Source organism: Taudactylus pleione, unplaced genomic scaffold, assembly GCF_031769625.1.
Source record: "Taudactylus pleione unplaced genomic scaffold, aTauple2 ptg000214l, whole genome shotgun sequence".
Classification (NCBI taxonomy): domain Eukaryota; kingdom Metazoa; phylum Chordata; class Amphibia; order Anura; family Myobatrachidae; genus Taudactylus; species Taudactylus pleione.
In genome coordinates this window covers 4,632,652-4,776,830 of record NW_028284616.1, presented here as the reverse complement: position 1 = coordinate 4,776,830, position 144,179 = coordinate 4,632,652, and the positions used below count along the sequence as shown (strand labels likewise).

The 144,179-nt window shown below is 43.7% G+C and overlaps 1 protein-coding gene across 4 annotated transcripts; it reads right to left on the bottom strand.

Annotated features, from left to right (window-relative positions):
- Positions 1–32,718: 32,718 nt before the first annotated feature.
- Positions 32,719–127,257, bottom strand: LOC148517538 (protein Hook homolog 3). 4 transcript variants are annotated; one of them, XM_088478509.1, is made up of 23 exons: positions 126,791–127,257; positions 87,227–87,312; positions 86,242–86,314; positions 80,891–80,941; positions 79,002–79,134; positions 77,203–77,270; positions 73,250–73,312; positions 73,051–73,134; positions 70,932–70,994; positions 69,269–69,432; positions 67,899–68,039; positions 59,686–59,887; positions 59,491–59,601; positions 58,055–58,142; positions 57,860–57,929; positions 55,799–55,939; positions 55,613–55,700; positions 53,888–53,922; positions 50,513–50,595; positions 45,559–45,659; positions 45,343–45,447; positions 35,481–35,552; positions 32,719–33,187 (listed from the first exon to the last, which is right to left on the bottom strand). In XM_088478509.1, the coding sequence occupies exons 1-23, from the start codon at positions 126,845–126,847 to the stop codon at positions 33,047–33,049; spliced, it is 2,220 nt and encodes a 739-aa protein (XP_088334635.1). In that variant the 5' UTR covers positions 126,848–127,257; the 3' UTR covers positions 32,719–33,046. The 4 variants fall into 4 exon arrangements, with proteins under 4 accessions (XP_088334635.1, XP_088334636.1, XP_088334634.1 ...); XM_088478511.1 differs by having other exon boundaries at positions 33,102–33,187; positions 35,481–35,548; XM_088478510.1 differs by lacking the exon at positions 70,932–70,994.
- Positions 127,258–144,179: the final 16,922 nt, after the last annotated feature.

Below are 144,179 nucleotides of genomic sequence, written 5' to 3'. Positions count from 1 at the left end.
CGCCACCAATTCCTGTGTAACGCTACCTGCCTGCCTGCTTGTCTGCTCCAACCGCGCTGGGCTACCCTGCATCCTCCATTACCTTCCCCTTGCCTGAGTACCTGAGTCTGCTGTTCACCCTGCACCTTGCCTCCACTGACACTCTGCTGGATGATTTTCCCTCAGCCTGCATTCTTCATTTCAGCCACTACACCTGATTTCCCCTGCCTGTCATTAACTGTACATTTCCCTATTAACCAGAACCTCACACTGGTGGACAAGTCTTTTTTCACCAGCCTCACAAGACACGGATACTGGACTGCTCCTATCTGCCACTACCTGGACTTTTACTCATTGCATTCACCTCAGTTCCCATTTGCAGTTTAGTGCCATCCCTGGACTTATTTTCTCCCATTGTTCATGTCTGCCAAACCACTTATTAAAAGTTCCACGTTTTGTTTTAAATCTGCTTCTGTGTCTGCTCCTATCACCATCCCGGGCCCACAACAAAACCAGAACATCACAATACAGACAGATATATACCAACTAAAGGAGAGATATCTCATTTTCCATATCTCCTTTTCATAAAGGAGAGATACCTCTTTTCCATCAGAACATATCCTGATGCACTAAGCTTTATGTGGAATGATTATGTGCATTTCACAAGTGATTTAAATTTAATTGCTACCAGTGCTATTTTATACAATTAGTGTGTCTTTTAGATATGTGTTTTTTGTTTTATTATTTATTATGTTTATTTTTTACTTCTATCAATTGTAGGTTGTGAATAAATTTGTGTTTTATATTTAGAGGAGCCTTGATTATTGATTCATTTCAAACAAGCGATATACGAGATATTTTATAGCGCAGTCCTAATTTGTAGTTTTTTCTATATGAGATAGAGTATGTTTTTATTAAAAAATCTATGGGGATAATAAATATATCTACAGTGGCTTCTAAATGCAAGTTCTCGCACTGTATTCCAGTGCAGACATGCACCTGTACAATATAAGTATATTTTCTACTCAGAAACTAGTCACTAGCAAATAATGAGACATCCCAAGACAATTATAGGGCGCCATCTACTGAACTGTAGTGGGACTATGCAGCATTCATGATGGAGGAATAACACTTCTACATATGAATTTATTTACACTCTGCTGCAGGAGCGTTTGAAGCTGTTTATCGGCTAATGCTCCTACATATACTGTATATACACCTATGCAATTATCAGCTATTCTGATCGTCCGATAATTGCATAGGTGTGTACCAAGCTTAAGTTCTATAGCTTCAACCTGAAATCTTTGCCAAACTATTTATATTAACAATAGCATTATTACAATATCATAATAATGATACATAATGATGCAGTGTTACATTTTGGAGAAGATTTTAAAAATAGAAATAATAAGTCTCTTTACATACAGATTTAATTGTGAGCTGTACAATTATAAAGTTAGTACTCTGGGTACCTAAAATCAGAATAAATCCACAAAACAAAAGTGAACTAAACACAGTATTTATCAGACCTTGGTCCATCTGTTACCTTCTGCATTACATTAACTGGATCATAAAATATGATCTTAGTCAAATCTTATCTTTAATATTTAAGCATTTACAAATCTATATTTGGCTATTATTTAATTTTTGCTATATTTTGAATTTTTTATTTTTTTTTATAACCGGTGGTATATTATTTCTACATTAGACCCAGAGCATATGGGTTGAAGTGGATGCTAGATTTTTATGTAGTACAATACTTATTTTTTACAATTATATGTTTACTTTTTCAATGCTAGATAGATTGTCAGCTTTCTGTAATCACTAGCATTCATAGTTTTGTTTCTTTTACTCCTGGTGTTTCTTCTGGCTCATCAACTTCTGGTGTTTCTTCTGGCTTTACAATGCGCTGTAATTCAAAGCAAGCAATCAAACTCTGATTAATCAAATTATACTGTGAAAGTGGTTCAACCTGAATGAAAAGCTGTGCTGTTTTATTGTCTCTGAAGTTATGTCCAGCATTTGCTTATTCATTATATGTTTTTTTGTTTTTTTTTACGGCTAGTCTTGGACAATTATAGCATTGCACATAATAAACAAAACCATACCCTAAAAGAATCACGTTTTTCATTACAAATTCAGTCCACAAGTAATTCCTAGTGATCATACAAACAACTTATACTGCCTACATAATTTATTATATGAAGCACTGTTTAGAGAATATGTAATCATTCACATAATTTCCTGCCCCACACACTAGGGTTAATTTTGTCAGAAGACAAATAATCTATGAGTATGTTTTTGGTGTGAGGGAACATATGCAAACACGAGAAGAACATAGAACCATACTTGCCTACTCTCCTGGAACGTCCAGGAGACTGCAGAATTTGTAGGTAGTCCCCTGGACTGCTGGGAGAGTAGACAGCCCTACTGCATTATGCTCACTCCCTAGTGAATTGGTCAGTATGGGGAGTACAATGCAGAGAATTGCGGGTTCTTGGGGAGGAGGCAGGGCCACTATGAGACATACATAATTTTGGCATCTCCCCACTTGAAAGACCTGCAATTTACAGCTTCACATCCCAAGGGGACAGGAATAATGACAAAGCACTTGGCCCGTCCCCACCACCAGTTAGCAGCATCTTTCCTGCGGGCATTTCTTGGTGGAGAGAATGCAAAAGTAGGTAAGTATGATACAAACTGCAGACATATAGATAACTGAAATAATATAGTGAATTATGGAGCAAAGCAAATGGATTATTCCCTTCTTTTTCCTAGTCTTCTTCAGTAACTCCCACCCCCCTTCTCACAACTTCCTGTCTTCCCAAACCCTAGTGCTGGAGTCTCCTTGAGTTAGTTTCTTACAGAACAGTTTTGTCTTAATGGCTTCTTTGCTGGACAGGTACAGAATGAGCAGTAGATAACAATAACCAATCTTATGGTGCTGCACTCCAAAGCGGAAGGACCAAATCAAGCGAGTCAATAACTCGCAAATAGACAATATGAAACAAAGGATAGACACACATGTGCTAAAGATAGTTCAAACATATATTATGTCCTCAGGTTGAAAGTGCAGTCACAATTCCAAATTGCATCCAATGATGTCATCCAATGATGCATATGTAAAAAAAGGATAAATGAAACAATAGTGTAATACTGGTATAAAAATGCAACACTACACGTGTCTAGATGGTATAGAGGATAGTGGGAGATGGCAGAAGTACAAACGTAAACTGTATAACAGCCAGGCGTGATGAAATGATAGTCACACTCTATAGTAGTGTGATTTGTGTTCATACACGGTTTGACTGAGCACAGGTTTTTGAAGGACAGTGTAGTTTTGTTTCTGGGCAGCACGGATGGTGCAATGGTTAGCATTACTGCCTCACAGCACTTCAACTCCCACCCTGGCCCTAAATGTGTGACGTTTGTATATTCTCCCAGGCTTACATGGGTTTCCTCTGGGTACTGCGGTTACTTCCCACACAAATATACTGATAGGTTAATATGCTCCCTACAACATTATTAATATTACTTAAGATGAAAAAACCCTTTTTGTGGAATCTGAACAGTGAACCTGTAATACACTTATAACAACAGATGGTTGTTCATGCTATGAAAAATCTTGATCAAAATGATTTGACCTATAAACTCAGTTTGTGTGTTAATTATTACTGGCTATGGAAGTAATTGTGCACTTCTCATTGCTTTGCTGTACTCTCCTGGGCAGTATCTGCTCAGCTGTCCCCGCTTCTTTCCACAAAAGCAGTGATACAGAGAAAGCAGAAGTATGGCACAGTGGTTAGCATTGCTGCCTCACATTCCGAATAGAACTCTATATGTCTGGATGTATACAATAAATAAGGAAGAAGGTCAAAGGCAATACAGGTAATACAATGAATGATATAAATAATATAATGAATAGACCAAAATAAAGGGCACAATCCTGATCTTGATACTTATTTTATTCCAGGTATCTTCACACAAGAAATGTCTTTTCTTCCACTCGATCACAATTATTCCCGAATGGAAGTCAATACATGGAAAAAATGACAATAAAGGACCAATGTGTACAGTAGTAATGCTAAATTTTAAACTTTAAATCTGAATTCCCCTTTGTGTATGGAAAAGGAAGAGTAGGAATGGTAATCAGTCTATTAAAGAATAGATTCTTGCCACCGCTAATTACAAAGGTCGGCGTACCGAAGACTCACTTGAAAAATTGGGATCCACATATTACGGTTGGGATCCACATATAACGGTTTCTTTTAATACCATATGACATCTGTAATTTATCTCACACAGGTAGAGGTAAAAAATTATGATTTATTCCAAGTAAAAAAAGGATTTTTTTTAATAAAAAAAACAGCTAACGGGAAACAATCAGACCAAAGTAAATACAATAGTCCATAAACAGAGACCAAAAGTCAGTTAGATTAAATAAATGGAGTCAACTATGCAACCTACTCCCATAACAGGTATCCATAAAGTCCGGACTTGAACCCGCATTTAGAAGCAGTGTATACCTCCAACATGTGTTTAGGACAACAGAAAAAGAGGTGGATCTAAGAAGAGGAAGCCCTAATGTTGAAAGAAAAAGTGAGGTCAAAATATTTAATTTAAGTTCCAGAACCCTATCAGAAGATGAGGAAAGAGTACTCCAGAAGGCTCTTAATTTTGCCCCTACTTCGCAAATTGACCTGTTCAAGATGCATATAGATATTCATAAATTCTCTAGAAAATTAACGCTTAAGAAATTTTTCTAATTGAACAAAAGTGATGCGTCCAATCTGGAGAATAACAACTTTTAGTAAAAAACATCCCATTTTTTTCCAGCCCATTTAAAGAACTGTATGATTGAAAGTTTAACCAATAGTTAATAAAGGACATTGGCAATATAAATTCTAAAAGTAGTGGACATAAGAAAGGGAAAATACATTTACTATAACCAAAAAGTAAAGAGGGCAATCAAATCCCTTAAAAATTATAACAATATAGTAATTAAACAATGTGATAAGGGGAGTGGCATTACTATCCAGGATAAAACAGATTACATTAAGGAAATATCATCCCAACTGAGCAAAGATGGAACATATCAAAAACTTAAAGCTGACCCAACAGCAAGGATTGAGGGTACTTACCTGAAGCTCCTCAGTAAAGACATCAAAAGAGGTACCATAACAAAAAAAAAATAGTTTGATTTTCTAAATGTTCGAAATCCAAAAAAAACCCACCATTTATACCTTGCCAAAAATACATAAGAACTCTACAGCCCCTCCAGGATGGCCAATTATTTCCGGTTCAGGAGGCTTGACCACCAATCTATCAGAAGTTATATATTTTTTTTCTTCAATCGATAGTTGTCAAGGGTAAATCCTACTTGAAGGACACAAGATACAATCAATAAATTAGAAAATATTCAATGGAAAAAAAACACATTTATGGTAACATCAGATGTTAGCTCTTTGTACACCACCATAAGCCATAAGGATGGACTGGATGCAGTAAAATGGCACCTTGAGAATAAAGATATGTCACCACAGAAGATTGAATTTATTCTGGAAGGTATCAAATTTATCTTAGAAAACAAATAAATTTTCTTTGAATATGACTAGATCATCCAAAAGATAGGAACCGCTGTCGAAGTCGGATGATTGGCCAAATCTTAAATTAATATCTGGCGATGCCATTTTGTGTCGCCCCTGACGACGCCATTTTGCGTCGTCAGCACAAAACCATTGTGTGCGATGCGATATGCGATTATTAGCGTTGTGCGTCTGCGTTGCTAACGCATATTGTTGAAAGTCCTACCATAACCTATACGCACATTAAATAATACATATAAAATATACAAGATGCACAACGCAGTTGCGCTGTTCATCTAAGCACAAAACACATAGATGCACAGCGCATACCAGCGACTTTACGCAATATGCGATCACATATAAAAAGGTTCCTAAGCATTAAGCTTAATATTAGAGGTTTTATTAGTGAATACTTATGATGTGAAATGTAATGTATACGATATTTAAGGTACATAAGCTAGTAGACATATCATGTTTGGTACCATTCTAAATCACTGTTTATTTGCAGATTTCCGGTTCTATCAACAAGGAGATCGCATCATGCGTCTGCAAGTTATGAACTATATGAAATTAGTGGTTAGAATGTAAAGCTGTATGTAGTGTCTTTTGACTAGTTTAAACCAGTTCTTCAGCAGGAAAACCACACAAAGCAACATCTGAGGAACTGGGACATTCCCCCAGTGATGCTGTATGAACTGTCCAATGACCTGCATCATACCAGAATGTCCAAGAGCAAGACCCAATTGAAACTTGTTAACTAGTTTCTTTGTTCTGTAAGGTTTTATAGCCTGCTTACTAGTTATAGTATACAGCCATTCTTCTTGGATGACCACAGGCTTCTGGAGAGATGACTGTTTACTGGGACCAGTGCGCACGCGTATGTATCGGCTTGTACCTTTTGTATTTAATTGTCTTTTGCGCTAATTGTGCTAGATCAAAGCGTGTAACTTTCTTTTATTGCAATAAGAACTTTTATACTTTGGAACCACAATATAAGTCTGGAAAGCAATTATTTCTTATGCGACTTGTGGCGCAAAACAGCGACATTTAGGGTATATAGCTTAAGAGGTATCGATACCGCTGTGGGCACCAAGTTCACACCCAGCTATGCCAACCTATTTATGTCCCGGTGGGAGCACGATTCGGTGTGGGATAGTAGGTAGGCAGGTGCGAACTTGGTGTCATTGCATAGATTCATAGACGATATCCTATTTATTTGGAGGGGCTCCCAACATGATTTAAACCAGTTCTTAATTCTAACAATCTTAATATCTGTGGGCTTGTTGGAGGTATGCACTGCTTCTAAATGCGGGTTCAAGTCCAGACTTTATTGATACCTGATATGGGAGTGTGTTGCATATTTGATTCCATTTATTTAATCTAACTGACTTTTGGACTGTTTATGGACGATTATATTTACTTTGGTCTGATTGCTTCCTGCTGGCTGTTTTTAAAAAAAATCCTTTTTTTAATTGGAATAAATCAGAGTTATGATAGAACATACCTCAGTTAACTCTTTTTCCATAGGGTCCACAGGATCTACCTTGGGGTATTTAGTTGGAGTGATCCATTGCACCAAACAGCTTACAGCTTTGAAGCTCCCAGCATGCACAGGTCCTCCTCCCCGCCCCCAGCCACAGGCATTCAGTTCGTAAACAAGTCTAACGGCATGAGATGTAAAGTAGAGAAGGAAATACAATGTACCCAAGAAACACTCTCAAAATACAAAGAGGGAATCAATGATACAAAAAAGCAAACAACAGATCCCAACTGAGGCCAGGTGCGTCAGGGTGGGCACCCTGTTGACCCTATGAACCTCGAAGAAAAAGAGTTAACTGAGGTATGTTATACCATAACTCTGATTTTCTTCTTCAGGGTCCATAGGGTCCACAGGATCTACCCTAAAGCAGTTCCCTTAAGGGTGGGGACACTCCTGAGCAGAGAGGAGAATCCGCCGCCCAAAATTTGATAAACTGTTCAGCCGAGGCACCATGTCTAACTGCCCACGATGGTCCCACAGACCGAGTAGAATGTGCTGTCACCTTGTACGGAATAGGGAGATCAGCCTGTGTATAGACCTGAGAAATAGTCATACGCAACCAGCGAGCCAATGTCTGTTTGTTAGCTGGCCAGCCTCGTTTGTGAAACCCATATAACACAAAGAGCGCATCTGATTTCCCTATGGAGCTGGTACGATCCACGTAGATACTTAAGGCACGAACCACATCCAAGGAAGCTTCACCTTTAGAAAGGTCTGAAGACTGAAAGGCCAGGACTACAATTTCTTAATAAATATGAAAACAGGATACCACCTTTGGAAGGTAACCCGCTCTAGTACGAAGAACCTCTCAATTTTCATGACAAATCAAATCTGGAGAGCGACATGACAGTGCTGCCAAATCAGAAACTCTGCGATCTGAGGAGATAGCGAGGAGAAAAAGTGTCTTCGCTGTCAACCATCTAAGGTCCACCTTATCCAAGGGCTCAAAAGGAGAAGCTTGCAGTGCCCTGAAAACCAAAGATAAATGCCACGGTGCCACCGGAGGGACAAATGGAGGTTGTAGATGGAGAACCCCCTGCAAAAATTTTCTAATATCCGGTAGGGGAGAAATTCTGCGCTGGAACCATACTGACAATGCAGAAACCTGAACTCTCAGGGTAGCCAGGCGAAGACCTAAGTCTAAACCCGCCTGAAGAAAAGCAAGCACTCACGAGACCCTGAAAACTTTAGGGTCATATTTTCTGTGGGAACACCAAAGAAAAAATGAATGCCAAATCCTGTGATAGATGCGGGCCGAAGCAGGCTTCCTTGCCCTAAGCATTGTCTGGATCACAGAAATAGAGAAACTTTTGGCCTTTAAGATGGAAGACTCAAGAGCCAAGCCATCAAAGCCAGCCAAGGTAAATCCGGATATAGGCAGGGACCCTGTCTATGGATAGACATGTCAGATCAGTGAACCAATGTCTCCTTGGCCAGGCAGGAGCTATTAGTATTATCCTGCCGCCCTCCTGCTTGAACTTTCTGACGACCCTTGGGAGGAGGGAGATTGGAGGAAACAAGTATGCCAACCTGAAGTTCCATCTCACTGCCCGAGCATCCACGAAGTCGGCTGAGGGATCCCTTGTTCTGGATCTGTACCTAGGGACATTGTGGTTGTGACGTGACGCCTTGAGGTCTACATCTGGTAGTCCCCCACCTGTCCAACAGGAGTTGGAAGACGTCCGGATGAAGAGCCCATTCTCTGCCATGTATGTCCTGACGACTTAGGGAGTCCGCTTCCCAGTTGAGGACTCCTGGGATGAATATTGCCGAGGTTGCTGGAAGATGGCATTCTGCCCACTGCAGAATGTTCGCCACTTCCCTCATGGCTGCCAGACTTCGTGTGCCTCCTTGATGATTGATATAGGCCACTGCAGTCGCGTTGTCGGACTGAATCTGGATAGGCTGCCCTGAAGTAGGTCCTTTGCCAGAATGAGCGCTCTGTTCACTGCAGGAATCTCCAAAACATTTATCTGTAGGCAGGGGCGGATCCAGAACAAACTGACAGGGAGGGCACCATGTTCGGGGAAGGCATCAGAGGGGTTAGCGCGCGTCGGAGGCGCACAAATTCCAGGAAGTGTGTGTGTCCTCATAGCAAGGGGCGTGGCCTTACATGGAATGCCATACCTACGAGCCATGTCTTTGTTTTAAACAGGCTGAGGGCATGGAGTACATACATAAACAAGTCCATAACAATTTATGTCCTACCTGCCAGCTGGTGTTCTAAGCTCCGTTGGTAGTTGTTTAAATCTTGGAAAATTTCAGACCTGTCTGGAAAAGAGATGGGGAATAAATACCTGCATTTAAAGGTGTCAAATAATTTAGATCCCTCCTCCTGAATATGCAACTGCCAGCCAACATAAAGCATTAGAATGCATGGATCTCTTCCATTGCCCCCTCCCTGCCCATATCTATATTACTGCCCCCTCCATAGCCATCTCATTGTCCCTTCCCTCCATATCACTATAATCGCACCCTCCATTGTTGTCTCATTGCCCTTGCATATGACCCTGATTGCCCCCTTCATAGCGGTCTCATCCAGTCCTCCCTGCATATATCCGTGACTGTTTCTCATTACCCCCTCTAAAGCTTTCTCTCATTGCCAGTTCCTTCCATATAACACTGGCCCCCCTCACAGCTCACTTTATTGACTTCCTCACTGCCCCCCTAAGAGCACCCACTGTCCACCTCAGAGTGCTCACTGTCCCTTTCATTGTCCACCAAACAGCACACCCCCTTCACTGCCACCTTACAGCACTCCCCTCCCCACAACACAGCACCCTTTAACAAACACCTCACAGCATCCCCTCGGGCCACTTCACAGCACTTCCCATTCACTAGCACCCTGTGTGAGACTTTTTGAGCGCCCCCATCCAACTATATCCATTATTAATACTTTTACTATTTTTAATAATAAAAACAAAACCCACACACACACATTGACTCCCACAGGGAAAAAAACAAACACGTTGCTCCTCACGGGAAAAAAAGAAAACATATTTGCCCCCGTAGGAAAAAAAAAATTATACACCCCAGCCCCCCTCACAGACGACCGATTTAACCTGTCAGTAGCAGAAGCCGTGGAGCGAGGTCTGGTGTTTGGCAGGGTGAGAGAGTCTTTGGGCACAGGTCTGGTGAATGACAGGATGAGTATGCGGAGAAGCATATGGTAGGCGACAGGGTGAGTGTGCTGGAATAGGTCTGGTATGAGCCAGGGCGAGTGTGCGGGGACAGGCCTGGTAGGAGACAGGCTGAGTGTGCTGGGACAGGTCTGGTAGGTGACAGGCTGAGTGTGCTGGGACAGGTCTGGTAGGTGACAGGGTGAGTGTGCGGGGACAGGTCTGGTAGGTGATAAGGTAAGTGTATGTGGAGCAGGTGTTGTGGGTGACAGGGTGAGAGAGTCTGTAGGCATATCTGGGCACAGCACCCCTTCCCCTACCCTTCAATGTTCTCCTTTCACTGCAGTGCACTTCAATGCACTCTCCCCCCTTCATCATATCAGCACCCCTCCCACCTACCTTCATTATTCACCACATCGCAGCACCCCAACCCTTACTTCAATCTTCACCTCAAATCACTCCCCCTTTAATATTCAGATCACAGTACTCCTCCATTACACACCTCACAGCATTCCACACCACAGGCAGCACCAGCAAACTGCTCATCTTTAAACTAACACCCCTGCAGTATCACCCACAGCAGCCTGCTCTGACGTGACACTGCTGAGGAAGAGGGGAGCTAAGGGAGGCAGAGCTGCTTGGTTGCTCAGATTGTGTTATAAGTGTAACAAATGCAGGGCATCCCCCCATGTTTCTACAGTGTCTCTCCATTTCCAACCAGCCCTCGCTGCTCTGTTGCCATCCCAGCAGCCCCCTCTGTGTCTCCATCCCAAGCAGCCCCCTTTCTGTGTCCCAAGCCAGCCCCAGCAGCCCCCTGTCTCCATCCCAAGCAGCCCCCTTTCTGTGTCCCCAGACAAACCCAGCAACCCCCTTCCATGTCCCCAGCCAGCCCCAGCAGCCCCCTTCCATGTCCCCAGCAGCCCCTTTCCATGTGCCCAGCCAGCCCTCCTTCAGTATTCAGAGCCAGCCCCAGCAGCCCCTATTATGTCTCCCCAGATCCAGCAGCCCCCATTCTGTGTCTCCATTCCAAGCAGCACCCTCTCTGTATCCCCAAGCAGCCCCCTTTCTGTGTCCCCAGCCTCCGCAACCCTTTTGTATCCCATCTTCAGCAGTCCATCTTCTGTGTCCCCAGCCAGCCCCAGCAGTCCTCCTTCTTTGTCCAGAGCCAGCCCCCATTATGTGTCCCCAGATCCACAGCAGCCCCCCTTCTGTCTCTATTCCAAGCAGTCCCCTCTGTGTATCCCCAGCCAGCCCCCCTTTTGTGTCTCCATCCCAAGCAGCCCCCTTTCTGTGTCCCCAGCCAGACCCAGCAGCCCCTTCCATGTTCCCAGCCAGCCCCAGCAGCCCCCTTCCATGTCCCCAGCAGCCCCCTTCTATGTCCCCAGCCAGCCCCCCTTCAGTATTCAGAGCCAGCCCCAACAGCCCCCATTCTGTCTCCATTCCAAGCAGCCCCCTTCCATGTCCCCAGCCAGCTCCCTTCAGTATTCAGAGACAGCCCCAGCAGCCCCCATTATGTGTCCCCAGATCCAGCAGCCCCCATTCTGTGTCTCCATTCCAAGCAGCCCCCTTTGTACCAAGCCAGCCTCAGCAGCCCCCTGTCTCCATCCCAAGCAGCCCCCTTTCTGTGTCCCCAGACAGACCCAGCAGCCTCCTTCCATGTCCCCAGCAGCCCTCTTCCATGTCCCCAGCCAGCCCCCTACAGTATTCAGAGCCAGCCACAGCAGCCCCCATTATGTATCCCCAGATCCAGCAGCCCCCATTCTGTGTCTCCATTCCAAGCAGCCCCCTGTGTCCCAAGCCAGCCCCAGCAGCCCCGTCTCCATCCCAAGCAGCCCCCTTTCTGTGTCCCCAGACAGACCCAGCAACCCCCTTCCATGTCCCCAGCCAGCCCCAGCAGCCCCCTTCTATGTCCCCAGCAAGCCCCCTTCAGTATTCAGAGCCAGCCCCAACAGCCCCCATTCTGTCTCCATTCCAAGCAGCCCCCTCTCTGTATCCCCAGCCAGCCCCCGTAGCCCCCTTCCATGTGCCCAGCCAGCTCCCTTCAGTATTCACAGACAGCCCCAGCAGCCCCTATTATGTCTCCCCAGTTTCAGCATCCCCCATTCTGTCTCCATTCCAAGCAGCCCCCACTCTGTGTCCCCAGCCAGCCCCAGCAGCCCACCTTCTGTGTCTCCATCCCAAGCAGCCCCCTTTCTGTGTCCCCAGCCAGCCCCAACAGCCCCCTTCCATGTACCCAGCCAGCCCCCTTCAGTATTCAGAGCCAGCCCCAGCAGCCCCTATTATGTCTCCCCAGATCCAGCAGCCCCCATTCTGTGTCTCCATTCCAAGCAGCCCCCACTGTGTCCCCAGCCAGCCCCAGCAGCCCCCCTTCTGTGTCTCCATCCCAAGCTGCCCCTATCTATGTCCTTAGCCAGACCCAGCAGCCCCCTTCCAAGTCTCCTGCCAGCCCCAGCAGCCCCCTTCCATGTTCCCAGACAGCCCCAGCAGCCCACTTCCATGTCCTCAGCAGCCTCCTTCCATGTCCCCAGCAGCCCCCTTACATGTCCCCAGCCAGGTTCCACACTTACCTTGCAGGCTGCTGCTCACGCGGCTCCTCAGTCCTCTCCTCTCTTCTGTGGCGCATGTGATGTAATGACGTCACATGCGCCGGATCTTTCAATGAAAAAAAACTTTACTGCAAGGCGCTGGGATTGCAGCAGCGCACATCAGTAGCTGAACGGCCCGGAGAGGGCTGACAGCAGCAGCCTCATCCTGGTGATGGCCGTGCAGCTACCATAAAGGTAAAAAAACCTCCAAAAACAACAACTGTCTGTAGGTGACTTTCCTGATCTGTCCACCTTCCCTGAAAGGTGTGGCAACCCTTGTCTAAATGAGTCTGCAGCCACCAAGCAAGGGAGAGCCGAACCTCTGGCGAGATGCGGATCATCTGAGACTTTATCTGATGATATCAACCATCCCAATGAGACAGAATCCATTGCTGCTAGGACCTGTGGTGGAACTGGGCATAAGCCACCTGCATTGCCAAGTGAACTGATACTTCCTGCTTGCAAAGTAGACTGTGTACCTGAGTTTGAAGTGCTGCAATCTTGTTCTCTGGCAGAAGAATCCTTTGTCCCAGAGAATCCAGCAGCACCCCTATGTGCACCATTTGCTTTGTTGGAGAAAGAGAAGACTTTTTCCAATTGATTATCCAGCCATGCTCTTGTAGGCAGACAATAGTCATCTGGAGATGACATTGTAACATTTCCTGAGAATGTGCCAATATCAGGTCATCCAAATATGGCGGTATCCTGACTCCTTTCCGTCTGAGATGAGCTGCCATTATCTTGGTAAATACCCGAGGGGCTGTGGCCAACACGAAGGGTAGAGCCTAAAATTGGTAATGTTGCTGATCTACTGCCATTCTCAAAAATCCTCAGTGAGATTGTGCAATAGGAACATGCAGATAAGCATCCTGTGTGTCCAGGGAGACCATGAAATTTCCAGGCTCCATTGCCAGCACAATTGACCGTAGGGTTTCCATAGGGAAATTGGGCACATGGATGAATCTGTTGAGAGACTTCAGATTCAGGATAGGTCGATGTGACCCATTTGGTTTCTGAATCAAAAACAAATTTGAATAATAACCCCTTCCCTGTTGCATCACAGGAACGGGGATTATGACTCCCGACCACAGGAGGGCCCCAATAGCCTCCCAGAAGGCCAAAGACCTGACCAGGTCTACTGGAAGGGATGCCTCAGGAATGTGATGGCATAACCATGAGAAACTACCTCTCGAACCCAGACATCCGTAGTTGTCTGATGCCAGGCATGAGAAAACTGTAGAAGTCGGCCTCCCACCCTGAGACCTTCCAGGGGGAGGCCCGCCCTATCAAGCAGTGGGCTTATTGTCCGGCTTGGAAGCAGGATGTCTGGTTGACCAGGATTTCCTGGTCTGCGGGTTCTTGTAGGAATTATCCCGTCTATAGGAAGACTGTCCCTTTGCCTTAACCTGTGGGTGAAAGGACCGAGCTGATGACTGCCTATACTAAGGGGTAGTCGTAGATGGCAACCCCGCAGATTTAGATGTCGCCAGAGAAGACACTATGTCACCCAGCTCTGGTCCAAACAGTACCTTCCCAACAAAAGGCAAAGACTCCAGGGCCATCTTGGACCCTGTATCCGCCTTCCAGGTCTTTAGCCAAAGAGTTCTTTGAGCCACAACCAAAGTTGCCGATACCCTAGAAGCCAAGATACCTGCATCAATGACCGCTTCCCCCATATACATAGCTGCTTTTTGTGTCTGCCTGAGATGACACAGCTGTTCTCTGGTAGCATTCGGCATGCTATCCTCCAGAGCCTTCGTCCTTTCTTCCTTAGCTTTGGCTACCCAGGCTACAGCCATAGCTGGTCTGGTAATATCTCCAGATAATGAAAACACTGATTTTAAATAGTTATCAAGTTTTCAATCTGTAACCTCTTTCAATGAGGATGCTGCAGGAATGGGTAATGTAGAGCTCTTGATCAATCTAGTTACATGAGCAACTTCCCATTTGTTACACTCACCAAGTGGAAATGGGTATCTAGAGGTTCAATTCCTTGTAACATGAAAATGCTTACTTGGAGTACACCATGCTTCAGATATGAGATTCGTCAGTTGTTCAGACTGAGGAAAATAAACTTTAGCCACCTTCTGACGCCTAAAGGCCGGAGTATTAGATTTCAGTGGAACCTCCTCTTCCTCTATACTGACGACAGATCTAACCACTCTCACCAGAGAGGGGACATCCACAGAGGATTGATGGTCTTCTTCCACTAAGCAAGACCCCGAACTCTGAGTATCAGAATGCAATGAGAAGAGTGAGTCAGAATCCTGAGGCAGAGAACCTCTCTTATGCCCCTGCTTTACTGCTCCTGGTCTATTCGCCTGCACCTGTTGAGAGACTATAGACAGCAGCATACTCTGACTAGAGTGAACAGAAGAATCAAACCAATAGGGATTCATGGGGGGAGATATACATAGAAGGATGCAGATGCTGTGGGTACCCCATAGCAAGAGGCAATATCGTGGCAGGAGCACGCGACACTGCGGCCCTGTCCACCAAATGCGACAAAACGTGAGACCAAGAGGCCACCCAGGGTGGTTCTTGTGCTGGTGCAGGTGTACAAGATAGAAAGGGTGGCTGTTTACAACAGACACTACACAACCCATCTTGCATAAAAACATGATCAGACAGGCCTGCAAAACAGGATTTGCATAGTTTTAGCACAGGAGGCTCATCCTTCTCTTTTACCTTTAGATATAACAATGTGTAACAGGTATAAGATAGAGTATAAATGCAATGTGCCTTTAAATGAAAAATCCCACACACCTTCAGAGGGATGAGGAGAAACACAGTGATAGATATCTGACAGTTTTGAAAGCAAAAAGGCAGTATAAATACAGCAGCTAGCATCACAGTCACATACAATGCATAAATATATTCAAATGCTAATGCAAATGGACACAATCAACTGACCAGCCCCTCAGGAGTATTGGTAGGATATAGAGTGCTATATACCTGACCCAAGGGAGAGGTATACAGGGAGACCGACCTAACCTCTGAGGCCAACAGCTTTCAGCAGCGCACCCAAGGTGGACTGTGAGCGTCTCACACATGAGGTGGTCAGAAGTAGCAAACCAGACATGGTAATCCGCAACCAGAAGTTGCGTCTGGGTTGGGTGAGAAGCGGCCGGGGGAGCACCTATCTCCCCTAAGCTGCAATTTTGATGGCACAGGTATGCTGGCCTCACAGTAGTAGATGCTCCTAGTGCGTCTACTACCCATTCCCGGAGACAGACAATATGGCCCCGGCCGCTGTAGTGAGGACATGTTGAACGGGACCTTCACCTGCAGCTGCCTCCGATGCGTCTCCTACACCGGAGGCCTGGACTGCTCCGCGCATGACTCACCACATGAGGAATCATCTTACCTCCCATCTCCGTGAATCTGATCGCAGTCTAGACCCCAGCGATGCCGCCAGCTAAGCCATGCAAAGGTCCGCTGAAATCCCCAGGGCATATAGCGATACAGGTACTGGCGTTTCGGCGGAGGTAGAAGGAATCACAGTATATTCGTCGTATTCGGCGCCTAATAATGCTAACTCAGAAGTTCAAATAACTAAGGTAAACCAAAAAAGAAAAAAAGCGGGGGACTGCCTAGGCAGTCCCGCTGTTAAAAACGGTGCGTCTGGATACTTGCCGCACACCAAACAAAAAAACTGAATGCATGTGGCTGGGGTATATAGGGAGGAGGACCTGTGCATGCTGGGAGCTTCAAAGCTGTAAGCTGTTTGGTGCAATGGATTACTCCAACTACATACCCCAAGGTAGTTCCTGTGGACCCTGAAGAAAAATCATAATTTTTTTACCTCTACTCAATTGAGATAAATGATAGAAGTCATCTGGTATTAGAAGAAGCCGTTATGTGCGTATCCCAGCCATTATTCATGTGAGTTGGGTACGCTGTATTACGTATATATCTAAAGCGTCACATGGTGTTGAATATGTACTTAAAGAAACCTTTACAAGTATTTCCCACATATTGCTCAAGTGAATCTTCAGTACGCCGACCTTTATAAATAGTGCTGGTGAGAATGTATTATTTAATAGACCGATTACAATTCCCACTCTTTTTCCATACACAAAGGGGAATTCAGATTTAAAGTTTAAAATTTAGCATTACTACACATTGCTCCTTTATTCAAATTTTTTCCATGTATTGACTTCCATTTGGGAATAATTGTGATCGAGTAGAAGAAAATAAATTTCTTGTGTGAAGATACCTGGAATATAGGAAGTATCAAGGTCGGGATTGTGCCCTATATTTTGGTCTATTCATTATATTATTTATATCATTCATTGTCGCCTTTGACCATCTTCCTTATTTATTGTATACATCCAGACATATAGAGTTCTAATGGAAATGTGAGGCAGCAATGCTAACCACTGTGCCAAACTTCTGCTTTCTCTGTCTCACTGATCTTGTGGAGAGAAGCGGGGACAGCTGAGCAGATACTGCCCAGGAGAGTACAGCAAAGCAATGAGAAGTGCACAATTACTTCCATAGCCAGTAATAATTAACACACAAATGAGTACTTACAATTTATAGTTCAAATAAATTTGATCAAGATTTTTCGTAGCATGAACAACCATGTGTTATAAGTGTATTACAGGTTCACTGTTCAGATTACACAAAAAGTTTTTTTTTATCTCAAGTAATATTAATAATTTTGATGGGAGCCAATTAATCTATCAGTATATTCGTGTGGGAAGTAACCGGAGGAAACCCATGTAAGCCTGGGAGAATACACAAACGTCACACATTTAGGGCCATGGTAGGAGTTGAAGTGCTGTGAGGCAGTAATGATAACCATTACACCATCCATGCTACTATATAGTGTGACTATCATTTCATCACGCCTGAGTGTTATACAGTTTATGTTTGTACTTCTGCTATCTGCCACTATTATCTATACTAGGGGTGGGGAACCTTTTTTCTGCCAAGGGCCATTTTGATATATATAACAGTATTCGCAGGCCCGGTGCAGGCCATGCTTCCTCCATGTGATGTCACATGGGGCGGGGCCACAACTGCAGTGATTACAGCAATGCCCGGAGCATCCTGAGGATGCTCCCGGGAGCTGTAAGGGCTGTGGTGTGACCCTCTGAAGCATCCTAAGGACGCGCCCGACGGCACTGCAGCATAGATTCTGGCGGTAGGCTGCCATTCTAGGCATCCTGCTAGCCAAATGAGGCTAGCAGAGAAAGCTCCAAGGGCCAAACCAAATGACTCCACGGGCCTTATATGGCCCCCAGGCCTGAGGCTCCCCATCCCTGATCTATACCAGACTCAAGTATGGTGTTGCATTTTTTTACCAGTATTATACTATTGTGTAATTTATCCTTTTTTACATATACAGATTGTTTGTGCAATTCTATGTTCCTTAGATTACATAGATACTTTTTACCTCAAAAATGTAAGAATAGTATACAAGTTTAGTTACATTGGCATTCTTAATTGATAAAATTATACCACTTGCAGACACTTGCAAAAGGGGGAAAAGGTACTAATTCAATTCTAAAATAAACATCAGTGTAGAAATATATATATATTTAAGAGATCATAAAAATTATATAAGTTCCATATTCATAGTTGAAATGTGAATTAATATATTAAAAATATATACTTAGAAGATCATAAAAATATGTAAAAATATATTGTTAAAGGGTCACTTAGAATTTTTTCACAGGTGTCTTAAATTATATTTTGTTCTCATATATAAAAAAAATATGTGGATGGAAGATCCCTATATATATGGGTAAATGCAAAATATGAATATAGGGTCCTAACTAATTATTCACCAAAAGTTCTTTCTATTGCTAACTATGGCATATAGATTGGTCAGTAATACGGAAATATAAGTGGAACAGGACATGTTGTATGAATAATAGTGAAAGAGAAAAAGATACATATACCAGAAACTAAACATAGATAGGCTGCGTACTTCGAATTAATGTGGCTATACATGTGTGCCTATAAATAAATTGTAGGAAGGATGGTCATCGGTGAGTCAACCATCGATAGTGCAATCTGTGGTTGACATCCCTGGTGCTGAGAAACAGAAACAAAAATCAAACCATTGCTGTATTGCAGCCATCAATGGCAAAGAACCATCTGATCTCCACAATGGCTGCAAAAAACATCAACCATTGGTGGCTAGTCATGGCTATTGCATTGTTAATGACCATCTATGTCTAAATTGTAGTTTGAGGATGTATTTTCTCCATACACATCACTCTCTACCCTCAGTAAATAGCAATTTTTTCTAAGACAGGACCTCAATGGTGATTTGCAAGACTGTACTGTAGACGAACATTGATACTTCTACAGTGTGTCAACAAGGTTCAAAGTAAAATAAATGTGAAGTCCGATCAGCTTACTTGGAGTTCCAAAGTCCAAAAGATTTATTTGCACAAACACATACAAAGAGTACCGCCAATACAATGTGCATGGCTTCAATCCTGAATGCACCGATTCCAATGATCAGGATCTGAGTGACTGGATCTCGATAGAGCCTTATGGTTCCGTCCCGCCGAATAGTATCCCATGCTGGATTTCTTTTGTCTTCAGGAATCAAGGGTGAGGGGGAAGAATGATTTTCAGGGGCAGGACATTACATTGCTATATTCCTAATAAATGGATCTAAAAACATTACATCTATAATATTACATTTATATGTTTGGCAGATATGCAGTATTTACAGAAAATAATGCATATCATCATATGCTGATTAAAAGTCTAAACATCAATATAGTTATGCAAATTTTATATAAATAATAATGCACATAGGGCCTGAGTCAGAGATTTACGTGATTTACATAAATCTCCAATGTTTAATCATCTGTGCATATCCAGGAGTAACACTGCGCACGTGCAGATCTGGTCCTGCGAAATCGGTCAGTGTGTTCCAAAAGCTGCAGCATGACTGACATGCTGCTGCCATTTGGGGGCAGCATTGGGAAGTGTTCCAGAAAATGGGGTTGTCGGACTTGTTTTCTGGGAGTGCCGAATCCAGTGGCTGTATCCTGTGGACGGAGCTTCACTGGTCCTGACAGCGTGATTTTGCCAGATATCCTAAGTTGATATCCGATGTTAGCGCAGTTGATCCAATGGCTGCGTCTTTAAACACACCATGGTATCAGAGAAGCCTGCAGGGGGTGTCTTTTTACTTAAGATGTCTCCTGTGGCTTTTGCATAATTTCGCACGGTCGCTACGTACAAAGATGCAGCAGCAAAATTACCGTACATCTCTGAATCAAATACAGCCCAAATACAGCTAATTGTTTCATTTAGGCTGATACACAACAACCATCTGTACACTCAAGATTTGTCAGTGCACAGCAATTTGGGACCAGTAGAAACTGTTGGCTCTGTAATTATATTATTAAAAGGTGCCTTAGCATCTTGTTCAACCCCAGTAAAGTAATCCCTTTGAAATATTATGCTACATGTAATAGTAAAGGGGTCATATATTTTCTTTAAATGCTCCTGTGGGTTTGGATACATTGGTCAGACTTCAAGCACTATGAAATTGCGATTAAACAAATATAAGTCTAAAATAAATGAATGAAAATATATTATATATTTGTAAGTATGTATTGCCTTGCAAAAGTATTCACCCCCCCCCCCCCCCCCCTTTGCATGTTTCATGTTTGCCTCACAACCTGGAATTAAAATGATTGTTTGAAGGTGTGCATCATTTCATTCACAGAACATCCCTACAACTGTGAAGTTGTGGTTTTTTTTATATTGTGAATCAAACATTTAGGACAACATAACTTAAAGCTTCAGAGTGCATAACTATTCACCCCCCTAAGGTCAGTACTTTGTCGAGCCACCTTTTGCGCCAATTACAGCTGCAAGTCACTTTGGATAAGTCTCTATGAGCTTGCCACATCTTGCCCCTGGCATTTTTGCCCATTCCTCAAGGCAAAACTGCTCAAGCTCCTTCATGTTGGATGGTTTCCGCTTGTGAACAGCAATCTTCAAGTCTGACCATAGATTCTCAATTGGATTAGGGTCTGGGCTTTGACTAGGCCATTCCAACACATTTAAATGTTTCCCCTTAAACCACTCGAGTGTTGCTTTAGCTGTATGCTTCGGGTCATTGATCTGCTGGAAGGTGAACCTCCGTCCCAGTCTCAAATCACAGGCAGACTGAAACAGGTATTGCTCAAGAATATCCCTGTATTTAGCATCATCCATCTTTCCCTCGACTCGAATCAGTTTCACAGTCCCTGCTGCTGAAAAACATCCCCACAGCATGATGCTGCCACCACCATGTTTCACTGTGAGGATGGTGTTCTTGGGGTTATGGGATGTGTTGGGTTTGCGCCAGACATAGGGTCTCATTCAGCGCCTGAGCGCTCACAAGCGGGTCGATGTTGGGCTCTGCGCATGCGCAAGCCCCAGAGCGAGAAATTCTCTCGCTCCGAGGCTCACTACAAAAGGGGCGGCTGTCGATATTGATCGATAGCTCGCCCCATTTTGTAGACGTGGTGGGGGGTGGCTTCACAAACGGAGGCATTACCAAACGAACATCTGCCGTTTGTGGGCGGCCCCACTGACATCACCAGTGATGTCAGTGGGAGAGCTTCCTCCTCTATTAGACCTGACCATCGCGACCATCAACCTGGCCGCTCGCTAAAGCTGTGGGTGGTGACCCACAGCTTAGCGAGCGGCCAGGAGGCCGGCTCTTTTTACAGATGCGGCCGCCCTCATTCAGAGCGAGCGCTCACATTTTGCGAGCGGCTCTGAATGAGGTCCATAGTGGATCCGTGGTGATGTATTTGATGGTGCTCCAGGGGATCATAAAAGATTTGGATATTATTTTTTTTATAACCCAACCCAGAATTGTACTTCTCAACAACTTTGTCACTGACTTGTTTGGAGAGCTCCTTGGTGTGATGCCTCTTGCTTAGTGGTGTTGCAGTCTCTGGGGCCTTTCAGAAAAGGTGTGTTTATACTGACAGATCATGTGACACTTAGATTTCACACAGGTGGACTTCATTTCACTAATTATGTGACTTCTGAAGGTAATTGGTTGCACCAGAACTTTTGAGGGGCTTCATAGCAAAGGGGGTGATTACATATGCACATGCCAGAATTTTATTTAGCAAGATTATTTTTTAAATATATTTGTCTCATTTCACTTGGTGAAGTTAGACTATTTCGGCAGATCCATCACATAAAATTCAGATAAAAATAAAAAAAAAATTACAGGTTGTAATGTAACATAAAACACAAAAGGTAAAAAGCCAAGGGGGTTGAATACTTTTGCAAGACACTGTTTGTGTGTGTGTGTGTATATATATATATATATATATATATATATATATTTATCTATATATATTATATATGTATTGGGGGGGTCTTGAGGTGCGCCAACACAATTTGTTTATAAGAGTTTAAAAAAGCCTTAGATGTCCTGTTAAGTCTTTCAGTGTTCTTTTGGTTGTCGAAGTTGGAGGATAAGGTTCTTCTTATTGTTTCTACAATGAGACCCTCACACCAGAGTTCACCCAAAAATGCAATAATCAGTTTCTGTATACGTGATTCATAGTTGTTATAAAAAATGTAAAAGGTTAAAAATCTTACATAGCACATGCAGAGTGGCCTATATGGGCTAGATGGTAATAACGTGATGTCGCTCCTCTTCAGGAGTATGAACTCTTTAACAGCAAGTTAGCCCACTTCTGGTCACTTTTGCATTATCAATAATATATAATATAATATAAAATAACAAACAGGGAAAGCCCAAATTGTAGACAGATGAGCTTTCTTGATACAGTAGATCTGTTAAGAGTAACCTGAAATGTTTTCTATGAGAACATCTGTACATGCAGTTTGAAATGTATCCCCATGAGTTTAGTTGATTGTTTCTACTTAACATTTGATATATTATTTTTGATTCCATTACATCAGTGTTCATGTTGTAATACTTATGCATGGAGTGGCCACTGGAAGTTATCACTACTATATTTTGAATTACTTACTGGGTAAAGTGGCACTGAGGCCACTTTACCATATAAGTATAATATTAAGCTATAGCAATGTCATTGTAAGAAACATATGACTTAGAACTGGAAGTAGAATATTGCCTTAAGAGAAAATTAGTTTTAAGCTTCCACTAGAAATTCAGTGATGTGAGAAATAGACAGTAGGCGGACAGTATATTTCTTTTTACTTTTTATCAAGGAAGCCCCTGGAATCTCAGCTTCCACTAGAACCTGGAAATGCAGGACCTGGGCATATGCTACACCAATTGCTCCACATTCTGGGCCAGATTCAGAGTTAGGAGCAAGTCAAAAAAAGGAGCAATTTGCACCTCGGCAAAACAATGTTGCAGTGCAGGTGGGGCAGATTAAAACTGTGCAGAGAGATTCATAGTTGGGAAAGTGTGTTTCTGAACTTAATTCTAAATGTCAGTGTAAAAACAACGCTGCCCAGTATTTGTAAGCTAAATGCAGTCAGTATTTTTAGTGCATGTAAAAAATAAAAATAAAAAAAATGCACTTACACCTCTTACATTGCAAAATTTGTTTCTACCATGAATGGGGATGTCCAGTTGACTTCTGGTTTTATTCCAGGATTGACAGATTCCTAAATAAAAATATATCCACAATGGTGATTTTACATTTTCCAGATGAAGAGACTTGCTGTCCCAAGTTTCATTATGCGCTGCTGAATACATTTGCATAGCACTGTGTTCCCTTTGATACACACAGTGCAAACGCAACATTTAAACATACCAGGTTTTGGTTTTTTTGTTTATCAATTCAGAACACATTTCTTTTAAAATAATTTATTTACAAGTTCCTTAACAAAAGTACACTTCTGGTTACACTGGAAGAATTTACTGGAAAATGTACATTTCATATTCAAAATGATAACCATTTATGCTATATACATGAGTCTTGTCACCACTGATTGCAACATGCCCCGCTAAGTACTGCTGACCACAGAGGTACTGCTATGGGTGTTATTACATTGCAAACTTGCATTCATACTGGTTTTATGAAACAAACTTCCAGAAATTTAAATTATATGATTTTCTAGTTGCGATCCAATTTTAAAAGTGGCAAGGGTTACATATTTAAAAAGAAAAGAAAAAAAAAAAGGCAAGCAACTAGGGTACCAAGGAAAACTAGTGCATGCTGGGTAAACATAATCCATCATGCATGACAGAATATGGTATAACAACAACATTGCTCCAAGCATCTCCAAATGGACGGAAGTTGCTGCTTTATTACAAAGCCTGTTCATAAGGTTATTTACGATTTCTAGAAAAAGGTTTCCAAATAAGCATTATATATAATAATGTATGTGTATTTGAAATATCTGGGCATTTTTCAGTTTACAAAATCGTAAAAGCACTTTGCATGGTTAAGTGAAATCATACATGACAAGCTTCCATCAGCAAAGAACCCCCTCCATAGTTAATATTTTTTTTTGTTTACAATCTGATGACAACTGAATAACAGCCCATTTCAAACAAAGTTCACATTAAAGCTATCACCAGTATCAGCTTTAAATATATTTATATTAAAAAAAAAAAAAAAAAAACCTAGTGTACTACAGGATTCTATATGTAATACTGTTGTAAAAAGTTGCAATTTTTTTATCTATACAATAAAATGGGAAAAACTGGAGCCTGGGGCTCACAGTGTCTAAATACAAATACATTTATATAAATACAAGATGTGTAAGTAGAAATACATTAAAGTATAAGCACGGTTTATTTAAATAAACATTAAGGCAGCCAGTATATGCAAATTAATTACATAGAAAGTATATTAGAAAATCAAGAACATGTTATGACATACAATAAGTGGTATAATATCATTTATAATAACATCTTATTGTTAAGAAAAGAACAAGAATGTAAACAAAAGCTCTGTCATAGTTAAACAGTCATATGCACAAAGAGAACTAGTTACAAATTACAAGGGATTATACAATAGAAAGTATAAAACAGAATTAGTTCATTTATATTCATGTGCTCATTCGATTCATTCGTGGCTGCCATTTTGGTATTTATAAGTGGTTAACTGTACACTCCAAGTTTACAAGCTTGTAGATGGCCTTGGCTATAATCATTGCAGGAAATTCTATTAGTATTCATCAAATACCATTAACTTGATGAATACAATATTTTTATGTTTGAAATACCTTCAACACCCAACCCGACTGTTTTGTGCGAGAAGTTTCAGTGACAATGCCTATTTATACTAGAACGTAGCCCGTTTGATGGGAGTTAGAGGCTTAGAAGTGGTGATTAGTTATTAAAATACAAAAATAAAATGCACAATACCTGTAATTCAAGCTGTGAGAAAGGTGCGTAGTGCTTAAATTAGAAGGATTAAGGAATTGAAGCAAACATATTAGCCCCTAAAGTTGGTTAGTCTGCAGGTTAGGCCATCCGACCATATTTTTCATGCACAATCTGACTGCAAAACCATGCCGGCATCATGCAATCACATCACTGCAAATAAATAGCAAGGAGAATATATTAATGGGATGCAAATACACATTACTCTAAAATCTCAATCTAAAACCACCTGCATAAATCCCAGTTCAAATAGATTTGTGACTTAAAAGGCTAATGCCGCCCAATCCTGAAAACTCCAGTGTGAGTGTAACCGATATATTAGCACAGAATATATTACTTCCCTGATATCCAATGTTTCAAATGATCCAGGAGTCTGTTGATACCAGTGTGATCAACAATATACGGCCAGCAGGTGTTTGAGGGGTATCACTGGACTGCCAGATCTCAGGTGAGTAATCGACAATGGAGAAGGTGAGGCAATGCAACCGACATTTCTTTTTTGGGTAGGGGGGAGGCGACATTATCTTTTTAATAGTACTAGTAGCGGCCAACAAAATATACAAAACAGCTTTTGCAGGCATAAGTGGATATGTGATTAAAAAACAACAAGACATCATAGCTCTTGGTCTGTCTAAATGAACCAAAAGCTCCACAGTGGCTAGTCTGAATTACAATGGTAACTAACTTTTGTCGGTCCATGTCACTAAGCCATCTGTTGCTTAAGAGTGGGGATAGGCAACAGAATCAACTAGCAGCAATAGACAATATTTTGATCTCTTTTAAACTGGCACTGCTCAAATATAATCATGACATAAAACGGTACACCTGTAAGTTATCTTCCCACAGAATAGGCAAATTAAGTTATTAGCAGCTTTAACACTACTACTAAGCACCTAAACAAGTAATGACACTAGAAAACATTGGTGGTACATTTCTTGAAAGGCAACTGTGTAGCACTGTATAAGATTTATTTGAGGTAAAGGCATAGTGGAAGTCTATAGTAAAAAAGGCCTGCCAAATTAGCATTAAAAAACAATAACCCAATATCAGTGGCAGAGGCGTCACTTACCTCTGTGACACCCAGTGCGGCAGGACTGAAATGCGCACGCTGGAAAGGGGGTGTGGCTTCACAAAAGAGGGCGTGGCTTTGACTACGAAGTCACGCCCCCTATGTGTGCCGATCCGGGAGACGTTAATGCCTCCCGTTCTCAGCACACAGTGGGCTTCCCCAGCGCTCCTGCGGCTGCTGGGGCAGCCCACAATCTCTCCCCTTCCTCTCTCCATGTCAAAGTGACACCATCCGACGGGATGACACCAAAATAGCAGAGCAGCTCTGCTATTTTGGTGTCACCTCCTTGGATGAGTCACCCAGTGTGGCCCGCACCCCCCTAGTGACGCCAGTGATCAGTGGATATCCAGCCTTATGCACAAATTTTGATGGCAAATTAAAAAAAAAAGGACAAACTGTTAAAGACACCTAGAAACTTGATCCTTAAATGTTTTATAATTATGGCTATAGTGATATAGACGACAACTGCAATTGTTTTATTACATATAATTATAGAATATACAAGTTAAGGGGGGTATCCACTTAGCGATTTTTATGAACGATTTTGATCGTTTGCAAAAGTGTCTAAAACGACCAGCGATGCGTGTGACCGCTGGTCGTTTAGACATCTATCATCTTTCCAACATACTGGTCAACCTGACGATATCGTCAGGTTCAGCATGTTTCCAGATGATTGATGACCCTGCACTGAACGACTGATCTTGCAGTGGATACCCGCCTTTACCCTTGTAAATATTTGTATAAAGAGTGAATTATAACATCATTGCTTACAATCAGTGATCAGAAGGAAAACATTTTTAATATCAGAAATTATGCACTTGGTGCCATGTATTATTGCAGATATTTGCAGATTTAAGTAAATACTCTTGTTAAACAGATAATTCCTACTTCAGTTCAGTGAATGGTGCATACACACGGTCAGATTTCTTATCAGATATGAACGATAACGATTGTAAAAATCGTTCAATCGTTCATATCTTTGACATGTAGGGCATACATCGACCAACGATGTGCGTTCCCGCATGTCAGATAACGATATCTGATACAGACTGTGTTTGCAATCAGATTTGGACGATTTCATTCATTTTAATACTGCCAGAAATCGTTCATCGTTGTAAAAATCGTTCATCAAATCTGACCGTGTGTATGCACCAATACTCTTCTTGCAGTTATTGTGAAGCGTGCTACTAGGCAATTTACATGAAGAAATCAGCTGTAGCAAATGGGTGATCCAAAATATGATAAAGCCTTTTATCCATTAAACTCTAAAAAAAATATTCTCCAAAGTATCAGTAAGACAAATGCCTGAAGACAGACATGACACTATCAAGATCTAACGTTACAATTAACTATTTTTTTCACTAGCTACATTCTGTAATCCAGTGTTTTGTTTGAGGATTGTTAACTTGGTATTCTATACTTGAAGGAAGATTATATCATAATTTGAATGCATGCAATTTTGTTTCACAATGGAGCATGTGTATTTGAGACCAACTGCAATAAAAGCAGGATATAGCATAAAATGGCTTTCTGACTAGAGGTTAATACTCTGTTAAACTGGGTTATCAACCCAGGATCCATGCATCCCAGTAGTTTACAGGCTTCATAATATAAATCCAACCCATAATAGCTATCATGTAACGATAGTCATAGTTGGAACATCTTACACGAGGAGGTGTTATTGCATTTCTAGGTCTGATAATAAACTAGATTTACTCAGGAGAATTACATATATAGGTAAAGAGTTTAAGATGTAACTTGGGTATTGAGATGCCAGTTTAAAAGATCTAATTGTTCATAACAGTCAGAAAAAACATATCCATTAACAGAACCAATATTATAAAATAGTATATTTTATTAAAAAACCTAACCCTCATTTTGATCAATGCGAAATAGCAATCCTTGTATGAATATAGTTTAACCGTATTAGCAATATTTAATTATTTTTTTATGAAAATTTGGAAGTAGAACAATTAAGTGTCATCCTTGTTCCTTGGCAATTATTCTTGTTTGCTTTTCAGCCTAATGATATGTTAAAAAAGGTAAAATTATCATAATACATAAATTATAATGCAACAGCCAGTAATATTAGTTTAGTTCAGATTGAGTGATCTGCAGATATATCTTTAGATAATGGTCATTCATACACACTGAACGGCCATTATCTATCCGGCAGCCGCGGGTCCCACTGGCAGGGAGGCGGGTTGGGGGTGGGGCTGCCCCCTCCCCACGGCTGCTGCTGTGCGTGAAGGTGTCCGTAGACACTTGCCGATGGACAGATATGTCGGCAGAAATATCTGTCCAACGGCTGTGCAGCACAGCCAATGCGATATGTCTGTGAACAACGTGGTTCACAGACATATCGTCTGTACACACTGGCTGCCGGCCAGCAGATATATTGGCCGATCAATTGATCGGCCAGTGTGTACCCAGCATTAGATTGTTAGTAAAGCCTTCTTGTTAGCCTAATTTAAATTCCCCACCCAAGTATCTTCACCACCCTCACCCACAACCCCCTGCTGCTCATTAACTGGACAATGGGGATTCGCAAGGAATTTCCTGTAATGATAACTAAAAGATAGCACACAGTATCAGGAAGTAATATCTTACGTGTTAGAGGAACTACTTTACTAGTACTGCTATATCAAAATAAGCAAACACAAATATATGGCGAGAGAGAGAGAGTTGCAGGCAGAGGGGGGCTTAGTACATCTACCCCAGAGTGAGAGGGCGCTTTAGAGAGACAGAGAAAGACATAGGGGCATATTCAATTGGGGGTGAGGTTTAGCAAATTAAAAACCCTTGCTACCCTCGCACCCAATTTTGGATTACCGCAGGCATGCACGCTCCCGATACCTGTGGTATTCAATTTTAAAAAAGTGGTTGTGGGATTTTCAGAGCTGAAAACCCCTCACCGCATAAAAAACAAAACAAAAAAAAACAACAACAAACACTCACGTGTCCGGTGGTCTCTGTGGCTTCCCCTCCATCTTGTCACTGGGGAGGGGTCTGACAGTCTGCAGGGGCTGCTGGGAGATGTAGTTCTCCCAGCGCCAGCTACACTAGGAATACACTTACAGGGGTGGGGGTCAAAACACATTGGGGGTCACTCACATACACACTTACAAACACTCACATACTCACCATGCTGCAGAAGAGCCGGCTCCCGACGCTGGATGCAGAAGACACCGATTCGGAAGGTGAATAATTAAGGAGTAATTAAGCCAATTGGAAACTTTCATTTACTTAATTAGTCCTCAGGGGGAGTGCCGCCGGGGTCCCACAGAGCAAGTCCCGCTGATTTGTTCCAAACGATTTTAGGAAAAAAATCAGACTTGTTCTGGAGATGTGAGAAAAAAGAGGCAGTGGTTTCAAATCGCCGCGTCTTATTTTCAGTCCCTTAATTGAATAGCAAAACCACGTTCCGCAAGGTTTTTTACGCTTCCACCCGCAATTGGATTCCTTACATTGAGGGAGAGAGAGAAATGGAGTAATAGGCAGAGAGAGGAAGAGAAGGAGCTTGACAGAGAGAAAAACACCTACTTCCATGGCATCAGATTAAACTTAAGATAATACAGCAAAGACGACGACACAACCTAAGGAAAAGTCTCCACCTACTCATATCACACTCTGCAGAGCTGCAGCTTCTACTTGACGGCAAAAAAAGACTATTCTTACGCGATTATATCTGTAAAGGGGCACATCCACTAGGCGACTAGTGAAGGACTAAACGATAACGATATAGTTATCGTTCAGCTGTTCATTAAACTGTGCAGTGCCTATACTGGACGTTATATCATTCAGTGTAGACACACTCCCTGAACATGGTCAATCTGTCGTTATCGGCATATTGACTGGCATGTACAGGCGGTGATTGATGTCGGAAACGACCAAAGGAGTGCGCATCGCTGGTAGTTTCCGACATTATTGTGCACGATTTTTGCACGATTAATGAGCGATTGAACGATAACGATGTCGTTATCATTCAATCGCTCATTAATATCGCCTAGTCGATGTGCGCATTAAGACATAACCAGGTAACCTAGTATTGAACTCTTGATTTACTATGTAATGCCTTGAGAACTTTGGAACATTTTGCTCTCTGCTGGGCAGACTACCTCCAGTCTACAGAGCGGTAGAGCGTTGACATAGAGCAGGCCGGCATGGGAAGCAGCTGTCTAGTCTGACAAGCCTGATTATACTTGCTCCTGAGCCTGTTTCCTCTATACTTCACATCTCTACTGACTTATAGGCTGAAGAAAGCGAGCATAATGCTCAGTGTTTCCAGGGTTCCAGGAGTTTTTTTGTTTACTATAGAGTGCTAAGTCACTAAGTAATAAAGCAGTAACACAAGAGCTCCTGTTGACACGTACGTTTTAAATGTTCACTAGATCCAGATACAGGTGCGTCTGAAATTAACATTATCTGGTAATATTCATAAGTGTGAATGCAAAGGTTTACATCCCCAGAAAACACTCATCATTAATGTTGTTAGCTAACTGAATGGAAGCAATCAGACGTTCCAAGTAGCTTCTTGCATTTCCCTTCAACAGACTTTCACAAAGTTATATTTGTCCCTTTAGTATAAGTAACTGAATTTTAATATATTTGAATTTATAATTAAGTCTCACAATGGAAGTTTATAAAATAATTTCAATACAGCTTTATAAACCAATGTTCACTTTCTACAAGATAGCTGGATGGTAAACGTTGGCCTAATATTCAGTATTCTTTAGCGATCAGTCAGATATTTCTGTTTATTAGCAGGCATAATACTACGCCCACCCATCCAAATATGTTATTTTACTCTGCATCAACTTTTATTTCACTGGGCAAGGCAATAACAGATATTGTATAAAGTATTTCCAATTGAAAGTCCCTTTGATTGTTTTGGCATGCATGATAATATTTCAAAGAAAACGGCTTCCAAAATGGTCTTTTTTTTATTTTTTTAAATGCAGTATGTTGGTTGAGTAATAGCTATCACTACCTGCTACAAACAAACCTGCTATTTTTCAATCAACAGTACTGCATTCATGTTATGGTATTATTCATGCAGAGTGCTACAGTGATGCCATAGAAATTGCTATTTAACAAATATGGTTTCATATGAGGAAATTAACAAATGCTCCTAAGCTGCATAAATGCAACAAGAGTCATATAAAAAGAATGAAAGCTCATATGATAACTGACACATGCCTATTCTTCATTAAGGTATACAAAACAATAGAACCTAATCAAACTACTATACCAATGTGTATCCATGGCCTACACACAATGTGGGAAGCGACGATATATGCATCCAATCAGATGAGTAGAAACTAATCACTGTGTGATGTCACTGGATCCAAGAACACAGATTTATTCTTTCAGTAGGTAACCCATTGTGTGAAGGAGATAGGAAGATGAATGAATATTTATATATATATATATATATATATATATATATATATATATATATATATATATATATCCATACATACACACTGATTTTAGATAGACTCTAGATATTAGGCAGGTCTTCATATTTTGCATAACATTTCCGACATTGAAACAATCCAATTAACTGTCCTCTAAGTTACTGCAACGTAGACCCACATCACAATGGAAACCTAAATCAACACTGAACACACTCGTACAAATTAAAGTGCTACCATATCATTTATATTACGAAGGTCATCTAATTAAATAGTAATTGTATTTAAATAGTATTTATAGTGGCACAAATTACATTCACTTTTTGTGAACAAAATTGAAAAAATAATATAAAAATGCCTCCTGGTGTAATAAATTATGCAAATGATTGATTCCCTTATTTCCCACATTTTTATTTGGAGCACAATCATTTCATGGATTGCACCTATTTCATTCTGAATTGCAGAAGTTCCAGAACACACAGTAGCTTGTGGAGGTTTGGTGTGCTGTAGAGAGTGGTAAATATGTAGTCAGACCATACAGAACTTTCCAGTAAGTTGCCCAGCCAATTGCAGCACTTAAATGATTTATACACATATTCCTGAAAATTCAGTTTGACATTCTGTGCATACAAAGGGCTTTTCTTGAGTCAGTTTAACCAACCTCTGTTGTACGACATAAAAGTACATACCACAATGAAAAGTGACCACACACTTGCATATATGTACATTTAGAGAAGGCTTGTGCAAAATAAACGTGTTTTTAAGACATCATGTAATTACCACAATGTATGGATTATGGCATGACTATTTAAATACTGCTTGGGTGTGATAAAGGTAATACTCTGCACAGAATGCTCCTTGTTCTGTTAAAACAACACACTGTGCCCAAAGTATTCACTGCACTGTAGGGGGCACTGTGACAGACTATGACGTACACTGTTGCGGCACCTGGCAGTGGACGCTTCTCTCCCTAAATTAAGTCAGGAAGTCAATGAACTTGAAGTAATTGCCCTGACAGCACTGTGGCATTTGCTCACATACATATACATTTCATCTCCTGCCTATATTCATCATTCATAAGACCACATAGAAAGACAAGATTTGAATTTCTTCTTTTAAATCAATGGTTTGTGTAAGAAACATTTCAGTTGTCCTGAGATCAGAACTAGAACATAAAAAATGTAAAATAAAAATATGACTCCCACCCCCCTGAACTTTACACCTCATTTTGGAGTGTAAAACTTTTTGGCACTTTCAAAGTAAAGTAATTTAAGATTGCCAATTATAGATAAAATCTATAAATCTAACAACAAAAGTGTATTAAAAAGAGAGGGAACAAATGAAAAGCACAATGGTGACATTTCCTGAAATGTAGTTATATGCAACCCAAGTTTATGGTGCAGATTTTCCAGCATAAGGTTCTTCTACCTCGCTGTAGCTGGTTGGACGTGCCCTGGGTAAGACCTCCTTGAACTTGTAGCTTGTCTTTGTCTTGCAAGGAACGACTGTCCTGAGCCCGTGTTTGCTAGTCTGTCTTCTGCTGCTTTTTTGTGTAAATTCATGCCCTGAGGATAAGGAAAAACCATAGAAAGAAAGACTTTAATGAGCCCTTGACAGCAACAGTACATTTTGCAAGGTCAGTTGGAGTCCATTCCATTTAGCTACTAGCCTGGTTATTGTTTTCATAGTAAAACATTAGCATTAAAGTCTGCTTACAGAGTGATATTCTGATTGATGAGCAGCACATGTCCTTACCTCACATTACACAAGTGCCCAAACCCACCTGTGCAAGGTCACGTCAGAGGCCATACATGCCGATAGATGGGATCAGTCACACATCAGACACAAATTATACATTCTGTGAGCAACATTTTTCCATGCTTCTTAACTGTCATGTATATACAATAAATGAAAAGGGCACATTCTGTACATTGTCTGAATGTTTTACTATGTTGCTCAGAATTTTTTTTTTTTTTTTTTTTATCTATTCTTGGTCCATTTAAAATTATAGTATTATTCTGCTAATAGATCTTATTGTGAAACATCTCTAAATTCCATAAAAATATAAGGCATATCGGTAAATTACAGAGTAAATAGAGCCACTTGTAGTCAAACACAATATATTAATAATTATGTATTACACAAAGCTTAATGATACATATTAAGTGCTTAAAATTCAATTTGTCAAAATGTATTAATTCACTCATTAACACCCTACACACTCCTTTGGTTTCATAGCCCTGTTCTCTCCTGGTACATCTCCTACCTTTCTGAATGCTCCTTCTAAGTCTCTAATGTAAAAGATTCTGGCCCTCATTCAGAGCCGTACGCTCTGAGCAGAGCGCACGCTCTGAATGAGGGCCGGGCTCCATTTTCTGTGGGTCGAGACCATCGCGACCATCGAATTTGCGAGCCGGAGCCTGCGGTTGAGGTTTTCAACCGCAAGCTCCGGAGTGATTTTGGCTCTATCAGAGCCAAAATCACTCCCACTGACATCACTAGTGATGTCAGTGGGCCGGCTTCTGACGGGAGGCATTCCCTTAGGAACGCCCCCGTCAGGGAGGCACGCCCCCGGCACGCCCACCAAAGGGGGCGTGCTGTCAATCAACATTGACAGCACGCCCCCTTTGATCGGACACAACGAGCGAAGGACTTTCCTTGGCTCGTCGCGTCTGGCGCATGCGCACGACGGAGCTCCCTCCGTCGTGCGCATGCTCAGTGCACACCATCGACCCACTTGCGAGCGGACAGCCGCTCGCGAGTGGGTCTGAATCAGGCCCGCTGTTCTCAGGCCCATGCTTTTCTCTCTTTGTCTCTCAGTAAGCTAATGAGCTCCTGGGCTCTCCAGCACTAACGCTATGCAGATGACACAGACCTTCCCCTTCTTTTCATTCTCTTGCATCCTGGGCATCACTAGCATCGTCACCACTGTCATATGCCTGTGCATGCTTTGCCAAACTCATTCAGCTTGTTCTGCTTTATTTGCAATTAGCAGTTTGTAAGATTTGTAATTCTGAATGCCTAGTACAGCAGAGTTTTGTGGCGACTACAAATAATCTATGATTGTCATTTATACACATGGGCACAATCGCCAACATAATTGATATGCTTTGCTCTGCTATATTTTATCAAAGTAATGAAGAATTAGGAAAGTCTGAATAATATAGACCATTTTACCTTTGTACTTTAAAAATAAGCATAAAATTGTGAGGTTTATATGTACTTTAAGTGAAACAGCTAATGAAGGAGTTATTAATAATTGAACACATTTTGTTGGGATGCAAAGAGATTCTGAAGTCTTCACTCCAAAAGACTGCATACACATAAAAATATTAAAAAAAATAACACAGAAAATTAAAAAAATTGTCTAAAATATTCAGCTAATTCACTAGTCTTTAGCGTTAAACTGTTGAAAGGGACTCCGGTCTCTACAGAGGCTTAGCAGGCTATGGGCAGTTCTACTGCAGCCACAGGTTAGGTACGGGAATCCGGCAGTCGGGATGCCGGAGGTCAACATACAGACAGCAGCATCCCGACAGTCAGAATCCCGATGCCTGCAGGTAAGTACCCCTACCCTAACCCCGCCAGCATTTCTGACCGCTGGGTTCCAAACCACATCCCGCAGCCATAGTAGGGCAAATAGCTATTCATGATACTTGGTTCAAACTTGAAGATGTGACCTTTGAGACAGTAGAAGGAGCTGCTATAGACAAGAATATAAAGCATATGTTCAGCTCCTTGAACATGGAGACACTGCAGTAAAGGCAATGCAATCTTTTAGACCGCTAAATACAGGCTAGGGGTCTATTTTGCATATTTACATCTCCAAGAACAATGGAAAGCCTTTGGGATTCTTACCATATTATACCAAGCACTAACAATAAGCTTTTCTTCTTGATCTCGCTGTGTCTTTGTTTTTTCAAATTCTTTCTAAAACGGAACGAAAAAAAAATACATCAGACCATTAAGGTAAGATACACTGTATATGATGTATGGCTCATTGTTATTGATTTCAATATTAATATGTTCAATCTGGTCCTAGGTAAACAAACACTGTTAAAAGGTTTAAATACCCCCAAAAAATGCTAATCAAAATTAAAGCTACATTAATAATAATAATACATTTCTTTAAGTATCCATTCGCACATTACCAAAAACTATTCATTTTCTATGTCATGTAGCCTGGTGTGCAGAAAGACTTGGATGCCCAGACTAATCAATTACAATTACCAATCTGCAGCAGGACATAAAATAAAACCCCTTACAATCTAGTATTTTTTCCCTCAAAGCCATCAGGGATACAGACAATAAGCTCTACACCTAATATAGACGGGACACCTTTGTGACTTCAGTCACTGCCGAGCAGGGTGAGCCAACACATAGCAAAACAAGGAGGAGACATTCGAAGGCTGACACAAAACACAAATGGACCATAAACCGGAGCATAATTTTGCATGAAAGTCTGTCTAACCCAGCCAGACACAGCCTGGATACAGATCAGTCTAGCCCTTCCATGGACCCTAATCCAAAAAGGACAGCAAAAGGACCAACTATAGACCACAACTAAAATTTGAGTACTTGTTTAAAAAAAAAAAAAAAAAGCTTGGAAATAGAAATGGAGAAGGAACAAATGTGGCTGAAATTCAGGGCTGAAACCACTTTTAGAAAGTATTTGGATACAGTATGGAGCATTGCCATATTCTGAGAAAAAAAGCTTCAAAGGCAGATAGGAGAGAAACTCAGCCAGCTCTGAGAATAATTGAGTGGAACTGGAAGGAATAACCTGGAACCAGATTTGACAATCAGCAGAATTGGATCCATATTCTTAGTCTGCCAGAATGCCTGTTTATTGTTCCACAGAACAGATGTTTTACACTTACAAAAGAGAAGAAAACAAAAAAAAAAATCTAATAATTTCAAAGCTTCTGGCTGAGTGTTCAAAGGCAAAATGGGACCTTTGTCTCCTGTTGCCCGTCTACTATCCATCACCAGGTAGTAAAATGCTGCCATAACGAGTTTAGATGGTCAGCCCTGGAAAGCCCTCCTGCAACTCGTACATAAAAATGGCTTCCTTTATCCTTTACTACCCAAACCGTAACAGGTGGCCATAGGACTGCTTCAAAAGCAGAATAGATGACTAAACAAAAATGGGTTGTTCGCTGCAAATGACAATCCCAACCCATTCTAATAGTCCAACCCAGCAACAATGCAAAAAAGCTTATTGTATATACTACAGAGATGTCACCCATGCTGCCTGGACTAGAATGGAAACATATACTACATGCCCAAAAGTGTGTGGACAACAGAAAATCACACGCATATGTGCTCGTTCCAAAACCATGGGCATTATTATGGAAATAGTCCACCTTCACTGCTTCTGGGAAGGCTTTCTACTAGATTTCAAAATATGGCTGCAGGGATCCGCATCCATTCAGACACAATAGCATTAGTGAAATTGGGCACAGATATAGGCTGAAGAGGCCTGGCCTGCAATCAGTGTTCCAATGAATTTCAAAGTTGTTTGATGGAGTTGATGTCAGTCAAGTTCTTCCACATCAGACTCTCAACCTCTCTGTGTGTGCAGGGGCATTGTCATGCGGAAACAGAAAAGGCCTACCCAAGCTGCTGCTGTAAAGTTGAAATCACACAACTCTCTAAAATGTCATTTTATGCTGTAGAATTAAGATTTCCCTTCACTGAAATGGAGGGGCCCAGGCAAAACGATGAAAAACAGTCCTCGGTCATTATTTCACCTCAACCAAACTTTAAAGTACACATTCGGGCAAGTAAGTATACTCCTGGCATCCTAGAAACGCTGGCACTATCAGATGGTGAAATGTGATTGGTCACTTCAAAAAAAGCGTTTCCACTGCTCCATGTCCAATGGCGGAATGAGTTACATCACCGAAGCTGACATTTTAAATTAAGTATGGTGATCTGAGACTTGTGTGCAGCTGCTTGGCCATGGAAACCCAATCTAGGAGGTTCCTGACTAACCGTTATTGTGCCAATGTTGCTTCCTGAGGCAGTTTGGAACTTTCTAGCGAGTGTTGTAACTGAGGACAGATGATTTTCTATGTGATCATCACTCAACAGTCTCATTCTGTGAGCCTGCAGGCCTACCGCTTAATGAGTAAAACTAGGTACACACCTGAACGATGGTGCAACATAGCAATGTAAGAATATATCACATTGCCATACAAACTACACGATCATCAGTATAACACCGCATCATTCTTGGAATCATCCCATCTGACGTGCAGCACATCAGACGAGGCGATGCAATGAGCGACGTATGTAAAATATACAGTCAGGTGCATAAATATTGGGAAATTGACAGAATTTTCATATTTTGGCCTCTATTCACCACCACAATGGCTTTGAAATGAAACAAACAAGATGTGCTTTAACTGCAGACTTTTAGATTTAATTTGAGGGTAATTACATCCAAATCAGGTGAACGGTGTAGGAATTACAACGGTTTCTATAGGTGCCTCCCACTTTTTAAGGGGCCAAAAGTAATGGGACTATCAACTCAAAAACTATTTCATGGACAGGTGTGGGCTATTCCCTCGTTATTTCATTATCAATTAAGCAGGTAAAAGGTCTGGAATTGATTCTAGGTGTGACATTTGCATTTGGAATCAGTTGCTGTCGACTCTCAATATGAGATCCAAAGAGCTGTCACTATCAGTGAAGCAAGCCATCATTAGGCTGAAAAATCAAAATAAACCCATCAGAAAGATAGAAAACATTAGGTTTGGCCAAATCAGCTGTTTGGAACATTCTTAAAAAGAAAGAATGCGCACCGGAGAGCTCAGCAACACCAAAAGACCTAAAGACCACGGTGTAATCCACTATGGTGGATGACAGAAGAATTATTTCCCTGGTGAAGAAAAACCCCTTCACAGCAATTGGTCAAATCAAGAACACTCTCCAGGAGGTAGGTGTATATGTGTCAAAGTCATCAAGAGAAGACTTCACAAGAGTGAATATAGAGGGTTCACCACAAGATGTAAACCATTGGTGAACCACAAAACCAGGAAGACCAGATTAGAGTTTGCCAAACAACATCTAAAAAAGCCATTACAGTTCTGGAACAACATCCTATGGACAGATGAGACAAAGATCAACTTGTACCAGAGTGATGGGAAGAGAAGAGTATGGAGAAGGAAAGGAACTGCTCATGATCCAAAACATACCACCTCATCAGTGAAGCATGGTGGTGGTAGTGTCATGGCATGGGCATGTATGGGTGCCAATGGAACTGTTTCCCTTGTATTTATTGATGATGTGACTGCTGACAAAAGCAGCAGAATGAATTCTGAAGTGTTTCGGGCAATATTATATGCTCATATTCAGTCAAATGCTTCAGAACTCATTGGATGGCGCTTCATAGAGCAGATGGACAATGACCCGAAGCATACTGCAAAAGCAACCAAAGAGTTTTTTAAGGCTAAAAAGTGGAATGTTATGCAATGGCCAAGTCAATCCCCTGACCTGAATCCGATTGAGCATGCATTTCACTTGATGAAGACAAAATTGAAGGGAAAATGCCCCAAGAACAAGCAGGAACTGAAGACATTTGCATTAGAGGCCTGGCAGAGCATCACCAGGGATGAAATCCAGCGTCTGGTGATATCTATACGTTCCAGACTTCAGGCTGTAATTTCCTGCAAAGGATTTGCAACAAAGTATTAAAAAGTGAAAGTTAGATTTAGGATTGTTTAGTTTGTCCCATTACTTTTGGCCCCTTAAAAAGTGGGAGGCACATATAGAAACCGTTGTGAACGGTGTAGGAATTACCTGATTTGTATGTAATTACCCTCAAATTAAATCTGAAAGTCTGCAGTTAAAGCACATCTTGTTTGTTTCATTTCAAAGCCATTGTGGTGGTGAATAGAGGCCAAAATATGAAAATTCTGTCAATGTCCCAATATTTATGCACCTGACTGTAGATTGGTTGTACACAGTAACCAATGGTCATGCAAATTGGGCGAAAGTACCATGTTTGCATGATAGACCGTATAGTGTGTAACCAAATTAAGTTGTTGAGGCTCCATGTTTCCAGCTCTAGCAGGACAGAAGTGTTCTTAATATCTATATATATCCTATTAAAATACTACCTCAGTCTCAAAACTGCAGAGAAGGCAAAACACACAAGGGGATATTAATGTCAGTTGCTAATTTTACTGCAACATGGGACACAAAAGTTTATAGCCTGTGCATATGTTATTTCCCAACTAAACTAAAATTAAATACAGCTAAATGCAATTATATAATCTGTAAAAAAAGATTTTTACTGATACATTTCAAGATTACAGTACATCAGCTTGAAAGAAGTGTTCTGTGGTACATGTACAGTAGTGAGAGACCCACACAATTGTTTCTAAAAAGAATTACACAAGGGTAATAAAGCAATGGTGCCAACGTTGAAAGTAGCTTACTTCTCGTGATAAATGTTTTTTAAAGTTTGGAATTGAATCAATCACCAAGGAATGTAATGGAAAGATCAATCCAAGCATAAACAGGCGATGTGCAATAATTGCCCCAAAGAGCATCGGGAGCAATCATTTATAAAAAAACATAGGCTTGTATAAATAATTAGTTCTGCTGGCACAATGCTGTATTTGGTGATTACCAACATATATGTTGTGGGTAGGAGAGTGTTATGCTGGCATGGTCTTTCATAGTGTGGGAATTTGATTGTAGGGGAATATTATGTTGGCTTAGGACTGTATATGATAGGCTTGGAGATGTTGTGGCATTACATAATGTTAGAGACAGGCTAGGGTGCCAGGAGCCAGAGATCATGTATCTTGTGCCATGAGCCCTCATCCCTTGTTTGATGCTTAGACAAGGGACTGTAGAAGTGGTGGGATACATCTATATCCTGGGTCCAGTACAATTCTTTCTTTACATCTCTCCAGACATCTGGATATATGTTGTTTTTTCTCATGTACTGTATACACCCAATGCTTTGAGATTATGGTTAAAATAATTGGTTATGTGAATCACAAAATCCACTGCTGACAGAGAAACAGAATAAGCTGCTTACTGTACTTTTCATGTATGCAGGTGGCCTGACAATTACATTGGCTGATCAGATTTTGGAACATTGTTGCAAAAATCACTGGGATTATTTAAAAGATACATGTATTAGATACACTGTGCATGTTACTTATTATTGTTGGCTATTTCTTATCTCCTGTTCTATTTTTATGATTTGAACAGCAATTCACTCAATAGAATCAGTCTTGATATGCGATTTATGATCAATATCCCTGTGTGTGTATAGCTTCTTTGTTTTTCCTTTTTTAGGATACCAGGTCATATAGCAAGCAATTGCATACTTTTGGAAAAGGAGTTTGTGGATATTGGAGACTTCAATAAGGATTTTATAATATTTGGATAATCCTAATCCTGTTGATCTCATACTTATGAGACATAGGCCCTCATTCAGAGCCGTACGCTCTGAGCAGAGCGCACGCTCTGCATGAGGGCCGGGCTCCATTTTCATGGAGCGTCCTCCTGGACGCTCGTATAGCTGTGGGTCACCACCCACAGGCTATACGAGCGTGCATTTTGATGGCCGCGATGGTCGTGACCATCGCGACCATCGAAATTGCGAGCCGGAGCCTGCGGTTGAGGTTTTCAACCGCAAGCTCCGGAGTGATTTTGGCTCTATCAGAGCCAAAATCACTCCCACTGACATCACTAGTGATGTCAGTGGTCCGGCTTCTGACGGGAGGCGTTCCCGTGGGAACACCCCCGTCAGGGAGGCACGCCCCCGGCACGCCCACCAAAGGGGGCGTGCTGTCAATCAACATTGACAGCACGCCCCCTTTGATCGGACACAACGAGCGAAGGAAAGTCCTTCGCTCGTCGTGTCTGGCTCATGCGCACGACGGAGCTCCCTCCGTCGTGCGCATGCTCTGTGCAGACCATCGACCCACTTGCGAGCGGACAGCCGCTCGCGAGTGGGTCTGAATCAGGCCCATAGTTTGTGTGCTGCAGCTTTATATCCCTCTAGGCATTTGTCTTAAACAAATTATTTATATAAAGGGATTTAGATATTTTCGCCACCTTAACTGCTTTTTTGTATCATTACGTGATTATGACATTTATGAATAATGAATAATAAAACTTTTAATAAAAAGTTTTAAACTATATTTGTTGATGCACTTTTCTCATCAAATAAGAGCCCCAAAATAAGTTATTTTGTCTTTTTTTGCCCCTGTGCAATTTGTCTATAAAGACTAAATATGTATTGACTATTTATTGGTCCAATTACTATTAAGCTTTATATATCGCTTAACTTTTTGTTTCTGACGAAAACATTCAGAATAGAAGCCCACTGAACAGCTGGAAAAGAAAGGCAACATGCAATTATATATCATTTCTGAACTGTCCCTCCATCTACCTGTGGTCAGCATCATAAGGTTTGGAGCTGTGTGACTAAATGTTCTATTCAGAATTGGAAGAAAAAGCTATTATAGATATTTAAAAGCTGTAGCCCAGCACTTAATATCATGAAGGCACTGGCAGTGGAGATGCTATCCTGCACTACAATGTAGAGATGAGCAGTCATTTACTTTGATCTGTCAGAGTAGAGTGTAGGGCATCTGAAACCCATCATTTCATGATATAAAATACAGTCCATCAATGTCAGTCAAGTTACAAAGAAGGAATACTAGTGCTAGTGTACGGGGAGTGTATTTATAATGGGGGCAGGGTGTGTGGTGTGCACGGGCCCCTGGGTCCAGGAGGGCCCACACTGCACACACATTATACTTCACCACTCTGGAGTCCCACGTCGGCGTGGCATTTTCCCCGGCGTTTTGCACATGCACAGTATGGAAAACCCCCAGGACAATAGCTGTTGTGCCATTTTCCCAGGGACCTGCGAATGCGTTGTAGACTCTGAGCCAGAGAGAGGGGGTCCCAGACAGAGACTGCACATGGGCCCCCTCTTCTCTTGAAACGCCCCTGAGGAGTGTACAGTACATACTGCTAACTCTTGGAACTGGTATGCCACACCCCTGGGCTTTGTTAACCATCTGAAGTTCTCATTTTATTATCAAGCTATTTAAAGAGAAACTCTGGCATACTACTAAACTGCTAAGAAAAGGTGTGCACGGCTTTACTGGTGTTTAATGCTGAATAGACATAAAAATTATTTACAGGTATACCAATCCGCTCCAGTTGCTATTGGTGCTTTGAGAGAAAAAAAAAATCAGGAGAATTTCGACAAAGACCAACTGTTACATCAAATTAGAGTCCTCTTCTGCAGTTTATAAAACATGACTTGGCTAGGTGGGTTCCCCTCTGTATCTCATGGTTTTGAAAACTCACCTCTATAAAAATGAATATTTTGCCCATGCTGCTGTCCCAACTGTCTTTCTCCAGACTATTCAGTCGCTCTGTGGTGTATTTGTGTGGCATAAGCAGCAGCCGCGGAGTCATAGAGCTTGTCTTGCCATGCCACACACAGTTAAACCACATTATGTAAAGGGAATGTGGACCCAGGACGTAAAACATGGGGGAAATAAAAAAATACTTTGGTCAGATCAGTAGGTGGGGTTCCTCCCGTGTCTTCCTCTCAAACCAAAGACCAGTCTTGGTCCATGCAGTTCCCAGTGTTAGGTTCACTTTTTCTATATGGGACAGATTGAACAAACATATGCATCTGGCTCCATACCCGTCCCCTCCGACATCCATTTGGTGACACCCTCATTTCTCTCTGGGATGTGTCAGACCATATATATGACCTTGGGCTGCAGCAGGTATTACTAGATTCTCCTATGTCTGACGGGATTTTGTGCAAGAGAAATGGTTTAACAGTTACACAGCAGTTTGCGTATCTACAATCACCAGCTTTATTCAATCATAACTCACCTAAACTCAGACCACTCAATACTATTGAATGTCTATGCACTTACGACCCTGGTTGTAGCAGTACCATATCAATTCTCTATTCCAGTGTTGGCTAACCTTGACACTCCAGCTGTTGTGGAACTATATATCCCAGCATGCCCTGCCACAGTTTTAGCATGCCCTAATAGCAAAACTGTAGCAGTGCATGCAGGGTTATGTAGTTCCATAACAGCTGGAGTGTCAAGGTTAGCCAACACTGCTCTATTCCATGCTAGCTGCATCGCTCACTGATGAGGCAGAGCCATTTGAACTTGCTTGGAAGAAGGATCTGGGGATTGATATGGGTGAGGAGGGGGTGGTCGCTTATTCATCAGCAAGTGTATAAAGGCCTCTGTTAATACTAATATACGGGAAAAAGCAAAGATATATTGCCACTGGTATTTGGTCCAAGAAGCTCCTGCTGATTAAAATGATATGCAGCATGTCTATATTCTGTGTGCAACTGCGGGTGTATCTGCATGCGAAATGCTACGTTACAGTGTAAGCAGCTGTGATACTTTAACATAGCATTTCGCATTCAGATACACCCGCAGCAGCATAATCAGCAGAAGCTGCTTGTGCGTCCTATTTACATCGCCTTACAAATAATACAGATTTGAAGGTAAAAAGTCGCACAAAAAGATGCTTGGCGCTACAGAGTCATGCCATGGCATGGTGCAACTAGAAGGACTGTTTAACACGCAAGCAAGTAAGATGTATGTGGACACATCTGTATACCCACTATCCCCTGACCTTTGTACATATATGACTGGACTGCCGGCATAACTTATACTTTTGGGATATGGATCTGTCCCTGATGGGTAGAACTATCAACATTACACCCTTAAATATTTGTTGCATGTTCTGCTTTGTTAACCACTTCGTGGGGGCACAAAACCTGCGATAAACTTTCAAGACACACAGGTAATGTGGCTAAGCTCCAATAATTGCCACTAATTGGGAGCAGCCTACTGTGTCCTCTCTTCCTGATGTTGCTAACAGAGTCTGGTATAAGGCCTCTATGGAGTACATGACAGCTCTCCCCCGTGACACGTGTGAAGCTTATCATGAGGTCCGGGAATCTTGGTTTACCTAACACAATCGTTCCATGTCTGGGATGATATAACAACATTTTTTTGGAAGTCACTGATATGCTATTACCTAGAAGAATTCCTTACGATTTGTCCCTCTTTACTTACTTATATAGGCAATTTGAGGCTTGGTGATGCCTTTAACCCCCCTTACTCCTACCCGACCCCCCACCTTTTCTTACTGAAAATGTAAAATGTGGTAGATACATATTTCTTCGAACTGTATATGAGACCTCTCACATCTAAATTTATTTCGGACTGTTTTTTAACTGACAAAAATCATACATTTGAGCGGAAGAGTCAGATAGAAAAGATATGCAAATTATTGTAACAGATTGCTGCACCAGACAAATGATATAGGGACTTTAATACAATATTTTCGTAGTAAGGCTCTAACTAGTTTAAGTGTGCTAGCTAGTCTCCCTGCTGAGTTTATCATCCAGGAGCAGTGCCATTCCTTTTCTTCTCTTCTCCCCAGTCTGCCCTGTCACTCATACTGAGGTGTAATGATCCTCTCAGCACAAAGGAAGCTTACAGGCAGCAATGTGTGTTACAATGAGGACAGAACGTGATATCACAGGAGTGTGGTCAGGTCCAGAACCAAAACACTGGAATAGAAGGCAAGAATGGTGGCAGACATTGCTCCCTCAGTCTGCACATAGAGAGAGATCATGAATTCTGAGGTCACAACACCTTAAAAAAAACAAACGTACCTCTAATGAATGGAACATTTTATCCCTTTCTTGCAGTTGATTCTTTAAGGCTTGTATCTCTGGTCCTGTTCCCTGATTCTGCTTTGGATCCAATGTGCGGATAACCTGGAGGAAGTGAAACAATAGATTTTGTTCAACACTATTATAATGCAGACAGATACTGTCTGTAATCACCCACAAGCCAATAATCACAGTACAGTTTTACTCAGGGCTTACACTTTTTGCTTTTTCCAGATATTTTTTGTACCGCTCCTCCATTTGTTTCATATCGTCTTCTTTCTTCCGTAAAGCATCTTGCAATTCTTCAATTCTTATTGCTTTATTAACAAGAAAACAGAAACTTTGGTAAAGCTTGCCCTGATTAATACATATAATCACTTCTCCATTTTATAGCAATTTAAGAGCTACAACATCACCAGACAAATTAGTCTACATAGATGTTAAATAATAAGAAACAGGAGAATTAAACCAGAGATGCCAATACAGACCATGGAATACATTGCCACTTTATTAATGAAATGCATTGTTATTTATTTGTTACTTTCTTCATAATTGTTTTCAACCTAGGAGGTGTCTCACTGGAGAAGGATAACATATCCTATATATTAATATTTATTAACATTTCCAAAGCTAAATGAGTTTTAAGTAAAGCATATTAATCATCTTTTAACTCGAGGAATTTATTAATATTACAGGGGAACATCAGCCAGAGTAAAGTGTAATAACTGCATGTGGTAACTGGTAATTATCACAGTGTAGTGGGTGACAGTAGCATGGGTAATTATCGCAGTCTAGTCATTGGTGAAGGTGGCAGCATTATAATGGCACAGTATTTTATTTTGCTATACTCTTCTTTCAACAGAAATAGTCCTTAAAATGTGTATATGACAGTAGGTTAATTAAATGCAATGCATAATTTCATTGTAATGTGTTCTCCAGAAACTAATGCACAATGCTGCTAATCCTCACCCCTGCTGTACCAACATTAGTTTATCACTCCTCAGATATCCCTGGTCTGTACTGAACCATGGCCAGCATTATTATTCGTATCATATTATGGGGGAGATGTATCAAGGCTTGGAGAGAGATAAAGTACCAGCCAATCAGCTTCTGTCATTTTACAGGCTGTGTTTGAAAAATGACAGTTAGGAGCTGATTGGTTAAGACTTTGTCTCTCTACATGGTTTGATACATCCCCCTGTGTGTTACTCGCACAGATCAGTTTGAACAAGGGACACTTGGGAAGATGTAAGAAGTGGTGGCAGGCAACGGGCGTTATTCGTCAGGACCTGCTCCATCCATTTAGCGTGGCGAAGCAGGTCCCTTCATCGGCGGCATGTATTAATATCTTACTTGCCTCATTGGCGAATGGTACTCTCCCTTTTTCTTTTTATAATGCACAATCCCTGGCTGTTGGAACAGCCTGGGACAGTGCTATGCTTTTGAAATTGATAGCTACAGTTGTCGGAGGGTTCTTAGGTTACGGGGAAGTTAGGTTTAGACACTAGGAAGGGGGGATGTTAGGTTCAGCACCGGGGAGGGAGGGTTAGGAGTAAGGTGTAGGGAACTTACCTTCCAATTTCGGGATGCCACTGTTGGTATTCTGACATCCGGTATCCCAACAGCCGGGATCCCACACCCAACCCTTACTTCGCTATGCAGCTAGTTTATTACCTTTATTTTTTTTAAACACAGAACAAACATTACTGGGCTAGTCTATTGTTTTTGTCTCTCTCTGGCCCTGTAGTTTAGCATTTCTTATCTGCAAGATAAATGATCATATTTCATGTGTTCAGAGATGCACAAGACTGATCTGAAGGTGTGCTTAGGAAATGAGGAATGATTTATTGTACACACCAATAAATGTGTTCACTGATATTTATATAATATTATAATGAGAGTTATGGTAAAACTTACCTTTGTTAACTCACTTTCTTAGAAGTCCATAGGGTCCGCAGGGAGACCTTGGGGTGTAGGTGGTGGTTGAGGACCGGGCACCGAACAGTCAAAGCTTTGCTCCCAAGATGCAACGGTCCTTCCCCGTATACCCCGCCCCCTTCAGTTAGTGACAAGCCTAAGGCCGGAGGAGGAGAGGATAGAAGGAAGACTGGTACATACAAGAGTCACATTCTCACACAGAAGGAGACGGGAAACCAGTGACCAGAAAACATAGCCCATAGAAGTCAGGTGCGTCAGGGCCACATGGCTACCTTACAAAGCTGTTCAGCTGAGGCGCCACGGAGAGCTACCCATGAGGGACCCACAGAGCCAGTGGAATGAGCAGTGACAGTAGCATGTATAGGAAGGCCTGCTTGCGTGTAAGCCTGCGAGATAGTCATACGAAGCCATCTATCCAATGTTTGTTTATTGACTAGCCAACCCTTCTTGTGAAATCCATAGAGCACAAAGAACTGGTACGGCCCACATAGATCCGGAGAGCGTGGACCACATCCAAGAAGGCCTCACCTACCGAGAGGTCTGGTGATTGGAAGGCCGGGACTACGATTTCCTCATTAATATGGAAGCGAGTAACCACTTTGGGAAGGAAACCAGGGCGAGCCTGCAGAACAGCCCTGTCCTGATGGAAGATTAGAAATGGGGAGCAACATGAGAGTGCCCCTAAACCAGAGTGTTGATCAGTCACTGCAACCCCAGCCCCGGAGACTGGCATCCGGTGCAAGGAGTACCCAATCCGGGATCCAAAATTTGGCGACCTTTGGTTAAAAGGGATGAAGGGAGAGGGACAGATGGACCTCTGGAGAGAGAACCATCGTTTGAGCCTTATCCGATGGGGCAACCCATTCCACCTGGACAGGATTAGCTGTTGCAGGGGCCTGGAGTGGAACTGACCGTACTCCATCATGTCGAAGGTGGATACCATGGATCCTAGAACTTGCATTGCTGAGTGAACTGACACTCAGCGACTGTGTAGGAATATGCGCACACGTATTTGCAGTGTGGAGATCTTGTCTGCTGTCAGGAAGATTCTCTGATCCTGAGAATCCAAAAGAGCTCCCAGATGAACCATCCTTTGTGAAGGATTCAGGGAGAATTTCTTCCAGTTGATTAACCAGCCGTGCTTTTGTAGGAAGGCAATGGTTACCTGAAGATGGCATTGAAGCACCTCTGGGGAGCTTGCTAAGAGCAAGAGGTCATCCAGGTATGGTATATCCCCTGGCCACGCAGGTGGGCTGCCATGATAGCCATAATCTTGGTAAACACTGTAGCTGTAGATAGTCCAGAGGGTAGAGCCTGAAATTGGAAGTGTTGCTGTAGTATAGCAAACCGGAGATATTGCTGATGAGAGGACGCTATAGGTACATGTAGGTAAGTGTCCTGAATATCCAGAGTTACCATAAAGTCCCCAGGCTCCATAGCTAGGATAATAGAGCATAGGGTTTCCATCCTGAACCTGGGTAACCTGATGAACTTGTTCAGGGATTTGAGGTTGAGGATAGACCGCTGAGACCCATTTGGCTTCTGAACCAGAAAGAGTAGAATAATAACCGTTCCCTTGCTGTGGTAGCGGGACTGGAACTATAACCCCTGCTTGCAGCAAGGACTGAATGGCTTTGGATGAGCAGGGCCCTGTTCGGGTCTGATGGAGGGCCTGTGTAGAAAAATTGGCGAGTTGGCCATCTTAGAAATGAGAGGGCATACCTGTGGGAGACCACTTCTCTTACCCAAGCGTCTGTGGTGGTTTGACGCCAGCACTGGGCAAACTGAAGTCGGCCTCCTACTCTGGGGTCACCCAGGGGGAGGCCCTTCCCATCAGGCTGAAGGCTTGTCCTCGGATTTTGAAGCAGAACGTCTGGTGGTCCAGGTCTGCTTGGTCCTGGGCATAGCCGCCCTTGTGGAAGCCGATTGCCTAGGAAAAGATTGACTCTTAGGCATTCCTTGGGGACAAAAGGACCTAAAGGATGTTGTCCTAGGTTTTGTGGTAGCTGATGAAAGCAGAAAGGCAGTCTTTGATGCTGCTAATGTGGCTACAATCTTGTTTAAGTCAAACAACATCTCCCCATTGTAAGGTAATGTTTCTAATGCTTTCTTAGAATCTGCATCCGCCTTCCATGACCACAGCCAGAGAATGTGGCGGGCAGAAACCGCCGGAAGCCCGGTCCTCAACCACCACCTACACCCCAAGGTCTTCCTGTGGAGCACTATGGAGCCTGAAGAAGAAAAGTTGTTATTTTGAAGTTGGAGTCAGAACATTTTTACAGACTCCAACTCCTTCCAAAACAGTTTCAGACATCATAGCCCTTGTGCTGCATCAATATCAGCACTGTCTGCAGTAGTCACGGTCAGTAACACTGAATAATAGTTTTTGGACCAAGCAAGCAGTGATATTGGGCCCTATGCCAGACATTGGTTACAATATTGCAGGGTGTGTAGGCAACTTTAGATAGTGAAGGAGAAGGTACCCTAACAGCAGAGAGCATTTATGTCAGGCTCCTATCAAATGCACATCTGTAAATGATGTCATAACTGCAGATTGTTTCCACTGCTTCAATTATCAAAAATCTTTGCAAGATCACTGACACTCTACAGCAACCTTACACAGCACTCTGGCTTCAATCAGAGTTTTATTATGCTGTATTCACTGAATTAAACTTGTAGATAACTTGGTAGCATAAAGAGAACACCATCAGCTAAGTAGTGGTAATAATGACAAGCAATTGAAATGGAGGGAGAAAACCTGGAACCATAATAGCAAAACTACCAATATCAAAAAATATATATTTTTGACTTAATATCTATATTGCGTACATAAATGATTGCACTTAATTTTTTGCTCTTAATGCTATGCTTAAGATAAATATCACTCAATCTATTATGTATTTTACTGTCTCTTTAAAGTCAAGAGGATAGAAATGCCATATCATTATACAAATATATTTACAAATGGGAATGCAAGTATTTTAGGACATTAAGTAATTGTAAAAGGTCCCCCTTTGAGTAATACATATTTATGCCAATTTATTTTACTTTAAGTTAAATATAGATGTTATAATGAATGCAAAGGCATTTTACAAATACCAACTTATTTTAACTGAAAGTAACTAAACGGCTAGACAAAATTCTGCACTGGTTTTACAGCAATTATTACTTCCATCATTTTAGCCTTAGCGTCTACATCAGAACTATGTCCCAATAAGGAATGTGAACATACAGCTGTTGTTGTACCGCGGCTCCAAGTCTTCAATTATTGCACGTTTCTTCTGCAGCTCATTGTTGGCTTCATGGAGCTTCTCTCTGCATTCATAAAACAGTGTTCAGAAGACAAAGAGACACAACCAGTAACACTGTTTTAGTTTGGTCTTTTAACCAGAAAGCAAATAAAGAACACTAGCAAAGGTTTCATAGAGAGACCGTCATATATTTATTTGTTAAATTACAGCAACATGTAATTATTTTTTTCCCCTTCATTCAAACTAAGTTTAGTATGGATTAAGAGGTCATTTTAATTTTCAGGATTAGGCAGTGGAACTCAAAAGTAATGTCAAAATTTTCATTATGTCTGCATCATAACAGTCGACATTAGTCTGCTTACCTACCTACTAAACTAAGGGACCAGGACAAAGTCATTTTCTTAGCTGTTAAATGATCAATGCAGCTATTCATAATTAAGCATAATGTGGCTTTGGATAAACAATGTGGAATCAGGCTTAAGGTGCGTATCCACTACGCGATTAAACAGGCCGATTGAATGATAACGACATCGTTCAATCACTTGTTAATCGTTTGTAAATCGGGCAGTTTAATTTAAAAATCGCCCGCTGGTCGTTTTTGACATCTATCATCGCCCGAACATGCCGGTCTACCTGATGACGTAGTCAGGTTGACCATGTTTGGGGATGATTGATGTGCCTATATTGTACGGCTGATCGTTCAGTGTAGGCACATCACAGACTGTGAAACGACTGCACGATTACAATGTCATAATTGTGCACTCGTTTTACAGTCGTCAAATGGATGCGCACCTTTATAAGCATCTATGGAAAAAAATCCTCTGCGTTGCCCACTTACATTAGTCATGTACTCAAAAACTGGCTGCATCTACCACTGATCAGCTATTATTTTGAGTGTGAATCATGAGAAATCTATACAAATGGTTCTTCTAATGAATTCATGAGCAAAACCGCTGACTCTAAGGGGGTATATTTACTAAAGTGTGGGTTTATAGAAGTGGAGGTGTTGCCCATAGCAACCAATCAGGTTCTAGCTATTATCTTATAGAAGGTGCTAGATAAATGATAAGTAGAATCTTTACTTTAATAAATATTCCCCTAGATGTGCAGGTAATTGTCATTCTGTGCACTGTAGTAAAAGGAGACATTTACATTTTTCTAGGAGCAGCAGAGCAATGCATAATTGTAGCTTATAAAAACAGGAAAGGCACAAGGGAAAACTATTTATAAAAGTGGTGCTTACTTATGGTAAAACACCTTTTGGGAAGATGTATGGCAACTATCTGATCACTACTTAACACTATACCCTATCATAGTGGCATACAGATTAATCATATTGTATGCTGGCCCTTCTAATATCAGCCACACACAATAATGTCTGCTATATACCAGTTCAAATAGGCCACACTGGATGAGATCAGACTATTTTTTTTGCTGGGGCTTATGCAGGGTACACACCAGACGAAATCGGCCGGATCGATAGGCATGTCAGCAACATGTGCCCTTAATGTCACAGACAATGTGCGCACCCACGCATAGTCAGCGACATCGCCCATCGGACCTGGGCAACATCATTAGCGGGGGGCCATGCTGCCGAATGCAGCATGGCCCCTGCTCTTGCGCCGTTGTTTTCAGCATCGGCAAGTGGGCATGCACTTGCCGATGCCAGCACTCCGCTGGGATGCATAGCTAACCAGCCTTTAGTGACACCGCTGATACCGTGACTTGTATGGCCGGTATTAGAATACATACTCACGCTAACACTATTATAGTAGCCTAAACACTCGGGTCCCTGAAAAACATATTACTCCACTCCCAAAACAATTCAAACCTTACACAGGTCAATCTACCCTCAATTTGTATTGAATTTATTTAAGATACAAATGTGTTCTGCTCTATGCTTCTGATTTAATTTTATTCACAAAGCAGTTTTGTGTTGTATCCAAAGGGCCACAGAAGTACTCTAAACAACTCAATTGGGCTATAGACAACAGTGGGTCCAATTATGAGTTGGGAATAAAGCAAGAAAGTAATTGTGCACCTGGACAAACCATGTAGCAATGCAAAGGTGCAAATACATACTTTTTTTTTTTTTTTTTGCACGCAAGGTAAATACTGGCTGCTTTTGCATGTTGCCCACAAATGCTGGACAGCTTTATTTGTACAATGCAATTTACATTTCAGTGTGGACATACCCCTCCCAAATATAAATCTCTCTGCACATTTTACATCTGCCCCACAAGCAGTACAGCAGATGCACAGTTACTTGCTCTTTCCATATTCCAAAATCTGAATCAGGCCCAGCGTAGGGTAATCTGTGATAAAGCCTTCCAGCTCTCATGCTAACTTGCTGCAACATCTTCCTTCCTCTCCACCTACCCCGTCTGTGTCACTCCTGTTTGTCTGCCCCTCCCTTAAAGAATGTAAGCTCTTTCGAGCAGGGCCCTCTACCCTCTTGTGCTTCTCCCTACAGTAATTTAATTTATCCCTTACTCTCCACTAGGGCAACGAACACTTGGCTGCTTATGTGGGTGTAAAGGTCGCTAATATAGCAATGTTTATTATCCATGTCCGTGTCCTGCTTTGTATTGTATTGTATTACAAGTCGCTAGTTACTTATTTGTTTATGTACTTTGTAAGTCACTGCGGAACACCTGTGGCGCCATATAAATGATAATAATAATAATACTACAGCTACCCCTAGCCTAGTGACAAGTAATAAGCCATTTAAATGACACAGAAAAAAATCCAGAGATAAAATCTGCAGCTTTACTATGTATCCTACAATCAACAAAAATGTAAAGTATCATACAAAGCTGAATTTACTACACAAAAAAAAAACAACTGAAAAATCTACGCCTTAAAAAAAAATAAAGTAATTACACACACATCCTTTCATCACAGTGGCCAAACAGTACCAGACAGACAGGGTTCTTTGTGCACACAAGTGATAATACAGTAGTCCAGTAGCTTCATACTTTTTTTTTCAGTCTCAATTTTGAGACATCTAAAAATAGTGGTCATACAATACAGAAGAGTATCCGCTGAAAACATATGAACGCATGGGCGCTGACAGCAGTGCCTGGAAAGCCTGAAGCTTAAGCTAATGACTGTACTCTGCATGCTGTTGCACAGGGAAGATCTAGCGAGAGGCAGGATGAGGATTGCCTCCAGTCGCCAGTCTTAATTTAAAAGTTCTTCCATTGATCAAAATTCTTAGTGCCCTTGTGCTCCTGATCATTCCTACATAGAAAGCAGCATAGTGGCCTGAAACAAACCCTATTATACAAAAGGTGTATATAAGAAAATGCTGCAGTAGTAGCATTGTATAGAAAACCATTTAATAATATACTTACAAATGTTCCTCAAGCTTCTTCTTCAAAAGAAGTGACTAAAGGAAATAATAAGGAAAAAAGTTTTATAGTCAGGTAATATTTGGGATAATTCTCTAAAAATGCCAAGGAAGAGTTCTCTAGAACTATAGAGAATGTACAAACATAGTTTTATCACACACCCCATGGTAATTAGAGGTGAGATTACTTTCTTATTATACATGTATTGTCCTTGCAATGTATAAGGTATATGGTGAATCACAAACTATCCAGAGAGATCAAAAGGTTTAATTGCTATACATTAATTATAAAGGTAAAGACTACAAATATATATTTGTATAGTTTGATTTAAATCAAATAATGGTACAAATTCTAGACACATAAACCTTACCCCATGTTTCATGAAAAAAATGAGTCATAGAAAAATGTAATCCATATAAATAATTACAATCCCATACTTACTATGGCCTTGTGTGAAGTACAAGCCAATCAAGTGAAGCATTGTTAAAGGAACAAGCAAATTAATTATATTCAACCCAGATATGTTTTTACATACAGACACATCACTGTGCAAAATGGACATTAGGAAGTACATACATGTGATAAATACTGCCAAATCACCAGTTTCCATTAGATGGCGGTAAATGTAGCGCAGAAGCGAATAACATATTCCATTAGTTCTTGACAATGTGCTAACAATGGGCCTGCGCAGACCCTAAACATCGGAGATGTACAGTAACCATCGGGTTAGTGTACATCTCAGGATCAAGCCCAATATATCACTCAATACCTTCAAAAAAAACGGTTACCCATTCTGTTAGCATTCACAGTGCAATTATAAAGGCATTCCAAGCCAAAGCATGCGTTTCCAAAATAATTATACGGTGATAAAGGGGTTAAGACTGATTATATTACATCAATGTATAGAGTGAAGGCTGAGGCGGACAAATGCTACCGCTGTTGCACTTGTAGCGCTACAATGTGCCAATGATAACAATACCTACAAATATACTTGTGTATTAAAAGGCGTTTTTATTTTATATAAAAGAATGTTTCCCTTTATAAAGGAAAACATAACTGGCTATTGCAGCTGTTCTGCTGATCCAATCTGGTTCAGCGGCCATCGATGAGCGGCAGTCAGCGGATTGGTATATAAAAAAAAACATGTTAAAAATCCCCAACTCGCCGATCTCCACCAGTTTATGGTCGGTATTGGTGATTCCAGGATTTCTAACAACTTGAATTTTCCCATTTCCATGATCCCTCCGTAGGCAGAATGAGGAATTGCTGCAATAGCGGCTAAATATATAGGCCCCACATGAGAAAGCTGACAAGGCCCCCACCAGAAGCAGGACATACATCTTCCCTATGAAGTTCAGCTTTCTCACCATCTGCTCTCTTCTGTCATATAAACAAATCATTTCATTGGTTAAAATGCTGATGATATTTGACAAGTTGGAGCTGCGCAGTTTCACTATAACATTTCCGGTTTCACTACTTCAAATCTTAGGCATATCAGGTATGCCCTTATATGCTATACTAATTAAATTGGCACTATAGTATACAAGACATACCCAATTTACTTTGAGATATGATACACACTTGCTTTCTGTGCTATACTAGGTTATTGCATTCTACATACAGATCAACACACTCTCTCTCACCATCCCCCATAAGATGTATAGCACTAAACCAGACCATGCCTAATTTCACAAGGAAAAAACAACAGTCAATAATGACTTCACTTACATCTTCTGCTTTTGCTCCTTGGTCTTGTAATGATTTCTGAAGCTCTTCCACTTGTGACTGTACTTCTAGCAGCCTCTGATTTACCAGTCTATGCACAAAATAGGATTTGCACCAGAGTTAGAGAAAAGGACTCATACAGCAGCTAACAAATCATCTAATACCAAAGCTAGCTCTGGTCTCCTGTACCTGTTCTCTGTCTCCAGCTCGTTCTTCCGCATATTTGCATCATCCAGCAAACTTTGTAACAAAGAGATTTTTTCATTGTCTGATCCTTCTTGATTAATTTTTAACATTTTATTTTCATGCTGAAGGCGAATTAGTTTCTCCCTAGATAACAATGTCAATTGTTATTGAAGATAAGAAGCAAAATGACATAAGAAAAATGTGACAGTTTGCAATTAACTTTACTGCAGTCAAGCGTATACTTCCATTCTCATATTATAGCAGTTTCTGTCTGTTTTCATTGAGCAAACAAAATACTAATAAGTACATTGTCAAACACATAACACAGCTGCATCAAAACAGACTTTAGGGACATTTATCTCTTTCATTGTTAAACCGCTAATTACAACTGTCACCTTAGGCATAGCAATAAGGACAGCAGCAATCACACTTGCCACAGGGTCTATCCACCATAAAAGATAGCATTTTTACACAGCTGCTAATACTTCGATTACTGTATGGAAAGCGACAGAGTGCTAGTAATTAGGAAAACAGAGGTTATCATCAGCAACTGAATGTATGTACCCACAGCCTCTAGTTTCAGCATCAATATTTTGGTCCACTTCCATGTACTACTCATTTGGGTCTTTACACTGACATGTTATCAGAGTGGATATATAATATATAGGTGTGAATAAGAATGGCAGGGAAAATTAATAGGGCCCTGCAGAAAGGCCAAGGGTTATATTTACTAAGCAGTGGCTTTTCAAAGCAAAGTAATTGCCCACAGTTCAGTTTGGAAATTAAAACAGCAATATATATACAGGGCTGGTGCAAGGTTTCTCTGCACCCTAGGCAAAACTTCTGCCTACTCCCACCCCCCGCCACACACACATACATATATTTGCCCCTCAGGTGAAAGTTTGGTGGTGGTGTCTTAAAAGTTCCAAAGCCGCCATTGTCAAATAGAGAAACACCCCCTCCAACAAAATAAATAAAAAAACATTATGTGCGATATTTGCAGGTACACCCAGGCAGTCTCTAGTGTAATCAGGGGATACAAGCAGGACAGACAGATAGAATTGAATGGCGACTCTAATAGGCGTTCCTGGGCGGTGACTGGGGGAGCGACTGTCATCGGTGGGCGTGTTGGTGTCAGGGACACTTGTCAAAAGACGTAGTTCCACTGACACCCGTGGCCATATACAGTCTGAAATTCTGAGCAACCATAGGGTCACTCTAATATCCAATGGTCCGGACGATATCCGCTCTAAAGTGCGACTTGTACGGCACCACAATGGATTAGAGCCGCAGCAGGTAGGCATCTAAGTAAGCAGTGATATAGATAGAACACACACATATATATATTTTATTCCCCCAGCCTACTTACCTCTTTCCTAATGTCCTCAAGGAACAGCCTGTGTCCCATAGACTGCTTGGAAAGCCCCCCAGTGAAGAGAGGGGCGATCAGGCTGGAACATTTGTATGCTCGGTGCTCAGGTGTCAGCACAGGATGGGAGGAGTGGTGCAGCCGCGCAAGTGCCGGCAGCCAGAGAGTATAGGCAGACAGGGAGGGGATCGATCCACTACCATAGGCAGACTGTCACTGAAGAAGAAGCAGGAGCGTTTGCCGGCCGGTGACGTCACCGAAGCCGGACTAAGGTGCTGCGGGCTGCGGCTTGTCTCCTGCGGCTCTCTGGTCTAGCTGAGTGGAGTTTTCTTTTGCTTTGTCTGGGAAAGGGGGGGCGGGTGTAGATGGGCGCCCGCCGTTAGGGTAAGCAGCCTAACCGGGTGTCTTCAAGTGGCTTCCGGGAGAGGCAAGACCATGCCCCCTCTAGAAGGCAACCCAGCGCCCTTAGGCGCCACCCCTGTATAAATACTCCCAAGTGTCCTGATGCCCCAGCTTATAGTACACTATAGAACAACTATAGGCGATACAGAACAAACCCATTTACTGCATATTAACCAGAAGATCAATCTAGCAGAAAACAACTTCTCAGAACTGATAAAAGAAACCTAGAAAAAAGGAAGAATGTGACATTACTCCGATAGGTTTATCAGAGCAAAGCATTACTCCACACTTACTTTATTTCCGGTGTAACAATTTCTGCAGCCAAACTGTCTACCGGTTCTTGATTACCCAAAGGCATTAACCCTGTTAGAGTACAATACAGAAACAAAAAACTTTACGATTGAACAAATATTGCTAAAAAAAAAAAAAAAAATGAAGCGTGGCAAAGGTACAGATCTAATAAAGATACACAAGTTACGTTGTGTTACCTGCTGTGGTGAGCTGGCCCTCTTGTGCCTGTACACATCTGAGCTCCTCAATAGTTTCTTTCAGAGAGTCTCTTTCTGACCTTAGTCTCTGATGTGTTACAAACGAAATAGAAGATTATATGCATTAGGGTAAACTGAAACACTCAAATTGCAACGACACAAAGTACGAAATCTACATAAGGTGCTACCTAAACAACAGTCTGAGATATGCTTATAATGTCTTTGTATTTATAATGAACTAGTGTAAGCGAAGTTAACATTACAATAGTGGTATTTTTACACTAATACAAGGAGCAGACACTTTCATAGCAGATATTATTGTATATGTTTTGTGCATATATTACCTATTCATTCTCATGTATTTATGGTGTCTTGCTTGATTTTTTTTTGATTAACAGTGGCATTCTAGCTATACTTTATTTTATAGCTATGTCCCATCCAGCTTCAAGTTATGTGAAAGCTGACAGTGGTCCAGTTATGCTAGAACTGGTTTGAGTGATTAATTCTTGATCTGTGCCAGCTACGGAGCAATCACAGACACACATCGCCACCTACAGGTCAAATGAGGCCAAAATAAGGGAAATTAAATAAATGTAGTGCTTGGTTCCATTGCAATGTCTGTTTCTATTTTAATTGAACAGAAAAAGAACTTGTTCTCTTTTCATTTGTATTCTATAGGAATTGTATTATTATTAACCACTACAAGTTATTTCAGTGCGGAATTAGACAAAAATTAAAATGCCCTCACTTAATTCCATTTACTTGTCAAGTGCTGTTCATAATACACATATATTGTTTGAATGTTTCAAATATTTCCAGCAAGCAACTTCCTGCATTCCATCTACAGGTTACAGTGCTAGTAAGGTGTTTGAGGCTGTGTAGCTAACAAACATTCCAGTCGCATTGATGGACAGAACAAACATGCTGCATCTTAGCAGTGTGGATGAGTGGTTACAAAACAACTGGTTTGGAGGTCACTCCTCCATTAGCCTAATAGTGGCAATGTAAAAGCATGTAACAAATATTTCTAATGCTCTGGTGTCAAAATTATAGGCTGGGTACACATTGGACGATGTGTCGCCCGCCGACATTGGCAAATGTGTACGCACTATGTTGACCCATGCGCGCTCCAGCAGGGTCGTTCATCGATTCGACCGATCTGTCGTACATGCAGTTCAATCTGTCAATGTGACGAACGAACCCATGCATTTGGATGAAGCTGGTGAGCGACATATCGTGTGGCCGTTCGCCAGATCGTGCGGCGTGTACGGACCGCACGATATATGTCATCCGTCGCATAGTGAGTCGACTTTGTACACAGGTCGTCTAATGTGTACCCAGCTTTACTCTGATTCAGGAGTGGGCACAAGTGATCGCTATGGGACAAGTGCTTACACATTTGTATTTAATGCTGCTCGTAACAATAGGCTACTTACATCCTTTTCTTTTTGTAAGCTGTCAATTTTTTCTTTCAATCTTTTGTACTCAAAATCCAGTTTGTCGGCTTTTTTAGATTCTTCAGAGAGTCTATTCTGCAGCTCAACAACCTGTTTACAAAGTTGCATATGTTGCATTAGAAAAAAACAGAAGGGACCCATTTGTTAATGACAAATGTAACATTTTAGACATACCTGTCTCTTGTAGGTTTCAAGCTGACTGCGAGCAGCATTGGCCTTCCGGAGCTCCTCCTCTAGGCTCACTGTGTTTTGCATGTACATAGTGTTTTTTTCCTCTAGCAGCTTCACCTGCCTTCGCAAATCCCCAAGATCTTCCAGTTTTTTCTTGTACGACTCTACTTGACTCTCCAACTTTGATACTTTATCCGAAGAATGCCTGACACCAACATACAATAAAATGGCCTCTATATCAATTCAATCCAGCAAAACATATACAGGTTCCAATTTTTGAGCAGTCATTTTTATGAATAACTACATTTTACTTCCTTGCGCATTAAACAGTCCTTCTAGTCTTGCCATGCCGTGGCTTGACTCGGTAGCACCAAGTGTCTTTTCGGTAGCACCAAGCGTCTTTTCGTGCGATCATTTTCCTTTAAATGCATCTTATTCACAAAGTGATGCAAATAGGATACACAAGCAGCTTCTGCTGATTAAAATGATATGCGGCATATCTATATTCTGTGTATGACTGCAGGTGTACAGTATCTGCATGCCGCTCATGCGTTATGTTTAACGCGACTTGTAGCTCATGGAGGTAAGATGTACAGTATGTGGAAACATCTGTATTTCTAATCCAAAATGAGAGGAACATTTTAACATTCAGATACTGCTTACATTTCAATAAAACACTGGAAAAATAGGGGTGTCCTAAAGCACAGATAAGATTTTTTTTTCCTGTGCTCTTTGCTCCCCCTTATCTTTGATTATGGGATAAAACTTGCACTATGAAGTGTACACAGTGCAGTAGTCACAAATGAAAATGCATATAAAATAAACATATTTGACCGTGTCCGGGAGTCAGACATCCAGTGAGGGAAGGGAGGTGATGGGGCCTAGCCTGCAGCTCTCACTGTGCTTGTGCAAGACGGACATTAAGTAGGATTAGATCATAGATGTATAACAGTTATTTCCAAAGTAGCTAAGTGATCTACCAACATAGCGCTACAGCAAATAGAAACATAAAAAGGAGGACGGCAAGCAGTTCTAGCTATGAAGCACGCAGTACAATTATGTGTTATTACTAATATGGCCTGCACCACATTAGTTACTGTAAATCAAACTGCACTTATTAGAAGTGTCCATCTGTCTGATTTGCACTGTACAGAATTATAGATTAGTATGATTTAATATCTATAGTAATAACTATTGTCAGTTGGCTTATCATTTGCTCCAACAAGGTGACATGAAATACTGACAGATACAGAACAGGGATACACAGATGACAAATTACAATTTACCATTGATAATATTAAAACATAGCATTGGAATTACAAAGTAAAATGTGTTAGCAGACAAGGAAGTAATCCTTTATTTCTTCTATATCTACAGTAGATCTTCTATATCCTTTTCATATACACACACATATAAATATGTAAAACATGAATGCAGCTGCAAGGCTCATCTTCCTTGCAAAACGTTCTTCTTCTGCTGCCCCGTTCTGTCAGTCCCTCCATTGGTTGCCGGTTTTCTACCGTATTCAACACAAAATACTTTCACTTACACATAAGGCTATTAACCAAACCACACCAACATACATGTCTTCACTCATCTCAAAATATCTCCCAACCCGACCTCTCCGCTCAGCACAAGATCTGCGTCTCTCATCCCCATGCATTACTTGCTCCCATTCACGGTTACAGGACTTTCTTCGCACTGCACCCACTCTATGGAATGAACTACCTCGCACAATAAGACTTTCATCTAGTCTCCAATTCTTCAAGCGATCCCCGAAAACTCACCTCTTCAGGCAAGCTTATCAAATTCCAGAACCTCCCACATAACCTTCATAGCTTCCATATCTAATTACATCCCCTTTTACAGTCCACACACAATCTCACACATTGTCTTTCTCTCACATCCTCATGCCATTTGGTCGACATTCCTGTGTGACTGGATCATGCAGCCAACCAAGAAACTGTGCATTCTGGCTGGACCAAATGCAATATATAGCACCTATCCTTGTGTATTAATGCCTAATTCCTTATAGATTGTAAGCTTGCGAGCAGGGCCTTCCTACCTATATATCTGTCTGTTATTACCCAGTTTTGTTCTATTAATGTTTACAATTGTAAAGCGCAACGGAATATGCTGCGCTATATAAGAAACTGTTAACAATAATAATAATAATAAAACTGACAAAAAAGTGTTAGGCGTAATGAACATTTAGAGGTAAAGCAATTGTAATGTAGGCGCTATCTGAAAGCATAAAAGAAAGTAGAACCGCCAAGGTGTACAATAATATGAGATATGGTAAGAACTTACCCTTGTTATCTCTATTTCTACGAAGTCCATAGGGTTCCACAGGATACCTTGGGGTATAGGTGTGACGTCAGTCGCAGGGCACCAAAGAGTTAAGCTTTCAGCCTCCCAGGATGCACTAGGTCCCCCTCCTATACCCCGCCCCCGGGCCAAGGCACCTCAGTTAGTTACCAAGCCATAGGCCGGAGGAGGAGAAGGAAGAGAGAGAACAAAGATCTGGACACATACAAGAATCACATTCTCACCAGAGGGAGACGGAAAACCGGTGACCAGAGCAAAGCCCATCTGCAGCACAGGTGCGACAGGGCGGGAGTCCTGTGGAACCCTATGGACTTCGTAGAAATAGAGATAACAAGGGTAAGTTCTTACCATATCTCATATTTTCTACTTCAGGGTCCATAGGGTATCCACAGGATACCTTGGGGATGTCCCACAGCAGTATCCTTTAAGGGTGGGGACGCTCCTGTGCAGAAAGGAGAATCCGCCGCCCGAAGGAAGCATCCTGAGAGGCGAAGGTGTCAAACCTGTAATACCTCACGAAGGTATGGACAGAAGACCACGTAGCAGCCTTGCAGATCTGAACTGCCGAGGCACCACGTCGAGCTGCCCACGAAGGACCCACAGACCTAGTGGAATGAGCCTTCAGAGAAGGAGGGACCGGTAGGCCTTCATGAAGATAAGCTTCAGAAATAGCCATACGAATCCAGGCTGCCAAAGTTTGCTTTGAAGCAGGCCAACCCTTTTTACAGAAGCCATAGAGGACAACAAAGCGTCCGACTTCCTAAACGAAGAAGTGCGGTCAACATAAGTCCTTAAGGCCCGCACAACATCCAAAGAGGCCTCACCCACAGAAAGACCCGGTGAGTTAAAGGCCGGAACAACTATTTCCTCGTTAACATGAAACTGGGAAACAACTTTGGGAAGAAACTCGGGCCGAGTGCGGAGCACTGCCCTGTTCCCATGAAAAACCAAGAAAGGGGGTCTACAAGAAAGAGCCCCTAACTCAGAAACACGTCTGGCCGAAGCAACGGCCAGAAGGAAAACAGTCTTAGCTGTTAGCCATTTAATATCCACTGAGCCCAGTGGGTCAAACGGCAGTCCTTGGAGAGCCCTCAGGACCACAGCCAAATCCCAAGGCGCCACAGGTGGAACAAAGGGGCGGCTGAATACGGAGAACACCTTGCATAAAGGTGCGCACATCCGGGATTGTAGCAATCCTACGGTGAAACCAGACAGATAGGGCCGAAACCTGTACCTTCAAAGAAGCAAGGCGAAGCCCATGATCTAGTCCCGCTTGCAGGAAGGCGAGAATCCGAGACAGACGAAACTCCCGCGGTGCATAACCTCTCGGTCGACACCACTGGAAGAACGTATGCCACACACGATGGTATATCCTCGCGGAAGACGGTTTCCGAGCTCGTAACATGGTACGCACCACAGAGCTGGAAAACCCCCGGGACCTCAGCATGGCCGTCTCAACAGCCACGCCGCCAAAGACAGCCGAGTCAGGTCCGGGTGAAGACAAGGACCCTGAGACAGAAGGTCCGGTCGTAGCGGCAACCGCAGAGGACTGTCCACGGACAGACCCTGAAGGTCCGAGAACCAGTGCAGTCTGGGCCACGCGGGAGCTATCAACAGGAGCGTCCCTCCTTCCTGTTTGAATTTCCGGATTACCCGTGGAAGAAGGGAGACCGGAGGGAACAGGTATGCGAACCTGAACGTCCACCGGACGGACAGAGCATCCACCAGTAGTTGAAAAACGTCCGGGTGCAGGGACCATTCCCCTGGATGAACGTCCTGGCGACTTAGAAAGTCCGCCTCCCAATTTAGCACTCCCGGGATGAAGACCGCTGATATGGCCGGAAGACTGCGCTCCGCCCAAACCAGGATCCGAGAGACCTCTACGAGAGCCGCCCGACTGCGAGTTCCTCCTTGCCTGTTTATGTAGGCCACGGTGGTAGCATTGTCCGACTGGACCTGCACCGGGTGACCCTGGAGAAACCGCTGTGCCTGCAGGAGAGCATTGAAGACCGCACGGAGTTCCAAGATATTTATTGGAAGCTCCGCTTCTGTCGGCGTCCACCTGCCCTGGAACAAGTGTGGACCCAAAACTGCTCCCCAGCCCCGAAGACTGGCGTCCGTTGTCAACAGGACCCAATTTGGAACCCAGAACGGACGTCCCTTGTTGAGGTGGGTCGTCTTTAACCACCACGCAAGGGACAGGCGAACCTCCGGGGTGAGCACAATCGTCTGGAACTTCAGAGACTGAGGCAGCCCGTTCCACTTGGACAGGATCAGGTGCTGCAGAGGTCTGGAGTGAAACTGGGCGTATTCCACCATGTCGAACACCGACACCATGGAGCCCAGAAACCTCATCGCCGAGTGTAAGGACACCCGGCGGCTGTGCAGACAACTGCGCACCCTTGACTGTAAAGCAGAGATCTTGTCCTCCGTCACGAAGATCCTTTGCTGTCCCGAGTCCAATAAGGCTCCAAGATGCAGAATCCACCGAGACGGGATTAGAGTGGACTTCTGCCAGTTGATTAGCTAGCCGTGCCGTTGCAGCAGTGCAATGGTCAGGTCCAAGTGGTGTAACAGGAGCTCTGGAGATCCTGCCACCAATAACAGGTCGTCCAAGTACGGCAACATGCGGACTCCTTGCAACCGCAGAGAAGCCGCCATGACCGCCATCACCTTGGTGAAAACACGTGGTGCTGTCGCCAGGCCAAAAGGTAATGCCCGAAACTGGAAGTGGTCGCTGCGGATTGCAAACCGAAGGAACTCTTGATGGCGCAAAAGAATAGGGACATGCAGGTAAGCGTCCTGTATGTCCAATGACACCATGTAGTCCCCAGGTTCCAGCGCCAGAATGATGGACCGTAGGGTCTCCATCCGAAACTTCGGGACCCGCAAAGACTTGTTGAGTGCTTTGAGGTTGAGAATCGGACGATATGACCCATTGGGTTTCTGTACCAAAAATAGATTTGAATAGAAACCCTGGCCCCTCTGGGAGAATGGAACAGGCACTATAACTCCAGCCTGGAGCATAGTGTGCAATACCTTCCGCAGCTCCGTAGCCTTGTTCCGGTCTGATGGTAGACCCGTGGTGAAGAATCGAGCCGGGGGTCTGTGCCGGAAGGAGAGGGCGTACCCGTGGGAGACCACCTCCAGAACCCAAGTGTCTGTCGTAGTGAACGACCAACACCGGGAGAACTGCAGCAGGCGGCCTCCCACCCTGGGATCCCCCAAAGGGAGGCCCGGACCGTCAGGCCGCAGGCTTGTCATCTGGCTTGGGGGCCGGACGTCTGGTACTCCATGCCTGTTTCCGGGGCTTGACCGATTTCTTAGGGCCAGCCTGTCGAGGAAACGACTGTGGTTTGGGCCTGCCCTGGGCCCTAGATGACCGAAAGGACGATGGTCCAGAACCAGAAGGAGCAGCGGCCGACGGGAGACAAGCAGATATGGCTGCCGCCAGCGTGGCCACAATCTTATCCAGATCCGGACCGAAGAGAACTTCTCCGGTAAACGGCAACGCTTCCAGACCTTTCTTGGAATCTGCGTCCGCCTTCCAGGATCGCAGCCACAAGGTGCGACGAGCAGCTACCGCTGCTGAAGAAATTCTAGACACCAGAGTACTAATGTCTAGAGCCGCCTCGTTGATGTAGGTGGCCGAATCACGGAGATTGCCAATCAACTCTGCCTGTTCGGCCGGACAGTCGGATTCAAAAGAAGGCTCTAATGAATCCGCCCAGCGCTCCATCGCTCTGGCAACCCAGCAAATGGCCATAGCCGGCCGTGCTGCCCCCCCTGCAAGGGAATAAGCGGACTTCAGGCAGATTTCTACCTTGCAGTCCGTAGCATCCTTAAGGGAGGACATGGATGGCATCGGCAATGTGGCACTACGGACAAGACGGGTCACGTGAGAATCCACCTGTGGAGGGGATTCCCACTTAGCAAAATAATTATCCGCGAACGGATAAGCCACCGCCAGGCGTCTCTGCGGCCAGTATCGCTTGCCAGGCTGTTTCCACGCCTCCTCTAAATGGTCCACCAACTGACCCGAAAGAGGAAAGACTGTGGCATCGCCCTTCACATCTTTGAAAAAGGCATACTTAGATTTAGCCGCTGGGGGAACTTCGTCCTCAATCACCAAGGCTGTGCGGACCGCCCGAATAAGTCCAGGAATATATACTTTGGACTTAGCATCAGCGTCCTTAGTATGGAGAGGTTCCTGATCGTAAGGATCCAGAATCTCCCCATCATCAGACGTCCCTTCGTCATCCTCATAAGGAGCGGACAGAGACGCCACCGGCCTTTTATGAGGCCGCATCACAGACTCCCCTTGCAACACATCCGACAAGTGCTGTACAGAACTCGTCAGGGAGTTAACCCACGCTGGCTCCTGAGAACCCGGGAGCGGGGAAATAGGGAGACTGTGGGGTACCACCAATTGTCGTGGGAACCCCTGCATGGGTGACGACACCACAGACTGCTGGGACAAACCCATCGGAGTAAACGCGGGCTGCGGAGCTAACTGGCCCACTAAAGCTGTTAACGCCTGAGCGAAACAAGCCCAGGGCGGCTCCTGTACCGGTGCTGTAACCGTAATAGGCCGCGCCATGGACAAACACTGCCGGCAAAGGCCCTCCGCGCTACCCTCCCCCTCCGCTAACGGTACTTTGCACGTGGTACACTGTAGCTGGAGGGGAAAATCACTTTCAGACATGATGGCACCACGTATGTGACCTCTCTCACCAATTAAGTATTAAATAGGCGAGAGACCACCCTGCAGCACCGCACCGCAAGGGCTTTAGCAGAAAGAACAGAGACAGTAATAAAGCTGACAGTTTAGAGAAGAAAAGTTACAGGCAGCGCTAGCACAGTCACATACAATGCAGAGAAATAACAATTCCTGCACTAACAGCGCTGATCACTCAACTACACAGACACAGGGCCTGGTAGGACACAGCGCTGCATACACAGACCTGAGCCACAGCGGAGGAGAGGTATGCGGGGGGACCCAGACCACGATGCTTCCTTCCAGACTTCCAGCAGCGTTCACCATGCGTTGCAGAGAAGATGGCCGCCGAGGAGCAGAGAGAAGCTGGCCTGGGGGAGGAGCGCTGACACAGGACCAGTCAGCACAGTGCAGAGAGGGCTGTGTGCAGCGGGGGAGGCGCCGGCTGTGAGACAGGGAAGGCACGCTCCCCTGGCATGCATTTAACCCCTGGGACGCCGCAGCGCTACCGCTCTGCTGCGGTCCGCTGTCCCAGGGGGTAGTGGAAGCGCAGGTTGGTCGCCTGGCTCCACGCTGCAGCCAGTCCCCAGGGAGCCCCCTGCCTGGGGACTTAGGACCATGTGATCAGCGGGGACCCACCGCGGGACCCCGCTGCTTACCTCTGTCCCCCTTGAATCCGGCCATGGTCCGGAGCATCTGGGGTCACCGCTAGCTGTGACCCCAGACGCCCACCAGCATCCCCGGATCAGTACCGGCGTTCTGGTACCGGCGGGGTGTAGGGAAGACAGCATGGACGTCAGGACTGACTGTCCATGCTGTTCATCCAGATGTGCAGCCACAGCTGCATGAAGAAAAAGCTTCAGGGGCTCTTCTAGCCCCCACTCCAACAGGTGCACCCGACTCCGGCCGGGCACCAAACTAAACTGAGGTGCCTTGGCCCGGGGGCGGGGTATAGGAGGGGGACCTAGTGCATCCTGGGAGGCTGAAAGCTTAACTCTTTGGTGCCCTGCGACTGACGTCACACCTATACCCCAAGGTATCCTGTGGATACCCTATGGACCCTGAAGTAGAAATATATTTATATGTGGAAGACAGGTGAATGGTCCCACAATATTCAAGGGCTGCAAAAACAACATGCGAGCAGCATAATTGAGGAAATATGGTCACATACCGTAGAACATCCATTTCATCTTTCAGGGACTGTGCTTCATCCGCGAGTGTGGTTAAATCTTCATTCTGTTGTTTTAAATCGGTGATTTCTTTCTCCAACTCTTCACAACGTATCCTGTAATCATCTTTAGATGCTTCAAGCCTATAAATATGAAACTGGCCATTACAAAATGTAGAACATTTAACAAATAACCCAAAAGGGGACTTCGTTTATATCCCGGCTGTCGGGATGCCGTCGCCGGAATACCGACACCAGTCAGAATCCCGGTGCCAGCATCCCGACTAAGTATTGGGGTTAGCGGTTAGGCACTAGGTGGAGGGCTAGGGACAGGCTGCGGGGGGTAAGGTTAGGTATAGGCTATGGGGAGAGAGGGTTAGGATACAGATGTAGCCAAGCTCATCCATCCCGCTATGCGTACGCAGCAAGGCAAGTATGGCGCGACTAGTGTGCCATAGCCTTCTATGGAGTGAACACCGGCTGCGACTAGTTACAGCCCAACGAATGCTGCGCTATGCCGCAATGCCTATGTGTACGCATCGAGGGATGGATGAGCATGGCTACATTTGTACTTACCGAAAGGTGTCCTAATCGTTAGGAGGCTAGCTGACCACCGGGATCCTGTGCGCCGGCATCCGGTACCCAACCCCCCAAAAGAGTGCTCAACTGAATATGTAACTTTATTTACAGAGTAACTGGTAACACTCACAAAAATACATGATATGAAAAATGAAGTAAAGTCTATGCATATATTATGTGTGAGTGAGACTTTGTTGTGTTGATGACATTGCTGTATTTTGGGATTCCAATGTAATCTATTACTGAATGAATAGAGTATGACCAGAAATATAAACAAAAGATTAAAAAAATCAGCAACCTGTACCTGTTAGAACAGAACACACTTAACATAAGTTTATGACTCATGGTCTTTCATTACATATCAATATTTTTGCAGGTCAAATAGTTTTATGGACAATTGCACAGGTGCAGTCAGTAGTAATGTAGCATTGATGCAAGAGTGATTATCCAAAGCAGGGACTGGATAATGCCCGATATCATATAGGGTAGGGAGGAGCAAGTGCTTATGAAGGCAATAAAAAGAGTGGCTCTTATGAATATCAATTAACAATGACCCGCAATGTTATTATAAACTTTCTCCTTACCCAGAAGTGTGATATTTGATAGTAGTGACAAACAGGGAAAATGAGAAAATGCCCATACAGAAAATAATGGAACTGAAAAAACTACTAAAAACAAATGTGCGAATTGTTTTTTTTTTCTTTTACTTCTTTGGCATTTGTGATAGAAGTCAAGTTGTAACAGACAGATAAAATAACATAGGCTAACAAATCAAAGTCCCACTACGCACATACCTAAAGGTTTCTTCTTGCAGCTGTTCAAGTTGTGTTTGCAGCTGTAGGTGTCTCCTTCCTGCTGGGCTGTTGGGATCTTCTAGAGAATCGGACTGGTTCATGCGCTCCATTAGAACCTGGTTCTCAGCCAGCAAACTGCTCTTCTCTTCTTGGAGGCCTGCAACCTTAAATACAGACAGAGAGTCTAAGTTCTAACTCCGAGAGGAGGAAACCTTTACTGCACAATTCATGGTACATGCCAGCCACACACAGCAGCAAAGTCAGTGGCACGAGTCTGTACTACAATAATACAAGATGACCTTTGTATGTAGTTATGCTTCAAATGCATTTTATGGTTAAAAACAAACCAAAAAAGCCAATCCAAGAAATAAATATTCGTACACCTCTTTCTATTGCTTATATAAGGAGTTGTAATTTAGGTATACTCACAGGTCTGACTTTCAATACATTTCTAAGTGATGTGGTTGTTAATTACCAATGCTGGCAATACACCTACACGACCAGCATAAGATCAGATTCATCATACGACTTCCCTACGGCTCCCCGGAGCTCCCTGGCAGTCCCGGCAGCATGTTTGTTGTTTTTCTTAGCACAGAATCTGTCGTATGATCGATCCTGTGTCTCACAGGCTCATAAGGGAAACAGTCATTGAAATGACTTAAATTTACACACGATGAATAGCATGAACAAAATAAACGGCACGATCTTCACACGATAGGATGGAACTTACAGTATGGGCTGCACATCTGATCATAAGATCCGATTATAGGAGCTGCGGATCTTATCTTACTAAAATAATACACAATTTTCACAAGGTCCATCTTATGACTCATCGAAAATCGGCCCGAAATCGTGCAGGTGTATGGCCAGCATTACAGTGCAATGCAAATCAACCGTATACAAAATAACTAATGGCTACAATTTCCCACAGTTACAAAATTCACCCATTAAAAAAAGTATTACTTTGTCAGCCTTGGCTGAGGCAGTAGACAGCATAGAGCCTCATGCAGTGACAATACAAAAAAAAAGCACCAACATAATATTGAAAGGACATGTGAGTAATATTACAGTTCTTCATCATATCATTTTCTCCTTAAAAATGTATAATTAACAAACAACTTTTTAGCTGTGCTAAAATAAAGAATTAAATGAAATAAATAATACAATTAAATGTTTATTTTACTGGACTCCAATGCTACCAATGATTCCAAGTGAACACCCAAAGGCTACAGAAGCCATGATGATTTAGGTTTCCTAAGTTTGGTACTAAGGGGTCTATGTACTAAAGCCTTGGAGAGAGATAACGTACCAACCAATCAGCTCCCTTCATGTCACAGGTTGTGTTTGAAAAATGAGAGATAGGAGCAGATTGGTTGGTACTTTATCCCTAAAGGAGTAAAAACCCATACAATCTCACTGTTCACCATCTGTGTAATGTAACGTGCACAGACCACATGCGTTACTTTCTACCCCTACAGAAATCTATTCATGAATAAGTTCTTGGTAACCATATGAATGCTAATTTGCTATAATATTTTTTATTATGATTAAAGTAATATTAGTATTTGTGAGTTAAAAACTCAAAAAACCAGTGCATAGGCAAACCAAAGCGACAATGTGTTAGTAAATATTGATGCTCTGGCATGGACAGTCACAACATTACCCTTTCTTCTAGCTCATTACATTCATATCTCAGTTTATATCGCTCCTCTTGGATATAGTATACCTTTATTTGCATGGAAGGCAAAATAAGATTGGTTAATGGATTTAGCATTGGTGTAAGCTTATTTTGTGTGTGCTCAACATATTAAGAACTGGGATATATTGCTAGGATTAACTTTAAGGTTACTACCATATTACAGATTGTGCAGAGCAGCTGTACATTTGTACACATGGCAATTTGTTTTTTATTCAAAGCAATGATTTCAGCTGTACAAAACAAATACATTTTACTGGCTCTGACAACTTATTATATTACTGTTTGTGTATGTATAAATCTATCAACAAAATAAATTAACAACCTATTACGAACTGTTGAGCTGCTTAATTGTCGGACTATAATTTCTGGAAACAAGTAACCTAAACTGCTCCTTACACACTGTATACATATATTTGACTTGTACATTGTGTGGAAGTAAGTGCGTAATAACATATTGCATGTGGCTAAACACTTATAACCCCCCCCCAAAAAAAGCTAAAGCCACATACAGTACCACTGTTTCGAAGACAAAATATGTTATTGCACAATATAACCTCGCTCGGCTATCTACAATGCCATGTGGTTATATGGTCACATATCTACTGTATTACTTATAAATATTCACATTCTTGGATAATATACTGTACAGCAGAAGTAGTATTTCAGGATTTATTATTATTACTTTTATTCTTTATTTATATGCAGAACAAAAACAAGGTGTATAAACATTGCTGCATCAGCGGTCATAAGACCCAATTTAGCAGTGGGATGCCTAAACCCAAAGGTTTGGTGCAGTTGTTGGCAGTGAGGAGATGATGGCAGAAGTGAGGAGGGAAGAGGACCCTGTTCGTGACAGCTTACAATCTAATACTAAAATAAAAGACCAAAATTATCAGTGTATAAAAAGTATATACATTTGTATATCAATTTGAACTCAAACAGCTTTTTACTTCGATTTGGTATATAGAACAGCTAAAGTAATATGTTCCACAAGCATTTGTGACATTTTACAGAAAACCATGGAGATCCAAAGAAATTATTTTCACAAGTTACATACTATTCTAAGAGGCAATACATACAGTAAGGGGGATACTAGTTATTATGTGGAAAGGAAAAGCAAGTCTTACATTAGACATTCAGTCAACATATAACTTTAGAGACTAATAGGGGTATTCAATATGAAACGTTAACTTCACTGTCGAAGTTAACGTTTCATATCGGAGTTTTTACCTGCGTTAAAGTATCGGGTGCGCTCCCGCTTATTCCCGTATTCAATATAAAATTAATGAAAACAGGAAACTCCGAAGTTGGATTTGCGTAAAGTTACGAATTTTTCCTTAAAAAAATTGTAAGACCCCCCTAAAGTTGTAAAAACATGGGGGATCAATATGGGTACCCCCGTTTTAGCCTTTAATTGAAAGTCAGGGATTTAAATAGCCGCAGCAGGTGTTTTTTTCCCCGACATTGAAGAAGTGATGCAGAAGAGCACTTAGGTGATTTTTTTCATTTTTTTTAAGTGGTCCCATCAAATTTGGGGTACATGAAAATGGGTACTACCATATTTTTATGTCCCTAAAGTAAGTTTTTAAAACTTCTGCATTTGTGCACCTGCCGCTATAATTCTATTCTTCAAAACACCTGCCGCATACTTGCAGAATAGCCCTGAACCTATTTCTCTATTGTTAAACAATTTTTACCCATTTTTTTTTTTTTTCACCCCAATTTTTTAATTAATTTTTAGGGGTGTCCCTATTTTTTTTTTAAACTTTTTTTGACACAGTTCTTTTTTAAATGTCATTCCCAGGGGTGCAGGCTATTTTTTTTAAGCCTGCACACCTAAACCCCAATTCTGCACTTTTTTTCGACACCTATTCAATGGTGAAAGTTATCCCCATTTTTTATCAAAGACTTTTCAAAACTGCGATAAGTCTTTGAAATTGAATACAGTGTAAAAGTCAAACCTGCGATAATGACGTCAAAAGTGCGATATTAACTCAAAAACGATGTTATTGCTCCCATATTGAATACCCCTGTAAATATAGTAATTTTGCTAATCAGCTCCTATTCGTACAGAAAAGCTAACCTGCATGTCTAGTTCATGGCATCGCTGGGCGATTTCTTCTTTTGCTGCCAATGCATCATTCAGCTCTTCCGTAGTCTTCTTTAGCTATTTGGTAAGAAATGATGCAAGAATGAAATAGTTAATAGCTGAAGCAATGCCTAACGTGTTTGGAGAATTGCGTCTTAAAGTATAAGGAGCTTTTAAAAAGAGAGATGGTTACCTGTCGGTCAAGTTCAGCATAAGCGTCTGTTGCAAGAGAGACTGGTGTTTCTTTACTCATCAGCTACAAGTAGACCAAAGAGAGTTACATAACCATTGTATAAATTAACGTGGTTTATAAAAAAAAAGTGAAAATAGAATAAGGGTAACTTGCTAGGTGATAGTACCTAAAATTGGAGCAGTGGAAGCATTCAAGGCATGGTGTCATATGGTAGACTACTTATAAAACTGATCTGAGAAACTTCTAAGAGCAAACTTTGCTGGTTCCAGGGCCCCACATCGCACACCCTGCAGCCAGAGTATACCTGCCCCAGTGCATTCTTCCTCCTCCTACACAGCGCCATCTTCCCAGTGACATCTTCGGAAAGATGGCACCACGCAGTGAAAGCAAGGACTCTGGCAATGAGCCAATGCCTTTGCTATATTTTGCGCATGTCCGAATATCGTTGGGAAGATGGCGTAGCCCAAGAGACGGAACTTACTTGCTGGCACCAGGTAGGATGCAGAGAGATCAAGGGTCCACTCTGGCTTTAACAATTCCCCGGAGGAAGAAGAAAAGAAAAGTCACTTTTTCCCACATGCAGTACAGAAGGAACACTAAGTGCTTTTTTCCAGGTCTTTTCTTTGACAGAATCACAAGTGATGTCATTAGTACCCCATGTCAATATTTAAAAAAAAAGTGTCAGTCTGTCATGAATGCACCTGTGCTGCAGCAAGGAGATATGGAAAACATGGAAAATCTTTTTCACCCATTTCCTTAATCCAGTACAGGTTGAATCTCCCATATCCAAATATTCTGAAATATGGTATTGTTTTAGCATGAGATAGTGAAACCTTTGCTTTTTGATGGTTCAATGTGCACAAACGTTGTTTAGGCACAAACTTATTAAAAATAAAGTATAAAATGACCTTCTGGCTGTGTGTATAAGGTGTATATGAAACATAAATAAATTCCATGTATGTACACAAACTTTGTTTGAGCCACAAAATTATTCAGCCACCACAATACTGATTTATTCCCTGAATATACACAATGCACCTATGATCATATATTTATTTCTGATATGTAGGCTCCCATAATTTAGGTTACATGTTTACTGGAAATAGAATTATGCATTTTCTATGCACTTTTAACACAAGTTCCATGCCTGATTACGCCAAATGAAACCATACAGCTTTAAAGTTTCACATGCGTTTAACTTGTGTTGAAATTTTAATGCTGTAGTTGAGAAGTATATAGTGATCTATAAAACATAAGTGAAAGCACAAATAAATATACATATGCATATGATACATATACATATCATTTTAATCAGCAGAAGCTGCTTGTGCGTCCTATTCACATTGCTTTGCGAATAAGTCTCATTTGAAAGTAAAAAGTTACATGGTGCTAACGAGTCGCACAGCGCTTATGCGTTGTTTAACGCGAGTTGTAGCCCACGGAGGTATGTGGACACCTCTGTATGTGTACAATATACTTTTTTACAAGATTAAAAAATAAATGCATCTCAAATACCAGTGTATATGTAGCCTTATTTGACCACTGACTTACAGCTTATATTTTTTCTCCTTATTCTTCAGACTGTCTCCAATTTACAACATGGACTACACCTCCCAGCATGCCCTGCCACAGTTTTGCTGTTTGGAGATGCTAAAACTGTGGCAGGGCATGCTTGGGAGTGCCCCAGGTTGCCTTCCCCTGGTTTACTTTATCTAATACATGACACTGTATAGATTTTCCTATTCAGTGGGGTTACTGCAGAGTTGAATGCAAGTCAGCTGTAATTGCCTTCATATTGCATGCACAGAACTAAATGCGTATTCACCAATTTGGGGAGTAGTATGTAGCTCGGGAGCAGGACTACCCATATCTATACACTTTGCGCCTTATTCAGACCCGGTCGCTAAGCTGCGCTCGCTCGCTGCCAAAAGGGGCCGGGTATGCAAACCCCGCGATTGCACTGTCTGGCTTAAGGACACCCTCTATGAGGGCGACGGCAGTGAGCGTACGCAGGAGTATAAAGCCGCCCACCTCTCTCTCTTAGCACACGTCATCTCCAGGAAGTGTGTGATCAATCGGGAACATCGAGACCCATCGGAGCTGCATGCAGCACTTGAGGTAGCCCCTACCCCACCGCAAGCACTGCGATCAGTTCAGGCTAAAATACAACCAAATGACGTGTTCAATTACGCTACTTTGCTAATTATGCACACCCATTAAACTGCATTTTGACACTCAGACACGCCTTCATTCGCACAACCACTCCCCCGTTCCCAAGCACCTTCCCCAGTTACCACCCACAAATGTCACTCAAAGTAGCGTCCAGTCTGTGTACTACGAGCGCACGATTCACGGCCGACATGACTGGTTCGCGCATTTGTACTTTGACGCATGCGCAGATGTGCGATAATCGCCCCTAGCGAGCGAGCGCAGCTTAGCGACCGGGTCTGAATCAGGCCCTTTGTTTCATAGTAGTCATACCTGCATAGCCTACAGATTCTGTCAGTGCTCCTACTCAGAAATTAGCCCAAGTGCTAGGCCCCGGTACCACCCAATACCACCAATTACACCATTTCAGCTAAGAAGTGGAGAGGCCACTGAGTTGTGTACATCTCTGAATGGCATGTAATTTTGCAAGCTCCATTCTGGATCATGCGCATATATCCGCAAAAACAACTTGAATTCAACAATGCTTCAGTCCGATACGGCCTAAATTAAAGTTAGGAGTTAATCCAGCTACAATTTGCAATCTGCTGCCGAGGATCACATTTCTAATGTTTGGACAGACTTAAGAAGGAGGTCTGTCATAGCTCAACTATAAATCACAGTGCTAAAATAATATTGCCCTGTAAATTCCCTACATGCAAACATAACAACATTTGCACCCCTTACATCACAATATGATTTGCACCATTTATCTAGATTTGCTTCTAACTCTAAATAAGGCTATCTTTTTTGAATCTTTATTGTAGTTTTATAAATATGCTAATTTTATTTTCATCACAACCACTAAAAAAAAGCTAATTTACTTACTTTATGAAAACCATATTGTTTTTACAGTTTAATTATACTTTATTTCTCCATGCTATGCTGCATACTGTATCTCCACATTAAAAAAAAAAAGATCATCTTAAACAAACTAGATGAAGTTAATTTCTTTTGGAGAGTACGACACCAAAACCTTCTCGCACCAGTTTAACAAGGAACTCCTGTCACTGCTGTGCTCATTGTAGACCTTGCTGCTTCTAATATCTAACTATCAGTCCATGGCTTTCTGCGTACTGTACCTCCAATCCCCTCCTCACATCTTCACTTTGCTACTGTCACATGCAGCCTCACTTTACTAACACAATCACATTATAGGGCAGATTCACTGCTTCCCACAGCACCTGCACAGAAACTGCAGAAAGAATCTGTACTGGTGACCCTTCTAATGATATATGATTGGCGGGATACGGTCAGTATCCCAGGGGATGCCGGCGCTTAGAATACCGGCTCCGGAAGCCCAACACCTGTCAGAATCCCAGCACCAGCATCCTGAAGGTAAGTAGCGGGGTCAGGTGGAGGGTTAGCGTTAGGTTTAGGCACTAGGAGGAGGGTTAAATTTAGGGTGCGGGGAGAGGGAATTTAGGTACTAGTGGGGAGGCTAGGTTCAGGCACTGGGGAGGGAGGGTTAGGGTAGGGATCCAGCATGCTGGCATCCCATACACAACCCACGATTGGCAACAGGTTGTCCTATCCTGCCCAGTTCAAAACTGGGTACATATGGAACTAAAGGAGAGGATGACTGAATTCAAAAAGATGCTCAGATACTAGTCAACCATAACCTGAAAATAAACTTGATATTCAGTTTGCTATAGTTGATTTCATAGATCAACTAACAGAAAAAAAAAATCCAAATGGATATGGAAAGTAAATTAGCATTACTCAAGAACACAATAATATAACCTTACCTCCTGAATAGCTGTCATCACCATATGCTGTACAGACTCTTCCATCATCATGATGGTTTGGATATATTCTAGAAACATATGATGTACACTTTTACATTGTAAAAATAGTTAGAAACATTGTTGTCATAGCAAGTCTGAATGAATTACCAGAATTAAACTATTTTCTTCTATAAAACATATCTGTCATGTTACTAGTGTTTCCCATAGAGCTACTGTACCATTAACAATGTTTTTTCCTGTCTGCACCAATCTTTGTAAACTCTAGAGACTGTTGCGCATAAAAAAAGACATGAGATCAGCAGTATTTGAGATAACAACTGTACCTCTTGACAATGTCTGCATGCTTTCATGCATTGAGTTTTTGCCACATGAGTGGCTGATTAGATATTTGAGTTTCTAAACAGATGTATCGCTCATTGTAAAATGTATACTTTATTACGATGTCTTGGATCACAAAGCAGTTTTTATTAAGTATTAATATACAGCCCAAAATCACTCCGCCAAGGACACCAGAACAGAAATCCAGTGCCATGGTGACTCATGAAGCATTCTAATTTCTAACTGCTAATATAAAACAACAATCATCTACCTTATATTGGTATCAAAATACCAATATAAAATAGAAATAACAGTCACTCTCCCCATGTGAATGAAATGTTGCAGTGCATGCTGTAAAATAAACAACTGCACTGCAACGTTCCAGGTTTTAATACCAGTCCTCAGGTATGTATTTATTTCCAGTTATGTTGCCCAAGGATGGGTATCACAGGTACATACTAAGTGTGATTGCATATACTAGATTTGTTTAGATAATGTGCTAGCCCGAGTATCCATTAGTGCAATGACATATAGAATCATTTTCATTTGTATATTCCAGATCCCACATTACTCATTGATGTTCATTATTATTTTTAATATACCTGTTTTTATATATGTTTGTCTTTTTTTTTCCACTATTTGTTTACAGACGCTGTGTTGCTGAGCAACTTCGTCAGGTATCCCATGGTGCACTATCCTGGATGTCCCTGTCGGATGACGTCATCACGCTGTCGGAGCGGTGCTTGAGCCGGCAGCGTGTCGTGGTGCTCGACGGGGACGGACAGGTGAGTGCAATGTATGTTTAATGTGTAGTAGGTCTATAGGTATATATAGATGCTTTTTATTACTGTTTGTTATACATGTATCCCTGAAGACAGGTGTTAACCCCGAAACGTCGGATTAAAGGATTTTTATTCTTCTTGAAAAGCCTGCAGAGTGCCGCCTTGTCTTTTCTCTGTATATTTGGACGGGCCGTCATCCTAGGAGGGCACCGCGGCCAGTTATTTTCTTCAGTGAGACAGGAGTGCCGGGCCAGTTATTTTCTTCAGTGAGACAGGAGTGCCGGGCTTGTTTTTTCTGAATATATATATATTCATTCAGAAAAAACAAGCCCGGCACACGTGTGTGTGTATGTATATATATATATATATATATATATATATATACATACACACACACACATATATATTATTTATATATAATATATATATATATATATATATATATATATATATATATATCTCTCAAAGCCACAATTTATTCTATTCTAGTTAATAAATGCTTGTTCAATAGCAGTGCCTAAACATTTTCTCTAATAGCAATTATAGGCATTACAAAAGTTTTGCTTAGTAAAGTTTTAGGGTTCAAATAACGCAAATGAGCTTCCATGGGTACCCTGGTGGAAAATGATTGAGACCCACTGATGTAGACGATATTTTGGTTTGGCACATACATGATAAAACATGATATAAGTGGATTACCTTGCTTTTGTTCACATTTTACAGCACAGCCTAATATAAGCTGGAGCATTCGTCCAAGTTCTGATGCATCGGAGTGTTCTCCAACCAAGTTAACATCTGGAAGTGTAAAATCATTTATCTGATGGCCCAAAATCTGAAAACAGTGCATATCAAATCATTATTAGAACATTTTTTAAACATCATAAAAAAAAAAAAAAAATAGAAATAATTTTTTTAAAATATAGTAATTTACATCAAGAACTGTTAACGTAGCTGTGGATGGGAGTATGTATTTGCCAAAAAAGCAGATTTAATGCAATAGAAAATAATTTAAGGCAGTAAATGTTTTCCATTACAATGTACATTTTAATGTGCATATATATATATTAATATATTAAGAACATTGTATCTGCCTGTCCTTTCCAAGTTAGCGCAAAAACTACTGAACCGATTTTCATGAGAACTGCATCACTTTGTAATGGAAAATCCCAGAAAAAAACTGCATGTTGTTTCATCTCAATCCTTCAAGTTAAAGCTGGGCAATAAGAAAAACAACATTTATTGACATCAATGTAAGAGATACTGTAGGACTGGCTCCATGCATGCAGCCAGTAAGGGGTGGGGGGGAGGTAAGTGCTTTGGGCCCGCGATCACTTGTATAGGATAAGCTACATAGCAGTCTGTGCACAGGGTATACAGTGACATTGGTGTGAGTGGTGGGTGAAGGTTCTGCAGCCACCAGCCTGTATAGCGCGCTGGCCACGTGGGTCACTCCCGTGACAGGGCCCCTATGGAAAGCAATACAACTAGAAAACCTCAAAATAACAAAAATGTTGGCAGAAGTGATTTCATCGTGGGTAAAGCCGCAGGCAACCGCTAGTTTTAACATACAATTTTAAAATGTACATACAAATAAAGTTATAAAAAATGATTCCGAAGTTGCACAATAAAACAAAAAACCTCTTGAGGCTCCAAGGCTTTGTCCAAGTTTGGGCACCCACCTGAACTGAACTGTGGGTTCAAACCCTACCGTTACCAGATACAAGCCTCAGGACGGAGCTACTTGGCAGGTTTTTTGCACTTGAGTCATCTGAAAATCCAAATTCCTTAGATAGGTGGCTCCAGTCAGCACATTCATTAAAGCCCTCACAATAGATTAAAGAGCTACAAATCTCCTAGTTATTCGACGAGGACGAACCAGGAGACTGTGCTGATTAATTTGATTTGTGACACTTGTTTATCTGTGTCACTGAGTCAGCATACACATTGTTACGATGCAGTAACCGCAGCTTTTGTCCACTCCAAGTTCAGTATACAGACTCAGTTGCATACAGATATACAAGTGGCACATATCAAAGTCATCGGCATAGTATCCTGGTGCGTTCTAGGGGCATCGCATTGCGACAGACATATTTTCTTAAAAAAAAAAAAAAAAGATGCCCAACGCTAGCAGAGTTACACAAAACCTGGCGGCTCATACTAATCGTGCTGCATGGCGTATTGCGGCTAGATGAGCAAGGACACATTAGTAGCTCCAGTGTAACAGTATATCATATAAAAAGTAGGGATGTGCAGGCTCGGATAGGTTCGAGTTTGCCCGCCGAGTTCGGATTTTTCCCTCCAAAAAACGTGACTCAGAAAGAGGCAAAACATCATCTTGCATGTAGAAACATCATCATTCCTAGACAAAATCAAAACGACATCTTGCATGGACAAACATCATCAATCCTGGACAAAAAATGGACGAACCTCATCATTCCTGGACTTTTGTCCAGGATTGATGATGTTTGTCCATGCAAGATGACATTTTGCCTCTTTCTGAGCCACGTTTTTTGGAGGGAAAAATCCGAACTCGGCGACACGAACCTATCCGAGTCTGCACATCCCTAATAAAAAGATATTTTAAATACCTCATGATTGTAGTCCAAAATGCCTTTCAAAATCTTCTTCAGATTACTAATCTAAAACAAAGAAGGACATGTTATTTTTTAGAGTGTAGTACATGCAAGAGAACACAGAAACAAATAAGAGTCATACAAAAACAGTGGATCCTAAATTAAGACTAATTTAACTCTGGATGTCAGGTGAAATAAAAACAAAATAACTCGGTGCTATGGATTTGAGATAATATAATGCAAAGGATAATTATTTTGTGTATATTGGCTAAGCAAAGTGTAACCACCAGTCCTCAAACCAATCCAAGGACATAAAGGACAGGACACCTGCTCAGATTTAAACATAAACCTTGTGCTAAACCTCGTGCTCCCAAGCAGCCAAGAAAAAGATTACTGCTAGACTGGGTGGCTCTCACTCAGTAGGTCATACTAGCTTGCAGCCTTCTGGGATAGGCAGTATTTGAAGCCTACAATGCACAGGCGACTCTACATGAAGGTAAATTAAACTAGTAAATTAATAAATGTAGAAGAAGAATGAAAAAGACCAACAAATACATTACAAAAAAAAAACCCTAACAAAATAAACTAACAAACTATTCACTAAAACTCAGTAATGCAAATGAAGGAATTACTTTAAAGGAGATTTCATGGAGAGCAAACCTGCAAATCAAAGCTCTGCTCTACATATTATTATATAAAAATGGGTATTGCTTGAAATAAGTAGTTTCCCAGCGTTAAGCTCCCGGGTTACCACAAGAGACCAAACTGATAAGCTTAACCAACAAATGTACTAACGGTACACATATATATATATTGAGCACATACTTCTGAATCAGTATTTTTAAAATTGCCACACTATCAGGCGCTTGTCCTTGTCCCCCTTTTCTTGTATTTTTAAAAACCAACTGCTCCGCCAGGCAGTAAACCAAGAGGACTGAGTAGCCACCCACATAAGAAATGGAATATAGTGTCATCAAAAGAACTATTTTTGTTCTAAGAATACACCAAATATAGAACCAGATACTACACACAAATGAGAAGCAGCGCCGCAATTCAATATATTATAATATATATTACATACACACACACACAGTATATTATACATACACGCGAGGGTGAGGCACAAATTATCCACACTCTGGCTTTAGAATTCATTTTAATCAACTTTCAGAAAAGACAAATACATTATTTTTTACATAATATCCCTGCTTTTCAATACACTTTGTCCATCTGTCAACAAGCTTTCGTATTCCCTCATTAAAAAAACGTTTTAGGTTGAGCTTCGAGCCATGAATGCACCGCTGTCTTCACCCAAGTTTGTCGTGGATTATTGCCTAGGCAGAGCCATGGCTGATTTGCAAATGCTTTGCAACATAATCTACTGTCACTTGTCTATCCAACAGAACCAGTTCATGTGCATGCTCAATGTTCTCATCAGTCGTGGAAGTGGACGGCCGTCCGGCTCCTCCTTCATGGCTGACATTTGAGCAACCTTCTTTGAACTTCTCTATCCATTCATACACACGTCTTTGTGACAAAACACTTTCTCCATACTGTGCACAAAGTCTTCGATAAATATCGGCATCAGACACACCCTCAGACCACAAAACTAGTCACTGCGCGCTGCTCTTCTTTCCTGGAAATCACAAGTGGGGCAGCCATTTTTTCTTGCACTGCAGTCACAAATTAACTAACGTAACAGGTTCAAACCTGCACAGCAGTAACTGGGGAGACAGTGACCTAGTACGGGAAGCGGTGATAAAATAGTACAGCAGAAGGTATAATAAACTGGAGTGCGGATAATTTGTGACTCACTATATATATTATATATATATATATATATATATATATATAACAGTAGTTGCAGTGCCGAAAATAGTCTTGCTTTGCGTACAAGGGACCACTAACTAAATGAGGTAAAAAAGTATATACAGATGAGTTTATTGGTTTAATGTTTTTGATAGGGAGATGGAAGAATCATTTGGAATGGGGTGCGGTCATAATCCCGACTGTGGCCATTCCGGCACTCAGAATGCCAGAGATAAAATCGTAACACGTCAGAATCCAGGCGCCAACATCCCAACTGCCAGAATCTCGAAGGTAAGTAGCGGGGTTAGGGAGGAGTCTTAGTGTTAAGGCACTAGGGGGAGAGTTAGGTTAGGAACTAGGGGTGGGGAGGTTAAGTTCAGGCACTGAGGATGGAGGGTTAGGGTAGGGAGAGGGGGAGGGTTAGGATACCGACCGACAGGTGTCTGTATCCTAACCCTGTCAGTATTCTGACCGTCGGGATCCCGTACCCAACCCCTTGGAGCTACCCAGTGACAATGTATGATTTTTGTATGAGTGTAACACAGGCCATGCAAAAATGTTATGCCACATAGAATATTTGCAACAGCTGGGTTATGGCACATATTCAGTCAAATATATAAATCCATATAGCGAATTGCATATAAGGGATGTAGTCAGTATCTCTGCAGTGACCATACCTGCAGCAGAATCCAGACTGTCAAAATACAGACGAATCCTGACAGTAAGTATCAGGGTTAGAGTTCAGTTTAAGGACTAGGAGGAGGGTTAGGGTTTGTCTGCTGTTCCATATAGTTGTGTCCAGCTTATTAATGCTCATCATTGCAAGATAAGGAAAAATGGCTTCTATGATGTAATATTTGTAGAGCACAAAGAGAATAATCATTAATGTTAGGGTTGGGCGGGCTGGCAGCAGATTCTTTGTAGTTTGCACAAAAACAGCTGGATGAGTCCATACTGCTCAATGTTGCACATGATACTGTGGGCATAATGGTGTCTAACAGGGTGGCTCACCAAACACACTTTCACATGAAGCCCAGTGAGCAGGCACTTACATTGACTTGTTGGGGCATGCTATTTTCACGTAAATGAAAAGTTCCACTTATTGCTCATGGAATGAATCAGCCCACCCATATTCAACACACCATTGACCTATTGCTTATCTATATAGACAATCATATTTGAAAAAAAAAGTGTGTGTTTAGTGATACAGCCATTGTATAGATCTTTAGTATAGCAGCTGACTGTGGCTGCTTTTCTGGACACACACATTCTTATCACTTCAAGCTAGCACTTCAGAACAAGTATAAAAAGAGAACCCTATTTATTTTAGATTATAGTTAAGCTGCATCTGTCACTGGGAACAATGGGTAGCTAAACAAGGATATAAAAGAAATGTGCACTGCTTACAAGGGGACACAAAACATTTGTAGACAGCACTCTATTTAAAATAAAAGAATGTAAAATGATTTACAGCATGACAGGTACCAGTTTCCCTATAAACCAAAAAACATGTGAGGTGCTAAATGGCGCTCAAAAATACAAGATATACAAATTCCAAATACTAGCAATTTATTAAATAAATGGTGTAAATAAATACAATAGAGTCACAACTAAATAACTCCCGGGAGTAAAAAATAATAAGCAATAGTGTGCATAAATAAGAATAAGAATGCACCTGCTTCTTGAGAACGGTATACGGAGAAACGCGTTGAAGGTCCAGGTGTTATCCCTGCCACACTATGCTGCACTTTATATTGACTGCTCTGGCCACTCGGTTTCCCGGATCCGGCATTACACTTTGGATCTCTGTCAGCGTGGATCCCTTTGTTACTGTGGGATGATTGCCGTTCTTTAGCCCGTGATCTTCACCCTATGACCGCACGTCAGCTGGAGTGCTGTGATGCCCTGTCTGGCTAGCTACTGCACAGCCAGCCACCTGTGGAGGAGACCCTATCAACAGCGGGGTACTGGCTGTTATTCTTATCTGCCGCCGACAGAACTGCTGAACCGGAGCCTGGTGTCCGCTATTACAGACATTTGAGAAGTCTATCGGTCTGTTACCTTATTGGGTGAGTCTGCAGCTCCCCATTAAGACACTCGGCAGCGCGAGCTCACTGTAGCTCCCGTTTTCCACTGTTCATTTACAGTCAGAGATTCAGCTGGAGCTTGAAACTCACCTACTCTTATTGGTGAGTATTTTCTATCTTTACCAAGTGGGCATTAGCTCAGAGACTTTGAATTTTTATCACTACAGTGTTTCTTTACACCATACAAATATGGAATGATAACCAAAGGCATTTCTTGAGAACTATGTTTCCTGATTGGTGCTAGAGACTCTTTATTACTGTGTCCTATTCTATTTTTGCTAATTATGAATTCATTTATCCCCAACATTGCTATCTGTGTATTTTTATAGATTTGACTGGTTTAATTTATTTTTATTTAGGATTATTTCTTTCTTATTCATGCACACTATTGCTTATTATTTTTTACTCCCGGGAGTTATTTATTTGTGACTCTATTGTATTTATTTATACCATTTATTTAATAAATTGCTAGTATTTGAAGTTTGTATATCTTGTATTTTTGAGCGCCATTTAGCACCTCAAATGTTTTCTGATTTTTAGTTTTTATGTGTGGAGTCTGGCATTCACCACGTGGTTGGTGCTTTGGCAGCTATAGGTAATTGATATCATTACCAACAGGTGCTTCTTTTTAGAGCAATATAAATTCCTTTGTATTTCTACCAGTTTCCCTATACATAGAATATTTTGTTGATTACAATGTAATGTTTGTGGTGGGTGCGAGATTATTTGAAACATACTTATTTGGTAAAATGGATAGCATTGTCCCAATTGACCAAGTTGCAGAGGTATGTCCCATTAGTGTTTCTCAGCATAGTTACTAGCCTGCAGGGCAGTGAAATGTGATTGGTGAGGATTGTAGGAGGTAAGGGGCAGACGAATATACAGCATATAAATGTCAAAATGAAGTGGCTAAAATACACAGATGTACACAGAGCACCAGTGTGGCACTAGCCTAAGTTTACATATTTTCATTTGCACCGTCATTAAAGTCTGTTATATTAGGCCTTATTTTGGGTATAAAAAAAAGATTAAGTTCTACTGCCTATGAAACCACGTGAATGTGTATGTTATCTTGAGTCAGTGACTTAAATGCAAGTTTGAATGGAGCAGGCAATGCTCTCAGACGTGCTTAGGTAGGGAAGGGATCACCGGAATAAACAGTTTTAATTTTCAGACCCATTTTTGGGTATTGTACTAGTTCAATTACCAAAATTGGCACTACTGTGTGAGGTCTTACTGATACAGTCAATGAGTTCACCATCCACATATTTTAAGCGATTGCTTGTAACATGATTGTCAATATTAAGCCAGTATTACTATTGTTTAATGATATAGCTTAAGTCATTTACGCAGCACTGCAGAGAGAATATTTAATAATTCACATATTCAGTCAAAATGAACTATGTAACACAGGAATCCAAGAAGGCAAAAAATTGCATATAAAGGTAAAAAAATAGACCTTAAAAGTACCTTGAGCCTCCAATTGTCTCCCACATCTGTTTTAATCCGATTTAACCAGTTCTCATGAAAGTATGCTGGGTCTCTGTTGAAAACAAATAATCACATGCCATAAAACTTCCTGTGAATCAGGGCTACAGTTCTTGTAAATCTTCTCGAAGTGGAAAAATGTGGATCTGTTTAAGCAAATCAATATAAGATACATAAATATTAAACTATGCCGGGATGATTTAGGGGGAGGGGGAGTGGTATGCAATTGTTGCTTGGTCTGCGAAAATGAATGGGCGCCCGACAGAGCAATTCAATTAATTATTGTGCTTGACACGCTCAGAAGGACCAGGCTGGGCGCCCCAAACCACAGAAATGTGTGTTCAAGTGGCTCTCACGCCTGATAGGAGCAACAACTGAATTGCTCCGTCGGGTACCCATAAGTTAAAGGCACGATAAAAAAAATCTATTTAATTACCCCCTTTGTTTTCGCTACAAAACACTAAATAAAGACAAAGTTAAAGATGTAGGAGGGTAAGGACAACACATTAAGGGGTACATTTACTATGTAGAGCTTTTCATACTGTAGCTTATGCATCTTCAGCGGTTTTGGATTTAAAGGGTCAATAACATTAAATGCAAGCACAGAAGCAAAATTGATTTCAGCTGCTACATTCACCTCTAAATACATCTGTGACAGATCGTCGGGATGTAGAAGCGATCCTGCAACCCGGCATCGCAGGATCGCTGAAATCCAACATGTTGTATTTCACAGATATGCCGATCATGATCAAAACAGATCGTGATTGGCAGATCGGTGAAATTTAACATGTAGAATATCACTGATCCTGCGACGGATCGCGGAACATTGATGATCACCGGTCGGCGTTTCCATCCCATCGCAGATGTATGGGGGACTTAAGTCTGTTACTTTACACACACACTCACTTTTAAACCTGTAACTTTACTTTTATACACACACACTTCATATTCAAAGATGAATACTTACATTTTCTGGAGGACCATGGCCATTGCCACACCACTTGTAAGGTCTTCTACTGTTTTGCATGGTGCATCTACGTGAAATGTCTGTATCTGTATAAGAAACAAAACAGTGTAAATCAACAGAAAGAAACAATTAAAATTCTGAACTGAGATTAAGGCATTATTCAGTTATTAATCAGAGGAAGACCTTTCACAGTATTACAAAAACACAAGGCAAGACAGGAAAACTTGCTTAGGTCTTTATACTGTTCAGCAGACTTGTCAGGTGCATGCAAAGCATCGGATTCACTTAAGGACTATGAGAACACCAACAATTTATATATAAATCTCCAGCACATACAAATGGCGGCACTCAAAGACTTATCAGGTGAAGTAACTTTGTATTGGAAGAATCACATCTGTGAGTGCCGTCGTTTGTGTGTGCTGGTCATTTATACTAAGAAAAGAGGGTAAGTGGTTCACTGGCACTGCCCCTTATAAACCTTATACAATATATGACAAAGGTGAAGAGAGAAATTGAAACACTTTATTAATTTGCAAACAAACCCTAGATTAGGGGTAAAACAATCACGATATCTTAATAGTACTTTTCAGATCAGAAATATCATTGGAACAATTCATTATGATTAAAACGACCATATGAATGGGATGGTATTGATGATGGTATCATCAGCCTTAATGATCGTAATTTCATTGCCTTTTGAAGTTTGAGTGGCAGAAAATCAATAGGTTTTGTGAATTTTCAGATCATGTATGTATCATATATACACACACACACAAATATATATATACATGGAATCGGTATGACATACTGTCGGACTAAAGTAAGTAATACCGACGCCGGAAGGCAGAAGAATGAAGATCCCGACAGGGTAAGTATTTAAACTATTCTTAACCCTTAGGGGTGCCTAACACTAACCTCCCCCCGGCGGGTGCCTAACCCTGACACCCCCATCCCCTAGCCTAACCCTCCCAGGGGGGTGCCGGCTTCCTGACCGCATAACACACATATATATATATGCAAATAAAAAGGATATCAGTCAGAAACATTATAGTAAAAGGGCGGGAAATATGTTGAAGTCATATTTTAACAGAATTGGCAACAGCATTGCAGTGCATATCCAAATTAGAAGTAAAAATACCTTGAGCAAGGTGAAACATTGCTTGAAATGAAACTCATGCTACAGTATGTACTGTAGTCACCTCTGCCCCACAGACAAGAGCAGAGAGAAACCACTAATAAACTCAAGCAGGTTACAGAGTATGCTATAATATGCTCACTTCATTTTACACAATTTTTGTTAAATCCCATATACATAGACCAACAACTGAATCAAGTTAACAATGTAGTAAGCCTATAAATTGAGGCATATGATAACTTATATGTATGTAACACTAACCGAGGTTAATTGCTATTTTGGTATTATTTTACCAACTTCTTAGTATATAGACCAAATATATATAGTGATATGGTTATGCCATATAAATGTTAAAAATAATTTGCATTCCAAAAAAGCAAGAACTAGAAAAGTTCCGGGGTGCGCTATTACACAAAATAAAATTGACTTGTATGAATGTTTGAAAGCTCTTTAAAGAGTTAAAAGACAAAGAATACCTGTTACAGACTGCAAAGAGCTGTTCAGCTCAGCAAGAACACTTATGCCCAATAGTGTGGCAGCTGCTAATTAAAGCACCTCTTGGATTTCCTGCTATTTAGCGGCCCTATCCAGGTCAGCATCAAAGTGTAGCACTTCTAGGCAATTACACAGAGTGCCCAGTCATTTGGAGAAATTGCTACTTGAAGGGCACGGATCAATTTCTAATACCAGTGGTTACCAAGGGCTACAGCTGCTATTAACCTCATTTTTTTTTATTCATAACCCTAAAGGGTTAAATGAAACACTGGGCTTGCAGTGTTTTTTATTATATCACAGGGTCACTTTAGCCTGCTCTTGTGCATACTTATGTGCATTCATTGATATTAATTAGTTCTAGATAAGTGTGATTGCATATACTAGATTTGTTTAGATAATGTGCTAGCCTGAGTATCCATTAGTACAATGACATATAGAATCATTTTCATTTGTATATTCCAGATCCCACATTACTCATTGCTGTTCATTATTATTTTTAATATACCTGGTTTTATATATGTTTGTCTTTTTTTTTCCACTATTTGTTTACAGACGCCGTGTTGCTAATGCTGGGCATACACTGCCAGATAAAATGTCTGTCAGACCGACAGACATTTTATCTGGCTGCCTGCCAGCCGCAGATGTCGCCGGCATACACTGTGAGAGAAATCTCACAGTGTATAGCCCGACATCCGCGCTCCGCCCCCGGGGGAGGAGACATTTCCCTGTTCCTTCCGTAGGAAGGAACACAGGAAATGTCTGTCTGTTGGCCGCGCTGGGCATACACTGCCCGATGCGGCCGACAGTTTCCCGGGTAAATATCGCATCGGACGGGCATGCTGGACAATCCAGCATGCCCGACCGAGCAATATTTAACCCTCGGTCGCCCGCATACACGCTGCAATTATCGCGGCGATCCACCGATATCGGGTGGATCGTCCCGATAATTGCAGAGTGTATGGCCAGCATAAGCAACTTCGTCAGGTATCCCATGGTGCACTATCCTGGATGTCCCTGTCGGATGACGTCATCACGCTGTGGGAGCGGTGCTTGAGCCGGCAGCGTGTCGTGGTGCTCGACGGGGACGGACAGGTGAGTGCAATGTATGTTTAATGTGTAGTAGGTCTATAGGTATATATAGATGCTTTTTATTACTGTTTGTTATACATGTATCCCTGAAGACGGGTGTTAACCCTGAAACGTCGGATTAAAGGATTTTTATTCTTCTTGAAAAGCCTGCCGAGTGCCTCCTTGTCTTTTCTCTGTATATTTGGACGGGCCGTCATCCTAGGAGGGCACCGCGGCCAGTTATTTCCTTCAGTGAGACAGGAGTGCCGGGCTTGCTTTTTCTGAATATATATATATTCATTCAGAAAAAACAAGCCCGACACACGTACGTGCGTGTGTGTATATATATATATATATATATATATATATATACTGCGCTGAACTATAAGAAAAAGTAATGGGGATTCCATAAATATAGTCCTTAGAATTACAACGAATATGAAACATTTGGGCGTCTTCCGGTCTTGCCATTGTGAGTTTCACATTGGGAAAACTATCCCGATATACCCCTGATGAAGTCCTTATAAGGACGAAACGCGTCAGGTGTCATTTTGGTCATTTCTACCCCTCTAGGGGAATACCAATATCATACAAAAGGTGGGACAGTGTTATTGACCACCTATTCTAGAATTGTTCACTTTTTTTATTTTAATGTATATTATGTTTTGTTCAACAATAATTTTTAATTAATAAAATATCTTTTATGATACTAATAGTGGCCGTTGGGCCTTCTTGGGTGATTTTTTCTTGGTATGCGAGTACGCCTAGTCGGCATAGGCCCTCACTTTTTATACACTCTGAACACTGGGCCTGATTCAGACCCACTCGCGAGCGGGTCGATGTTGCCCAAGTGCGCATGCACACGATGGAGGCGGCTCCGTCGTGCGCATGCACGAGACCCGAATAACGACGGCCTAGCCGTCGTTATGGGTCTCGCTCCAAAGGGGGTGTGGCTGCCCAGACGGAGGCGTTCCCATGGGAACGCCTACTGTCTGGGACCGGCCCCACTGACATGACTAGTGATGTCAGTGGGAGTGCTTTTGGCTCTGATAGAGCCAAAAGCACTCCATGGCTTGCGGCAACGAGACGCTACCGCATGGGTCTCGTCGCAAGCCCGATGGTCGCGCTGGTCTTGACTATCGCAACCATCATTTTGGCAGCTCGCTATAGCTGTGAGTTGTCACCCACAGCTATGCGAGCGGCCGGGAGGCCGCTCCAAAGGGTAGGAGCGACGGCCCTGATTCAGAGCGAGCACTCTGTCAGAGCGTCCGGCTCTCAATCAGGGCCACTGTTCATTGGTCTCAGAGGTGATTATAAAATTAAGTGTGCATGTTGCAATTTCTTTCAATAGACTTCTTATTTACAGGCACTATTATTCGGATTTCCATAATCAGCTAATCATGGATCAGCTAATCATGCAACTTTATATCTTCTTAAGTCTGGCAGACCAGTTTCAGGAGGCACTAGTGCTCATTTTATTTAATTTTAGAATCACTATTTGGTACTGAATCCTTGCATTTGTATGAATATACTTTTTATTTATTGTATACCGATTGAATTTGTGCAATTAAATTAAATTTAGTGTAATCTGCCTGCGCTCCCATCTTTTTCTCTTCAGACTGCAAAGAGCTGTACAGCTCAGATAGAACATGCCCAAAAGTACGGCACTTGCTAATTCCTCTAGCATAAGAAAACATCAATTTTCATTTATGTATGCATGCGGGGTGTGACAGCACAAACCCCTACTGTAATTGTTAAGAGTGTAATAAATAATGACCTCAAGATCATGGGAGTCAGTTCTGAAATTGTTTTTGCTGCCTTGTTATCTTACAAAGTTGGTACATGCACTGCATTAATAAACTTTTTTCCTTTCCTTGAGAAAATCAAGTCCAGTGTTCTCCCCAGGCTGTTTTCTGCAGGCACATCTCCAGGCAGAAACAGCCAACAGCCCGGCAATTTCCCCTGCCGACCCCTGCTGCTGCTAAAGAAGCCTCCGATCGCTTCAGAGGCAAGCGTTCCCAGTGGTGCAGTGAGGAGCCTGCCCTGCGCGCCTGCTGGATCTTGTTAGATCCAGTCAGAGCGAGGCAGCGGGAGTGGGAGCGCGAGCGGCGAGCAAGTTAGGGTAAGTTCTGTGCTGGGGCTTGGACCAGGACCAGTCTGGGGGCACTATTTAAGTCTGGGGGCACCGCATAAGGGACACTAAGCCTGGGGGCACTGCGTAAGAGGCCAGCCTGGGGGCACTGCGTAAGGGGCCAGTCTGGGGGCACTACTTCAGCCTGGGGACACTGCATAAGGGCAAAGCAAAACTACAGGTGAAAACTACAGGGGGCACTGTATAAAGGGCACAAATACAGGGGGCACTGCATAATGGGCACTTTTGACTGAGCGCCAGTGGGAGAGCAGCCTCAGACCTGTCGGGCTGGAATGGTAAGGGAGATACCCCTTTTCCCGGCGCGCGCATAATTGCGAAGACCCCCACCCGGCTACTTCTTGATGCCACACGGATGGAAAAAATTTCTGGGGAGAACACTGAAGTCATTATTTCAATGTTCATTTCATAAAGCAGAATTACTTTGATCAGCTAGGCAAACGACTACATCACATATTCATGGACTTTATGGACTGTGCATATTGTTCATTTTTGGGAAATTGTATAGGAAGTAACTTAAGTCACATGACAAATTCTCATTTAGTCGTTTGACAATAGTTTTCACTTCTTCTAACCAAAATAACATTGTTGACATCCTGTTTGGCACTCTGTGTATAATACAAAAAAAAGAAAAAATTGGCACCACATAATTTCCGCTAAACTGTGAAATTAACAACAGTATTTGTTCTCCATAATATTTTCTCTGTTAATATTAACATTGTTTTTGAAATTACAGTGACAAAACTATTGGCGCTCTAGACTTCATATTTGGTAGCAAAGCCTTTGGCGACACTAACTGTAAGCATCCACTTCTTCTAGTCATGGCTGAGTTATCCGCATCTTTCTGCCGGCAAACTACTGCAGTACTCCTAGAATGGAAGAGTAGCTTCTCCAAAAAGCGGTTTCCAGATCTTGACTTTTAGAACAGTCCATTATCTTGTCTAAAATATTCCTTGGCACTTTCTGAAGTGTGTTAGGGTCCATTGCCCTGCTGGAAAATCCATGATCTACAATGGAGACCCAACTTTCTGACACTGGGCCTGATTCACTATGGAAAGCAATATTGCGTACACCTGCAGTTCAACTGCGATAGTATGCTAATCCATTGTGATTGCAATGCAAACTCAGCACTACATAAGGATGCCCACTTTACATTGCATACCATCGCAGCCTCACGCACACTTGCACAAGCTCTGACCTTACTCAGGAACCATGCAAGCAATGAGACCTCAGGCTGCATAGGTCATCGCATGCCTGCATTCGGACGACCACCCCCCATAAACGGCACTTCCTGTCAATAACTCTGCGATGAGTCTGCGTAGTCACTGCGTTCGCAGTCCCCATCGCAGTGCCTATTAGCGGTTGCATACATTAGTGAATCAGGCCCACTGTGCTCAACACTGCCCTCCAAAATGGTCTAACAATCTTAATGTTTCATACACGGGATCAAGGTGCTACTGTATAGCAACCCTGACTCAATACACATCCATGTTTGCTGGGGGAAGATGTTATTTTCTTTGAAAGCTTAAAATATGTTTTCTGTAAACATAGTGATGAGCTTTACTAAAAAGCTCTAATTTGGCCTCATCTCATCACAGGACATTCTCCAAAGAAGTGGCTTTTTCAGGTGTTTGAGTGGTCTTAGATCTCTCTCTCCTATGTAATAACCTAATTGAGCTGGCGATAGATGGTGCAAGTTGGAACAGTTGTACTTGTGTTTGAGGGTCAACTTGAACCTCTTTAAAAGTTGACTGAGGAGCGGTCTTCCCCCATTTGACCAATTCTGCTCTGCAATCAAGTTTTTTTCTTACATCCATGACTAGGGAACTTTGCTATGGTACCATGGCCTTAAAAACTTCCTGATAACATTATCTATGGTGGAATTAAATAATATCAAGGTTACTGTAGATGGATTTGCAACATATGCTTTGCTACAATCTTCTCCTTAGACAATTATCTGGCTTCCTATTCTCTATGCTCATTGCGGTACAGAGACAGAGCCTGATTCAAAGTAGTGGCTGCAGCAAAGTGAAACACTTCTAGTGGGCTGTCTACTGAGATGTCCACCGGTTGTAATTAACTGTAGTGCGCAAATAGTCGCACCTTCAAACGGACATCGGCTGCACCTTCGGACATTAGAGCAACCCTGTGGTTGCTCAGAATGTCCAATGGTACATAGCCGCCGATGTCAGTGGAACCGAGTCTTCCAAAACAGTCAATGACACCAGCACGCCCCCGACAAAAGCCAGCCTCCCTGTCACCACTCATGATCTCTGCGCAATTCCGATCTATGTCCCCTGGTGGTAGCCATCGAGACGCATGCGCATTGTGTTTTAGATGCAGGTGCAGATTAAAAACATTGGGTGCTTGAGTCCATCTCTGATTAGGACCAAAGTGACACAAGACAGGAGACAGATTCTTTTTCAGTTAAGGTGCCCATACATCTAGCTGCTATAGCAACAATTTCCCATTCTGCTGATGGCAGAGTCAGGGAATCGGGGAAATTCAACATGTTGGAGATCCTCGCAAAAAAAAAAAAAAATGGTTGAGATCCAAGCAAAAAAAATAAAAAAAAAAAATGGTTGAGATCGCAGAGTCAAGGATTGTTTACAAATTTTTTCTCCGATCCGCAGATGAATTGCCACCGATTCACAGATTGCAATGGAAGAATGGAGAATCGCACTAATGTATGGCCTGCATAAGTCATTGAATGAATTGTTTTTATAGACATCTGCAACTCACTACAGGTAAGTATAGTTCAAAAGTAAGAGAGAATTGCCTGCTTGCAATCTCATATTTAACTACTCTTAAAAGGATTCTGGGGTAGCTACAGGTGAGTTGGCTCTCAATATTAATTAGATTAATAACAGTATGCAATAAGATGACCCAAAGTTGGTGCTATTAGGCACACCGGTACAGAGACGCCTTGACGTGGCCTGGTGCTTAAACATATCTTTACAAATATATGCAAAAAAGATCTGTAGATTTTTATTACCCTGTAGTATTTAAATCTTATTGCTGGTCTATTGCAGTGCGCTGGGGACAGTTTTTCTTTATTTCTAGTCTAGATTAACCCCCTCTTTTCATGCACATGGGAAAGACTTAAGATGATCTGAGCAACCACTATCGTATATTACACTTAAAAGGTTCCAACTACAACATATGTGGATAACAAAATATAATTTAATTTTAACAGCGTTCTCAAAGGAATGATGCATTATTAGAACAGCTGCAAGAGCGACAATATTTTTTCCCACTATTGTATATAATTTATCATGAGGTGTATGCAGTATTTTACATGTCATTTTGGATGCTGATGCTTTTGTTACCACTAACAACACTAAAGGTGCCTACAGACTAGGCAATATTTTACACGTTTTGCCCGATTTTGACGCATTGGAACGACAAATCGTGTAAAATATGTCCAAATCGTGAGTGTCCACTCACAATCACGATGCAGATGTGCGTACAAAGCTGGTCGTACATCGCATCTTCAGATCGCAGGCAAGATTTGCCGATCTCATACATGATGTTGTGCAATAGATAGATTTTGTGCACGATAAATCTTAAGTCTGATTGGACACTTTTTAGCACCATATTGTGTCCTGGAGTGCCGGAGAGAGTTCAAGGGAAATCGGACACGATATTGCATTGTGAACACATTGTCACAATTGCAGGATTTAGAGGCTGTGTTCCCGGACTGGGCCTTGGACCTGTACTACTTGGCACAGACGCTCGCTGGAGGAGACTTGGCTTGATAAAGTTCCTCCACATGAAAGGGTGCAGCGAACTGATAAAGAGTTTGAGTATTGCAGAAGTAGCGTGGTAGCTTGGAAGCCACTTGGAACGACTAGATAGCCTTGAGTGGACTTTAGGAGCTGGGAAGCTACATGGAGCGGCTGGATAGCCGTGGGTAGACGTTGGTAGCTGGGTGGCTACGTGGAGCGGCTGGATAACCGTGTGAAGACGTTGGTAGTTGGGTGGCTATGTGGAGCGGCTGGATAGCCATGTGAAGATGTTGGTAGCTGGGTGGCTACGTGGAGCGGCTGGATAGCCGTGGGTAGATGTTGGTAGCTGGGTGGCTACGTGGAGTGGCTGGATAGCCGTGGGTAGACGTTGGTAGCTGGGTGGCTACGTGGAGCGGCTGGTTAGCCGTGTGAAGACGTTGGTAGTTGGGTGGCTATGTGGAGCGGCTGGATAGCCGTGGGTAGACGGTAGCTGGGTGGCTACATGGAGCGGCTGGATAGCCGTGGGGAGACGTTGGTAGCTGGGTGGCTACGTGGAGCGGCTGGATAGCCGTGTGGAGACGTTGGTAGCTGGGTGGCTACGTGGAGTGGCTGGATAGCCGTGTGGAGACGTTGGTAGCTGGGTGGCTACGTGGACCGGCTGGATAGCCGTGTGGAGACGCTGGTAGCTGGGAAGCTACGTGGAGCGGCTGGGTAGCCGTGTGGAGACGTTGGTAGCTAGGAAGCTACGTGGAGCGGCTGGGTAGCCGTAAGGTGAACACTGACTAGATAGCAGAAAACACCTTTGGAGCACAGTGGGAAGGCTCACTTAGTATACTAAGAAACTAGTTGCACTGGCAACTTGTGTCAGCATTGGGGATCCTTTTATAGTGGACGCTGAGAGCTGACAGGCTGAGAGAGAAGGAGAAGATTCCTCATTGGTGGTAGTGGAGTCACATGGGCAATCCAAGATGGCCGCGCCCATGGACCGGAAGACAGCGCTTCTTGGAAGTAGCCAGCGGGGACCAGCGATCAGCAGGAGCCGGCGTGGAAGCAGCACAGCAGCAGGACCCTCCAGAGGACAACAGCGGAGACCGCCCTGAGAGAGGAGGAAGCAGCGAACGGCGCGGGAGCTGGAAGACAGCGCGGGTCAGCGCCAGCAAAGGTAAGCGACGGGGTCTGATTCTGGGGTCTCCAGAGCAGCGTGTGACAGTACCCCCTTCTTCATGAGTGGCTACCGGACACTTCCTTGGTTTATGAGGAAATTTCATATGGAACGCTTGGACCAGACGGGGCGCATGGACATCGGAGGCATTTATCCAGATTCGTTCTTCCGGACCATAATTTTTCCAGTCGATGAGGTATTGAAGACGGTTGTATCGACAATGGGAATCTAAGATTCTGTCAACTTCGAACTCCTCTCCTTGCTGTGTTTGAACACTAGAAGCTTTGGGAAGGACCTTCTGAAATCAGTTTAAGACCAGTGGTTTTAGAAGAGAAATATGGAAAGAACTTGGAATGCGAAGAAATGGAGGAAGTTTTAGCTTGTAAGCCACAGGATTCAAGACTTTGACGATTGGGAATGGACCAATGTATCATGGGGCAAATTTCATTGAGGGTACTCAGAGTCTTAGGTTTCGGGTAGAGAGCCAGACCATATCCCCAGGTTGGAAATTGGGAACTGCTCGTCTTTGGCGGTCAGCAAATCTCTTGTACTGGGCTGAGGTTTTAGCCAGAGAGGAACGAACCTTTTCCCAGATGTTGGGGAACCGTTGAAGAGACATCTTGGCCGCAGGCACATCTAATGTTGGAAGAAGAAGGAAATCTGGCACACGAGGATGATGACCAAAAACTGTAAAAAAAGGAGTTGAGTTGGTGGACGTGTGATAATGATTATTGTGAGCAAATTCGGACCAAGGAAGAAGTTCAATCCAGTCATCTTGGGAGGAGGAGACAAAAGTGCGCAGGAACTGCTCCAGGTCTTGATTGACCCTTTCGGTCTGACCATTGGTCTGGGGATGATAAGCGGTAGAAAATTTGAGTTTTACTTGAAGGGCTGAGCAGAGTGACCTCCAGAACTTCGCTACGAACTGTACTCCCCTGTCGGAGATGATCTCTTCATGAAGGCCGTGGAGCTTGAAGATCTCTTTTATAAAACTCTGGGCGAGTAGAGGTGCAGACGGAAGCCCAGTAAGAGGTACAAAATGAGCCATTTTAGAAAAGCGATCCACGATAACCCAAATGGTGTTGTGGCCCCGAGATGGAGGAAGATCAGAGATGAAATCCATAGAGAGGCGAGTCCATGGCTTAAATGGAATTGCCAGAGGCTGGAGTTGACCGTGTGGAACCCGCCGAGGTATTTTGTGTTGGGCACATTTGATGCATGACGACACATAAGACCTGACGTCCTTTTTCATCGAAGGCCACCAATAGGACAGCTGGATGAATTCAAGGGTTTTATCCATACCCAAGTGACCAGAGAACCGGGAAGCATGGGCCCAATGCAGTAACCTCTTGTGGAGTTCTGGAGCGACGAAAGTCTTCCCAACCTGGGGTATAGAAGATAATTTGGTAGAGGTGAAGAAAGCTGAATTGAGGATTGGTTGGGGCTGTTCCATGGGTAGGTCAGGGTCGCTCGTCATGGAATGGGAGAGTGCGTCGGCTTTGAGGTTTTGTGAGCCGGGGCGATAGCAGAGTTTGAAGTTAAATCTGGAGAAAAACATTGCCCACCGGGCTTGACGAGGGTTCAAGCAATTTGCAGATTTAAGATAAAGCAGGTTCTTGAGGTCTGTAAAAATGGTAATGGGGTAATGAGCACCTTCTAGAAGATATCGCCATTCTTCGAGGGCTAGTTTCATGGCGAGTAACTCTTGATCTCCGATGGTGTAGTTCTTTTCTGCAGGCGAAAACTTCCGGGAAAAGAAACCACAGGGATGAAGTTTTTCATCTTCAGACCGCTGGGAGAGCACAGCACCGAAACCTTCGGAGGATGCGTCCACCTCCAGGATAAATGGCCGGGTGGAATCCGGTTGCTTTAAGATGGGAGCGGAGATGAAGGCTTGCTTAAGAAGTTGGAATGCCGAGGTAGCTTCGACGGGCCATTTAGTTGGATCTGCTCCCTTACGGGTGAGGGCTGTAATAGGAGCTACCAGTGTCGAAAAGCCTTTCACAAACTTGCGATAATAGTTGGCAAATCCTAGGAACCTTTGTATGCATTTTAAGGAAGAAGGAAGAGACCAATCAAAAATGGCTTGTAGTTTTGAAGAATCCATTTGAAGGCCTGTTCCGGAGATGATGTACCCCAGGAATGGTACACTTGACACTTCAAACAGACACTTCTCTAATTTGCAAAAAAGTTGATTGGACCACAACCTCAGAAGGACTTCTTTCACCTGGGCTCAATGAGTTTGGAGGTCTTGAGAAAAAATCAAAATGTCGTCCAAGTAAACGACCACACACTTGTACAAAAGATCCGGGAAGATTTCGTTGACGAAGAACTGGATGACGGCCAGAGCATTACAGAGGCCGAAGGGCATAACGAGATATTCATAGTGCCCATCCCTGGTGTAGAAGGCTGTTTTCCATTCATCGCCTGGACGGATACGAATTAAATTATAGGCTCCTCTTAGGTAGAGTTTGGCAAAAACTGTGGTTCCCTTGACTCTATCGAATAACTCTGTTACGAGAGGAAGAGGGTAGCGATTCTTAATAGTTATTTCATTAAGACTTTTTTACGAAGAAAAATCCAGCCCCGGCTGGAGACGTGGAAGGTCGAATGAAGCCTTTACTTAAGTTTTCCTTAATGTACTCTGACATGGCTTGAGTCTCAGGGAGAGATAGAGGGTAGGTTGGGCCTCTAGGAGGATTCTTCCCGGGAATCAGATCTATGGGACAGTCCCAATCACGATGGGGAGGTAATAGATCTGCGCTCTGTTTGCTAAAGACGTCCAAAAACCCTTCATAAGCTTTGGGCAGGTCTGTAGAATCCTGTACGACGGAAGATCGGACAGGTACTACCCGCTGAAGGCAGCCTTTGAAACAATTGGAACCCCAGGAGGTTATTTGCATGGTGGTCCAATCAATTTGTGGTGAATGTCTCTGTAGCCAGGGTTATCCGAGGACTAAAGAATGAGAGGCTTTGGGAATCACTAGGAAGGACAGTTGTTCGGAATGGAGCACCCCAATGGTAAGTCTAAGTGGTGTTGTACGATGGGTGATGGTTCCACTAGTAATGCGACTACCATCGATGGCGGTTAAAATGATGACTCGAGGCAACGCTTCTATGGGGATTTGATGTTTCTGGGCAAAGTCCGTAGTGACAAAGTTCTCTGCCGCTCCACAATCCAGAAGAGCTAATACAGCTTTGGAACCTTGAGGAAGCTTTAAATGAGCCTGGATGGTGGAATCAGACTTCCTATGTGATTCAATGGCAACTCCTAACTTAACCTCTCTATCATAAGTTAGGAGGAGGCGTTTCCCGGATGAATCGGACGGATGGGACAGATTTTAACTAAATGTTGAGGAGATCCGCAGTACATACAGAGGTTCTGTTTCTGCCTTTTCTGTCGTTCCTCAGCCGATAGACGAGAGCAGTTGACCTGCATGTGTTCTTCGCCCATAGGAGGAAAGGGTAATCGGGAAGCTGGACGTGGCCTTCCACGATCAAGTCTGCCTCTTTCCAAGGCACGCTCCCTGTGACAAAGATCCACCTTGTTGCAAAGAGAAATTAAATCATCCAAATTGGTTGGAGGGTCACGGGAAGCTAGGTTGTCTTTGAGTCTTTCTGAATGTCCACTCCAGAAGGCAGCGATGAGGGCATCCTCATTCCAATTGAGTTCTGAGGCCAGAGTTTGGAACTGCACTACATATTGGCCGACGGTCCAGCTGCCCTGATGGAGGTGTAGAATATCAGCTGAAGCGGATGTGGTTCTTCCAGGTCCATCAAAGATCTTGCGAAATGTGGAAATTAATTCAGGGTAGTTGGAGAGCAGAGGATCCGACTTCTCCCAAAGGGGCAAGACCCAGTCGAGTGCTTGGCCAGAGAGCAGAGAGATGATATATGCCACCCTGGTTCTGGCTGTTGGAAAGTTGGCGGATTGTAGCTCGAACTGGATTTCGCATTGGTTTAAAAAAAACCTGCATAATTTGGGGTTGCCATAGAACTTGCTCGGAGGGGAAAGCTGAAGACGCGCAGGAGGTAGAACCGGGGGAGCAGGTGACACCACAGGAGGAGAGGCGGCTTGGGAGCCAGCGGGAGCGGGATGAGCCAGTGAGGACTGAATGTTGTCCAGGCGTGACGACATATCTTGGATCAACTGGGCCTGAGAGGTCTCCTGTCTTTCCAGATGAGATAGTACATCCTGCGAGGGATCTACCCCAGATCCTTGACCACTTGCCGAGTCCATCTGGCCAGTGCAAACTGTCACAATCGCGGGATTTAGAGGCTGTGTTCCCGGACTGAGCCTTGTACCTGTACTACTTGGTGCAGACGCTCGCTGGAGGAGACTTGGCTTGATAAAGTTCCTCCGCATGAGAGGGTGCAGCGAACTGATAAAGAGTTTGAGTATTGCAGAAGTAGCGTGGTAGCTTGGAAGCCACTTGGAACGACTGGATAGCCTTGATTGGACGTTAGGAGCTGGGAAGCTACGTGGAGCGGCTGGATAGCCATGGGTAGATGTTGGTAGCTGGATGGCTACGTGGAGCGGCTGGATAGCCGTGGGTAGACGTTGGTAGCTGGATGGCTACGTGGAGCGGCTGGATAGCCGTGGGTAGACGTTGGTAGCTGGGTGGCTACGTGGAGCGGCTGGATAGCCGTGGGTAGACGTTGGTAGCTGGGTGGCTACGTGGAGCGGCTGGATAGCCGTGGGTAGACGTTGGTAGCTGGGTGGCTACGTGGAGCGGCTGGATAGCCGTGGGTAGACGTTGGTAGCTGGGTGGCTACGTGGAGCGGCTGGATAGCCGTGGGTAGACGTTGGTAGCTGGGTGGCTACGTGGAGCGGCTGGATAGCCGTGTGGAGACGCTGGTAGCTGGGAAGCTACGTGGAGCGGCTGGGTAGCCGTTGGTAGCTGGGTGGCTATGTGGAGCGGCTAGATAGCCGTGGGTAGACGTTGGTAGCTGGGTGGCTACGTGGAGCGGCTGGATAGCCGTGGGTAGATGTTGGTAGCTGGGTGGCTACGTGGAGCGGCTGGATAGCCGTGGGTAGACGTTGGTAGCTGGGTGGCTACGTGGAGCGGCTGGATAGCCGTGTGGAGACGCTGGTAGCTGGGAAGCTACGTGGAGCGGCTGGGTAGCCGTGTGGAGACGCTGGTAGCTGGGAAGCTACGTGGAGCGGCTGGGTAGCCGTAAGGTGAACACTGAACTAGATAGCAGAAAACACCTTTGGAGCACAGTGGGAAAGCTCACTTAGTATACTAAGAAACTAGTTGCACTGGCAACTTGTGTCAGCATTGGGGATCCTTTTATAGTGGACGCTGAGAGCTGACAGGCTGAGAGAGAAGGAGAAGATTCCTCATTGGTGGTAGTGGAGTCACATGGGCAATCGAAGATGGCCGTGCCCATGGACCGGAGGACAGCGCTTCTTGGAAGTAGCCAGCAGGGACCAGCGATCAGCAGGAGCCGGCGTGGAAGCAGCACAGCAGCGGGACCCTCCAGAGGACAACAGTGGAGACCGCCCTGAGAGAGGAGGAAGCAGCGTACGGCGCGGGAGCCGGAAGACAGCGCAGGTCAGTGCTCGCAAAGGTAAGCGACGGGGTCTGATTCTGGGGTCTCCAGAGCGGCGTGTGACACACATCGCTTAGTGTGTAGGCACCTTTACTATACAGGTTGAGTATCCTTATCCAAAATGATTGGGACCAAACGTGTTTTGATTTTGGAATATTATAATATACATAATGAGATATCTGGGGATGGGACCCAAGTCTAAACAAGAAATTCATAATGTTTCATAAATACATTACACACATAGCCTGAAAGTATTTTTATACAATATTTTTAATAATTTTGCACATGAAACAAAGAGGTTGTGTGCATTGAACCATCAATAAGCAAAAGTTGTCGCTATCGCAGTTTGTGCTAGAAAAAATAAAATCCGACATTCGGATAAGAGATACTCAACCAGTAACCAGTATTTATTTACATCCAATGTCCAACTGGCTTCAGTTAAGATTTTAAAGAAATGATTTTTCCTAGTCAGACTGGGTGATGAAATCAGCAGCCAAAAAAACACCAAACAGAACTATAAAACATACAACTATACTTGCTTGCTTTACTCAATGAACCCATTTTTTAAAAAGTACAAAAATTAATGAATGCAATAGCATGTTCTTTATCCTGCAAATCAAACTACAACGCATCTTCATTTGCAGTAAAGGTGGGTGACCTAACAGGGTCTACTTAGAGGTAATTTTATGTTTCAGGCTTTACAAGGGGCTTCAAGTAGAAATAAAAGTAAGCAAATACGTGATAGTTATTTGTATTATATAACATAAACCACACCACCAAGAATGATTATATATTGCAGAATTAATAATGCATTTACAAATGTGTATACCAATGAAAAAATTGAAAATTGCTTGGGTCTTAATGCAGACACTGATGCAAAATAACCTACGTATGTAAATTATTGGCAAGGAATGCAATTGCCCATTGTAATTCGCTTTACGGCTCCAAACAACTGCACATTACCCTAATGTTGTATTTTATAGCCCTGGTCTGAGGCAATTCGGCTAGAAGGCAGCATCTTAACTCCTTGGCAAAAACATGTTGTGTTGCAGGGAGGGACAAATTTAAAATGCTCATATAGATTCAAAGATGATGGTTTGTGCTAGCTGATCTATAAATCATAGGGGGGAATCCAATTAGCCACTAATTACTCCAATCCAATTAGCGGGGTTAACCCCGCATGTCATCACCCCTAGGTGGACTTTTCCTCGCACCTTCAGGAAAAAAAATTGATTAACCACACATGGAAAATGCTATTTAATTGAATATATATATTTATATTATATTGTTATAGATATGACTAAAATGTAACTAAACAATTTCAATAAAACAAATAAGTGATTTAGGTAATCATGTCAAAATAAACCAGCTTCATCAGATCAAGGTGGCCACAATTGAACATGCCACCTTACCACCCGCTCTATTTAAACATTTTTACAAAGAACACAATGCTTTCACCAGTACCATTAGAAGTAGTATACACCAAATTCACAATTAGAAAGTTTCATTATTAATCTAAGTAAATAGGACATACCTATTTCTGATATGAAGACAGCAATCAAATGTACGTCAGTCCGCAAACAGCATTCCTTGCGGAGAGTAATAATGCCCACCTTACACAATTATATACAGTGTCGGACTGATGCATGAAGGGCCCACCAGGCAGAATTCAGTGGTTGGGGCCCATTTTTAAGGGATGAGGTCAGCGCCCACCACAGACACTTAGATAACCATTAAGCAAATCTTATAGTTTCTATAGATGTGAACCAAGCAGTGGGGCCTCAAAGGATTTCCCCTGTACCAGTGTGGGTACTCCACTCAAGCTCCTGAAGATACAACAATGAACAGCGTTGTTACTGCTGGAAATTTGAATCCCTTTATTTTTCTGACCCAGCTTTGAGACCTACAGTTCAATGTTGAAGTTGTGTAGGCTTAACATCTCTACTTTTCCAGCTCACCTCTATGGGGTGAAAGGTATGTTGCTGGCTGCGATGCGCTATTCCCAAATGGCACATTGCGGCCAAGACTAAAGCTGGCCACACACATGGCGATCTGCACACGATCAGCCGATGTCTACGATTTGTGTACGATTTCCCTTGAAACTCTCCCCGGCAGCTCTGCACACGATCTGAACACGATTTGGGGTCCAATCTTCATACGATCTCTCCTGCATCCAGACTTTCACCGTGCATCGTGTCCTAGATTGCCAGATCTGACGATGCGATGTGCGACCAGCAGGGACGCGCAGCGCATCATGATCATGAGTGGGGACTCGCGTTTTACTCAGGATTTGGCCAAATTTTACACCATTTGTTGTTCTAATGTGTCGGAATCTGCCAGATCGGGTAAAATATCGCTATGTGTGTGGCCCAGCTTAACTGAACTGTTCCCATAGGGTCTGATTTAGAGGTGGATGCAGAAGTGCCCACAGGTGCATCTTTACGCAAATGTCAACACATAGGGCCTGATTCAGAGTTGGGAATAGAGAGAGAGAGATTCAGATAGCACTTAACTGTGTATCTGGACAAACCATGTTGCAATGCAAGGGGTGTAAATACATATATATATTTTTTTTTTTACATGTGGGGTAAATGCTGGCTGCTTTTACATGTAGCCCACAAATACTGCACAGCTTTATTATTACTCTACAATTTTGATGTCAGGGCCTGATTCAGAGTCGGACGCTCTGACCAGAGCGCTCGCTCTGAATCAGGGCCCTCCTCCCTCAACTTGGAGCGGCCTCATGGACGCTCGCATAGCTGTGGGTTACCACCCACAGCTATAGCGAGCGTCCATGATGATGGTCGCGATGGTCAAGACCATCGCGACCATCGGGCTTGTGACGAGACCCAGCGGTAGGGTCTTGCTGCCGCAAGCCCTGGAGTGATTTTGGCTCTATCAGAGCCAAAATCACTCCCACTGACATCACTGGTGATGTCAGTGGGGCCGGACTCAGACGGTAGGCGTTCCCATGGGAACGCCTCCGTCTGGCAGCCTCGCCCCCGGCACGCCCACCAAAGGGGGTGTGCTGCCACTCACCATCGACAGCACGCTCCCTTTGGTGCGAGACCCATAACGACGGCTTGGCCGTCGTTATTTGGGTCTCGCGCATGCGCACGACGGAGCTCCCTCCGTCGTGCGCATGCGCAATTCGGCACCATCGACCCGCTTGCGAGCGTCCTGCACTCGCGAGCGGGTCTGAATGACCCCCTCAGTTTGGACACCTCCCTCCCAAATCTAAATCTCTCTGCACATTTTAAATCTGCCCCACCTGCAGTGCAGCATGGTGTCACCACGCTGATCAGCTGAGAGAGAGATATCTCACTATTCCCAACTCTGATTCAGGCCCCAAGTCCTTTCCTTGTGTACATCCGTGCATCCAAATGTGCAAGGACAGAGACCCCACTGTAAGAGTCCATACATGCAGGAATATAGATTGGTGCATCCTCAGACGCCACCATCGGTTGCACCATCAACACTTGCACCAGCCCTATGGCAGGTGTAGTTTCTCAGTGAGAGTATGAGCTCCTATGTGAGAAGTCAAGCGTTTGTATACGCAACCTCTTTTGCCGAGACGACTGTGACACTCAAATAACACGCTCATAAAACAGACCATCTCTATGCATGCTTTAAAACACCATCCTGACAGCGCCCAGGAACGCCCACTACACTTTCAATATACTTCTACCTGCACGCGCCTGAAACTGCAACTGCGACTAAGTACGGACAGCCGGGGAGCATACGCAATAGCGAAGTTTTGATCCGCTACGTACGACATCAGCAGTGCGTACACCTCTGAATCACCCATAGTGCCTTACACAATTACTGCACATGCACTGAAAATTGACAGTGGGGGATAAGCTAATGAGAAGCCTGTGAACCAACTATGAATCCTTGCCTCATCACTAGTAGTCATGATGTGGCTCAGCGATATCACTGGTTTTTAGTGAAACGTGAGGCTGCATCTTGATCAGTGTCGGAGACGGAACAGACCTGAGCCAGTTATTATATAGCTGGGAACTAGTTCTGCAGCAATAATAAGGGCAGTGTGGAGTCTGACATAGCCGTGTCAATGCACCATGCTCCAGCCCTATACTACAGTCTTCTGATTTTGGGGAAGCTGGAGATTTACGGTTTCCATCACTTTGTGACTATTTTACTTTTTCCCAAATCGGGGAGGGGGTGACAGTCTAACTCATGTCTCCTATGTAATGATAGATCATTTGTAGTAGCACAACTATTACATGTAATCTATCTTAGTCGAAGTGCAAGGGACAGCTGAGTCAGGGTTGTGCAGACGGAATCGGTATGACTTACCGCCGGCCGCATAAAATGACAGCGGCAGCCCAGCAAGGATGAAAATCCCGATCGTAAATTCAGGTAGGTATTGCCAACCTCTCTAACCCTAACTTAGGGGTGCCTAACCCTAAGCTCCCCCCCCCCCCCAAGTGCCTAACCATATCCCCCCCTCTAAGTGCATAAACCTAACCCCCATTCCCCACAGCCTAACCACAAGTCTCCCGGGGGGGTGCCTAACCCTAACCTCCCCCCGGGGGTGCCTGACCCTAACTCTCCCTTCCCCTAGCCTAATCCTCCCAGGGGGTGCCTAGCCCTAAGTCCCCCCGGGGGCCCCTAAAAGCAGCTATCCGTTCCATGCTGTCCTTCGATCTGGATGTCGGGCTCCCGGCGTAGGTAAAATGACAGGCGTCGGGGCTTTGACGCCTGTCATTAGACCCTTGCCGGGATTAGACAGTCGGGATGCCGATGGTTGGCATTTAGACCGTCGGCATCCCAACTGCATACCTCGCAGACTCCAGAGTGCAGAAATAGTAAGTAACAAGTTGTTTAATAAGATAATGGAGAGGAAAGCTCTAGGATACTTGGATAGACATTATTCTGACCTCTGCAATACTTAATTGGACAGCTAAGGTTAAGACTATCCTGAAATGTGCATACATCATATTTCCCCTGTATAAAAAAAAAAAAAGGGAACAATAATGGTGAACACTGTAATGTGAAATTCACAATTCCTCCTTATGGATCCAATAACCTCAGCAGGAATGACTCCCAGAAGCAATATGTTTTTAGTCACACTGGCTACGGTGTTCCTGGGAGTGTACAGCCCTATCATGTTTTTGCACAAGTTACTGAGGAATTGTATTTTTATATGTGCTTGTAATAAGAAAATGCTTTCTGCACTATACTGTACCTTAGAAGGCTGAGTTATGAATCCACTCTGTAATGGACAAGGTGGTGAATCACAGCTTCCCATCCCAACTTGGCAAAAGACTATAGTAGAAATGCTGGGATGTTAAGTAATAAGGTAATAAATGGACAGAAACAGAGCGGGACACAGGGCAAACGTTACAGCTGCAAAGGGACACATGGAAGAGCTATCACACAGACCATTGGAGAATTTATACAACATTTATACACATGAATTAATATGCTGCATATTTTACAGCACATATGTGCTCTCAACAAGGGACATTGATGAGATTGATGTGATCATACTAGTTATTACTATTATTATTTATAATTTAACATACCCTGCAATGAAGAACACATAACTATATGAAGTATACTGATACAATAAGAAAAATAAACGCACTGCTCAGAAAGAAAGGTTGTAATAATAAATAATAGACAAAGTATAAATAAATATTAAGTTACTTTTTGCATCAGAGACAGCATATTATTGTTGTTTATTTGGCACCAGAGGCAGCATATTATTAATTATAATTATTATTGTTTATTTGGCATCAGAGACAGAATATTATTATATAGCACCATTATATTATGCAGCACACCACATCACAAAAACACATGGACACATATACACATGCCCAATTTCCCAGCAGTCAGTTAACCTACCAGTAAATGTTTGGCATGTGGAAGGAAATCCATGCAAAAATGGAATCAAACTCATGACTCAATGCTGCGAGACAACAATGCTAAACACTGTACTATACCTACCTATCATCCCAATATCGCGTCTACCAAAGAGCATCATAAAAACATGGGGGTATTTTGGGCAAAGCTAGATGAGGTTTGGGTGGCTCACACTTGTGAAAGGTTGCGACTCAAATTTTGAAAAAATTTTTTTATTGGGAACGTTGGCAGAGACAGCTTTACGAATGGAGAGAGAGGTATTTCACCAGTGCTAGCGTTTCTGTAAGATTATTTTGTTACATGGCGTAAACAAATTAAATGGTATTCCAAAGATGAAACCACTTAAAATATTATTCAGATATGGACAATGGGCTAGTGCACCGCTGAGCGCAGATGTCCGATGGTCGGGAGTCTGCGCAGGCGCCGGACCCATACTGTGCATCTGCGGTACGGGTCCTGCATGTGTGCACGCAGTCCGGCATTCTGCTGCTGTTTGTGGGCGGGAGGGGGCAGGAACGGCCAGTTTCCTGAAACGGAAGTGCGTCGCTGGTGTAGGGGGGGGGGGGGGACGACATGACGCCTCCTGCTGCATTACCAGAATTACAAGGACAGAATTGCAAAGCTGCTTGCGTGCAGCTATGCAATTCCGTCCTGTGCTGAATCACCCCCAATGTTCAAATAATTCAGATTTACATTTAAATTTTGCCAACGCTGACATTTTTATAAAAAGAAACAAGGTTTACAGCTTTATTTACTAAAATTAAGTTTTTTTTTCAATCATGGTCAACATATGCCACGGTACATCAAGCACACTATAGAAGCATAATATTCTATATAGAACATACTTTAGACTGCACTGCACATCTTAGTTGCAGTACTCACTTTAAAGGAGATGTATTACGCTCTGAAGAGTGATGAACTGAAGAGTGATAAACCGCCAGCCACTCAGCTCCCAACTGTCATGTTACAGGCTGTGTTTGAAAAAAAGACAGTTCGGAAGCTGATTGGCTGGTGGTTTATCACTCTCCAGAGCTTAGTACATCTGTCCCTTTGTCTGAAATGTATCAGAACTGTATTAGGCATTCCTGGGCGGTGACAGGAGGGGTGCTAATCGGACGCACAGAGATGCTGAATCTTATGGGAGTGTCGCTGAAAAAGGTTGCGTACAAGATGCTTCATCGCTTACATTGGAGGCCATAGACAGATGGAGAATCTACAGCTAGCATAGGGTGGTGTGACCAATGGTGGTGATTAAAGACAGTGTGTGAAAGTGGGCATCTCAGTCCTTGCATATTTCGACACTCGGGCCGTACATCAGGGAAAGGATGTGTAGCTGTATTAGCATAAAGTTGTATACACTACAGCAGCAAAAGATGCAGACACACAGCTGCATCCTACTCAGAATCAGGCCACCCCATACATCAGCAATTGATTGCAGCAATCGTGCAATTCTGCAATTGACTGAAAAAGGGAAAGATGTTTATAAACAATCGATTTCAAATTGCACAATTGCTGCAATGAATTGCTGATGTATGGTGGCCTTTATAGAACATAACAAAGCTGATTAAAAGTTGATACATCAGCTGGAGACAGCTGCTTATTTCCTTTTCTTGTGTAAAATATGAGATATGGTAAGAATTTACCCTTGTTATCTCTATTTCTACGAAGTCCATAGGGTTCCACAGGATACCTTGGGGTATAGGTGTGACGTCAGTCGCAGGGCACCAAAGAGTTAAGCTTTCAGCCTCCCAGGATGCACTGGGTCCCCCTCCTATACCGCGCCCCCGAGCCAAGGCACCTCAGTTAGTTACCAAGCCATAGGCCGGAGGAGGAGAAGGAAGAGAGAGAACAAAGATCTGGACACATACAAGAATCACATTCTCACCAGAGGGAGACGGAAAACCGGTGACCAGAGCAAAGCCCATTTGCAGCACAGGTGCGACAGGGCGGCAGTCCTGTGGAACCCTATGGACTTCGTAGAAATAGAGATAACAAGGGTAAGTTCTTACCATATCTCATATTTTCTACTTCAGGGTCCATAGGGTATCCACAGGATACCTTGGGGATGTCCCAAAGCAGTATCCTTTAAGGGTGGGGACGCTCCTGTGCTGAAAGGAGAATCCGCCACCCGAAGGAAGCATCCTGAGAGGCGAAGGTGTCAAACCTGTAATACCTCACGAAGGTATGGACAGAGGACCACGTAGCAGCCTTGCAGATCTGGACTGCAGAGGCACCACGTCGAGCTGCCCACGAAGGACCCACAGACCTAGTGGAATGAGCCTTCACAGAAGGAGGAACCGGCAGGCCTTCATGAAGATAAGCTTCAGAAATAGCCATACGGATCCAGGCTGCCAAAGTTTGCTTTGAAGCAGGCCAACCCTTTTTACGGAAGCCATAGAGGACAAACAAAGCGTCCGACTTCCTAAACGAAGAAGTGCGGTCAACATAAGTCCTTAAGGCCCGCACAACATCCAAAGAGGCCTCACCCACGGAAAGACCCGGTGAGTTAAAGGCCGGAACAACGATTTCCTCGTTAACATGAAACTGGGAAACAACTTTGGGAAGAAACTCGGGCCGAGTGCGGAGCACTGCCCTGTTCCCATGAAAAACCAAGAAAGGGGGTCTACAAGAAAGAGCCCCTAACTCAGAAACACGTCTGGCCGAAGCAATAGCCAGAAGGAAAACAGTCTTAGCTGTTAGCCATTTAAGATCCACTGAGCCCAGTGGTTCAAACGGCGGTCCTTGGAGAGCCCTCAGGACCACAGCCAAATCCCAAGGCGCCACAGGTGGAACAAAGGGCGGCTGAATGCGGACAACACCTTGCATAAAGGTGCGCACGTCCGGGATTGTAGCAATCCTATGGTGAAACCAGACAGACAGGGCCGAAACCTGTACCTTCAAAGATGCAAGGCGAAACCCATGATCTAGTCCCGCTTGCAGGAAGGCGAGAATCCAAGACAGACGAAACTCCCGCGGTGCATAACCTCTCGGTCGACACCACTGAAAGAACGTATGCCACACGCGATGGTATATCCTCGCGGAAGACGGTTTCCGAGCTCGCAACATAGTACGCACCACAGAGCTGGAAAATTCCCAGGACCTCAGAATGGCCGTCTCAACAGCCACGCCGTCAAAGACAGCCGAGTCAGGTCCGGGTGACGACAAGGACCCTGAGACAAGAGGTCCGGTCATAGCGGCAACCTCAGAGGACTGTCCACGGACAGACCCTGAAGGTCTGAGAACCAGTGCCGTCTGGGTCACGCGGGAGCTATCAACAGGAGCGTCCCTCCTTCCTGTTTGAATTTCCGGATTACCCGTGGAAGAAGGGAGACTGGAGGGAACAGGTATGCGAACCGGAACATCCACCGGACGGACAGAGCATCCACCAGAGACGCCCCTTCGTCTCTTGTGCGAGACCCGTACACCGGCAACTTCTTGTTGTGCCGGGACGCCATGAGGTCGATCTCTGGAAGACCCCACCTGTCCACCAGTAGTTGAAAAACGTCCGGGTGCAGGGACCATTCCCCCGGATGAACGTCCTGGCGACTTAGAAAGTCCGCCTCCCAATTGAGCACTCCCGGGATGAAGACCGCTGATATGGCCGGAAGATTGCGCTCCGCCCAAACCAGGATCCGAGACACCTCTACGAGAGCCGCCCGGCTTCGGGTTCCTCCTTGCCTGTTTATGTAGGCCACGGTGGTAGCGTTGTCCGACTGGACCTGTACCGGGTGAACCTGGAGAAACCGATGTGCCTGCTGGAGAGCATTGAAGACCGCATGGAGTTCCAAGATATTGATTGGAAGCTCCGCTTCTGTCGGAGTCCACCTGCCCTGTAACAGATGTGGACCCGAAACTGCTCCCCAGCCCCGAAGCCTGGCGTCCGTAGTCAACAGGACCCAATTTGGAATCCAGAACGGACGTCCCTCGCTGAGGTGGGTCGTCTGTAACCACCAAGCAAGGGACAGGCGAACCTCCGGGGTGAACACAATCGTCTGGGACTTCAGAGACTGAGGCAGTCCGTTCCACTTTGACAGGATTAGGTGCTGCATAGGTCTGGAGTGAAACTGGGCATATTCCACCATGTCGAACACCGACACCATGGAGCCCAGTAACCTCATCGCCGAGTGTAGAGACACCTGGCGGCTGTGCAGACAACTGCGCACCCTTGACTGCAAAGCAGAGATCTTTTCCTCCGTCACAAAGATCTTTTGCTGTCCCGAGTCCAATAAGGCTCCAAGATGCAGAATCCTCCGAGACGGGATTAGAGTGGACTTCTGCCAGTTGATTAGCCAGCCGTGCCGTTGCAGCAGGGCAATGGTCAGGTCTAAGTGGCGTAACAGGAGCTCTGGAGATCCCGCCACTAATAACAGGTCGTCCAAGTACAGCAACATGCGGACTCCCTGCAGCCGCAGAGAAGCCGCCATGACCGCCATCACCTTGGTGAAGACACGTGGTGCTGTCGCCAGGCCAAAAGGTAACGCCCGAAACTGGAAGTGGTCGCTGCGGATTGCAAACCTGAGGAACTGTTGATGGCGCAAAAGAATAGGGACATGCAGGTAAGCGTCCTGTATGTCCAATGACACCATGTAGTCCCCCGGTTCCAGCGCCAGAATGATGGACCGTAGGGTCTCCATCCGAAACTTCGGTACCCGCAAAGACTTGTTGAGTGCTTTGAGGTTGAGAATCGGACGATACGACCCATTGGGTTTCTGTACCAAAAAAAGATTTGAATAGAAACCCTGGCCCCTCTGGGAGAATGGAACAGGCACTATAACTCCAGCCTGGAGCATAGTGTGCAATACCTTACGCAGCTCCGTAGCCTTGTTCCGGTCTGATGGTAGACCCGTGGTGAAGAATCGAGCCGGGGGTCTGTGCCGGAAGGAGAGGGCGTACCCGTGGGAGACCACCTCCAGAACCCAAGTGTCTGTCATAGTGACCGACCAACACTGGGCGAACTGCAGCAGGTGGCCTCCCACCCTGGGATCCCCCAAAGGGAGGCCCGGACCGTCAGGCCGCAGGCTTGTCATCTGGCTTGGGGGCCGGACGTCTGGTACTCCATGCCTGCTTCCGGGGCTTGACCGATTTCCTAGGGCCAGCCTGACGAGGAAACGACTGTGGTTTGGGCCTGCCCTGGGCCCTAGATGACCGAAAGGACGATGGTCCAGAACCAGAAGGAGCAGCGGCCGACGGGAGACAAGCCGATTTGGCTGCCGCCAGCGTGGCCACAATCTTATCCAGATCCGGACCGAAGAGAACTTCTCCGGTAAACTGCAAGGCTTCCAGACCCTTCTTGGAATCTGCGTCTGCCTTCCAGGATCGCAGCCACAAGGTGCGACGAGCAGCTACCGCTGCTGAAGAAATTCTAGACACCAGAGTACTAATGTCTAGAGCCGCCTCGTTGATGTAAGTGGCCGAATCACGGAGATTGCCAATCAACTCCGCCTGTTCGGCCGGACAGTCGGAATCAAAAGAAGCCTCTAATGAATCCGCCCAGCGCTCCATCGCTCTGGCAACTCAGCAAATGGCCATAGCCGGCCGTGCTGCCCCCCCCCCGCAAGGGAATAAGTGGACTTCAGGCAGATTTCCACCTTGCGGTCCGTAGCATCCTTAAGGGAGGACATGGATGGCATCGGCAATGTGGCACTACGGTCAAGACGGGTCACGTGAGAATCCACCTGTGGAGGGGATTCCCACTTAGCAAAATAATTATCCGCGAACGGATAAGCCACCGCCAGGCGTCTCTGCGGCTGGTATCTTTTGCCAGGCTGTTTCCACGCCTCCTCTAAATGGTCCACCAACTGACCCGAAAGAGGAAAGACTGTGGCATCGCCCTTCACATCTTTGAAAAAGGCATATTTAGACTTAGCCGCTGGGGGAACTTCGTCCTCAATCACCAAGGCTGTGCGGACCACCCGAATAAGTCCAGGAATATATACTTTGGACTTAGCATCAGTGTCCTTAGTATGGAGAGGTTCCTGATCGTAAGGATCCAGAATCTCCCCATCATCAGACGTCCCTTCGTCATCCTCATAAGGAGCGGACAGAGACGCCACCGGCCGTTTATGAGGCCGCATCACAGGCTCCCCTTGCAATACATCCGACAAGTGCTGTACAGAACTCGTCAGGGAGTTAACCCACGCTGGCTCCTGAGAAACCGGGAGCAGGGAAATAGGGAGACTGTGGGGTACCACCAATTGTCGTGGGAAACCCTGCATGGGTGACGACACCACAGACTGCTGGGACAAACCCATCGGAGTAAACGCGGGCTGCGGAGCTAACTGCCCACTAAAGCTGTTAGCACCTGAGCGAAACAAGCCCAGGGCGGCCCCTGTACCGGTGCTGTAACTGTAAGAGGCCGCGCCATGGACAAACACTGCCGGCAAAGGCCCTCCACGCTACCCTCCCCCTCCGCTAACGGTACTTTACACGTGGTACACTGTAGCCGGAGGGGAAAATCAGTTTCAGACATGATGGCACCACGTATGTGACCCCTCTCACCAATTATATATTAAATAGGCGAGAGACCACCCTGCAGCACCGCACCGCAAGGGCTTAGCAGAAAGAACAGGGACAGTAATAAAGCTGACAGTTTAGAGAAGAAAAGTTACAGGCAGCGCTAGCACAGTCACATACAATGCAAAGAAAATCAATTCCTGCACTAACAGCGCTGATCACTCAACTACACAGACACAGGGCCTGGTAGGACACAGCGCTGCATACACAGACCTGACCACAGCGGAGGAGAGGTATGCGGGGGGACCCAGACCACGATGCTTCCGTCCAGTGCTTCCAGCAGCGTTCACCATGCGTTGGAGAAGATGGCCGCCGAGGAGCAGAGAGGAGGCTGGCCTGGGGGAGGAGCGCTGACACAGGGCCAGTCAGCACAGTGCAGAGAGGGCTGTGTGCAGCGGGGGAGGCGCCGGCTGTGAGACAGGGAAGGCGCGCTCCCCTGGCATGCATTTAACCCCTGGGACGCCGCAGCGCTACCACTCTGCTGCGGTCCGCTGTCCCAGGGGGTAGTGGAAGCGCAGGTTGGTCGCCTGGCTCCACGCTGCAGCCAGTCCCCAGGGAGCCCCCTGCCTGGGGACTTAGGACCATGTGATCAGCGGGGACCCACCGCGGGACCCCGCTGCTTACCTCTGTCCCCCTTGAATCCGGCCATGGTCCGGAACATCTGGGGTCACCGCTAGCTGTGACCCCAGATGCCCACCAGCATCCCCGGATCAGTACCGGCGTTCTGGTACCGGCGGGGTGTAGGGAAGACAGCATGGACGTCAGGATTGACTGTCCATGCTGTTCATCCAGATGTGCAGCCACAGCTGCATGAAGAAAAAGCTTCAGGGGCTCTTCTAGCCCCCACTCCAACAGGTGCACCCGACTCCGGCCGGGCACCAAACTAAACTGAGGTGCCTTGGCTCGGGGGCGGGGTATAGGAGGGGGACCCAGTGCATCCTGGGAGGCTGAAAGCTTAACTCTTTGGTGCCCTGCGACTGACGTCACACCTATACCCCAAGGTATCCTGTGGATACCCTATGGACCCTGAAGTAGAAAATATACTACAAGAATCCCTTGAGGCTTGATTTGTAATCACTGGTCTAACTTCAGTAACTTTATCCAGCAAAGGTGAAGTTTTCACTTTATAGAAATATAATTGGCTACAAGACTATCACTTCCTGTGTCTATGACATACAGCCACCCCCTACATCCATGCTCTGAAAGCAAGCCTGACCAACTTGGAACATGATCTTTATTAAATGGGTGAATGACCAAATCTTGTCCCTACATTGTGGGGAGGTGCAGAAATATTATGTACCATACACAGAGTATATTAAATTAAGCACAACACATCCACATGTTCTGTGCTACTGCTTATTACTTTGTAGGCACCAGGCATTTTATAAAAGCTTACCACACAACATACAACTTTACCAATTCACAAAACTATCAGAACTAGACCAATTTCTCCAAACAAGTAGACTGGTCAAGTTGTCCATATCTGGACTTTAGCAGTCATACTGGACAAGATATTATGACCTCAGCCATTTATAGCACACACACAGATTACATCTGTCACCAATGAAGTGGTCAGATCTGCCCGATCAAAATTCAATAAAGATTTTAATGAGGAAAAATTTCTTTCTAGACAAATCTGCATACGAATGAACAAGGTGATCCATAACTGTGGGTACTTCCATTGGCAGGACTGTAATCAGCACGCTCTGCATTTCTGAGCAATGGTAGCTCAGTAGTATATATGTATGTGCTACATTCATACACACACACACACACACACACACACACAGAGACAGACACACACATTATATATATATATTATATATACATACACATACATATACAGTCAGGTGCATAAATATTGGGACATTTACAGAATTTTCATATTTTGGCCTCTATTCACCACCACAATGGCTTTCAAATGAAACAAACAAGATGTGCTTTAACTGCAGACTTTCAGATTTAATTTGAGGGTAATTATATCCAAATCAGGTGAACGGTGTAGGAATTACAACGGTTTCTATATGTGCCGCCCACTTTTTAAGGGGCCAAAAGTAATGGGACTGTCAACTCAAAAGCTATTTCATGGACAGGTGTGGGCTATTCCCTCGTTATTTCATTATAAATTAAGCAGGTAAAAGGTCTGGAGTTGATTCTAGGTGTGACATTTGCATTTGGAATCAGTTGCCGTCAACTCTCAATATGAGATCCAAAGAGCTGTCACTATCAGTGAAGCAAGCCATCATTAGGCTGAAAAATCAAAACAAACCCATCAGAGAGATAGCAAAAACATTAGGTGTGGCCAAATCAACTGTTTGGAACATTCTTAAAAAGAAAGAACGCACCGGAGAGCTCAGCAACACCAAAAGAGCCGGAAGACCATGGAAAACAACTGTGGTGGATGACAGAAGAATTATTTCCCTGGTGAAGAAAAGCCCTTCACAACAGTTGGCCAAATCAAGAACACTCTCCAGGAGGTAGGTGTATATGTGTCAAAGTCAACAATCAAGAGAAGACTTCACAAGAGTGAATATAGAGGGTTCACCACAAGATGTAAACCATTGGTGAGCCTCAAAAACAGGAAGACCAGATTAGAGTTTGCCAAACAACATCTAAAAAAGCCATTACAGTTCTGGAACAACATCCTATTGACAGATGAGACAAAGATCAACTTGTACCAGAGTGATGGGAAGAGAAGAGTATGGAGAAGGAAAGGAACTGCTCATGATCCAAAACATACCACCTCATCAGTGAAGCATGGTGGTGGTAGTGTCATGGTGTGGCCATGTATGGCTGCCAATGGAACTGGTTCCCTTGTATTTATTGATGATGTGACTACTGACAAAAGCAACAGAATGAATTCTGAAGTGTTTCGGGCAATATTATATGCTCATATTCAGTCAAATGCTCCAGAACTCATTGGACGGCGCTTCACACTGCAAAAGCAACCAGAGAGTTTTTTAAGGCTAATAAGTGGAATGTTATGCAATGGCCGAGTCAATCCCCTGACCTGATTCCGATTGAGCATGCATTTCACTTGATGAAGACAAAACTGAAGGGAAAATGCCCCAAGAACAAGCAGGAACTGAAGACATTTGCAGTAGAGGCGTGGCAGAGCATCACCAGGGATGAAACCCCGCGTCTGTTGATGCCTATGCGTTCCAGACTTCAGGCTGTAATTGCCTGCAAAGGATTTGCAACAAAGTATTAAAAAGTGAAAGTTAGATTTAGGATTGTATAGTTTGTCCCATTATTTTTGGCCCCTTAAAAAGTGGGAGGCACATATAGAAACCGTTGTAATTCCTACACCGTTCACCTGATTTGGATGTAATTACCCTCAAATTAAATCTGAAAGTCTGCAGTTAAAGCACATCTTGTTTGTTTCATTTCAAAGCCATTGTGGTGGTGAATAGAGGCCAAAATATGAAAATTCTCTCAATGTCCCATTATTTATGCACCTGACTGTACATATACACACACACATACACACTAGGTCTTATTTTATATAATATAATATAACGATCTAATCCGTTTGTGTGTTTGTATGCATGTTTGTGTGTCGACTGGGAAGAAATCAACACAAGGTGGTCCAGCTGGATCCTGAACAGGTTTAAGGTGGTTAGTGTCCCGGTCGGACCTCCAGTTGGTATATGCTGGGCAGAACTTTGACCCGGGGAACCTGTTCTGGGCCTTCCACTCGATGGAGTTGGATGAAAACTTCACAGAGGGGTGGCAATTGGTCTGGAATGCCTTATGGAGTGGTTGGGTCCCGGTCGGACCTCACGGTGGAGTGCGCCGTTGAGAACTTTGACCCAAGGAGCCTGTTCTGGGCCTTCTACTGGATGGATTTGGATGACATCACATACTAAAACTTAATAACTTGAAGATTTAAACTCAGGCAACGCCGGGTGCTTCAGCTAGTAAGATATAAAAATACATCAAAAACAGGATGCAATTTATATCCAAGTTTATCACAAATGTCTGTTTATTTTGTATTCACTAATTATCTTCATACTCCGATCATTGGAAAATAAAACAACATAGGGTATTTGATGTTTAAATTATACTTATTCTACCTAAAAAAAAGTACATTTTAATCAATATTATTATTATGTTAATCTAACTACTATTTGCATAGAATAAAAACTGCATGCTATGCTATTTGTTTTTTATGTGCTATTGACATTTAATAGAATAGGTTGATTTTACTTTTGTTAGTCAGAGTTGCTCAATAATAACTGCTTGCCTACATCTTATGATGTGACAGGAACCATCATCAGTGACTTTAAGGGCTCGATCCAATTAGGTGCGAATAAGTGCGGCTGTATGTCGCACTTATGGTACCGCCAGACTGGCGGATTTTTGTTTGCAGCCTCATATGGCTGTGAGCAAAATCGTGCGAGTCCTGTGTGAGGTCGGGCCGCGAGGTGGGCAAATTGCAGTGCCGTTACCGGTGTTTCTATGTAGTTGCAACAGCAACACGACCACTTTGCACCTAATTGCATTGAGCCCTAAGGTTTTGTGTGCACCACATAACTAGAAATGCAGCAAAAAGGCCTACTAAACATCTGCATTACAGGTAGACAGAAATCATGGCTGCTAGAACACCGCCAGGTGCGCTATTAAAAGATGCAGGACCTCATGGGCTGTTACAGGCCCAACACTCACAAATGTATGCATATATACATGTACTATAAAAAGTGTTAGAGGTCAACAACACATGAACTGTTAAAAAGGTAGAAAAAAAGTGAGGCTATTCCGATATATAGGTATTTCTCTCCAGAGAGTTGGAAAATGATAGAGGATGCACTCACCATTTACTGCCTATAGTGACGTGGACCTTGACATAACAAATAACTGCCACAACATTTTGAATATGTCTAAAGGTGCCCACACACATAGCGACATTTTACACAATTTGGTCGATTTCGACGAATCGTGACGACGAATCGGGTAAAAAAAAAAGTACAAATCGTGAGTTTATACTCACGAGCACGATGCCGATGCGCGTCCCCGCTCGTCGTACATCGCATCTTCTGATCTGCCATGCTGTAGGGCAGATTAGCCAATCTGGGATACAATGCATTGGCTGCAAGATAGATCTTTAGTCAGATTGGACATTTTTAACTCCAAATCGTGATCACGACGGCAAGGGAGCTCCCGTGAAAGTTCATGAGGAAATTGTCCATAAAATCGTATCGTGAGGACATCGGTATGTGTGTGGGCACCTTAAGATCTTTATGCTGCTGAGCAGTAACCATGTAATGTGAGGAATTTTCTTGATCAAGCTCATTGCACTGCATCGCACATCATAATGTATGTACGTGTAAGGTATTTTGATTTTTTTTTTTACAATTTTATTTTTAAATACTCAGCTTCCATAAACATTAATTTATGTAACCCACACAATAACAATAGGTACTCAGAATGAGTACCAAAATACAAAACAAGAGGAACTGTATTGTACAGATGGTCAATATGAGAAAAGAGGGAAATTCTTGGAAACAAATCTTTAAATTGTGGATCTTTCTATTGAACAAGATGTCTGCCCAGGGGTAAATAAGGGTGCTACGACTTATTATTATTATCAGTTATTTATATAGCACACACATATTCCGCAGCGCTTTACAGAGAATATTCGGCCATCCCTGCCCCAGTGGAGCTTACACTCTATATTCCCTACCACATGTACAGTACATGCACACACACATACACACTAGGGTAATTTTGTTAGGAGCCAATTTACCTACCAGTATAATTTTGGAGTGTGGGAGGAAACCGGAGTACCCGGAGGAAACCCACGCAAGCACAGGGAGAATATACAAATTTAACACAGTTAGGGCCGTAGTGGGTATCGAACCAACGACCTCAGTGCTGTGAGGCAGTAATGCTAACCATTACACCAACTGTGCTGCCCCATTCTTTCATTAGGTACAACTGCCAAGTACTCCATATTATAAAGTATAATTGTCAGTACGTGGATGTTGCGCAGGAGATAGAGGGGATGTTAATCTGATGTGCAGATATACTTTATCCACTAACATTAAATAATCCCTGTTTCTTGGTGGTCTAATAAGGTAGTCTATCTGACCAGCACTGCCAACTAATAACAGCAGCAGTTTTACGTTTAATTATAATAAAACATAAATAGTTGTAAAATACCTTATCTACATTATTTGCACATTGAAATAGATAGATAGATAGATAGATAGATAGATAGATAGATAGATAGATAGATAGATAGATAGATAGATAGATAGATAGATCTAGAGATGAAAAGTGGTCAGGACATGAAAGGTGTCCCTAATACACAAAGGCACTTAAGCAATGCTGGCAAAATGCAGTATAGAAATGGCAGTAAAATGTAATTTCTACCAATAACCATACTTTCCTGATTGTTAATCATACACTATACAACATAACCATAATAAGTTTTTCCCTATATGATCAGTGTCTGTCTCACCAACCAACTGCCCCCTGGGCACTTATTCTACTTGTATGTACTCCTGAACAACACTACCTGATGCACATGGTATTATTCTCACACAGAAGTGCCCATGATGCATCTCCAATCTAGTAGTATTTCAGGGCACTCTACACATCAGAGTCCAGGTCCCCCAAGGATACCACCCTACGCCAACAAGAGATCTAAGGGCACATATCCACTACGCGATAAATTGGACAATTTGAGCGATAACGATATTGTTAACGTTCATCGTCCGCAATATCGTGCAGTGGATATGCTGTCAACGATGCGCGCTCCCACTGGTCATTGACGACATCCATCATCGCCCGAACTTGCAGGGCAACCTGAGGATATTGTCAGGTTTTGCAAGTATGGGGATGAGGTAGGGTGACATCACTGAACGTTATATCGTTCAGTGTGGGTGCTCAATGTCATTAATGATATTAAGTACATCACTGCCGGAGAAACACTAGACGATATCGCTCTTGGAACATATAGTCTAGTGTAGAGGTGGCCAACCAGTCAGATGCAAAGAGCCCCAAAACATCTGTATGTCAAAGAGCCGAGATCATATGCGCGCTGAATGCGCACATGCAAAAAGCGGTGTGGTCAGCTATGTCACGCCCCTGGTATGATGTTTGTAGGAGCATGTAAAAGCGCATGCACACAATCACCGTGGAGCCAACTATAAATGGGAAAGAAAAAGCCAGAACAATATAAAAATTTTAAATTTTCAATTTAATAAAACAGATCCACATAAAATACACTGAAATAAGCCACATCCACTAAATAAAAAAAAAAAAAAACATTCACATAACACAATCCAACACCCCCTGGTTTCATTCCAGGCCCTCCATGTGCCACTTCAGCAGCCCCTCATGTGCCACTCCAGCCCCTCCCCCACTCTCCCCGTGCCAATCCAGTCCAGCCAACTTCTCCCACACGCATCCCACTCCACAAGCCACTCCAGCCCCCCACATGTAACAAATATAATGAAAAAAATAGGTAGGCTCTGGCGTCTGTAACCGCATCTTCCTTGTGGCTGCAGGTTCAGTCACAAGTTGAGCACCGCCTCCTGTTTGCAGCGTGACATCACGACACCGCCCATACTGTACATGCCTCCGGAGCAGAGAGGACTGCTAAAACTAAGGACGAGCCTCCTCTGAACAATTGTCAGTGTCAGTCAGGGGAGCCGAATCAGAACAATGGAAGAGCCACAGGTTGGCCTCCGCTGGTCTAGTGGATACCCGCCTTAAGAGTTTTTAGCGGTGACACAGTCTACATTCCAGATTCCTGGAAGTTGCTTGAAGGCTGCTGTATGAAGCCAGGCCAAGGAAGGGATGGGGGTGAAGAGATTGTATAAGGCCATGGATTGAAAGCACTTAAGACTTATGGGAATCTCTCATACTGTTGATGTTCTTATTAGGTAACACAAAAAGAACTTATACTATCACTCTGTTTCACAATAGCAATGACTGAGCATTGGAGGAGCCCACACAGCAAGAGCTGTGCCTACCAAGCTGGCAGAAATTAGAACAGCACCAGAGACATGGGTAAGTGCTCATAATCTAGTGTTACAGTGCCCAGGATAGCAGTTAATGAAAAACGTAACTAACACATTGATGACAAAAAAAAAATTGGTTTGATTAGATTACAGTGTATAGTTTACATCAGTTAAAGTGGTGCCTGCATAACTAAAGCTGGGCATACACTGACAGATAAAATGCCTATCAGAATGACAGACGTTATCTGGTAGACTGACACCCATCAGGGGGATTTAGTCATGTTGCGGCCGCCGGTCACAATCCCGACAGCGGAATGCCGGCTAGGGATTTATGATAGGCGTCGAAATACAGATGCCCATCATAATCCCGACACCTGAACAGAGGACGCCATCGCGAACGAAGGGATGCCTGTGGTGCCCTTAGCATTAGCCGCAGGTGGGAGGGGGAGATTAGGGTTAGGCACCCCCAGGGAGAGGTTAGAGTTCTGCACCCCCCCTCCCCTCAGGAGGGTTAGGTTTAGGGAACAGTAAGGGGGGGGTTAGGCACCCCTGGGGGTAGGCTAGGGTCAGGCATCACTAAAGAGAGGGTTGGGGGGGGACAGGAGAGGTGAGGTTAGGGTACTTACCTGCCCCATGTCCGCTGGCCGCCGGCAGTTCAACCCCATTGCCCCAGCAGATATCATAGCCATACATGTGAGATATCTCACACTATATTGGCTACGATATCTGTCTTCCTCCCCTGAGGAGGAGACAATTCCCCATTGCTCTTCTGTAAAGTAACAGGAGAAATGCCTGTTTCGGTCGGCCGCAGCAGTGCATACACTGTCTGATGTGGCCGACTTGTAACGTCAAAATATTGCGACGGACATGCTGGATGATCCGGCATGGCCGACCAATCGATATTTTAACATCAGTTGTGCACATACACAGCTCACAATTATATGGGCGATCCACCAATATTAGGTGGATCGCCCAGATAACTGTAAAGTGTATGTTGAGCATAAGTAACCTTTTTTATTTTATTTGCCAAAAGCAAACATTGTACTTCAATATAGTGATGACAACAAGGATGTACATCACTCTATAGTGGTAGAGAGGGTTCAAGGCTGAAGTCAGAGGTCTAGTACAATGGTTCTCCTGTGCACAGACTGGAGGTAAATTTGGCCGTACATGGAAAAGCAAAATTGTCACAGCTACAGTATGGTGGGTAGTGGGTACGCATAAGGAAAGATGCACTTTTCTATACTCCCAAAGACCATACAGACAGGCCTATACTATCACTGGACAACTATCCCCACTGACCTAGGCTTCCACTTCACTTTTGTTCAAATGGCACTCAAACCTGGCTCAAAGGTGAATAAAAGCTTAGAATTGTGCCCGATTCAGAGTTGTTTGCTAATGCCGCCATTGCTGTGTATGCAGCGGAAATGTCAAAATTTGCAAATGTCGCAGCTGCTGGGCGATGTATTGAGACACTCACCTACAGCTTCGCATATCCAAGTATCTGCGTAAAATGTTGCAGCATCTGCGTACAAAGAAGTATCTTTGGTTGCAGATCATTCAATTGTCGCAGTCCTGATTAAGCCTATGGTCCAGCAGAATGGCCGCGGGACCCGAGACGCCGGAGCCCTGTTTCTTGTGTACGGGATCGCAAATGTAAGATGTGACACTCTCTAAACGGTCACAACGCACCTACGTTCTTTGCCGCCACTCCCCGTTACCTCCCCTTCTGTCACACTGCAAAAAGTCGCTGCAAGTGACTACGGTAATGTACCTTAAGCCATGTACAGTGCGACTAGACACATACGCAGATGGCAGATTATCGCTCAACTGCAAAAACATAGCGCACAACTCTGAATCAGGCCCATTGTATCTATATATTTATAGACAGCACAGACGGTGTAATGGTTAGCGTTACTGCCTCACAGCACTGAGGTCATGGGTTTGATTCCCACCACGGCCCTAACTGTGTATATTCTCCCTGTGCTCACGTGGGTTTCCTCCGGGTACTCCGGTTTCATCCCACACTCCAAAAATATACTGGTAGGTTAATTGGTTCCTAACACAAATTAAACCTAGTGTGTATGCGCATGTGATAGGGAACATAGACTGTAAGCTCCACTGGGGCAGGGACTGATGGGAATGGCCAAATATTCTCTGTAAAGCGCTGCGGAATATGTGTGCGCCATATAAATAACTGGTAATAAATAAATAATTGTATCTGCAATCCTGAAACAGAAATTGAAACTACATCTTGACAAACATTAATATTACCAAATGAGGATTAGGGACTGATTGCCAAATAAAACATGATACAAAAGGGGTCTATTCATTATGTTAATTATCGGGGTTCGAGCAGACCCTGTTAATATACTAACTCGCCACAAGCGCTGGAGCAATTCATCATTGCTCACAACTGATCCGAAAATCAGCTGTTTCCACGAAGCGGCTTCACTGCTCTTTTAGGAGCAGTGAAACTTAGCACTGCCGAGTTGACTCAGCAGTGCTAGTGCGCCTGCGTGACCCAGAGTTCATGCAGGCGCCAAAGCCACAACGTCCGGCTGAAGGAGCTGGACAGGAGAGGAGGGATCCGAAAGTAGTAGCAATCAAGCTCCGAAAATGTTGCATTTTTGTAGATTGGTGGGCCACATCGAAGTGAAAGGTAAAGCAGGAGATATCTGATATCTCCTGCTTTACCCTTATGATGAATGGCCCGGATACTTAATTTCTACAAAAGCAGGTGAAAATTAAGTGATGATGAATAGATCCCAAAATAGGAAAATCAACTGTGTCGTATTGATGACCCCAAAAATTATTTTGTTGTCCCTGAAAAGTTTCAGCCTGCAAACACGTGTGTAAATAATGGTGCATTCCCCACAAAAACCTCCACAGCTCTGCTCCAAAGTGTTCAACATTTAAATAATACTAACAGACAGAATAGTAGAAACTAGAATGTATTTCTCTTGTATCAAATGATTTATAGCACTGAACAAGAATAAGGAATCTGTAACAAAACCCGGTCAGACTGTCCTGATATGATGTAATGATGGTAGATACAATCTGCTGAGCATAAAGAGACACAAAGAGCAAGATTGTTCTATTGTAGCAAAGACACAGCCCTTATCACATCTGTACAAGCAGTACCCACCATCACATGGACAATCAGCATGACAACCAGAACAATAGGAAACCAGTACACCTGACAACGCTGACACTTTCTCTCATTGTATGCAAACAATTTGTACACATTTTTGGTTACTTCACATATTTGTTTTGAAAAGCAAACTACTATATTGTGCTATGTCCTTAAACTACAAGAACATTCATGCAATTTACATGAGTGAGAAGATTGATATGAGGTACATAGCAGCAAACCACAAAAGTAATTGATTCCCTGGTGTCTAGCATATATCATTATAGCAACAACAGCCCTATGATGCTAAACCATAATCTGACAGAAGCCACAATTAACTTTATCTGAAAAATGGGTCCTTGAAAAGCTTTGGCAGCACCAAGAATGTAATGTTTACACCCAAGTCCAACAATCAAACCTATGTCTGCTGCTGTATGTATAAACTCTATTATCGTTAGATCTATTTATTGTTTGTGATTTTGCATGAATAGAAAATAACCATAGATAAGGCAAAGAGTGTGTGTATGTGCATCATTGCAATGGGTCCCTGTATATCAGCCAGTGTACTCCACTACAGATCATGCGGGCGCTACATACAGACAACTGACAAGTCTATAGCCCAGAGGCCCATTACATTCCCCTGGGGAAGAAGCGGTTCCTGGCTTACACTACACCCGGGTGATGAAACAATGACAGCAGCCGGCACAGAGTGTGCAGGGCCTGGGGGTGGGGGATGGGGCAGCACTGCTGCTTCCACACTTACCCACGTCAACAGACTCTCACACAGATCCACCCGGTCCAGGCTCTCCACGTTTAACATCCTCTCTGCGCTCCGCTACCCGCTATCCGCCAACTGATCCGCAGCAGCGCGATGCGTCTCTGTCCCCGGGACTACACACAGCGGCAGCGATGATAAATCACATCAGGGTCGCTGCTCCCTGTGACCACCCCCCGGCACAGCCGCCGCCGCTATAACCACTGATATTACTGCACACAGGTCACTGGCAGCAGGGGGAACCGCTCCTGGGTAACGGAGATGTCTCCCCTTCTGTGTACGCCGGGTCGGCTGGCAGCTGTGTCCGGTTCAGGCGGGGTGATCCCGGGAGGTTCCCAGCAGCGGGCGTCCCCTCGGTCTGGGCTGTTGCCTTGCTGGGGGATGGGTGGTCGGTCTCCTCCTCTTCCCCCTGCTGCTCGCAGCGTCTCCGTCTATGGATGATGATGAGGATAGGAGCAGCTGACACCCAGCGCACACTGCGCACAATCGCAGCATCCAGCACCGGATATTTGGCAAAGAGTTGCCCCGAGGCCCCGGTGCTTTCCCTCAGTCGCTCGGCATCATGTGAGACGGCGGATTTACTAAGTGGTCTCTGCTGCCAGTCACCGCTAGAGCGGGGCCGGGGCCTTCCGGAGACTGCCAGCCGTCACCACCGCGGGACCTCCTATCTCTCTAGGGATGGTGACTACCTTGATGGCGGAGGGTACGGAGCTGTCCCGGGAAATTCATTTTATATGTTTACCCAGCAGCCGGGGCGCTGGTCTGGAGGAACCTTTAACTCAGCGCTGACAGCACAGTACATAGGTTATACTAATAATACCAAGGCACTAGTTCAAGTCACATATTTTAGGATATTATGATGCAGTGCCAGTGGCCTGGTACCATTAATAGCTTGGGGATCTGATAACCAGTGCCTTCTTTTAGGTATCAGATACACTAGGAGCTACATTTAAGAATAAAACATATTAGCACTTGCTAAAGGGGTTATGAGTTCTTTTCAGTATACGGTTCTTATCGCATCGGTTCAATGCGATATACGAGGTCTGTCTAAACAGTTAGGTGAATGGTATAATCAGGGCCGGCACTAGGCTGTGCTGCGCCCCCTGTGCCATATGGAGTTGCCGGCTCTTCCCTCCTCCGCTCCCTCCCCCTGAGCTTAAATATTACCTCTACCTCCAGGAAGGTGGTGGGCGTTTCCTGCGCCCTCCGGATACAGTGGCGCTCCGGGTGACGGACCGGCTTGCCCGTGCCTGGAGCCGCTACTGGGTATAATAAAAACACAAAAACGGAATGCACATTGGAAATATCTTTATTGGCCTTCGGAGTAGTCTCCACCAGACACAACACACTTTTGACAACGTTCGTAAAGCTTCTGGAAACTGTTGGAAAAGTATTTTTTAGGAATTATCTTCAGAAGTGCGTCACGTGGTTCTGAATATCCTTGACGTCCGCAAACCGTTATTCCTGCATGATGACCCCCCCTTAAACTAGGGAACAAAAAAAAGTCAGCAGGAGCAAGATCAGGGGAGTATGGTGGGTGATCCAAAACAGTCACGCCACGCTGAGTCAAGAAATGGCGCACAAGGATGGCAGAATGCAATGGTGCATTGTCATGCAACTAGGGGCGGGCTAACAGGGCCGTCGCCCAGAGCGTCGGCCCCTAGAGGGCGCCACTGAGTCCCCAGAAGAGAAGAAAAAAAAAACGCTGCAGGGAGGCTCCATTTGCCGGGCGCCCGCTGATATTTGTTATCAGCGGGCACCCGGCTCCCTCCCTGCAGCAGCCGAAAGCCGGAGCTCACTTCTGAGCTCTGCCTTCCGGCTCCCACATAGAGCACTATGGGAGGGACGTCATGGCGTCTCTACCAAAGATCCGAGGAGCCGGAGCTCACTACTGAGCTCCGGCTCCTGCAGAGGGCACTATGGGAGGGACGTCATGATGTCTCTCTCATAGATCCGTGGTGGAGCCGCGGTCGGACTGGATGGCAGCGGATGCAGGAACAGGGCTTAAGGTAAGTATTGTGTTTGTATTTTAATTGTATTTTTTTTTTCAGAAGGGAGGCATGGGTGCATGGCTATAGGGGGGATTACTATAGGGGCATTACTACTGGGGGCATGGCTATATATAACTGCGTGTGGCATAATGTGTTATAAAGGTCATTACTGTGTGTGGCATAGTGTGTTATAAAGGCCATTACTGTGTGTGGCATAATGTGTTATAAAGGGCATTACTGCGTGTGGCATAATGTGTTATAAAGGGCATTACTGTGTAAGACATACTGTGTAAGGCGCATTACTGCACATGGCAATTGTTCGCCACAAGGGGAGAGCTTGGGGGAAGCCCAGCACCTTCGTAAGTGCTGGGCATGCCCCACAGTGTGATAAAATGGGGGTGTTCTGCAACGACACGCCCCCTTTCCGGAAGCGCACACAGAGGAACGCAACTGGGAACTATCGCCCTGAGCTCCACAATGTCTAGAACCGGCCCTGCGTGCAACAACACCCAATTTTCGGGCTGGATCATCTGTTGGCTAACACGCCAGATGCGCTGCAACAAACATTTCAGTACTTCCAGGTAGAATGCAGCATTCACTGTACACTTTCACCAACATTTTGTGCGTCTCCATCGCCAATTAACCCAATTTGAAGCAGAACTTAATGTAATGTGTCATTGCTCCATTGCTGTTTGACGCACACTGCTCGGGACACTGTTGAAATGAATGCAATGGTAGTGCGGTGGCGGCCTCGGGCAAACCTTGACTGGGGGCAGGTCCAGATATGTCCATGCGTGTCAGTGCTCATGAGTGACCTTGTTGCAAGCGTTGCATACAGATATATCAGACCATTCACCAACCTTTTTAGACAGACCTCGTATAGCTTTGTTAAGTAGCAATTCGTGTATACTTACCTCTCCGACGTCTTCATGCGCTGTCCGGCGGTCCTGTCTTCGGCTGCGATCCAGGGTGGACAACTAGGCAGCGAAGGCAGGTCCTCCCTGCGCATGCGGTGGCGGCTCAGGTCAGGGGAGGCTGCAGTAGCTGCTGGGACATCAAGGGGTGGAGCCAGGGACTGCGGGCAAAAGACGGAGTAAAGTTAAATAAAGCATCTTTTTTGCAATTGACATCTTGAGATGAAAGGCTGTTGTGGCGATAGCTATTGCTCTCTTCAAGGGGTCCATTCAGCAATGATTTTTTTACATAAAAAATGCAGAAATAATTTTTTATGTAAATCCACTAATCAGCAATGGGTTAATGAAGAAGATAACACAATTAACTTCTCCATTAATTCCCATCTCGTGGAGTACCGCACTGTAGGGATCAGCCATTGATTTCTACAGTGCTTTAACGCTTTTTGCTATTCAGCAAAGCAAAAAGCGTTAAATTACTCGAAAAATCCTTACTTAATATAACGCCATCTCAGAATGGTGTTATATGACAAAATTACATTAAATTCCCCGAAAACTACAGCGATTGATCGAAATTTTCCCATAAGTCCCTGCAGCATGGTGTAACACTGCTCAGTCTCCATCCCTGATTTGCAGTGACCGCGGACAGGTAAGCACTCTAGAGCCTGTTAAGCTTGCCGAAATTGATTGACGTGTACACAGACTTTATATTAGCCTGTATACATGTACATTTATATATGTTACATTGCACATAAATATACATGTACACAGGCTAATATAAAGCCTGTATACACATGTCAATCACTTTGGACAGGCTGGAGATGCACTTACCCGTCGGCGGTCACCTCAAAGCAGGGGCGGAGACTGTTCGGAAGCGCATGACTGAGCATGCGCAGTAGCAGTAACAAGGTATGGGGGTTTTTTTGGAAGTCGAAAATAATGCCTTCTATACCATCGCAGGGACAGCGTGTTACCGCAACCGCTGTCCCTGATCAAAATAATGCTGAATAGCAGCCGTAAATATTTATAATTGATAAAAAATCATGACGATGTTGCCGATAATATTCTGGGCAACATCGTTACTGTTGCTGGATAGACCCCCCAAGGCTTGGTAAATCTGAAGAAGCCCTATCTTTCCCAGGATTTAGAGGTTTTCTTCCTAAGATAAATAGACCATTTTTAACAATATTGTTGCAACAAAAATTTTAATTTAAATTTAAACAAATGTCTCTTGCCAGGACATGGACTCTGAACCCTGCCCTGCATAGAGTAAGAAGTATAGTGATAGCTTACACTATTTCTTTTCTTCCAGTTGCAGACCCGGCAAGGCTAATAATGCGCATGCGTGGCCATTGGGCTGTTATATGTGCGAGTACGGGCTGGCAGGGGAGGATCCAACTGTGAAACAGTATGGGCTAATGACATCTGAAGATGGAGTTAGCTACCAGGGCCAAGATTTGAAAAGCAAATCTTTGTGGATCCTGGTCAATTTGCCATTATCTCAGTCCCTATAGACAAGTATGGCCACTCAGTGTCGTAACTTCATCCCAGGTGCCCAGAGGCAAGATAAATTTTGGTGCCCCCCCCCAATTAAAATTTACCTCTCCCCAAGCTTTCGCCACCCGCCTATGCAGTCCCTTTTATACAATGCCCCCAGTAGTGGTCCCCTTATGCAGTGCCCTCAGTAGAAGTCCCCCTATGCAGTACTGCCCCCAGTAGTAATGCCACTGTAGTGCCCCCATATGATGCCCCAGTAGTAAGGCCCCTGTAGTGCCCCCAGTATTAAGCCCCTTGTAGTGCCCTCAGTAGTGAGCCCCCTGTAGGGCCCAGTAGGAAGCCCCCTGTAGTGCCCCCAGTATTAAGCCCCCTGTAGTGCCTCCAGTATTAAGCCCCCTGTAGTGCCCCCAGTATTAAGCCCCCTGTAGTGCCCCAAGTATTAAGCCCCCAATAGTGCCCCCAGTATTAAGCCCCCCTGTAGTGCCCCCAGTATTGTGCTCCCCCCCCCGTGCGCGCGCGCACACATATACAAAAAAAAAAACACCTTCAACCCAGCTCCAGTGCTGCTGCCTTCTGTCCACGGCGCCCGCTTTTCGGAACTATGGGAGTGACGCCATGACGTCACTCCCATAGTGCACTGCGGGACTCGGAGCTCAGTAGTGAGCTGCCGCTGGCGCCAGGGGGAGGGAGGAAAGGAGCGAGCGCCCACGGGTAACACAGTGGGCGCCCGGCAAATGGAGGGTGCAGGGAGTGCGGCTGCACCCCTTGCATCCTCCGTAGTTACGCCACTGGAGGTGGAGCTTCCTTGCAGCTCCTCAGCATTGGCCGGATGACAATGTAGCCAGGTGCCCCCTTCAGGGCTGGCGCCCAGCGGCAAATGACTCCATTGTCTCCGGGAGTTCCGCCACTGCTTTTGATAGTAGAGGGACCACAGTAGATATCTGCTACTCTACCTTCATAATAAATGTCCTAAAACAATTAGGTCAGCTCCATACCGCATGGCAGCTTAATTGAACAATGAAATCAGGGATGAGGGGCTCCTCTTGTCTCACAGTCATCACTACCAGTTTCGGTCGATGGGTGCTGACAGATGGAAAAAAGGTTCAGCTAGGTAAGTATGCAGAATCCATTAATGTCAAAGTTCTTTGTTAAGGCAAGTATGGGCTCTGCTGTAAAAGGTTTGATTCAAATACTGAACTGGGTACAGTCTTCGGGGTCTTAAGTGAACTTGAGTAAATTGAATGATTGAAAATAACACAACATTACATTATGTGACTAAAGCAGTAGTCTTTCTGAAGATTCCATGGATGAGAACTTCTAAAATTAGAAGTGCTGACAAATTGCAGCCAAAGACCCAAAATTCAGAAGATCCCATAACTTCCAGTCTTAACTGCAACAATGCGTTCCAGAGAGGAGGCGGTAATGCATGGTCCGGAACAATATATCTGGTTAACTGCTGTGATATTTGAATCCGTACAAGATCCGCAAGAGGGATGGGCTTCTTAAAGTAAATATAGTTTTGGGGTTGGTGGTTCATAATAAAGTGCTGGAATGTAAAAGAAGGAAATCCGTAGCAACTCCTACCTTTAGGCATAAGGGGGGGCTGCAATGCGAGTTGTAGGGTTAGTGTCCTACAATGATTTACGTTTCTAATGTTATTAGGATTAATTTTTCATCTGCAACTAGATTACTTTAAAAGGCTTAGTTATAATTAACTGCCTTATAGAGTTCAAAAGATAAACCTGCTGACAGATGTAAAATTAAACCTATACAATTAGAAACTAATATAATTTTAGAACTATGATTATATAAAAAAATGAATGCTTTTCAAAACACTACAATTGACATTTAGGGGCTGATTCAGAGGTGTACGCGCAAACACCGATGGTCACACAGAGTGATCTGATGCTGCACCCTCGGCAGTAGCAGCTAAGCACAGAAGCTGGTAGGAAACTTCTATTTACACAAGACACATCCTGTGGCATAAGCATATTTTAGCATCCGATGCTAATAGCGTACAACTCTGAATCAGGCTTTGGGTTTATTAAATGTTCTTGACTGACAGCGATATGTGATTAAACCTTGAGGGTCTGATGTTGATGATTGCTGCCTGGCCTGACCATCATTCGGATGGCCACTGCCAGTATGCACTGCCAATCAATTTTCACGCATGCGCAGTAGCACTGATGCAGCTTCTAGGGACTGCATAGTCTGCAGCCCCTAGAAACAATGCAAGGCTGGAGATTGTCACAGTGTGGGCTTCCTGATGGATGCTACTAATAAGCACACTCCGGACTGGCATTCCCAGGGGCGGACTTTCCTTCCCTTGAGGCTGCTAGGTTTGTGTAAGATTAGCTAATATTTATTAGCTCTTGCCTATCATAGCGCTGCTATTCTGCATTTATCAAAATGCACCAGATACCTACAAAAGGGCTAACAAACAGCCATGCGTCAGTGGAGGAGATCACGCTCCAATGCAGACTTCCTCCATTTAAAATTTATGCTCTCGAACTACAGTGCTGCCCTTACCCTCTCTAAATAGTCTTATTTCAAAACACTTATCTCCTCCCAGTCCTCCAACCCCATGATCTCTTTGCCATTTTCAACTCCCTCCTCTGACCCCAAACACTTCATACCCCCTCCTTACTCTTTACCCTTGACTTCGCCACCCACTTCAAATCTAAAATGGAATCCATGCATCGGGCCATTTGTCATGGGAGAGCAAAAATGGCTGCTGAAATCCATGTTTTGTTCAGTGCTTTTATGAATGTGTCAGGCATTAGGTCGTACAAAAGAATGTGAAACTTCTTATATCTCCATCATATATCTCCAAGGCATTGTCTTCTGTTATCCACGCATGCATTACTTTGTTAAAGTTTTCTTATCAGTATTTAACCAATTGGATACAGATTTATACCCATATATGTAAGTGGTGTCCGGAGCCTGATGGCAGGCTGGTATAAGAGTTCAAGACAAAGCAAATTCATCAGCCTTTCTCTCGTTGCTGACCTGCAGACAGTGCAACATTACAGCTCACCAGATGTTGGAGGGGGCTCCTGGAAATGAACCATTTATATTCTAAGCAGTGGAGCTAACGAGCAAGTTTAGTAATGTTTAATAATATACAGTGTTTTACTTTGTAATAAATATATTGCTAACTGAGATATTTGTTTGGCTTGATTTCTGTCTTTGTATCCAAGAATCTTATCTTGTTTCACACCGAACAGACCTCACATCCCACCAGACCCTCACCACCCCATCCCCTTCTTTCCCAGCCTGCCTCCCTATCCATTTTGCCAACTCTGACTTCATTATCCCCAGTATCTGGAGATAAAGTCATGGCTCTAATCCAGTCCTCGTCTTCCCCTTCACCTTTCCCCTTAAACCTATCCCTTCCTGCCTCCTCCGTTCCATCCAGAGTCGTTAAATGGAAAATCCAGGTAATCTCTGCTTATGCTAGTCTGGTCTCCTCTTCTCTGTATTTCCAGTGGTGTTTTAAATTTTGGATGCTACCCAAAAACAGATTGGTCAGGGCAGGAGAGAGAGACAATGGGGGAAAGAAGTGAGTCGAGTAGGGAGGATAAGGGCACAGTGTCAGTAGTCTCAATGCTATGCTTAGTGATGGTAGCCTTGGGAGGCAGAGGTGGAGAAGACTCAAGAGATAAGTTAAAAGAGAGAAGATGATGGTCAGAGAGAGGGAATGGGGAAATGGTGAAATCAGAGACATCACAATGGTGAAGTGAACACCGAATCAATTGGGGTAGCCGGTGTAATGGTTAGCATTACTGCCTCACAGCACTGAGGTCTAACTGTGTGGAATATTCTCCCTATGCTTGCATGGTTTCCTCCGGGTACTCCGGTTTCCTCCCACACTCCCAATTAACCTACACTGGTAGTTTAATTTTTTCCAACAAATATTAACCCTAATGTGTGTGTATACATGTGGTAGGGAATATAGGCCCTCATTCAGAGCCGTACGCTCTGAGCAGAGCGCACGCTCTGAATGAGGGCCGGGCTCCATTTTCATGGAGCGTCCTCCTGGACGCTCGTATAGCTGTGGGTCACCACCCACAGGCTATACGAGCGTGCATTGTGATGGTCGAGACCATCGCGACCATCGAATTTGCGAGCCGGAGCCTGCGGTTGAGGTTTTCAACCGCAAGCTCCAGAGTGATTTTGGCTCTATCAGAGCCAAAATCACTCCCACTGACATCACTAGTGATCTCAGTGGGCCGGCTTCTGACGGGGGAACGCCCCCGTCAGGGAGGCACGCCCACCAAAGGGGGCGTGCTGTCAATCAACATTGACAGCACGCCCCCTTTGATCGGACACAACGAGCGAAGGACTTTCCTTCGCTCGACGCGTCTGGCGCATGCGCACGACGGAGCTCCCTCCATCGTGCGCATGCTCAGTCCATAACATCGACCCACTTGCGAGCGGACAGCCGCTCGCGAGTGGGTCTGAATCAGGCCCATAGATTTTAACCTCCAATGGGGAAGGGACTGATGTGAATGGCCAAATATTCTCTATAAAGTGCTGCAGCATATTTGTTATATAAATAACTTGCAAGAAATAAATATTGAAGTCGCTTAAGATGAGGGAGGGAAGATCTGAAGATAGGAAGCGCTGGAGCCAGGAATCAAAGTTGTCAAGGAAGGAGAGTGCGGCGGCAGAAGTGGTGTCTGAGGGAGAAATCCAGGATTCAGAGATAGCTAGGAGAATCACGGAGTTGGAAATTAAGAGGTCATGGGTGGGAACCAGTTTATTACAGACCTCTGGCATTCCAGAGGGCACAGGTGACAGGGACAGAGTTAATGGGAGAGATGTGAATGAGATTATCAGTGTTGCTGTAGCTTGGAGGTGAGATTGATTTGGAGAAATGAGAAGAGAGCGTAAGGCTCCTGAGCAGGGAAGGGAAGCTGCAGGTGGTGGGCATGGAGGAAAGTTTAGTTTGATGTGAGTGGGGGTGAAAAGACGTGTCAGGGAGAGAAGGGAGGGAGCAGGACTTGGTGGTGGGGTAGTAGGACCATTGTGGGAGAGAAGTTAAATAAAATGGGAGAGATGGGGGAGGGAACCAAAGGGGTGTAAGAAGACAGGGGGAGGAGGTGGTAGAGAAGACTAGGAAGGGAGAAGAGAAGTGGGAATAGGTGATATAATAAAGGATTGTGTAGCTGCTGAGTGAGTGTAGCTGCTGAGTAAGGGGAAGTTTGAAAAGAGGAGGTACATTTTGTGGATTAGGGAAATAGGGAGAGGCTAGCTGGAAGTAGGAATGTTGTATAGAAGCCATGTTGTATAGAAGCAGTGTAGTTAAGGTGTCAAAAAAAAGAAAGAAATGCAGGTAATAGAGTACCGGTTAATATATAAGCACAACTACAATAGTTTATTATTAAGAGGAATAATCTGGAGATGTTATGGATGCAGGAATAAAGTGCTAATATAAACAATGTGTTATATAAGCACTGGAAAAGTGCTGGAAGGCATATGGAAACCATTGCAATTCCTACACCGTTCACCTGACTTGGATGTAATTACCCTCAAATAAAATCTGAAAGTCTGCAGTTAAAGCACATCTTGTTTGTTTCATTTCAAAGCCATTGTGGTGAATAGAGGCCAAAATATGAAAATTCTGTCAATGTCCCAAAATGTATGCACCTGACTGTATATGTATCCCAGATTTTTGACATATGTGTTTTTAAACCCCTACGAAATGTTAGTGCTTGTGCTTGATGAGAGTTGGGCTTTGAGTAAAAGCCGGATAATGGGTCCTGGGGGTGTAGTTGTGAGAGTGAAGGGACAGCTCCATCCATAAGGCTGGTTCGGCTTTTTCGGCCTTCTGCCTTAGAGCAGGCTAATCAGTGCCTGCAGCTGGGAGAGCCTCATATAAGCTGTGTTAGGGCTATGGCTCAGAGTCTCACACCTGGGGAGAGCAAGCAGGCAGGCTTGTTCAGAGACACTATGTTATACTTCTTGTAAGTAATGTGATTATGCCTATAGGTGCATACACACACAATGATTTTTTTAACGATTATCGTTAAACAATATCGTTTAACAAAATCGTTCACTTTCTCAAACGATGAACGATTATTGTTCATGCGCGTTCACGTTTGTAGTTCAGTCAGACTTGTCAACTCAACGATTTTCATTAAGTTAATATGCAAAAATCGTTTGTAGTTCATAAAAATCGTTCATTACATTTAAATGAACATAGTAAATGAACAACTTTAGTAAACGATTTTAGTTCATTTTTTCAAGGTAGAAAATCGTTTACTAAAATCGTTCATTAACTCAATCGTTGTGTGTGTATGCAGCTTATGTTTGTGGTAAGGGCAGTAGACTCTACCACTTTTGAGAGAGGGATGTTATTGTCTAGTTAGTACCCAGATGGGCTAGGATATATGTTTATGATTTTCATTTTATTGCTGCACAATAAAAACTAGCTACGGTTAGCTTGCACGAAAACCTTGGACTGGTGTGCTGTTTCCTGGCTGCTGTGTGTTAGTAGATATCCATCTGTCCCAGGAGAGGGACCTCCTACCCTGATCTTATCACAAGTATTAACAGCGCATAGATGTGGAATTCAAAGATATAAAGGCAAATTGAAATTGGCACAGAAATGATATAGTTAGAGACATTTTGAAAAATGAAAAGCAGTCAATAAGAACAGCAGGCAAGGTATTTACTCCTTGCAATGTCCAAGCAGGGAGTTCACTAAGGAGTGTCCCATATATGGAGACAGTAGGTGTATGAGGTGGATAATCATGTTACTCACAGTAATTTGATAGAAGTAGTCCTTCAGAACCAGGGATGGTTGATAGATTGTTCTCCTGTTTTCCTCCTGTTTAACTCGGTCTAACTTGAAATTAATATAAAAAAAAAGTAATTACAGTTTGGACTACACACTATGACTGCCACATGGCTTGCCAGCCTACCATTCACTAATAAATAAGGATGGATACATGTGGACACTGATTACAAACAAACCCTAATACCATCCACCCATTACAAAGGGTGTTATAAAAGTCTCAATCAGTCAAAGGCCAGCATGCCAAGGTCTTACGTAGTTCAGATTTCTCACTACTTTTATAGATTATTGTCCATTTACTCAAAGAATATTTCTCTCTGCACTAAATGATCCCTGTTCAACAGTGCAAGGGCGCAGTGTATATACCCAAAGAATATTATTTCTCTCTGCTCTTACCAGTTGTAAAAGCTTGTATATGAAAACATAACCTATTGGTTCCAATGACCCCAAAACCCACTAGCAACTGATACTTGGGAGTGATTGTTTTGCGTAATTTTCTTTCCGATGCTACCTGCTCCATTTTCTTATGTTGATCATGTAACTGTTGTGCTCAATCTATTCACCCACCCTGGTTGTAAGTGCTTATTAATCACTTTAATTTGTAGTGTCACTGCTGTTTAATGCAGCCCCCAAGAGTTGAAATGTCAACAGGGTCAAAATGTAGACACGGTTAAAATAGAGACAAATCAAAATATAGACATTTAAATGTTGACACAGCTAAAACCAGTAAACCGTGAGCCTGTCATGTTAGACTGATTGCAATTAGCAACATGATGATACTACTCTTGTAATGCTAAATGCATTGAAACTTTACAGTCTGATTGTAATTAGTGTATGATAGTCTATATGCTATGAGCTGTTGTGGAACTTCGCATGTTACCACGTGTAGTTACATTGTATTTACATTTAATACATTAACTGCCTTACCGCTAAACCCCATTATGGTTGTGCTGCTGTTACAGCAGCATACATTACTTCCCGTCACCGCTAATGCGTTTCACAGTAGTGCTAAATATATGACAAGAACAGTAGCGCTAGTCCCCTGCCTATATTTTGATTGGAGGTTACAGTATGTGCAGTGACCTATATTTTAAATGTCAACATTTTGCCTGTCTATGTTTTGATTAGGTCAAAATGTCGACATTCAAAATATAGACATATCTATATTTTGTATTAAGGATATACCACTATATGTGCAGTTAACTATATTGTTACTGGCACCTTCGAACTGCAATTCTAACATGATATTCATTTAAAATATGTCTATAAATGCCAGTTGATGTGTTTAGACACATGTACGTTAATAATTAAAAAATTTTTTGGTTCGCAATATTTTTTTTTCTTGTGACCAAAATGTAATAGATGGTAAATAATATAGTCTCTGTTCTAATTGTAAAATTTTATGGTCAGTTTGTTTGATATTTTACCTTAATAACATAAATTAAACACGATCTTCATGTTCCTGCAACCTTACAACATTGTTTAAAACGGGATGTAGTCGGCATCCTGGCGTGCAGGATGCCGATGGTCAGAAGACCGGTACTGAAATCCCGACAGGTCGGGATCCCGGCACCAGTATCCCGACCATCGGCATCCTGAAGGTAAGTATCGGGGTGTTAGGAGGAGGTTAGAGTTAGTCATTAGGGGGAGGTTTAGGGTTTAGCATCGGGGAGGTAGTGTTAGGATTAGGGTGTGGGGATGGGGAAGTTAGGTTTAGGCACTAGGGGGGAGGTTAGGTTTAGGCACCATGGAGGGGGTGTAAGGTTTAGGGTGCGGGGAGGGGGAGGTTAGGTTTAGGCACTAGGGCGGGAGGTTAGGGTTAGGCACCGGGAAGGGAGGGTTAGGGTAGGGGTTAGGAAAAGACTTACCTTTAGTTCCTATGGGTGTCGGGATGTTGCTGTCGGTATTCTGACCAGCGGCATCCCGACAGCCGGGATTTCATACCCAACCCTTTAAAACAACAGGCTGATAATTACATATTTTGGTTGTCGACCATCTCATTTGTCTACATTTTAACTGCACCTATATCTTGACCGTGTTGACATTTTGACTGTCGACATTTATTTTTGTTATTGACCTTTTGTCCCTATCGACCGTATGACCATGTTGATATTTGTCCCTGTTGACCTTTTGACATTACGACAATCGATATTTTGGTGTCTAAGATTTTACAACATCTCGAATATACATTTGGCGTTGGTATGTAATTTGTGCTGGTGTCTCTGTCTGATTGAAGGAAAGTATTACACTGTAGTATATCTTTTTTGATATTATTCTTTTTTTGGTAACTACAGATCAGGAGCAGACTTCCAAGTCTTATTGCTGAAAAGAAACAAGTGTACAATGTCAATTTCATGTTTGATATTACATATATACATTTATACATATATACACATGTATATTATTACACCTGTTAACATAAGGAGATGATGTGTACTGCATTTTAGACAAGAGCGATAATTATCTCATATTTATTTTATTTGTTTTTCAAATCTGGTGTCGTGCATCCAAGAGTAAGGATGCACATTATGGTGTGCTTGAGGAGTTCTTTAAACTAAATTACACCAAGTGACCCTCTAAAACAGAGATGAGTGAAATTTTCCAAACTGTTCCTTGAAACAGTCTTAAATTCCACATTTGGCTGTTAAAGTTCACATCTTTCATTGGCGTAACAAATTGACTGTTGTCATCCCAGCTCTACTCTGTTTTCTCACATGTCTTACAGCTTCAGACTTGCTGCATAGCTGAACAAAAAGTGACTAAAACAATTCTGTACTTGGAAATCTGTTGTGTTTTTTTTTTGCTGCGTGGCTAGTAAAGAATGCATGACTGCTGGGACATTATGTAGCTAATTATCCGAAGACAGAAGCACTAATTATGTCTTAGGCCAGTAGAAGTTACTAGAGCACGACACATTACATCAGTTCAGACTGCAGTAGCAAAAAATAACTGTCAGCCTTAGTTGGCAAACATTACAGAAATAAGAACTTATATAGAATTTTACTTTACAAAAGACACTCACACAGCATTGGTAACATTCAGTGTAAACCTGGAAAATAGTATGTGGCGGAATGGGTACAGAATGCTGGAGCTCTGGATCCCAACTCTAGGTAAATAACCCTAACCTAACCCTCTCTCCCCGGTGAATAAAACCTAACCTCCCCCTCCCCGCACCATAAACCTAACCCACCCCCCTTAGTGCCTAACCCCTAACCCTCTCTCCCCAGTGAATAAAACCTAACCTCCCCCTCCCCGCACCATAAACCTAACCCTCCCCCCTTAGTGCCTAACGCTAACCTCTAACCCTCCCCCTAAACCCACTACTTACCTTCGGGATCACGACGGTCGGGATGCCGGCTCCGGTATTCTGATAAGTGTCGGGATTCTGGCATCGGCATTCTGAACGCATCCCTATTTGTCACAGTTAGGAATTGATGCAGAGTTGACACACTTTTTAGGTGCAAAATGCATTGTTTTTATACTACACACATGTAGGAGAAATTCTTACACATCTTTGTCTATGAAGATCCAGATGCATTTTGTGCTTATTTCTAGAGAGTTTTTAGCCAAGGAAAACAATTTACTCCCCCTAAATTTATAATATAGAACTAGAATGTGTTATGTTTAGCAATTGAACAGTAACTAAAACTCAAAATACTACCCACTCATTTGTGGGTAATATTTTGGTAGAAAGCCCTCTGTTACATATTTCGGGGGAGTGACTGCACGTCATGCCCCCATTTTGCCATGCTGGGGGCTTGCTCTGCTATGCAGAGCATCTTTGTTAGAGTGCCCACTCAACTTCCCCCCCTGACCGCGGGACACCATGGCCATGGGACATTGCCCAAAAAGCGGCACTGTCCCACTAAACTCGGGATGGTTGGGAGGTTTTCTCAAAATACAGGGCAATAAATACAGGAGACAATGGAATGCAGTCACCTCCGGGCACCAGCCCTGGAGGGGGCACACTTACCTCCTCAATTGCTCCAGTTTCTGATTTATGCACCCCAGAGCATGAATAAAGCCGGGAGCCCAGGGGGCATTTGCCGTGGCCTTTCTCTCCCAAGGCCCCCACCCTGGAATCCGATCTCTAGGGACAGATCTCAAGCAAGGAAACCGCCCCAATGTACATAAACTTGGAAGTGTTTTCCTCCTTTCTTCTGTAAACTCTGACACATGGGCCCTGATTCAGACCCACTCGCGAGCGGCTGTCCGCTCGCAAGTGGGTCGATGTTCTGCACTGAGCATGCACACGACGGAGGGAGCTCCGTCGTGCGCATGCGCCAGACGCGACGAGCGAAGGAAAGTCCTTCGCTCGTTGTGTCTGATCAAAGGGGGCGCGCTGTCGATGTTGATTGACAGCACGCCCCCTTTGGTGGGCGTGCCTCCCTGACGGGGGCGTTCCCACGGGAACGCCTCCCGTCAGAAGCCGGCCCACTGACATCACTAGTGATGTCAGTGGGAGTGATTTTGGCTCTGATAGAGCCAAAATCACTCCGGAGCTTGCGGTTGAAAACCTCAACCGCAGGCTCCGGCTCGCAGTTTCGATGGTCGCGATGGTCACGACCATCGCGGCCATCAAACTGCATGCTCATATAGGCTGTGGGTGGTGACCCACAGCTATACGAGCGTCCAGGAGGACGCTCCATTTTTATGGAGGGCGGCCCTCATTCAGAGCGTGCGCTCTGCTCAGAGCGTACGGCTCTGAATGAGGGCCATTGTTTTTGATGTTTGTGATTTGATGTGATGTTTTAATAAAAATTGTTTAAATAAAATAAAAGGGGAACGGCAGAGCCTAGGAGTGCATGGGCCCTCCCTCCTTTGTTGGTTCTTCCCCCTCAAACACGTGGGTCCTGCTTCCTCTGCTGTTGCTGTGGTAGCAGCAAATAGCAAGAGCGGTGTTACAAGTCACGGGCACGCCTTGTTCCTCTACAGCAATTTACCTCCTTCTGGCAGTATTGTTCCAGTTCCGTTGGTTGCTAGGCGATCCAGACCAGATGCCGCAGGGTGTCACGTGTTGTCCACAACACGGCATGATTGGTTCCTTCTCTTATTTGCGCACACTGGCCTTTTGCCACCTTGCTGTCTATAGCGCGTGGATCTCTCGGCTCTGTTGCATGGTCAGCGTTCCTGTTGTTCCAGATCGTAGTGAACCCTGTTTCTCCAGCTCCCCAGCCACTCAATCAGCTTGCAAACTGCTACAGGCTCCCAGGCCGCTCCATCGGCCCTCCAGCCACTCCATCAGCTTGCAAACTGCTAACAGATCTAAGCAGCACCACCGGCTCTCAAGCCACACCATCAGTTCTCCAACTTGTACTACCAGTTCTAAGCCACACCATTGGCTCGCAAAGCTGCATCACCGGCTCTCAAGCCATACCATCAGTTCTCCAACTTGTACTACCAGTTCTAAGCCACACCATTGGCTCTCAAAGCTGCATCACCGGCTCTCAAGCCGTACCATCAGTTTTCCAACTTGTACTACCAGTTTTAAGCCACACCATCGGCTCTCAAAGCTGCATCACCGGCTCTCAAGCCGTACCATCGGTTCTCCAACTTGTACTACCAGTTCTAAGCTGCACCATTGCCTCCCAAAGTCGCATCACCGGCTCGCAAGCCACACCATCAGTTCTCCAACTTGCATTACCGGCTCTAAGCCGCACCATCGGCTTCCAAAGCTGCATATTAAGAAAGGAGGGGGCCCCTCCTCTCTTCAAGGCTCCTCCTCTCTCCCCGGTTGCTGGCAGCAGACTGTTGCGGCTGACCGGCGACCGCAGCATCAGTAGACTCTGGGCACTAGACTGTGCCCAGAGTCTACTGCGCATGTGCAGGTCACTGGGAAAATGGCGCGGCTGTGTCGGAATTTTGTGCAGGGCTGAGACACCCAATGCGGGACCTTGGAGAGGTAAATATTAGATAATATGGGTGCAGGGTGTGCGGTGCTGGCCCCCCTGTATAGATACGCCCCTGAGGAAGTTTTTGTGGGTTCTGCTGGGGTGTTGGCAGGGGAGAGAGTGTGTGTCTGGGTACTGGTAGGGTGTCAATATTGAGTGCAGAGGGGAGGGTGTGTGTCTGGGTACTGTGGGGGTGTTGATAGTGAAAGCAGGGGAGAGAGTGGGTGCTTCTGGGATGTTAGTGAATGGAGGGGGGAGGGTGTGTGTCTGGGTGCTGCTGGGGTG

Bases quoted from the DNA above. Each gene is read 5' to 3' on its own strand.
- LOC148517538 (XM_088478509.1), bottom strand. From the start codon at position 126,847: ATGTTAAACGTGGAGAGCCTGGACCGGGTGGATCTGTGTGAGAGTCTG. The intron at 86,315-87,226 runs GTAAGTATTCAT...TGTTTTCAACAG, and splicing joins GCCATGGTCCTCCAGAAAAT to AGACCCAGCATACTTTCATG. The intron at 79,135-80,890 runs GTATTTAAAATA...CACTGTTTTCAG, and splicing joins TTTTGGACTACAATCATGAG to ATTTTGGGCCATCAGATAAA.